The sequence below is a fragment of the Rhopalosiphum padi genome, chromosome 2, assembly GCF_020882245.1.
Source record: "Rhopalosiphum padi isolate XX-2018 chromosome 2, ASM2088224v1, whole genome shotgun sequence".
NCBI classification, from domain to species: Eukaryota; Metazoa; Arthropoda; class Insecta; order Hemiptera; family Aphididae; genus Rhopalosiphum; species Rhopalosiphum padi.
Window position 1 is genome coordinate 62,753,760 of NC_083598.1, and position 121,573 is coordinate 62,875,332.

General features: G+C 25.9%; 8 protein-coding genes and 1 non-coding gene across 28 annotated transcripts; 5 read left to right on the plus strand and 4 right to left on the minus strand.

Moving 5' to 3' along the window:
* Positions 1-802: 802 nt before the first annotated feature.
* On the plus strand, positions 803-10,199 carry LOC132921586 (putative leucine-rich repeat-containing protein DDB_G0290503). Of its 7 annotated transcripts, none has more exons than XM_060984686.1 (18): positions 807-1,623; positions 1,683-1,748; positions 1,823-2,092; positions 2,272-2,519; positions 3,102-3,304; positions 4,165-4,292; positions 4,506-4,582; positions 4,650-4,796; positions 4,868-5,126; positions 5,614-5,811; positions 5,890-6,045; positions 6,924-7,043; positions 7,106-7,135; positions 8,047-8,229; positions 8,613-8,741; positions 9,071-9,220; positions 9,290-9,404; positions 9,645-10,175. In XM_060984686.1, the coding sequence occupies exons 3-17, from the start codon at positions 1,994-1,996 to the stop codon at positions 9,395-9,397; spliced, it is 2,235 nt and encodes a 744-aa protein (XP_060840669.1). In that variant the 5' UTR covers positions 807-1,623; positions 1,683-1,748; positions 1,823-1,993; the 3' UTR covers positions 9,398-9,404; positions 9,645-10,175. The 7 variants fall into 7 exon arrangements, with proteins under 7 accessions (XP_060840672.1, XP_060840671.1, XP_060840670.1 ...); XM_060984685.1 differs by having other exon boundaries at positions 1,846-2,092; XM_060984687.1 differs by having other exon boundaries at positions 806-1,748; positions 1,846-2,092; positions 8,125-8,229; positions 9,645-10,176.
* A 7,128-nt stretch (positions 10,200-17,327) lies between these two features.
* LOC132920125 (glycerol-3-phosphate acyltransferase 3-like) lies at positions 17,328-32,925 on the plus strand. Its single transcript, XM_060982228.1, has 9 exons — positions 17,328-18,180; positions 22,350-22,676; positions 22,756-22,902; positions 24,466-24,600; positions 28,558-28,791; positions 29,601-29,716; positions 30,650-30,791; positions 30,869-31,077; positions 31,840-32,925. The coding sequence occupies exons 1-9, from the start codon at positions 18,019-18,021 to the stop codon at positions 31,925-31,927; spliced, it is 1,560 nt and encodes a 519-aa protein (XP_060838211.1). The 5' UTR covers positions 17,328-18,018; the 3' UTR covers positions 31,928-32,925.
* A 434-nt stretch (positions 32,926-33,359) lies between these two features.
* Positions 33,360-36,223, minus strand: LOC132920126 (uncharacterized). 2 transcript variants are annotated; one of them, XM_060982231.1, is made up of 5 exons: positions 35,883-36,223; positions 35,490-35,681; positions 34,005-34,143; positions 33,814-33,934; positions 33,360-33,741 (listed from the first exon to the last, which is right to left on the minus strand). In XM_060982231.1, the coding sequence occupies exons 1-5, from the start codon at positions 36,030-36,032 to the stop codon at positions 33,546-33,548; spliced, it is 798 nt and encodes a 265-aa protein (XP_060838214.1). In that variant the 5' UTR covers positions 36,033-36,223; the 3' UTR covers positions 33,360-33,545. The 2 variants fall into 2 exon arrangements, with proteins under 2 accessions (XP_060838214.1, XP_060838212.1); XM_060982229.1 differs by having other exon boundaries at positions 33,802-33,934; positions 35,883-36,218.
* Positions 36,224-48,671: 12,448 nt separating this feature from the next.
* Positions 48,672-49,660, plus strand: LOC132922801 (small nuclear ribonucleoprotein F). Its single transcript, XM_060986511.1, has 3 exons — positions 48,672-48,831; positions 49,043-49,266; positions 49,428-49,660. Exons 2-3 carry the CDS (start codon positions 49,070-49,072, stop codon positions 49,498-49,500), a joined length of 270 nt encoding a protein of 89 aa, XP_060842494.1. The 5' UTR covers positions 48,672-48,831; positions 49,043-49,069; the 3' UTR covers positions 49,501-49,660.
* A 1,757-nt stretch (positions 49,661-51,417) lies between these two features.
* LOC132919444 (NADH dehydrogenase [ubiquinone] 1 alpha subcomplex assembly factor 2) lies at positions 51,418-52,486 on the plus strand. Its single transcript, XM_060981069.1, has 4 exons — positions 51,418-51,442; positions 51,622-51,694; positions 51,805-51,829; positions 51,897-52,486. Exon 4 carries the CDS (start codon positions 51,921-51,923, stop codon positions 52,356-52,358), a length of 438 nt encoding a protein of 145 aa, XP_060837052.1. The 5' UTR covers positions 51,418-51,442; positions 51,622-51,694; positions 51,805-51,829; positions 51,897-51,920; the 3' UTR covers positions 52,359-52,486.
* A 477-nt stretch (positions 52,487-52,963) lies between these two features.
* Positions 52,964-63,264, minus strand: LOC132919443 (poly(U)-binding-splicing factor half pint). Of its 12 annotated transcripts, none has more exons than XM_060981064.1 (13): positions 61,240-61,369; positions 60,585-60,658; positions 59,906-59,964; positions 59,732-59,780; positions 59,152-59,217; positions 58,581-58,785; positions 58,134-58,350; positions 57,275-57,601; positions 56,943-57,216; positions 56,592-56,854; positions 53,730-53,815; positions 53,288-53,397; positions 52,964-53,218 (listed from the first exon to the last, which is right to left on the minus strand). In XM_060981064.1, the coding sequence occupies exons 6-13, from the start codon at positions 58,682-58,684 to the stop codon at positions 53,109-53,111; spliced, it is 1,491 nt and encodes a 496-aa protein (XP_060837047.1). In that variant the 5' UTR covers positions 58,685-58,785; positions 59,152-59,217; positions 59,732-59,780; positions 59,906-59,964; positions 60,585-60,658; positions 61,240-61,369; the 3' UTR covers positions 52,964-53,108. The 12 variants fall into 12 exon arrangements, with proteins under 12 accessions (XP_060837047.1, XP_060837046.1, XP_060837042.1 ...); XM_060981063.1 differs by having other exon boundaries at positions 60,552-60,658; XM_060981059.1 differs by having other exon boundaries at positions 60,585-60,667.
* Positions 63,265-68,187: 4,923 nt separating this feature from the next.
* Positions 68,188-83,095, minus strand: LOC132921367 (uncharacterized). Of its 2 annotated transcripts, none has more exons than XM_060984357.1 (8): positions 82,708-83,095; positions 77,098-77,373; positions 75,522-75,654; positions 74,359-74,498; positions 73,638-73,769; positions 72,812-72,994; positions 70,491-70,760; positions 68,188-68,484 (listed from the first exon to the last, which is right to left on the minus strand). In XM_060984357.1, exons 1-8 carry the CDS (start codon positions 82,841-82,843, stop codon positions 68,354-68,356), a joined length of 1,401 nt encoding a protein of 466 aa, XP_060840340.1. In that variant the 5' UTR covers positions 82,844-83,095; the 3' UTR covers positions 68,188-68,353. The 2 variants fall into 2 exon arrangements, with proteins under 2 accessions (XP_060840340.1, XP_060840339.1); XM_060984356.1 differs by having other exon boundaries at positions 77,098-77,403.
* A 152-nt stretch (positions 83,096-83,247) lies between these two features.
* LOC132921368 (MD-2-related lipid-recognition protein) lies at positions 83,248-92,134 on the minus strand. Its single transcript, XM_060984358.1, has 3 exons — positions 91,952-92,134; positions 91,733-91,849; positions 83,248-83,733 (listed from the first exon to the last, which is right to left on the minus strand). Exons 1-3 carry the CDS (start codon positions 92,040-92,042, stop codon positions 83,468-83,470), a joined length of 474 nt encoding a protein of 157 aa, XP_060840341.1. The 5' UTR covers positions 92,043-92,134; the 3' UTR covers positions 83,248-83,467.
* Positions 92,135-100,709: 8,575 nt separating this feature from the next.
* Trnas-cga (transfer RNA serine (anticodon CGA)) lies at positions 100,710-100,791 on the plus strand. The gene has a single exon. It is a non-coding gene; the product is annotated as a tRNA-Ser (tRNA).
* The last annotated feature ends 20,782 nt before the right edge of the window (positions 100,792-121,573 follow it).

Genomic DNA, 121,573 nt, shown 5'->3' on the forward strand with positions numbered 1-121,573 from the left:
ATTTATTTTCCAAACGACATCATGAACTCCGAGGAAGAAGATGCTGTTGCTCTTGTTTTAATAAAAAGAAAAAGAAAACATACGACGTTATATTGAATGTACTTTTGGGATACTTGCAAACAAATGGAGAATTTTTCATAGACCAATTAGTGTAAACACGGATTTTGCCGAAGATATAATAAAGGATTGTTATATATTACATAATTTTTTAAGAGAACGAGACGGCTACAACTTTGGACATACCTTAACTGACGAATTAAATACTTTACAACAGCAGGAAAATGTGCAAGATGGCGTAGTAGCAAACACTATTCGTGATCATTTTTCTACGTATTTCGAAAGTGATATCAGAGCTGTACCATGGCAAGATTCGAAAATTTAATGAACTATATTACATATTATTATAAATTTATATTTAGTAATTATTTTTATCATGTGTATTGTATATAGTAAATTTACCTATTTATCTATAATATATATTTTAGTTTATTATATTATACTTTTTTTGTGAGAGTGATTTCACTATTAACTTTCGATTAATTTAGTCTTATTTATTAATATAATATATAAAAAATACAAATTATAATTATAATCTTTTTACGATAGTGATTTACATAGGTTATTAAAACATTTGTTAGATAGGTATAATTTTAATTCATGAGACATACCTAACTGGTTATAATGGAAATTAAATTTGATTTTGAAATTATAAGCGTCAGTTTCAAAGTACATAGATAAAATTGTAAAAATGTTGGTATATATAAAAAAAATATGAGTAATCGGTATAGTTTATGTACAGTGTACTTACCAATGTTATTTTTTTCTGCTGTTGTCTGTTGGTTGGTTTATCGTCAAAATTATCGTAAAATATTTTACTTATATTTTCCCAGGCCTTTGATTTGGCATTTCTCAAGCTATATTCAACAGTTTGAGTGTTCCATATAGCATTTTCGTTTTCAATTGCACTTATAAATAGTTCAGTATCAATACATTCGTTTCTCGAATCCATAGTAAGTAAAAAATTAAAAAATTATAAAACGAAAAAAACGGTTTTCTATATACAGTTTTCGTGATAAAACAATTCGCATTAATGGAAAATTTGACAGTCATGATTTTCTCGATATTTTTCCAATTATACCAAACCCTGGACTTTTCACACTTTTCGCATAAATTATAGTATAATTAGTAAACTGAGACGCACGTTTTTCTTCCCGTGGAAACGTCCTAATCTACGCCCTAACGCTATCTAACGCGCGTTTAAAGAAGAACGCGTGTAGAGGCAAGACCTCGCGTTCACGGGCGTAAGACGCGCATTTAAAACTCACGCGCGTTTAAATGGGTACGCTTGTATTTCTTCTAATACATTCTATAAACGCGCGTCTAAACTCACGCGCTTTCGCGCGTTTAAAAACGCTCGTGGAAAAGGGCACTTACTGGTCTATTCCTGTCATGTTGCATTCCTGTATTTTTGCTTAACGCCATTTTGATATTTTTAACATTTTTTCTTTGTCTTAATTGTTAGTTGTAATTTTGTAAATTGTAATGTATGTTTTAAGTCTTAAAATAATTGTTATCGTCTTTCAAGAAATTACGTGCTACAACTTACTACTTAGTGCTTACAAAGTTAGTTACAACTCATCACTCGATAGTACTTTGGTGTTATTTTTTTGACTTATGCACAGGTACCTACTGAAAAAAAAAATTAGTCAATGAGCTATGATGGAATGAATGATGATGAAAGCCTTTAAGTAAGTAATATATAAATACCGAATACTTGATCATAACCACATGTCATTTTTAAACTTACGTGTATGTAATTTAGGTTTGTGTTGTTACTTTTTATAGTTAAAATATATTTTAGAAGAGATCAATTGGTCTTTGAATTAAAGTTTCTTGATAGTATATGCAATAGTATTGGTCTAGTGTTTCATTGAAAACCTTTTTTTGGATATTATTTGATTGGCCCCAACCATATAACTGAAATTATTTCAAAATGAATGAACAAGTGCAAAATGCTAATTTGATGAATATTTGTAAAGAATTTGATAAAACTAGTAGTTCGTCAAATAACACAACTTTCCATAGTTTTAATGTAAGTATACAATTATATTGAAATATTTATAATTTCATTCCTGAGGTACTTACTCAAATAGGTACCTATTTAGAATTATTATTTTAAAAAATCAGCTACCCTGTTACAATAAATTATACCTATTTATCATAAGTTAGTAAAAAAGAGGTTTTAATATTATTTATAATTTATTTCTATAGAACATGGACACTAGTCAATCAGTCTTAGAAAATGACTTTAATCAAAACCTCAGTGATCCTGTAAAATACTTTGATTTGCAACGCATGATCATGGATCAAAAAAATGTAACCATGTCTTTAAAAATGTCCGAATATGAAAAAGCGTTAAGTGAAAGGGATGACACCATTCAATCCTTACATACAAATATGATGAATTCTCAAAATAACAACTATGTTCTGAATAATCAGTGCAATAATATAATGGAAAAGTAATGACTTTTACAAAAAAAATTTCTTAGTTTTAGAGCCATTTCCATATTTTTTTCTTGTAGTAAATGTAAACCTCGCAACTCGATTTTATATTACACAGGTGGCCATAACGAGCCTCTTGATTTAGTCTCACGCGGCTCTTGACATCAAGCTTAGAATAAAACTATTAACTATTTTAATTATTTTATAAACATCTCTTAACAATCTGGCTCGCTTGGAATTAATTTTATAAATTTGCGGCTCCCAAAATTAATGTTAGCGGCCACCACTGTTTTATTAATATGCGTTTTTTAATAAATTATGATTTTTAATATTGAAACTTATAATGTTTACTACATTACAAGTTTAAATTTCATATATTCAATATTATGATATTTTATATTGCCTTAGAAAATATAAATATTATAATGTAATCTTTTTATAATAGTCTTTTATTTTTTAGTTTATCTACCTATACACTATAAATAATAATATTAATCTAAATTATTTATTGAATAGTTAGTAAAAATTTTTGTTATATTACAAATATTTATATGAAAAATTGTCAAATATCCATTTTCTATGTTAAATATTAATTTTAGGACAAAATCAGTGAATGATACATGTATCCGCCTTAATGCAAGTTTCACAAATATTTGTGAACGTTTAAACAGACTTGGCGACACAATAGATAATGCAAGATCCAGACAAAAAGATGTCATGATAATGGTAGATCAAACTACTAGTACATTTCAAGAAAAAATTTTGAGTATTTCAGATACTGTTGATGAGTCATTAAAGCAAGGTACTGTAGATATTATTTATAAATATAATTACAAGTTTCTTATTATTATGCATAAAAAATAGATCTAGTGCGCAAAAAAAATTTATAAATATAAGTATTTCAACTATATTTTGATAGAAAAATGCATCATTATTATACAATAGCAAACATAGAAAAAAAAGCTCTAAATGTTAAAATGTTAACTAACTTCATAAAAAAGATCAGTGTTCACCTTTCTCAGTCATTTTTCCTAATTTGCAAAAAAATGGTAAAATAGTAGATATTTGTTAACTTGAAACTGTCACAGATCAATTGATTAAGTGTTATAAATACATAAGATTTTTTTACTGGATTTTGAATATTAAATAAAATACTAATAAACAATATTTTTATTATGAACATTTCAAATCTGCCACATTTTTTTTTTTTTATAAATTAGCATAATTAATATTAAAACCCATATTTATTTAAAAATTAAAATTTTTCTATCTTATAAAATACAGTCGTCACAATAACTCAAAAAACTTGACAACTCAAATGTTTTTATTCCTCTGAAAATATTAATTAACATAAATTTGAGTTAGATATCTCAAGTAATACATATTTCGAAGCAAATTTTTATCTCCTTTTAACTTCGAGTTATCGCGACTCGACTGCATATACTTTTTTAGTTAGGTATAACTTGAAAAACAAAAAAAAACTTATATTAAATTATACCTATATCTGGATAGATATTACATTCAATTTACAATTGAAAATGGTAAAATACTATTTTAAATGAATAATTCCATTCTATATACTATTAAACAGTATAAATAAAAAAAGGATAACAGCGATAACCAAAAGATTACATTTTTTATTAGAATTGTTTTTCTTTATAGTGACAATAGAGAAAATAAGAACAAAACAAGATTTGGAAATGTTGGAAAATAAGTATTCTTTAGATATAGTTACTTTTAAAACAAATTTACAAGAATGTACTAATGAAATAGAATGCTTAAAAAAAGAAGTAAGTTTAATAAATTATTTATTATAACATTTATAACATATTTTAAGTAACAAATATCAATAATTTCTTCTGTAATCTCTAATTTTAATAGATCATGAAAAATAAAAGTATCAATTTACTGTATTATAGCTAAAAAGATAATTGACTTACACTTTTCAATAATATAAAATTTATATATATTAATATAAATAAAAAAATTTTAATTTTTTTTAGAATCATTTTTTGTCTGAAAAACTGAATGATGCAAACATAAAATTAAATGAAGAAAAAAAAACAGTATTTAATCTTAAGTAAATCATGATAATATAAATAGTAAATCAATGCATACTTGCTAAATAATAATTTTTTTTATTTTAGTCAAAATTTTGAAACCAAATTTGGAGAGATGAAAGATGAAAATCTACAGCTTATAAATCAAAATAAATCTATAGATGAAAAATTTAATGAAATAAGTAATAAAAATCAAACTTTGTTGGATGAACTTGATTTACTGAGAACTTCTCTGTAATTTTTACAAATTTAATATATATTCTAAAAAAATTGTATACCTATAATGTATCATTTATGTTTATTAGAAATGAAAACAGAAAACAGCTAGATATGCAATTAAATACAATTAAAGAGCAATCAGAATTGTGTGATAATCTAAAAATACTTGAAGAATTAAATGAAAAATTAAAAAAAGATAATTATACATTAAAAGAACAGAATGAATATCTTGAACAAATAAATACAAATTTGGTAGAGGATAATAGTAATATTAAATTGTCTCAACGTGGAATTCAAGAAGAAACTGAAAAGAAATTTAAAGATATGTGTGAAAATTATGACAATGTAAGTATTCTATAAACATATTTCAGTTATAATATTTGCTAATGACCAAGGTTTGACACTTGTTCTATTTAACACGTTCAACGCTGTCTATGATTTCGTAGGTCATACCTCGACGCTGCGTTCATACCGTGACGCGATGATTCGATAACACGAATCTAGAAATAACAAAATCTCAAACCAATTATAGATTTAAATTTAGAGTATATTGTCTACAGCCGATGTACATTTCAGAGCTTATTATAATAAAATTATGGCGGATACAAACGTACATGTTACAGACGCGTAAATTCATTACTGGCCCAATAGAATAAACTGTTGACACTTGTATGGCATCATCGGTGTTGAAAGTGTTAATAATAAAAATAAAATTATAAATTGATCAATACAATACAATTTATATTTTTATTAATATTTGTAGAAACTTTTTAGTGTTTAAATTATTTTGTATTTATGTATTTATTTTTATTTTTATAAATATATTTTCTAGTTACTGAAACTGCAAGAAGAAAGATTTATAGATATAACTGAAAAATTGGTATTACAAAAAGAAAAAGATAATAAAAATCAAATTGAAGTAATTGAATTAAAACAAGAAATTGAAATGTCTAATAAAACAATAACTGGCTTACAAGAAGAATTAAAAGCTAATTATGTGTTGATACCTGAATTACAAAATAAAATTGATGTGAGTACTTATTAAAATAAATTATTATTGTTTATTACTTTATAAAATAATATGAAAGAATTAATATTTTTATTTTAGGATTTAAACACAAATTTAGTTAATAGTTATCAAGCACTTAGAGACTCTACTAAAAACCTAATTACAGAAAAAAATGAACTGGAAAAAGAAAAAAATGAACTAGAAAATCAAAGCAAAGAACATTTTAGTCAAATTGAAAAACTAACTGCTAATTATGTGAATATATTAATTAATAATATAATCTACAGAATACAGAACAATTTTTTAACTCATTTCATGAAAGACATTTTTAAATTTTTATACATAATTTGACGTATAAGAAATCGTATTTTTACTATTTCTTATTTTAATATTTTTTAAGTTTTTATTTTCTGAATATTGAAATTTTAAATAATATTATTCCATACCAGAATATTTTAAGGAGTATTTAAATATATTAAAATTGAATACCTATTTAACAAGTAGTTAATTAGTCATAATCTCACAAGTATTTAGTGTTTAAGAAAGCAAAAGTAATAGGCCAACATTTTGCAGGACACACTAGTGCTATTCTACTCCACTTATCTAGGCTTATAAATTAATTAATTAGCTATTCATTAAAAATGTGATTTTTATACATAAAAATGTTTCTTTAAATATTCGGCTTTTGATTAAGAAAATAAAAATGTGTTTTGTTCACATTATTATTTGTACACAAATTGGAATTACGATAATATATAAATTTATATTAATAATTTTATTATATACAGTAAAATCCTATTACAACAAACTCCAGGGGACCAAATTTTTTTTTTTTTGTTTTAACAGAAATTTTGTTGTAATGAAAATTCAAATAAGCTCTTTATAAACCCTGATTTTTGTTAGGAGACTTCTATAACTTTTGTTATAACAGGAATTTACTGTAATAAGAAAATAATGAGTTCAATAGACTATAAATAGGTCTTAAATTTATATTTTGTTTATTTAATTTTTCTAAGTTTTTTTAAGCTTTTTTAACATATTATATAAATATTTATACATAAGCATTTAAAATAATAAATATAATCATTACATTTAATCTAATCTATAAAAAAATTTTATTTCATAAATCTTAGATGAAGTATAAATCAAAAGCCAAACAGTTATATGTAGAAGTTATGCGACTTAAATATCAATGTTCTAGATCAGAACAAAAAACAAAAATTCAACAACTTTCAGTATTAGATACCATTGAGGTATGTAATCTTAAACATTTTCTACAAAACTATTTTTGTTCATCTCTGACTAATTTTTTTAGATATTAAGTGATGAAGATAATAATAATGATGTAAGTACATTTTTTTACACCTTTCTATGCACTATTTTTAATTTTTATACTTTACTATTCGGTAAAATACTATTAAAAATGGGATTTTTGGTAGAAATACGATTGAGAACATATAATTTTTATTTTTTTATATCAAAGTTAATGATTGTTATAAGTTTACAACCATGGATAGTAATGTAAAATTTATGGCAAACTTATAATTAAAAACTCATTTTTTATTTATTAGGTAGCGGTGTTCAAACAGTGGTGGATTTACTACGAGACTCATGAGGCTCAAGCCTAGGGCAGCAACTTGTGGGGGGCGGAAAATGTATTATGTTGTTTTATTTTTATTCTCGAAAAAATGAACAAAAAAAAAAAATTGAACCATTACTATTTTTCACTCCCAGGGCTATACCCGATCACTCTTTGATGTTAGCCCATTTAAAGTATGATTCTTGGATAGTATTAAAAAAAGGGGGGCTGTAAACACTGAGCATGCCTCAGGGAGCTGTTAAGGTTAATCCGCCACTGTGTTTAAATATTTTTATAAAATTTTAATTAATGACTTTCAAGAATATTTTTATTGTATATTTTTTTTTATAAATATACATTAATTATTATAAGTAAATTATTTTAACAATTTATATTATCATTAGTACTTTTATATTTTCAGTTTAACAAAAATATTTTTCTTGAACTATAAGGATTAACTTTTGATTATGTCTAAGCTAAAAGTCAATTGTTTGACTAACAAAATACAACATGCTGAATTCTTCAATAATGTTTGTTCTCAAACATATTAGTATTTTGAGTTAGTAATAAGTTCTTTTTTAATTTTAAGTGCTCTTAACCGTTTGGGGAAAAAAGTATAAGTTTTCAATCATTTGTTAATCTAATTATTTAATTTATTATATTAAAAAAAATAATAGGACGTGAGTATAGTTGAATTCAATAACCAGGATGTATCAAACATGAATGTTAGTTCTACTTCAAGCAAACCTTTTCAGAAATCTAACTTGTCAAGTTTAAAAAGAAATTGTTCACCTGTAAATTATACTGGTAATTCTAAAGTGAAGAAATATACAACATCTATTGATGTAGCTGCCTCAAATGTAAGTTTGAAAAAGTTAACAAATGCTTTTCTTTATAAGAAATAAAAAGTATTAGTTATGATTGAATATTTTTTATACATTTTAACTGTAATTTATAATTATATTCTTAGTTTCCTTATGAATATATTACATTTTAATTTTTTTGAATGTCGATGACTTAAATACAATTTGAAATTAGTATTCAATATTAATATTCCTTTATATATTTTTTAATTTATTATTTTTATTAACAGTGTATTAAAATAAAATAGGTCACTATAAGAAAAAAAAAATAAATTTATGAATTAAAAAACAAAATTTTATAATAATGCTACAAACGGCAAAAACCTTAATTTTAAATTTTATCTAAATTACCATTATTGTAATAATTTTATATTTTGAAGATATCAACAAATATTTCATCAAATATCTTAAAAGAAATAAATAATGCAAGACAAATTGAAAATTCATTAAATTCATCATTCAAGAGTATTAGTTTGATACCCTTAGACAAAAACGCCAATAAAATAGAGGTAATACAATTTTTATTAAGACTTATTTATTATAGTGTGTGTAAAATTAAACACAATTAATAGTTGAAAAAATGTCTTGATGTTCAACTTTGAAGGTGGTTTCTGATAAGAAATTGGATTACTCATTTACATCACAGAGAATCACTTAATTATTTTGGGTTATAACTTATGACAATGATATCAAATTGTGTGATAGTTGTTGAAAAAAAAAGAAATTAATAATTAAACTTAAAATGATGTGTATTATAACTAGATTTTTGTACATTAAACTTACCTAAATCTTTAATATATTTAATATATAATTCAATATACTTTTTTCTATTAAATAGAATAAAATTGAGATCAACCAAGATATAAATTATGATATTGATCATAATTCAACTGTGAGTCCTCAACAAATAAAATCAACCTCAAATATAAATAAGTATCCTACCACCAAAAAGAAATTTAAAATACCCACTGATATTAAGTTATCTCAAGTAAAAACTAAATTGTTTGATTAATAAACAACTAATATTTATTTATTTATTTATTATGTGTATTTTCAGAAAAAAACTAAATCAACAAATATACAAAAGACTGCCTGGACTAAACCAAATTCACCTGTTATTATGACTGGTCCTTCTCCTAAACTTCAACCTAAATTTAATAAATAATTAAAAAGTAAGTAAGCAATTTGATTATTAAAAATAAATAATATACAAGCATTTTGTTGGCAATTTCTATTTGTTTTTATCTTCGCATGTTAATTTTATCATTTCTAATTAATTTTAATTTAATTCCTAAATTTTGTACAATTGTTTCAAGATAAGAAAGATTAGTTATAATTATTATAGTTTGTATTCAATTATTTGTTTTATTATTAAAATTAACTTACTGTTTTTTGTGTTTATAATTCCTTAGAATTTTGAAAATTGTCATATTAGAAAATTTCAAAAACAACCAGAAGATTGCATTTATTTTAGAATAAAATATTTACTTATAAGACTCAAGATATTGTTAAATTAGAATTTATTTTTTTTTTTTAATTAATTTTTTTATTCAAACAAAAATTATTTTTATTTTAAAACATTAAGAAATAACATAATCAAACATTGTAATAAATTTATTAAATTTTGTTAACTGTTAAAATATTATATTGTGAATAAATGTTAAATTAGTGTAACTAAACAAATAAGAGTAGAATAAGGTTCTTCAAGTATATTGATATTATATCTACTTACTGTGGAGAACACATGACTATGTAGGTATTGGATTACTAATAATAATTACATTAAAAGTGGAAATTTAACAAAACTTTCACGAGGTTAACTAATTGTATTATGTTTATTTAAAATAAAAAAAATAGTGTAGGTTATTGTGTGTGTGTGTGTGTGTGTATATATAGTATTATTATAAATTTTTTTACAGCATCCCTATAATTTTAATTTTTAATTATATAACATTTAAAATACTCTATGTAAACATTATAAACTAAAGGTACCTAAATAGACTTTTCATATTTTGGTTTTTTGTGTGAAAATAACTATATTTATAGTTTTTAAGTCCTATAATACTATACTAAAAAAATTAAAGTACAGAAGAAAATGTTTATAGTTATTGTATGGTTTAATACTTTAATGTTCAATGACCTAAAATTAAAGTTCCCATATAAACTGTTTTATATGTCTTCTGGTATCTGGTGATGGCATTATTATAATGATACTGATGTTTTCACAATTTTATTTAATGATTAATGATCTCACAGTATAAACTATATTGTAAATATGGATATCCATCAAATTTACCATTTAACTATTCCATTGCTTACAAATATGTACACCATACACAGTGAATCAGCCAACAACGACTCATAGTTTTATACCTCAGTTTCTTTAGCCAATTTCAACAAAATTATTTAAAGGATAACGAATTATTATATTCATGTTCTAAATGGAAAATTAAAATAAAGAACGTAAAGTGGTATATATCATCTTTACCATCTAAATAAAGTATAATATAGTTCTCCCAGATTTCTAAACAATACAATTGATGAATCAACTAATTGCGTTCTATACGTCTATAATCTGGTTGGACAAATTAAACAATAAAGGTCTCTATTAAACTCTAGATTTAGCTGAGTCTTTACTCATTTTTAGAATAGTATTCCAAACTTAATCTAGAAAAACTGATACTTAACAAAACCATGTTAAAGATAATTTGGTCTTTGAGCATCCAATAATTTTAGGATGCTGTAAGAAAACAAAATACAAACTTTCTAATCGATACATTTATTGAATTGCGTGATTACAAAAGCGTAATTTATATTACATTTTTAAAGATTTTGACAGCAAAATGTTTAAAATATAAATCATTATTTATTTAACCGATTTAGGGTTACATGCCATAGACCAATATTATAATATAATAGTACAGTAAATTGAGTTAGTGTAAAAAATAAAACAAACAAAACGAAATAGAATATTTTAGTAGTATCATTGATTATATAAACCATATTATCAATGGAAGTATGAATAATAGTGGGTAATATTAATAGGACAAAAAATCAATATGTTTGGTATTAGAGTTTAAATTTTAGTTTCTCCAGCCATTGAATAAAATATTTAGGAGGGGTTGTGAGACGGTCGATTCTGAGTCCTCGATGGTCGTGGATAGGGCATTCAAAAGCTATGTGGTATATATTCTGCTTCTCCGCTCCGCATTCACATTCAGGCGAGTTTCTCATACCGTATGAGAAAAGTCATACCCAATATATGCAAGGAACCTACACATTTGCCATGTGAAGTTCTTATTCTATTAATAAGTGTGCACCACAGATTGCGTTTTAGAGCACCTCAAAATGTACCGCAAAGCTTTTTTATTATGTAGTTTCTGTCGCTAAGTTTGGCGGTGGTATTTTCAAGGTGAGTTTTGAAAGAGAGTTTTGTGCGATCTAATGTTTTGCCAAGATATTTGGGATGGAAGTTATGGTTTAGAGCGTCAATATAGTCCATTGAAATTTTATCATACAAGTAAACCGAAAATTTATAAAACTTACATAATTAACAGAAAAAATCGAAATATTTTGAACCTTTTTTCTAATATCTAGTAAATGATAATAAGAATATTCAGTGAAAATTTCATATCCCTACAATTATTTATTTTTAAGTTAGGAATTACAAAAAATATAATCAATTTTATACAAAAATGGGAATTTTTTCTTAATTTTTAGTTTTCTCGGTTATTTTGAAATATTTGGAATTTTTGACTAGTTGTCCAAAAATATTAACTAGATCTAATTTCCAATCAGAAACCACTCAACTTCTAGGTCTAAGTTGCAAATTAAAGCGTTTTACTACCTCAAAACCCCAAAAGGTATAATAACAGAATACAGAAAGAAAAATAATTCACTCGTCTCTGTAAAATCAATATAATATACATTATTAATAGCTTAATTTAAAAACCAAAATAGTGAGAAAAAAAATGCTTTTTATAAAATGTTTTAATGTGATTAATTAAGTTTATCTTTAACATAAAATATTACTCTGTATATACACAATCAGAGTCATATTAATTCGTTATATATTATAATAAAAATTATAAAACATTAACTTTTTTTTTAAAGCGGAATAACTGAATAACATTAATATTTTACCTATCTAAGTTTTAATGATAACATTTTTAATTTTATTTTTTTATTTTATTCTTATATAATCGAATTAACCAATTCTTAAATATTTAACCCTATCAAATATATTTATCAAATGTCATAATATTTCCGCATGAACCTTTTTCTGTGACATTAATAATAATACAATATGGGAGGTGATGCAATTGTATAATATTTTTACTTTTTAGTACCTATTTAATGTGACAGTGTTATATTTGCTTTAACAGTGATGGGTGACGAGTGTATTTATAACTAATTATCATTAAGACATTAAATAATATTGTTCAATATTAACAGATGCCTACCTAGTACATATCAGCTACCATGATATAATAAACAGGTATATAGGTTTTAGGTATGTAGGTATATAAAACTTATTCATAAATAAATTATAAATAATATAAGTGTATATAATAGGTACCAATATAATAATTAAGAGCATTGAAGGTAACAATAATTTCTGTAGTCAATAATAAGGTAACTTATATAATATTATTTTATTATTTTATAGAACAAAGCGAAGGGGGTCGCTGGTTTTATGATGCATTATTTTTTATTTTATTGCTCTATGTGTTACTGTATAAGTGTTAAACACAAAAAAATAAAACATAAAAACTTAATTACTTAACCTTTATTATTCTAATTAACTTCTTTAAATCTTTGTCACATAATTTTTTAAAGTACATTTTTTTCATTGAAGAAACCATAATAGTCAAAATTATAAAATTATTTAGGTACCTATAAATGTTTTAATGATTATCTTTTATTTGTTTAATTTTTTTTTCGAATTTGGAATTTATTTTAAATCAGGCACAAATGATGCTTCAACTCTTAAAGGTTAATAAAATACGATAATATAAATTAAATAATGAATTAGTTACATTTTAGAGACTGAGAACTTTAGAAAAAAAATCATCCAGATTCCAGACATTAAGTGATGGAAAATCGTGATTTATTATTAATTTATTTTTATTATTTATATTTTATTTAGTATATGCATAATATACATTAATCATACCTACATGAGTACATAATATATATTTTAGTATTTTACTATATGTCTATAGTATTGTTATTATTAACTCAAAAGTTAATAATACCTTAATGTAAATACCATATAGCAGCGTGAAAAGGTACATAGTACATACTATTAATTGATAATATCTTAAAATTAATTTACATATTTTGAAAATATTATTGCAACATTGCGTTTATTTAAATTCATACGTAAAAGTTTTAAAACCCAAGAAATATGTTTTTGAATTTAGCAAATAATTATTATCGTTATTTATCATTAAAATATGTTCTCGCAATTTCGTCAACAATTTTAACTTCAGATATTTATAAAAAGTAAATAATATAATTGTATATTTGTTAGGTTTTATTTTATTACAATTTCAAAAATTAGCTATAAAAATTAAAGAATTCCTAAATATTACTACAAATTACTTATATCTAGTTTGTAAATTTTTATGATTTTAACGATTTTATAAAAATTTAAACTTAAAATGCCTTACCTATGTATTTTTGTAATATTTTTACAGAATAAACATATAAGAAAAACTTATGTGCCATCTTGAATTAAATTATTTTCAAGAATTTTGACTCAGTGATAAATTTTAATCGTTAAAAATATGTTAAAAACTGGTTTTTCGTAAAAATTTAATTTATTTAGATTATTAAAAATGCATTGATACAATTTTTTTTATAAGTATTTGATGTTTAAATTATAACAAACGTTTGCAAATAGGTAATATTTATAATATTTTGTAATTAACAATTTATAAAATGTTGAATTTCTATATCCAAGACTAGAAAATGTAGTTCAAGGTTACTCATAAGTAATTCAGACTGAAGCTAAAAGATCTTAAAAATATATAAGCATAATAATTTTGTTTTATATAGACATTTGAATTTTAAATTTTGACAAAATGACATATTTAAACGACGAATAATGATGTTAATTATTTTGTTTTAATACAAAAACATTCGCGAAGACTTAAAGCTTTGATGTATATTTGAATCTTTCTATACCTAACAACATTTTCAAAATATTTATTTATAAATCAATTTTAAGCAATTAAGCTACTATCTACCTACTTATTTTTACTATGAACTTATTCACACTGTTTTACTGTAAGACAGTGCTGTAATTAAAGTGTCAAAGACCCAGGTGCAAACAAATGTGTATGATGGGTTCCTTTTTCTTGAGATACATAAAAAAGTCGGACTGACTTCACACTATGGGAATTTTTTACTCCTTATAAATAGAATAGTATTTTTGGATGTAAGGTAATCGTTGCGATTACTTTTAATCCTTTACATATTTTTTTTATAATAATCAGCGAGTCTATTTATGTCACTCTAGACTTGGTATTTTTCACAATATTTGGATAAAAATTCCAAGTATAACGGACCAGACTTTTACATTTTGTTATATGAACTTAAATGTTAAATACAAGATGATAATTAAGGCTAGAGACTTCATGCCCTAAAAAACCTTAAAATATGCATGCATTTATGCCCTTAAGAATCTCTAAATATACTATTAAAAATCAAAATATGCATTTAAAAAAAGTATATTTGTAATAAATAATAATAATATTTGTAGACATAGTCCATAAATAGATAAATTTGATTAATTATCTGAGATAATTATTTTCATTTTTTCAAATTTGTTTTCATTTTACATCGAGTTTTAGTCTAAAATAAAAACTACTTAAATCGAATACATTTGTATATTTTTAATACAGGTAGTACTAATTAGGTACCTTAAAAATTGAGCTATTAGATATTTTCTTCAGTTGGGAATTAAAAACTTACTCATTCATATAAATAATTGTAAAGTGCATTATACAATGAAAAATGGTCAAACGTGCACTTATAACTGAAAAATGGTCGTATATGTAAAGTATGTAACTTAAATTTAAATATAAACTCGTATTGCTGTGAAAAAAATTTCTATATTACTTATAGTTGTTTTTAATGATTATTTAAGAAGTCCCGAGCCCTAATAATAATACGATAATTATGAATAAACTTAAATCAAATTAAAAAAAAAAAAAAAATGAGGACTATCTGCCCAGTGCTATGTAGTATGTAGTACCACCTGCACCTATGATTTTTACGGTACTGCTGTAAGATACTATAAGAAGATACCGACTTGAAAATGAATAACTAATAATATAAGATGGTTTAAATATGAATTATCATCATATTATCATAATAATTAATTATGAATAATATAAAAAAGAAACGTTTTTACAAAAATTAAATCAACCTTCCGTAATACTAGTAGTAAAATGAATTACTTTAATATACTATATACCTATACTCAATATTAAAAAACATATTATTACCATGAAATATATTTAGTGATATAGGGTGATTGATCGTTTTTACTCAGAATCGTTTTTTGTATGCATAATTATTAATGATAGGTATATCAAAATACTGAATATCATTGAATTCAAATTTAACACATAAATTTTATAACCTACTCGACACCTACTGTATAACAGAGTGGTATACCCACTTGCCAACCTTTTTTTGTATGTAATTTTTATTTCACATAATTATTGTATTGAATAAGATATTGATAGGTAGTCAATGTGATGAATCATTCAACGTATTATTATTATAAATCAAGTGTATAATATTACATATTGTGTATAACTGCAGGTATGGAAAATAATTTTAAGAAAAAAAATAATTGTATATATAGCCGTATATAAGTACATACAAATTAAAATTATTTTTTATGTTAATAAAATACTATAAGACAAGTGTAGGATCCAACCTATATTGTTAAAATAAAAATGTATTATAATCTTTTAATCTTTCATAAGTACCTATGTAATAATGTAAATTGTAATTGTAATACACTTTACACACTTAAAAAATTGTTTGAGATTTTATATGGTTGGAATATTGGACGTTGTGGCCCGTGCGGCTGTGATGATGAGCCCACTAGCCCAGAGCCCTAACTAGTTAATTGGTTAGTTTACATAATTTCAAGAAATGTTAACTTTTTCAAGTCTTGCAGGAGTTAATTTTGTTTTATTTTTCTTATTTCAATTTTGGTCTTGGTAAATACATTCAGGTTTTATCTATGCTTGACGGTTTTAACTTTTTTAATATTCATTTATTTATTTTTATTGAAATACCCGGCATCAAATGGCACCTATAAATGCTATTTATTTCGACAATATAAATTTTTTAAACTATGGTTTGACGATTATTATATTACATTTTAATATGTTATACTGTTGTACGCCGTAGAGACGACGGGCACTGCTTGACGATGACGTACACGGTGTATTAACGTGGATGACGCAAATATATAATATAATATATATATATATCTGCCTCCGTATAGACTTTTCTTTTTGTTTGTCTCCTACGTATATTATAGTAAATTTATCGTGTTGAACATTGGCTTTCGGTAAGAACACGAGTTCATATTCATAATATTAAATATTTCGTTGTTTGCATCATCTCACAAAAAGCGCCACGACTTGTAAATTGTAGGTATAGGTATATAGAAGAATATAAAAATTATATAGCAGCTGCGGTATACATTTTTATAATACAATATACCTAGTTAATGCACAGTATTAATTGTTACATAGGCTCTTACATACCGAATTACCGGGGGATGGGGATGGAAATATAATAATATGAATACGTTTTGTGTATATTGTGTGTATCGACATGCATTTTGTGAATACACCGTGTGCAAATAGCTTATCGCTTTTGCCGCGCATCTGACGAGGGACCGCGGAATTCAGAACGTGACGTCATCCCCGTGCACATTGGCGTATATACCGTTCGTCGTCGACATACCTACCTATATATACCGTAAATGTTTGGCCGTGCCCACCACCACTACTACCGCCACCACCACCTCCACCACCACCGCGGTAACCGACGAGGCGCTTATTATGGTTTCACCATGCTTGCACACCAGTAAAGCTTACTGCAGCAGCACACTTACCGGCTGACGACGTCTAATAAGTACACAATAATAATAATAATATCAGTGGTTTTAACTGTACGTATGTATTGTTGTTTCTTTTATCTATGGTCTCAACTACAGCTCTCAACGGTCTGTAGTGTTTGTGCTCTACGAGTCCCGCACGTCGCGTAGTGTAATTTGTTGCGTCTTCGTATTAGTCGTCAGTGATCGTCACTCGCCTATCACAGTATCACACATATTAGTTCATTATTGATAATAATAAGTCAACGTCTATTCCGCCTCGAACAACGATTTTTTTATTAATAAAATTCTCGATTCTTTCCACCTACGTTAATAAATCGTATAATTGACGTACGCCTATCTCCTCTCGGAACAGGTAAAGAGCTGTAGATACGACCCCACGATTAATTCTCTCCGACGTCGTGCGTTTAGGGCGTTATCGACGACGTGCCGTTTGGCTGTTTCCGGAAAATAATTTTATTCGTAACGGTTGAACATTTTAATAAACTAGTTCGATGTTGACTGTTTATACTCTGACGAGTCGTCACACGGCGTCTTAGCGTTTGGCCAACATTTTTGCACAAGTCGACGTCCAAAGGATCGATATGGAATCGTCGAGGTAACGATTTTCTTTTCGACAAATCATTGCTATGTCCTCAGTATCCGTCATGGACACGCTGTCCTTCACCGTTCTCTCGGTGATATTTATCCCGTTTCTCCTTTTCTTCCTCAGCATTGTTCTATTGGCTTATATCGGCAAGACGCTAGGAGTACAACAGATCTACGTGGACTTCTTACTTAAAGTATTTGAGGTGAGTACTATACATACATGATATATTAAAAGTATTGTTCACAGTTGATCTTTAATACACAAGTAAATTATTACTGTTGGTATTTTTATATATTTTTGATGAAATACCAACAAAAACAAATTAATTATTTTATTCTATCTATGTACCTGTATAATAATAATAATTAAAAATATATAATGATTAAAATTTAATATTATTATATACATTTCGAAAATTTTCAATTTTATTTGTAGATTAGTGTAAAATTGAAATATTATTTGTTAATTAAACAAATGATACATTTTTTTGGTGTTTAATATAAGGTTTATTACTATATAATAGTGATGCGACTAAAATGTTTTGGTTATAATTGTATATGATTGATTGCCTCTCTATAAATTACCAAATAATCATATTCTAATAGTAGGTCCCTTTTACAATTTAATTTTTAATAATAGGAATCCATATAGTATCACGAATCATTATATTTAAAAAAAAATTGAAATAATATTAACATTATATTGATACATTTGTAATTAAATTAATACAATTATTAAAAAATAAAAATGTAGTTATTATTTTTTTTACCCCAGTTGAAATTTCTAAAAATTAAGAATTGTAGTTTGAATACCCTGAGTCTGAGTTTATGTTTTTACAGTGAAGTTCTTTTTTACCATCTAAATAAATTATACAATAACTAAATTTGATCAAAAGAGAAAAATGACTTGTGGAAGACATGAATAGAAAAAATATCCATTAGATTAAATACATTTTTTTTAGTTTTTGAATATGAATAATAATTAAGTTAATAGGTCTCTGAACCATTTTCTTTTCAGTCAATGTGTTGTATCAAGTAGGTCTAGAGAGGATAAATTTGATATGAGAGGATTTGAATAATTATGTAGTTTATTATAGAATCATTTGTAGAATTTAAATACTTTATCAAGAATGGTCATTATAAAAGGTTTAATTACTAACATACCAGAGACATAATGTTTAATAACTATGCATCATAAAGGTAACGAATATTGTTTTTTAACCCTTAACTATACGCGCTGATATACTTTGTACACTAATATTTCTATTTATCTTGTTCTATTTTGGTTCATAATTGTTTTCAGTTATTTCCCTAATCTAACCTTTCATTATCATATATATAATAGTTATTAATCCATGTCGGTCATCATTCAATGTTTATAGTAGCACAAACAAGCTCCGTATCAAATTACAAATTACAATACGAAATTGATTTCTGTGTAAACCAAATACACCATACGTGTAATAATTGTAAAAAAAATTGCGCATGTAGTTAAGGGTTAAAATTTAAATTATTTGATAAAATCTTTAATATCAATATAAAATATAAAATAATTTTTTTTTCATTTGATATTAAAAATAAATACTGATTAAGTTTAAAAAATACATATTTTATTTCGGTAACAGCATTATAAAAGTTTAAAGTACATCATCTCATCATATATGTTAATATTTTACTTTGCTTAATATTAACTAACAAATGTTCAAAGGTTGTGAAAGGGTAATGTTCTTTAATGATTAATGATATGATATTCTGTTTTTGATAAACAAATATTTTTTTAACTTATCAGTTATAGGTATGTTATTTGTTGGTTCATCTCTATTCACTATATTACTTTTTGATCTTGCATAACTATAAAATAAGTTACACAATGTTATTTTAACTTTGATATTCATACATTATATTATGCAAAAACCAGAAATTAAAGACCTGTTTTTTTATATTACTTTTACATATTTATATCTTTATAAGTTCTCTATATGTAATATTATTTATAAATATTATATTTTGTAATAACTTATAAGTTAATTAAATAAAGTTGCTTATATGTTACTGGAAAATCAAATTAAACTTTTAAGATGTGTTCCATCTAATGGTTGATAAATTTGGTTTATATAGTCTTGTGTTTTGTAATTTTTGGTTTTAATGATTTGTAATAGTTGGTAACTAGGAGGTACCCATTAAATATTAATATAATAATAATATAGAAAATTATTTTGGTTTACTTTTATAAACAATATGTGGGTTCATATGTTTACTGTATATATAATGGAATAAAGTAATTAAATTTATATTGAAGAAAATTCAAGATAATTCTAATAAAAATAAAAAGTTTATCAAAATTACCACAATAACAATACAAAGTCAGTAAATCATATATAGCTATTGTACTAAACTAGTTAATTAAATCTCATTTAGGCAAACATTAGTTAAGATGATTCTGTTTTACAAAAAATAAATAATGTTTAAATAATCCATTTATTAGATTTTGCTATATTTTATTATTTTATCCCAAAAAAATATGTTACTTTGATACTTTTAAAGAAAAAATTTGCTTTTATAAAATTGAATTGAAATGCTCAGTAAAAAACTGTATTTTTCTATACATTTTTGATATATATATACATATGTTTTCAAAAATATTTGCTAAATGTATGATAAATAATCTATATTTTTTAAACCAGAAGAGTGTTTTGTAAATTATACTTTTATTATTTTTAATATAGTTTTTAATGACCTTGTCAGTTTGTCCTGATAACAAATAACCTTATAATAATATATTAAATTAAATATATAAATGTACCTATACATATTCATTTTTTAAATTATATTAATTGGACTAAAATAATTATACATTTTGTAAAAAAAATCTATATTTTATCATATTTAAGGTGATAGGTTAGTAATAATAACTAATAATAATATATAGTTTATAGGTAGGTAATATAATTTATGATATGTATTCACTTAGGCAATGCATGAAATTTCTTAATTTTAGTAATGCATTAATACCTATTAAAATTATCATTTTACACATTTTATACTATTTTAAAATACTATTCTATAGTATAGTGTTACATTAATCACAATTCTAGACCCCTCGCATTGATACATTTATAAGTAGAGTTTGGATTTTTAGGCAATATAAACAATAAAAAAAAACATTTATGAAAAAATATTGATTGACAAAAAAACTAAAATCTATCTATCAAGAAAACATTTTAATCTGTAGATAGTACAGGTACTTTGATAGACACCAAATTAACTTTATCGATTTTAACAGTAATTATATGACATATCCATTAAAAATAATTTTTAACTTAATATCGACAATGCGCCATTTTCACAAACTTTTATCAATTTGTACCATAAATATGTATATAATTATAATAATCAATCAATAATTAAAAATAAAAATAATAAAAATAGAAATAAAAGCAAATAGGCATTTAGGAAAAAAAAGAATAAATTATGTTTATTCATTATTTTAGAAATTTGGTGAAACACATTTTTGTGTGAGAATTATTTTGCTATCATTGATATAAAATAAGGCAGTTGCCTTAAAACCTTAACTCTATTTTTAAGTATACTTGAAATTGAAAGTTTTTCAAGTTATTTATGTTAAAATTAATTTAAATGCCATTTCAAATACCTTTTATATTAATATTTAGAAAAAATTATTTAAAATTATTAGGAAGATGCTAAATCTGCTTATGTTGTTTCCATCTTATAAATGTAAAACATAGTAATAACTGTTTTACATGGAAAAGAACCTAGAAGGCTACTGTCATAACAACTAAGAAACAAAATTTTCACCACATAAAAAAAAGAACTTTGGCTGTAAAATATTATTTTTATTTTTTCAATATAGAGTTACATAAAAAGTTATTCAAGTTCAAAAATAATGAATTTTGAAAGAATAAAAACTGTTTTTGTATAAGTGATACCAAAAAAATAAAAGCAATATTTCACAAAAACTGTTTTCAACTATATTATTTATTAATTTGAAGTTAACTCACTACAGCCTGAGTGATTCTATCCTGCACAAAAAATTTTTTTTATGTTTTAAACATTTAAGACAGAGACAACACATGTTGGTATAAGAGGACACTCTTAAATACATTTTACTAATTATTTTCACAGTTGGTTATTATTTATCAAGTCTGATAGTACTGACAGTGAGATAGTACTCTGAATTCTCAGTTCTGGGGGCCTATGTCAGCCTGAAGCTGTTTGTAGAAAAACAAAAGTCAGCTAACTTTTGTTGTAATGTTGTAATGTGTATAATATAGTAATGTTTAAGTATAAGCTAAAAGTAATTGGTTTAAAAAAAATCAACTTTAATGTAAATAATATTGTATATTTATTTTAGTATGGACGAGAAAATCTAGAAAAACAATCGAAAAAAAAAACGAAAAGAATTGAAGAAACTGATAGTGAAGAAAATGATGATGTTGATGAACTGGATTTGGTGACTGAACTTGACACAGATACATTAAATGAATCTACAACACATTCAGTGCCAATAAGTTCAAATGGATCTATCTCTCGGAGTAACTCCAATCATAGTCTATCTAATGGAAATGTTGACAAGAAAATACAAAACGGAGCTCCTCCTTTAATAAGCAGACAAGATTTAATACTAGTTCCAGATCCAGATCAAAATTATAATGGCAATAATAATGTTAAAACTGAAGGAGTAAGTTTAAAAATTAATAGTTAAATTGTCAATAACATTCATTTAGAATTAAAATTGAATTTATAAATTCCATTTTTAGGGTAAACAAATATTACAAAGAACTCGTTCATTTAATACATTAAAACGAGAATTTGAACTTGCTGATGTACTTGATTATGTGAAAACTGGTGTCGAAGCAATTATAGAAGATCAAGTTACTTCACGATTTGAAGCAGAAGAACTTAAGGTAAAAATTAGTTATAATGATAATATTTAATACAATAATTTAAATAATTAAACTATTGTAGCTTATAAAAATGGGATTGTAAATATTATATGTGTTTAAATAATGGTTTTTAAAACAAAATATTTACACCAGCGGTTCTCGAACTGTGGTACGCGAAAGACTTCATGGTGGTACGCGGAGGGCCGTTTTTGGATAATAAACCCATTCAATTATTTAATTCATATCTTATTTTAAAAAACTAATAAATAAAAAATAATTATACTGCTTATCTAAATCAATCCACTGTACTTTTACGCTCCGGCAAGGAGTATGCCAGACCCTCCTCCTTAACAACCAACCTCTCCCTACTGCCCAGTGTGTACGCTACCTTGGAGTCAACATTGACCGTCGACTTACCTGGTCAGCTCACATTAAAAATAAAACTCGAACACTTAATGATCGTTTTCGCCTTCTTCGGCCGTTCCTAACTTCCAAAAATATTAAGTTACCTACTAAATTACTGCTGTATAAACTACTACTCAGACCCATCTGGTCTTACGGTTTGCAGTTATGGGGCTCAGCCAAAGTATCAAATACAAACCGTATACAAAGGTTTCAATCCAAAGTCCTTCGCGTCATCTCTAAAGCTCCTTTCTATGTTTCAAATAATACCCTTCATTCTGACTTCAATTTACCCACCGTCACTGAACTAGCCAAGCTCCACTATAAACGATTCAATAAAAAGTTAACACATCATTCTAATCCCCTTATCGTCCAACTATCATCTGCAACTCTTCCAGGAAATCCACACAAAAGACTAAAAAGGCAATGGTGTCGTGACCTGCTTATATAATATTAAAAAAAAAAAAAAAAAAAAAAAAAAAATGTATATTTATATATGTATGATGTTTGCTACTTATAAGTTATAACTACTATGTACTCATTGTAATATCGTTACTTTTATTATTATTTTAGGATTAAAACTTTAAATTATATCATGCTGAAGTACCTCCGATGGGTGGTCTCTTCCCTCTGTCTTTCTCTGTCTACTGTTCTATTTTATCACTTAAGCTTATTGTTCATTAATTGTAACAGATTGCGTAATATAAAATTTTGTTAAAAAAAAAAAAAAAAATTATACTGCAGTTGTAGTATTTTACTGATTTATTATTTAAAATAAATGTATTTAACTATACAATTTGGAATTTGGATCGTTCTATTTTTAATCATTAGTGGTACGCGACTGATTGATAATATACTTAAGTGGTACGTAAAAAAAAAGTTTGAGAACCGCTGATTTACACTATTTTTATACCAATTTTAGTTAAATAAAAAGCAATTTTAAATTATTAATAATGTATTTATAAGATATACTCTATTATATTAAGTTAAGAGGACATCTTGGTGACTGACTTATATACAAAGGTGTGACTTACTAATGGTTTACTTAGTGTAGGTGGTAATTGAGTGTTGATTGACTTTCATCTGATGAAAATTGGTCGCCACCTGATGTTTTTCTTAACCTAAAGTATATACTATATAATATGTGTTTATTATTCCTGATATAAATGTTATTATTTTTAGTCTTGGAATTTGTTAACAAGGACAAATAGACATTATGAGTTCATCAATTGGAAAATAACTGTTATTTGGATTATTGGATTTATTGTAAGATATACATTTTTGTTGCCGTTGCGTGTGTTGATTTGTTTCTTTGGAGTAAGTTTTTATTTTTTATTTATTTAATTTTACTTATTTGTTAACTTATACTATATTTTTGATATAAAAGATTTGCTTAGTCTAAAATTATATTTATTCAAATATCTATTTATATCAAGGTTTAATTTTAAAATCAACTCTAATTATTGTATATTATTTTTATAATTATTAGGTTTATTTTTTAATATTTGATAAACTTATAAGTTAGAAATACGAGTATAAATAATAATAATTTATTAAAACTGATTGAGCTCAGCAGTTGATGACCTAAATAACATTAAATAGTGACCCTCAAAAAAAAAAGAAAAAATTGAAAATATGACCTATAAATATTAAATAATGTAAAAACCATTAAAATATTTGTATAAAATGATAACATATTCCATTTATATGAAAATGTTTGTTAATGATTATTTATTATGTTTAGAGAATAAAAATACATTATCAAATAAATACCGCTTTAAAATTATAAAAAAATAAATAAAATAAAAGGCGGAATTTTTTTTCTAAATTATTCAAAAATGACCTTCTAAAATCTTCCTGCCTTTTGGTCTATCTAATATTTCTAATTACTGACCAATTTAATTTCCATCCCTTATTTGTATTTGAATGAATAGTTACAAATAAAGGTAATGTAATTGTAGATAGATAATAAGATTTTGATAATATTATTTTTCAAAATTAAAAATTTTGTATCTGACACTCTTTCAACTGGATTTATTGTTGACTCTTATTTATACCGTTTTTGCAAAGGCATTTAATAAAGTCAAAACATCAAATTTAATTTTATAAATTAAATTAAATCAGAGTTGTGGGTTTTGTTGTAAGCTGCTTAATTTATTTTATTGAAGACCGTTTTCCAATCATCGTTCAAAAAGGATGTAGGTCCATTCAAATTTGTGTTATATCCTAAATTTGCAACAAAAATATTTTATTTATTTATTCATTTATTTATTTTTGAAGCAAACTACCATTTGACCACTCATACATCTGCAGCTTTTAAACCCATCCATCCATTTTGATGTTAAGGCAATTGCCTCAAAACAGCCTACTTCGGTATACTAATGGTAACATTTATTTTGTGTATACATTTTATAATACAGTAGATTCCTTATTATGTTATACTTCACTATCTCGAATTTTTCATTATCTCTAACTGCATTGAAATCTCTTTAAAACTACCATTACATTATTTTGCTTTCAATAATTTGAAATAAAATTAATCGTTTTTTACTATCTCGAATATACAAATAATATTTTTATTAAGGTAAGAACAAAAAATTAAGCAGTACATTCAGTACAGTAATTGTGATTTCACGCGTTGGTAGTCAATATTTATAGTCATTTGTATACAATATAGTGAAATAGAAAATAAGCATAAATTAAATGTCCTTACAATTAATTTTTACATTCTTACAAAAACAAAAGTAATATTAAACAAACTTTAATAATAGATCTAAAAAAAAAAAAAATGTATTCAATAATATTTATGTAATATTAATACTTTAAGTATTCATATTATATTAACCAATTTTTTCAATTTTTTTTAAGAAAAAATTTAATACAAAAGCTTGAACTTTTTTCTGTTCTCCTTGAGATTTGACATAACGAGAATCTATTTTATTATTATTTTATTGTATTCATTATTATGTATGCCATGAATAATTATTCTTAATATGTATCATATAACTGATTTGTTTAGAACTAAAATAAAGTTTAAAGTAATTAGGTTGTGTATTTTATTAAAAAATATTTTTAGGTTTGAATGCATCCCTTTTAATGAAAATTAAAATGAAAAATCATAAATGTTTGAGCTTTACTATTGAGTTATATTGCCATATTGGTAAATTTAATGCTGTTTATTATTATCAATTGAATATGCATTGTAATTATTATTTAATCTATGTATAATAAAAAATATTAAGGGTACTTAATAATAATTAATGTTTAGAAACCTATCAAATATTTTATTGTTAAAAAAATGCTATATATAATTTAATCTACAGGTTATGTTATTTAGTTTAACAATATGCATTATTTGGTTGACCATAAAGGATGAATTAATACAAAAGTCATTGATAAACCGTATTTCTCAATATATTTTTGTATTGTTTCAATATGCCATGACAATGGTCATTAATGTCCATAATCCACAATGGATTCCAAGACGTAATGGAATCTGTGTGGCCAACCATACATCGCCAATTGATATTCTTATTCTATTTGCTCACAATTATTATATTTTGGTAATTAGTCAAGTACATGCATGTTTGCATTATTTGATGAAGATATATATTTCATAAAATATAATTTTAACTTTAAAATTATGTTGCACAATTTACTTTACCTACAAAAGTAAGGAGTAAGCAATATATATATATATATATTTTTAATGATAAAAATTATGAACTTTATCAATTTAGCTAAATTATTTTTTATTATAAATGATAATTTATTTTACTTTAATTTTTACAAATATATAATATTTCTGAGAAAAATGTGAGTCAATTTGATTAATATTTAATTTAAATATTTCTTCGGCAACATTTTTAGTGTTGCTTATAAGATACAATCTTTTGAATTTTCAACATATTGCTTACGATATACTATACACTCTGGCAAATCTTTATGAACCTCATATGTATATTTTCTACTTTAACTTAAAAGGTAGTAGTTATTAATTTTTTAACTCAGCGCATGCATAATACATATTAATAAAAGAATATTATTAATTGTTCAATGTTCATACTCGTTAAAATATTTATACTTCTATAGTATCCCAGGATATAAAATCTAGTTGATTTAGATAAATTAGTCTATGCAAATATTAATTTTATATAATTTTTAGTATTTTTAGTACTTTTGGAATAATTTAAAACTTAAATCAAAATAAACAATTTTTAATAACTCTTATATTCATTATTCACGTTACAACTATCAAAATTCAAAAAAAAATTTAAAGTTTTATATTTTTTTTGAACCATGTACATTGTAGGTTTTTCCAAACTAAAATCATGATTTATTTCCTAAATTGATGAATGATATTTATATATTTTAGATATTTAGAAGTATTTAACTAAGATGTTCAAATATATGAACTTATATTTTCCTTTATAATTTGATTGAGAATATTACTATACAGTCTCATGTCAAATGTATATATGGATTATATTTATATATAAAGGATGTTCATAATTAACGCAGTTTTTAATTTTGCTATATAACAATTTAATTTTAAAAGAAATATTTTACATTGATATGTATGGTTTTTCTGCAAATTGAGGTTTTAATGTCACACTTCATCACTAGGGTGATGATTGCATTACTTCATGAAAATATCACGGCCAACTCCTTTCTCTCTTTGGCTATCAACAATGACCAAGGTCATGTGATTTTACTTCTACTGATTTTTTTTCTTTGAGGGTTTTATCAATTGCTCAAAATATCTTTGTAAAAAACTACAAACTTTATTTGATTTCAAGCAAGAAATTCAACAGTAAATAGTAAATTTGATGGCTAAGTCTTTTAAAACATGATTACAAATTTTATTGACAGAGTCACTGAGCGAGTAGAGGGGGTCATATGCGTGATATATTACACACTTAAGACATAAATTCGTAGTGAAACAATACAGTAAAATCCCGTTACAACAATCTCCAGGGGACAGAATTTTTTTTCGTTGTAATGAAAATTCGAATAAGCTCTTTATAAGCCCTGCTTTTCGGCAGGGGACTTCTATGACTTTTGTTATAACAGGATTTTTCGTTGTATTGGTATTCGTTGTAACAGGAATTTACTGTATATAATAAATATAAAATATTTCTCGTTAAAGTCAAATTGTTTTTTAGCAAGAAGAAGCATTCTTTTTTATATAAGTATATATTGTTTTTAAATAAATCATAATTTTTCTTGTCTTTTGTTCATTTTTATGATAATTTTAATATTTTATGTGAATAGGTTATGTGGCTGTGGATTTGTACATTAATTGTTGGTTTTGTGCCTGATAGTTTGGGTAAACGTTGGCTGAACCAAAATTTATCCATTATGTGTTTTCAAGTTTTAGCTGCTTCATTATCTTCAGTCATCACTTATCATAATCGCGAGAACTTACCAAAGCGAGGCATTTGTGTTGCCAACCATACATCTCCGGTTGACGTACTAGTGTTGGCATGCGATAACCCTTATGCTCTGGTGCGTCTCAATAAATGCACCATCATTATTATCATGATGCAAATATTTAAGAGTAGTTTATCCAAAAACAACATTATATTTTAAGAAGCACTCATAATTACACATTATAACACACCATAAATTCAATGAGATATAGTAATACACATTTAACATTTGCTTTGTTTAATATTCATTTTATTTATAATAGGGTTGCCATTTATTCAATATTTTAATCTGGAACACTGCTGTATTCCTTTGTTCATCCTGTAGAAAAATATCACAAGACTAACATTCTTTAGTCATTACTATTCTTTATCTAAGGTATAACAAATAAGAAAAAAAAAATGATATTTGCTCTAGTATCCTATAATAAGCCACTTATCAGCTGTATCTCGATGGTTGAATAAAAATAAATGTATTTTTACCAATAGGTATTAAATTCTATAATAACAATCAAACATTTTAATAGAAACGTAATATTTTATTTTATATGTTCTTGTAATTTTATTTTAGTTATACTCTGTATGAATATTATTACACACAATGCTTAATTTTAAAAACAAGTGCTCAAATGAAATTTAAAATATTTATGCACTGAAAATCAATAGTAGTGTCCAGGTAAAATTAGGATCAATGGCAATCCTAATTTACAAATATTAATTAATCTATTTACACAATGCTACATATTTCACATAACATTTCTATGAACAAAATTTTAAATTACATTTTTATTAGACATTTCATTTATTGGATAAACTATTATTTTTTTCATATAATAAAACTATATCTATAAAGTTAATCAAATAAATTTTACATTCTATTAATATCAGATTGGTCAGCGTCATGGTGGATTTTTAGGAATCCTTCAAAGAGCATTAGCCAGAGCTTCTCCTCATTTATGGTTTGAACGATCGGAAGCCAAAGACAGAGAAATTGTTGCAATGAGGTAAACATATTATATTATGAATCACTAATTTTGAATATTAATTATATTGCTGTAGCATAATAGCTTTATTATTTATAAATTATTGATTATCTTCAGTTATACCTTACCACATAAGACAACACATGTATAATTAATTTAAATATATTCACAGTACTAAACTTTCAATAATTAACTTTAAAATCTAATATATTATTAATGACAATTTAAAAAAAAATTGTAATTATTAACAATTTATAGAAATTGTTTACTTGTATAGTAAATTGGATATCAAAGACAGAGTATCTCATTCACTTGATCTGGAAATCGCATAATAAATGCAATATTTGGTTGGAATTTATGGGTTTAAATTATAAAAACAGTCCATTAACTATTTAATTTCAAATATCTAGTTAAATACATTATAGATATTAAAAACAGTTAAACAATTATCTATTTTAACGTTATTGGAGTTTCTATACAACATGAATTTATGTTAACATCTTTAAATTCACTTTTAAAATAAAAAAAAATAAATACCTCACTTTTATATACATAATAGATTTTAATTGAAATTTGTCATTGTAATGGATATTATGTTAAATTTGAATTCAAAGACAAATTAATGTTTACAAAAAATAATTTCGAAAGGAGACTGCATATCAGTGAATAGTCTTTTACTTATTCAATTTTAATGTTAATTTGGTTTTATAAATGTTTATATTTAAAAAAAGTATTTAAGTATATCTACTTTTTAATAACTGATTTTTAAAAACATCTCCCAAAACATTTTCCTGCATACGTCCCTGAATTTATTGTTAATAATTTAATAAGCCAATACCACCATGTATTAGATTATTGTGAATAATTTCATAGAAAAAAATAAAAATTGCTTAAATTTATTCTAAATATTTTGAAAACTAAATTGTTTCAAATGATTACTTATATAATTTTCAGACTTCGGGAACATGTTTCAAATCCAATTAATCCTCCAATACTAGTATTTCCTGAAGGAACGTGCATCAACAACACATCTGTTATGCAATTCAAAAAAGGAAGTTTTGAAGTTGGCAGTGTTATATACCCTGTAGCTATTAAGGTTGGTTATATTTATAATTGATTTATTATTTTATAAATGTAAACAATAATTTACAAAATGTACTTGTGTTGTAATAGTATGATCCAAGGTTTGGAGATGCATTTTGGAATAGTAGTAAATATTCAATGCTTCAACACCTTTATTTAATGATGACATCTTGGGCAATTGTTTGTGATGTATGGTACTTGCCTCCAATGTACCAAAATGAAAATGAATCTGGTGCTGATTTTGCAAATCGAGTAAAACGAGTAATTGCTGATCAAGGCGGTCTTGTTGACCTAGTATGGTAAGATAGTTGTACAGTATCCATCTTGATTTTAAATTAAAATCCATCAACTTTGGTAATATTCAGTTAAAATAAAAAAAAAATTGTTCCTTCTAACTTAATTTATATAATATGTAATAAATGTGTTAAATCAACATATATGGCCATGGGGAGGGGGAGGGATTCAGTTAATAAAAATCATGATTTTATTTTATTATAGTATATCTTTAATTGTGTCTAAAACATGCGAATATTAATATGGAATTTTTGTTAGTTGGTATAAATATTCAGGTTAATCTATAGTTTATTATTTTGTAAAAGTTTTATATTTAGTTGAAGTTGTTCTATATGAACATTTAAGTAAAATTTCATTGTTCTATAAAAAAATATTTCCCCGTTAACCTTACAATAGATTCTCGGTAATCTTGGCAGATATCATACCAGAAGACTGCCGAATTAATGTACGTTAACATATAAATAATACATACGAGTATTTACTAATTTATTATTACTGTTTAAATTCACCTTTTAATGGAGCATATCTATATTTATATATATATATTTAAATGATGCTTTTAAGACTTTCTGGTAGCCATTTAAACAAAAATAAAAATAAAATATAGTTAGATAATTGCACAGCCAAATTACTGAGAGTTTACTTACATTTAAAAATCAGGGCACTTTATAGTATATTGTGTTTAAGATATAAATTATAATATAGTGTTTTATAATTAATTATTGTAATGATGTCTGACATTAATTAACTAAATAAAATGTTCATAGGGATGGTCAACTTAAACGTTACAAACCGAAAAAAGAATGGAAAGAAAGACAACAAGAAGAATTCAGTAAACGATTAAAAGTTGAATAGCACAAGATGATACTATTTTTGTTTAATACATTGGTTTTATAACAACACAAAATGAGATTGCTTAAACACGTCATGACATAAATGAAATGACTCAATCCATAAGAACAAAAACTAGTCGTACATTAAATCACCATTTTATTTTTTTATTTAATATTTATTTTAGGGTTAAATTATAGAGTAGATATTAAATGAAAATTATAAATTTTTTAATTGTGTAAACATTTTGTGAATTGTAATATTGATTTTGGTGGCAGTCGATAAAATATGGATTTCTATCTGTGATTTAAGTAAGCCTTTGAATAAGATTTTTAATTATTAAAAATATCCAAAATTTGGATGTTTACTAACGTTGAGTTTACAAATAGGTTCCAATTTTATTTCTTATTGCTATATTTATAAAATGTTGCTTAAAATTATCCAACATACTTACTTAGATATTTATGTTAATCATATGATTAATTAAGTTAGTTCCTTATTGGTTCGTTTTTACGAATTATTAAATTATATATACCAAAACATACACCAATATATTTTTTATTTAAATTAATTTTGGTATATTGTTTTGTTTTAAATGTAATTGTTATATATTTTTTTGTAATTATGTATTGATTCATAAACTTGTAATTTACACAATATAATATTATGAGTAATTATAAAACAAAACTATTTGTTTATATATACAAATGTATATTATTTTTATTTAAGATATATTTTCAATAAAACGTGTAAAGTAAAATAATAACTCTAAAAACAAAATAGTAATGTAATACTTTTTAATTTTTAACATTGAATTTGGTTATTATTATTTTTTATTTTTTTTGAGCATATTTATCAATATAGTTTTTATTTTATTTTATTATTATTGTAGATACAATGAATGTGTGTATAAATATTTTATTTGGAAATTGGGTTGTTTAGGTTTTGCTATTTGAATAAAATGTAAATTCTGTTGGTGTCAAATGTAAATTTACTAACAATACAATATGTTATATATTTGATTTTGTTGTTGATTAACTGAGGTGTTTAATTATCTAACATTAAGTTCAGTACCAATGAATCAGTGATTATTTTTAAACTTTTCAATTTTGTTTTCAAAAATATCCCCTAGTCAGCTTTTACTATTTCTCTTGTATATACAATTATTATTTGTTTCTAATTAATAAAATATAATTATTGAGCGAAACCAAAAACTAGTTACCATTTTCTTATACTTAATATAATATTAAGACATTTTAGTCAACTATAAATAGTAATCTTAAAATTAAAATCTATACTTGACTTTATATTTTCAGAAATAATCAACGATTTATAAATGTTTTACCATTAATACAATATATTGGTATTAATCACAGTAAAAGTTTAAAAATAATATAAGTTAAATTGTAAATAAATTATTAATCATTTGATACTACAGAATATTAAGTACATTGAGACTGGTTCTTAAAAGAAATATATTTTTTAGATAATATGCATTTTGTACATGTAATAAAATTTATAAAATATGTAATAATGGTTGAACAAACCAATTATTAAATATTCTATTTTGTTGCCAATAAATGATTTAAATAAAAAAATATAATATTGTGTGTATTATTACTTAATAATAATAATAATAATTTCAAAGACTTTTTAACAATGAAGATTTTTTCCGCTTTTTAACATTAATTGATGTATGAGTAATTTCCATTGTAGTTGAACTTTTTGTAGCCTTATGGTCTATACTATTATTTGTTATAGTATTAGTATTTGTTTGAATTTCTTGATTTTCCTCCTTAGTTGGTATGATATTTGATTTTTCATATATGTCAGGATGTCTTTAAAATAATATGATGTTATTGGTCTTATTTATATAAAAAAAAAAAGTTTATTTTTACTTTATATCATACTGTTCAATTAGAGATGAATATATTTCATACAAATATGGATTGTCATTACATAAATCTTTATGATTCTGCAGTGAATTCATAAAAAAATTATCTTTCTCAAAAATATCTGTCTTAATATTTTCTATTCACAGACAAAAGAATAATATAAACAATTTAATACAATAACTTTTTCAATTATAAAATATACAGACCATGTGCTATATTGCCTCCTATTAATTTGTATTCTGAAATTTCCAAATCCTTTTTTTTTATGATATCAAATAAATCTTCTTGGTTTTGTTTTAATTGTTTTATTATTTTAATTAATGGGCAAGTCAATTTGGAATAAAACTATGTACAAAAAAATTACATTAGTACTCATAATGTATTTAATATTTTGTTTTTAATCTAAAAATACTAAAACATAAATTTTAAAATTAATAGTAAAATATGGACATCAGCAGTTTTCAGAAATTAATGATGAGTAATTTTTTTTTTCACAATATACCCATACACTAAACATAATGTAAATTTCTTTTATAAAATTAATATTGTGATGGAATGGAAAAAAAATAGAAATGGTTAAATTGAAAAAATATACTTTTCAATTTTTGTACTGGAACATATAATAGCGCGTTAGATATATATATATATATTGTGTGTCTCTGAAAATAAGGTATACTTTTTAGGGTATCACTCATTAGTCTTTAGTTCTTTACCCTATAAAAATTTATCAATTTTGTTTGCAGACATTAAACTAAACAATGGATCATCAATTCCTATGACTTACAATTTTTTTAACTCATGCATTTCGAGCATGCGCAACCCAATTTCATTTTTTTTACATTGCAACCCATATTTTGAATATCATTTTTTAATTAAGTAGAACATGCCTCAAATCTAAGTAATATTCATAAACATTTGAACATTTATTTTATTTACAATAGCGAGTATTTTTTGTTACATTAAAATTATTATTAAGAAAATTATAATGAACATTGGTTTATAATTTTTGTAATTTCATAATGTGTACACATTTTTTTTAGTTATACCTAGCTCTAATTTTACCAATTTTGGCTTTAGAATACATGCTGATAGATCAAAATTACTTGAAAAATATTAATTAATTCAAAAATAATATTCAAAATAGGGGTTGCTATTTAAAAAAAATTAATTGTGGCACATGCGCAAAATACATGAGTTAAAAAAATTGTAAGTCATAGGAATTGATGGTCCATTAGTTTAGTTTAATGTCCCGCAAACAGAATTGAGGGGTTGTGCGGGCACACGGTATATATTTTATGTTTTACATACTCAGATTTATATACAAAATTTAATAAAATACATGAGTAAAATAGTTCTTTAGACTTGGTAGAGATTAAATGAAGTGTGTAAAGTGAATAACCTGCTTGTTATATATTTTTCTGCTAAATACTTATAAGCATGGTATTTTAGTTTCATACTTTCAAAGTATATTACTGATAAAACTAGTAAACTACTCATACAACAGAATAACTAATATTTAAGAATAGAATTTATAAGTAGTACATATTATGATTTATAGGATTATATCATATCAATTATTCAGAATAGAAAAATAGTCCTAATCACGATTAAAGATATCTTAAATCGAGATCCTAACAATTAACATGAACTGAAATTATATAACCGATATAGGACGTACAATCGATACTTACAATATTTTCATCTTTTAACTCCAATTCCAATTCCAATTTAAATGGAGGATATCCTTCAGATAGAGTTATTATTAAATCTGCTTTAGTATTCAATTTGTCTTGATAAAAATTATAATTTATATTATTCATCTCTCTGATATTTTCCAAAAATTCAATAACGTTTTTAACATCAACTTCAATTTTATTGGTTGACTATGTAAATAAAACAAAAATAAATCACTATAAAACTTATTAAAATGGTTTTTATATAATATTTTAATTATTGGAAATAATTTAAAATACTCATTTTGAATGTTTAGTTAAGACTTAAGCTGTAGTTCTTTTTAATGATAAGTCAATGTAAGTATGATCAAAATATATGAAAATAATTATTTAATAATCATAGTTACTCACTGAATATATTGAAGCAAATAAAGATTCATGTATTTCTTTAGAGTATAATTGTTTCATGTTGGTAAAACTAAAAATACAAAAATCACTTTTTCGACAGAATTGAAATAGCATCAGAGTATTATTAAAAGTTTTTTTAGTAGACACCCACATATTAAATTTTAATTTGAACAATAATTTTTTTTATGAACGTATCTAAGTAATAAAGATTAGTTTGGAATAAAAAAGTTCCTATAAATTATAATTTACAAATCATTGAATTCTGTACTGTAAAAAAATATCGACTTCATAAGTTCATTATCACATAACGAAATTATTGCATGTTTATAAATATATAAAAAAAAAAAAACAATAATTAATATTATTATTTAAAAATATGTAAACAAATAATTTTATTACAACAAAATATAAAATATTTGGTGTTTAAATCTAATAGTCATTAAGTAGCTATATATGCCTACATAATGATTTTGGAGAAGTCATTCATTAAATTAATTGTGGAGAAAATAAGTATAATATATAATTGTAGTTTTACAAATCACGATTTTTATAATTACATTTGATAACTCATTTCATCTTAAAATGGTTAAAACTCTATAGCATATTAGTATGATTAGTATGGAATGACCTGATCACTGATCGGCGGAGTTTGATAGAGATATTCAGATATCAGATATTCTGATCCAAATATAGATTATAGTACATAAATATTAATTATTCTTTAACATAAATACTTTTAAGTTTTAATTACATTGAAGCGTGGACTAATATATATATATTTATCGCTGTGTCTAGAGCATCGGGTGGGTTACGTATCATCTAGATCCCACGACAAGTAGATCCACGTACGTCAACATTTAGAACCTCAATGACAATTTAGATTCCATATTTACTATAATCTCCCACGTCATTTAGGTACCCAGAAATCGGCGGTAATTTAAAAAACTTGTCTAAAAAAAATACTTAAATAACAATTTAAATTTTAAAAATATTATGAAATAGTATGAAATATAAGTAAGTTACATGGCGTTAGTAAAATCTCTAATTCCATTAATTATGATATTAGATTCGATGTTTTAAATAAGTAGTAACGTTTCATTATATTCTAATATACACGATATATGAATTATCGATTATGTTAATGTAGAACTTATATATAATTTTTAAAAGAACTTTCTCAAATACCTATTTATTATAATAGGTAAGTACATTAAAACCTAACCATTAACCTAATAATTACAATAATAAGTAAATAAAAATATGTGTAAATTCAATGTTTTAAGTAAAGTAATATATTACTATAAAATAGTAACACACAATATTTCTGGCAATATTAAACTTGACCCGCTTTTGTTAGTGTATTTGTAAAATAAGAACTAATATAATAACTATACTTGCCATCTGGCATCTTTTTATAACAAGTCAAAGAATATTTTTTAAATATTAAATATTATTTTATTCAAATACTTTATAAAACGTTAATATTTCTCGTTTCTTGATATAAATAATTATTTAATTGGTATTTAATAAAAAAAAAAATATATGCAAGGTAACTATAAGATAAGAATAACAGTGTTAGGTAATTTTCCACACCACCTTTATTATTAAACGTCGTACAATAACATTGTCCGTATTGTTTAATAACTTTATGAGGTATTACACGAGGCGCGTTTTTTTTATTGTGGTGTCCCCAGTAGGCCTAATCCACATCGTAAGCGAGAACGAATCATATGCAGGGGAGTATTTAGGTAGGGGCTTTGGGTCCAGTTGTACAGAATGGCAAATTTTTATTTCGTACTTTATGAGTACTGGCGCAGTGACGTCAATCATTAATATTTTTCACAACAAATGTGTGCCATAGAGGTATAAAATACTATAGTATTTATATAACATGGTATTCTATGGTATTAACAGTTTGACCATTGCGCGGCGTAAAAGTTTTTTAATTTTTTTTTAATGGTGGGGGAGGCGGCAAAATATGTGTTGCCCTTATCCTAAAATTCCTAAATACGCCACTGATCATATGAATGCATTCAAATAATAAAAAAAAAATATACAATAACTTAAATTATGTGGATATTAATAATACTATATAATATAAAACGGGTAATGTGTATAATATATGTGTTGCCGGCCGGCGATAGTGAATGTGTTGGATGAGTGGATGAGAGATGAGCGCTAATGCGTAAAGGGGGGACAACTAAATTAAGATGAGCTTCTTATTGATGCTGCCAATCTTCCTCCGGGTTGAAACGAAGCCGAGTGCCGACACATTTCCCATCAGCTTTGTGACAAATTCTTCTTCACTAATAAATATTAAATAATTATATATAGTATACTGTACCGTCTGTACCTACTACGATTCTAAAAGTTATAATATAATACAAACAAATACTTTGGACAGTTGATTATCAGTTGAATTTCTTTTTGCTGCTGCCAATCTTCCTCCAGGTTGAAACGAAGCCGAGTGCCGACACATTTCCCATCAGCTCAATGACAAATTCTCCGTCGGTGGGTAGTCCATGATCCAGCCAAATTTTCGGTTCCTATAAAACTTCAACAAAGTGCTAATTAAATGTAATTTAAATTTATAGTAAAATTTTAATGTTTAAGAAATCTATGTTGGTGTTCTTTTATTTTTGAATTTAAATTAATTTGAAATTTTATATTCATAATTTATTAGTTAAAAATGTAAACAAGAACTAAAAAGATTATAGTATATTGCAGTTTAACTTTCTGTTCGGTGGCCACCTTTTTAATTCCTCACTCTCTTTTATAAGAAAGTTAAACAGCACAATAACTATAAAAAATATAAATTTAAACATACACAAAGACAAACTAGCTTTGTGATAAGAAAAAAAATTGAAAAAATTGGTAATTCATCAACGTATTATTAAAATAAAAAGAACACCTAAAACCGTAGTACAGTATATTATCTGAAAATAAACCATAAAAATTAAATATAATTTAAGTAAATATTCATAATATACTGTACTACTGTTCAAAAAATTATAGTATTAAACAAACACAGCCTTGCGACATTTATTTTTGTTATTCAGATGAGCTTCTTAATGATATTGCCAATCGTCCTCTGGAGTGGTGCACCACCGCCGAAGAAACTCCAAATTTTCTTCATACGATCTTCATCATGATTCTAAATGGGAATATAAAGATATTTTATGAAAATAAACAGCACGAAATGAAAATGAGAGTACTTGTCATGTACTGAAGTACTGTTCATTAAGACTATTATAGAATTGTTAATCGTCTTCGACGAATGTTGTCGATTGTCGTATGCCACAGATGACGAATATTACAATATGATAAATCTATGGTTTTTTTTTATAGAACTCTTTGTGATATTATACGATCTATTTTTCTATTTTAGCTGTTTGACATAAGAACGTAAAATTGAAACATTTAAACTATAGACCAAATCTTTATAGATATTGCAAAGTATTAATATTTTATTCTAATGAAAATGATTACAAATTATTTAATTTAATCTATAAAAATAGTGAACTAAACAAAAATAATTATATTATTATACATATTTAAAAAATAAGAATTATGATTTATGATTAACATCGTTATGTTTCTGAGTTATTATTTCTGTATTCTTTTGGTTTTAGTCACGCAGTGCTTTAATTTAATCTTACATATTCTTACATGTAAACTTACATATATATACTGAAGACACCTATCATAATAGAAACAAATTCATACATTTCCTTTATTATGATTTCATGTAACAAATGTCAAATAGTACCTAGTCAATGCTTTGAGGAATTTAATTTTCAGTACCATTTTACAAAATAATCAAAAATTACATTAAATTAAAAATAAAGAAGTAATTATTACAGTGTTGCTTTATACATTAGTGATTAAGTTTATTACTGTAATTAGTGTGTGAAATTTGAATTTGAAAGAGACAGTCAGTCAACCTTCATTAATAAGTATAATTTTGATGTATTATGATTTATGACTTATAATATTATATGTTGATTGATATTGCTAAGTATTTTATTTTTTTTTTTGTGTAAAGTTTGACAAGCTACATTTTTTCCGAAAACATTGCATTTATCATAATTATTATTATAATATTGTATAAATAATAAATATAATTTATACCGTATTATATTCTTGTTATATACTTTTGAGTTAATAGGTACAACCCTTTCGTAAAATAATTTGAATAAATAATATCTTAAGATTAATCTACGTATGTCAAAAATGTCATTGGGTACGTATAGTATAAAATGTACAAAAAACTTTTATGTCCCTACAAATAATGTTTTAAATAATAACAAAATATCGTAAATATACATAATTTCAAAATATTTTGAAAAAATACTATTTGTAAGAAATACACTCTCATAAGAATTTAATTAAAGTTTTAAGTATCTAAGATTATTCATTTTTGAACTATAACAAAATATAAAAACTATTTGAGAAAAAATATTTATTTTTAGGGTGGGTGTATAATAAACATTTAATAAGTAATAGGTATAATACTGAACTTCAAATAGTCATAAAAAATAATGTGACTTTCCAGTAAACATATTATTTTTGTTTTAGGTTAAAAAAAAACTAATGAGAATTCCAATAGAATATTTTTAAATTGTAGATATAAAAAGAAAATATTTATATGAATATCTAACGAAAAAATTAATTTGAACATTTTATATAGATTTAGCCGAATACAATCAAAATTTTAATTTTAAACGTTTATAAAATATACCGTGACTATACATTTTTTATTACAGTAAATTAGTAAACGATTGATGAAGAAGCCTGTATTAAATTTTAAATCATAATTGCATATCTGTAATTTTTTTCGGCTTAATATTATATATAATTATTTTAAATAATGAAAATGCTTTTAAAATTATACAATTTACCTATAGAGAAATCATAATGTAGATAATTGGTAAATTTTTCAAAATTCTATAATTAGCATTTTTTAATAAAAATTAAATTAATAAATTAATTTTGTCGATATTTACAAGTATATAGCGTATAATAATACATTTGTTTTTTTGTGTTTTCGATATTATGACAAGATTCGAAATTTTTTATTTTATTTTACTATTAACCACCCAAAGTACTAAATAGATCATATCCAAGGTATACTTGACGATTTAATTTTATTCTTGGCTATTTTATACATTGGATCAGTGGTCAACCTTTTTGGACTCTCGGGCCACATTCACAAACTAAAAACTGTTTGTGGGCAAGAAAAGAATAAAAAATTAATATACTTAAATTATTTACTATGCAAAAAAATATTGTTTAGAACTTTAAATTAAAAAAAAAAAATTCCTCGTTTTAGAATTTAAAGCGGGCCGTAGACAATAGCTCACTGGTTTCCGGCCATTGCATTGGACGATTGGAAATAAAATATAAGTCTGTCATCCAAGTATAGCAGCTTGTACACGCCAATAAATATTTATTTTAAGTATAAAAGATAAATTTAATATTCCATAATTATGGGAAAATTAACTTACGTAAGTATTCTTCGACGCTGTTCGGCGAAATCGAGCTGTACCACATTTAAACGTGCACCATCACCGCCAAAGAAACAGCTAGCTCTTATTTCTTCATTCGTCTTCTTTGCGCTTCAGAATGAAATTATTAAAATACTCTATAAAAATGAGAGCACTTGTAATATACTAAAGGCTGTTGTTTAAAGACTGTTCAATAAAACTATTAGAATTATTAACAGTCTTCTACAAATGACGACGATTGTCGATTGCCACGGATGATAAATATTGTAAATTGTAATAATGTGATAGATCATAAGTTTTTTTTTTATAGAACTCTGTGATATTATAGGGTTTATTTTTATATCTCAGCTGTCTAGCGTACGAAACTTTTGGTATTTAATTAATTTCATACGTAAAACCATAATAATTGTATATCCTGAATTTTTTTTTTAATTATAATTTTATTATTTCAATAGTTTTTTGGTAAAATTTTTCACCAAAAAATAAAACCATATAAATATGGTAATATTTCCAGCTTTTTTGTTTTTCCGATATTATGGCGAGATCTGAATTTTTTTAATTTAATTTTACTATTTAGTATTTACCAACCAAAGTACCAAATAGATCATATTATTTGCTACAAGAATTCATGGCAGACAGAAAATAAACTACATAATTGTAAAATCATTATACACTTTTCGCTACATATCCAGGATCTAAATTCTAATAAGGTGTACTTATAACGACTTTATTTTATTCTTGGCAATTTCATCATAAATACATGATTGGTAACCTTTTTGAACTCTCAGGCCACATTCACAAATTAAAAACAGTTTGCAGACCAGATAAAAATTTAAAAATTATAAAAATTTTATATTCTTAAATTATTTACTACGGAAAAAAATATTGTCTAGAACTTTAAAATAATAAAATATAAATAAAAAAAAATTTTAATGTTTTAGAATTTAAAACGGGTCGTATATACAATAACCCGCCGGTTGCTGACCACTTCATTGGACTGGACGATCGAAAATAAAATATAGATTTGTCATCGGGGTAACAGCTTGTAGAAGTCAATAAACATTTATGTTATGTATAAATAGTAAATTTATTACTACCCCAAAATTATATCACAATTAACCTACGTAAGTATCCTTCGACGCTTTACGGCGAAATCAAGCTGTGCCATATCAAAGTTCAAACGTGCACCGTCACCGAAAAAACAGCTATAGTTTATTTCTTCATTCGTCTTCTTTACGCTTCGAAATGGAATTATTGAAATATTTCATGAAAATGAGAGTACTTGTCATGTACTGAAGGCTGTTGTTTGACGACTGTTCAATAAAATTATTAGAATTGTTAATCGTCTCCTACAAATGACAACGATTGTCGTTTGCCATGGATGTCGGATGATAAATATTATAATTTTTTTTTTTTTATAGAACTCTTTGTGATTTTATAGGATTATTTATTATTATATTTTAGCTCTTTGACTTTTGACATACGTAAAATTGAAACATATAAACTAGACCAAATCTTTATAGATAGTGCAAAGTATTAATATTTTATTCTAATGAAGATGATAACAAATTATTTAATTTAATCTATGAAAATAGTGAACTAAATAAAAATAATTATATTTTTAAGTATTTAAAAAAAAGAATTATGATCAATATCGTTATGTTTCTAAGCTATTATTTCTGCATTATTTTGATTTTAATCACGCGCAGTGTCTTAACTTAATCTTACATTATCTATTACATTAGATGCAATTACCTCTGTCTGTAGATATTGTGTCTGAAGACACCTATCATAATAGAAAAAATTCATACATTTCGTTTATTGTGGTTTCTTGTAACAAATAGTACCTAGTCACTAGTTAATGCTTTAGTTAATCAATTTACTTTTTAAACTTAAAATAAAATATATTCATTTTTATGAAAAATCCGCTACCCGGATGATGTAATCGATGTAGACGCATATTTTATTAATTTATATATAAATTATATAATATTGAACTTCAAACAGTCATAATATAAGTTTCCAGTGAGCATTTTATTTTTGTTTTTACATTAAAAAAACTAATGAGAATTCCTATAAAACATTTTAAAATTGTAGATATAAAAAGAAAATATTTATATGAATACTAATGAAAAAAATAATTTGTAATAATAAAAAAATAAAGAACATTGTTTATATATATATAGTTTGAAAATATTTTTAAAATAATAACATAAATAAGAAATACTCTCATAAAAAATTAGTTAAGACTTTAAGTTATCGGTGTATAAGATTATTTGTTTTTAAACTATGTATAGTATTATAGTCTATGACATAATATAAAAATGGTTTTACAAGAAATAGTTTTTATTGGGGATGAAAAATTAATACTCAATAAGTCATAAAATATTGAACGTCAGTCGTAAAAATAATGTGACTTTCCAGTAAACCTTTTATATTTGTTATATTTAAAAAAAACTAATGAGAATTACTATATTAAATTTGTATATAAAAAGACAATATTATATTTATAAATATCTGACGAAAAAATAATTTGAAAATTGTATAGATTTAGACAAAATTTGTCAAAATTCTGATTTTAAACGTTTATAAAAATATAATATCGTGACTATACATTTTTTATTGCAGTTATTTAGTGACTGATGAGGAACACTGTATTAAATTTTAAATCATATTTACTATCAATAATTTTTATCGGCTTGAAAAAAACAAAATTTAATTATTTAAAATTATTAAAATGTTTTTATAATTATACAATGTTTAGGAAATCATAATGTAGACAGTTGGTAAAATTTTCAACATTCTATGATTAGCATTTTTGAATTAAAACTTAGTAAATTAATTAACTTTGTCGAAATTTTACAAGTATATTATAGCGTAATGATTCCAGTTTTTCCGATATTATGACAAGATCTGAAATTTTTTATTTTATTTTACTATTAACCACCCAAAGCACTAAATATATCATATTTGCTACAAGAATTCATAACAGATAGAAAATTCTAAAATCAATATACATTCATTGCTACGTCCAGGATCCAAGGTATAATAATTGACGAATTTATTTTATTCTTGGCTAGTTTTTAACTTTAACCTTTTAAACTCTCATGCCATATTTACAAATTAAAAACAGTTTGCGGATCAGACAAAAATAAAAATTTTATATTCTTAAATTATTTACTATGAAAAAAAATATTACCTAGAACTTTAAAATAATAAAATATTAAAAAAAAGATTTCATCGTTTAAGAATTTAAAACGGGTCGTATACAATAAACCGCCGGTCGCCGGCTATTGGAAATAAAATATAGGTCTAAGTAATCGGGGTGGCAGCTTGTACAAGTCAATAAATATTTATTTAAAGTATAAAAACTAAATTTATTACTACCCTAAAATTAAAGGAATATTAACCTACGTAAGTATCCTTCGACGCTTTTCGGCGAAATCAAGTTGTGCCATATTAAAGTTCAAACGTGCACAGCCACCGAAGAAACAGCTATTATTTCTTTAGCTCTTATTTCTTCATTCGTCTTCTTTGCGCTTCAGAATGAAATTATTGAAATTTTTTATGAAAATGAGAGCACTTGTCATGTACTGAAGGCTGTTGTTTTACGACTGTTCAATAAAATATTAGAATGGTTAATCGTCTCCTACAAATGACGACGATTGATGTTTGCCATGGATGATAAATATTATAATAATATGATAGAACATATGTTTTTTTTTATAGAACTCTTTGTGATATTATAGGATTTATTTTTATACTTCAGCTGTCTTGCATACAAAACTTTTGGTATTTAATTAATTTCATACGTAAAACCATAATAATTATATATCCTGAATTTTTTTTTAAATTATAATTTTATTATTTCAATAGTTGTTTGGTAAAATTTCTCACCAACAAATAAGACCATCTTCAACCAGCATAATTTTACATTGTACACCAATGTATTAATGCATTATACATTGAAAATTGTACAAATTCGTTATAGTGACATACTTAACCTAGTCTACATGTAGTATTGTAGTCACCTACTATAGTAGCTATACAGCTGTTTACGGTTTGGCTGAACTAAATGATTAATAATTATAAAAATGTTTAAAAGTTTAATCATTCAATTAATATTACATACTAAATAGTTAATAGATTATAATCTACGTATAATAAAGAAGGACTTACAAAATCAACAAAATTCATTTCTAAATACAAGCAGTTATTCACATTCGACTCGTTATATACACAAGTGACTATATCATTCCCGTTTCGGTACCGTCCTATTTAGGAATAATACATACCTACTCATACTATTTATATAGGTTCTAATGTTAATATGTTCAGATAATTTGCGATATTAATATATATATATATATATATATAATAAATGCATCTATTTATGGTATTATGCTATTGCTATTTTATCCTATAAGTGTATAGTCAAAATATTTTGAAAATTATAATATGTATAAGAAATGCAAACATTAACATTTGTTGAAATTTTCAAATAACTACAGTTATTCGTTTTTAAATTACTACAAAAAAAAATAAAAATCGATTGAGCAGAAATAGTTTTCACAGAAATATGAAATGAATATCTAATAATGTTATAAAAATTCAAAATTCAGACAATTATAAAAAAATATTAATGCGTCTTTTCAGAAAACTTTTTATTTTTGTTAGGGATAAAAAAAACTCATATTAGTCAAGTACTCGGCCAGTTAAAAATGAAAAATGCTATTTATACAATTAATATAAATATAAATTATTATATAAAATGGGTCTGGTACTCTGGTAATATACTAATATGACGATTATGTATTTTTGGTTTCACATATTTTATGCATCGCGCGTTCGGGAATAAAATATGCATACGTATACGTCACCCGGCGTGTAGTAGATTGTCCAGTGCAATAAGTATTTTTTTTATGTCTAAAAAAGTAAATTAAAGCTCCAAAATTATAGAAAATCAAACTCACGTAAATATCGATTTTTTTTTTGAAACTTAGTTGTGTCATCTTTAATGTCCATACGTTCAGTAACCACATCGCCGACCCTGCAGGAACACCTTTCCTCGTCCGTCTTCACCACGTTTCGAATTGAAGGTATTGACATATTTCATTAAAATAAGCTGAACAGAACGGCATATGCGTGTAAAATATTATTTATATTAAAGTACGGTTTAACGATTTGTACGTCTACTTTTTTCTCCGTTAAAATTATTACAACCGTCAATCGTCTCCGACGAATAGCGAAGATTGATGATTACCATAGATGATAGATTAATATGATAGATCCATATCCATAGATTATATAAAGTATTATTATGTTGTAATATTATTATTAGCCAGACATTTAAATTTATTCGGGAGTCTGCCGTTCGAGAGACTCAATTGTGTACTTATACAAATTTTATATGCACGACAAGGCGGAGGGCGGGGTAGATTGTATAGATGTTGTTCAGGACATTGAGACTAGACTCATTCAAAGTTTCTGCCATTGGCATCGCATAAATTAGTAATTAGTTGTTGTTATCGATATTTTTCGCCCGTATTATTATTGAATGACACCCGTCTTCTCATTATTAATGTAAAAATATTATAATATTATCAATAATCAATATTAATATCGAAAACCATCATAATTATTTTCCAAATAGACAAAAATATTAAATTATAGGTACTACAATTTTCTTCAAACTTTTTTATTGCTTTACTACTTTTTTTATGGTGAGTCCGCCGTCTCAAAGACCCCTGACGAGCCGCCACTGCAGATGTTAATAAGTTTATGGTATAAACAGCTTATAACTAATCTACATAATATTTTGAATACTTCACTGTTAGTGTTAAATAATAATACACGAATTGGTGTCTTTAAATAATATTTTTGTAATAACTTAAAACAAAATAGATAATTATACCTATATAATCGTTATTTTTCGTTAAAATATACAGTTTTGTCAATATTCAAATTTGGTATATGTACTAAGAGTAGCGCCGAACACGGGTATGAACTGGGGAAAATTTCCCAGAAATATTTACGAGTGGTTGGGTGATAATCAAAAATAGTTTGTTATGCAGTATCTTGTATGTATATAGTTAGAAATAAATATAGTACCATTCGAACGTAACTAACTAAACATTTTTTTAGTAGGTGGGTCTAACACCAGCATTTTTTTCCCATAACATGAAATATAGATCGGCGCCACTGGACTTACGACTAACCTCTGAGACTGGGAGTGAGAATATGAATTAAGTTAAAACTTTTAAGCAATAATAATAATATAGGTTAGAGTAGCTATAGTTATATAGTTGTACTAAGTTATATAGGTATACTATTCTGATTAATATAAAAAAAACATAAGATGGTGACCAGACATGAGTTATGGCTATTTTAACTGAGAAGTGAAATGTTCAGTAACTTCAGTTACTACATTTTAATTTTTTATTAGATGTATAAACGAAACCTAACATTATGAAAGCTTTATTTATGAAATAATTTATGCGTGTATTATTAAAACATTAGGTTATAATAGAAAATATTTTTTAATTGTCTATTAAACAAAAATTATATGGATTATGCTATAGATAACAACTGTTATACTAGTGTTACTACGATATAATAACGTAAAAGCATTTAAATACATTGATAATTAAAAATTAATAATACTATTACAAAATTAATTAATTTGTAAAATCCTTATGATTATTTTAATCCCCCATCAATTAAAAATTAGATCCTCGTGCGTCATTTTAATCTCGCGTCAGTTAGTCACCAGGGATCTAGCTTTCGAGGGATCTATGTGACCGTTCACTCACCAGACGCCCGGATTGCACCTGGCCAAAGGTGATTCGAAAATGTTATTACACAATTAATATTAATCGATAAAATAAGAATTAACATTATTAATCTAACATTTATAAAATGTAGAAATGGTCCAACTACAATAAATGCTATAATATCTAATATTATGACTATTTTATATTTTTGAAAAATGACTCGTTTGAATTTTGAATTACGTTGATATATTAAAATGTTCAAAAAAATTATTGGTAAAATATTTTACAAAATGGTTCTCATTTGAAAAATAAATTTGTATCGCCACATGCCCACATGACATCATGACATGTTGTTATGTAGTAGAAAAAATCAAAATCTGAATAAATTCATTATTAAATAAAAAAATGGCGGTGAGCTGTGCGTGTTTAGTGATTCACTCTGTATTATACTATAACCATGGTTAAGGTTAGTCTTTAAAGAACTTGATATTTGATAGTGATATCAACTATTTAGCGGCTATTCAATTGGCTAATGCATGAATTTTGTTTACTTTTACGCTTATGGTTTTTCAATAAACTTACATCAAACATCCAGTATTTTACTATTTAGTATTTATTATTTGAAACAAGTACGAAAGTGCGAGACAAGAGCTGATTTTGTATTTTTTATAGGTATGTTGTAATTAATTATTCTAAATTGTAAAAAATAATAATTTTCTTAATAATAGTCATTGTCTTAGGTTCTTTGAAAACATAGACATAATATTTATTTATTAATATCTATATTATGTTAATGTTTGGAAACCACATACTTTTATGAGATTATTTATAATTTTTTACTGTATTATAATTTCAATAATTTAACCATACATCATTTTTACAGAACTATCATAAAATTACATACATCATCATGGCTACTATGCCAGTAAATCCAAAACCATACCTTAACGGTCTTATGGGTAAAACCATAATCGTTAAACTTAAATGGGGTCATGAATATAAAGGATTTTTGGTGTCCACTGATAATTATATGAACATACAATTAGCTAGTGCTACAGAATTTGTGGAAGGTAGTGAACCAGCCCTATTGGGAGAAATCATGATTAGGTAAGTCTACCTTAAAATATATTTTTCAACCCAATTACAATATTAATTGTTCTACCTTGCACTTATAATATAAATAATATAATATATTAAATGTATAAGTATTCATAATGTACTTCAGTATATTTTATGAGCTACAAATAAATAAATGGTTTTAATTCTAGGTGTAATAACGTTCTTTACATCAGATCAGTTGATGATGAAAATGAAGAACCGGATGCAGAGATGAAAGAATGAATTAATAAAAACACAACCAAATTAACAAAATAAATTTAATTTTACTTTACTTTACTTTACAGTTTATATATATTTTAAAATAAAAATATTTATTTTGTATAAACTGCCATTAGCATAGCATACATTATAAATAAAATTAAATACTTTTTGTTTAAATTAATTGTCTTCTATTGCTATTTGTTCAAAATAAAAAGTTTATAAGTATCTATAATACAGCTAAGATAAGATGATGGCCAGTTTGGTGTAATACACTAATTTTCAACTTAACTCAGTCGCATTATAATATATTCAAGTTAAGAAACATACTCATAAAATATAAACTCAGTTTGGTGGAAGGATTGTTGTTGCCAGAGTCAAACTATTGTCCACTGAGTATATTTCTTAGCTTCAATAGAGGGCATATCTAAATGTAATACTATTCATGTTCATATTGTTTTTTTTTCAAAATCTGTGTTATGTTAATGAATCATAAGAAATTTGTTAACAATTTTTTATTATCTTGAACAAATTTAGAAACTTCATTAATAGGATTTACTAAACTATGTCTGCTGATGCAATGGGGTAAATAAAATCAAAATCAATGCATTAAGGTATTATTTTAGTATCACTGTTTACAAAATTTGTTTTGATATTCATCATATTAAATAATATTGTTAGGTAAAATAATTAATCTAGCCTAGTGTAAGTATTAAGATTAATGTTTATTATCGATTTAAAGCATTTAAGCTCAACTTCTTTATAAATTTAATTATAACAATTTCTGATAAATCTTCAGTTAGATTTTTAAGTATCTATATACTATATAGTGTTATTTGTTTTGAATTTTACAACAAAAATTTATCAAACTGATTTTGCATAAAATTTCCTGTTTTTCCAAATTATCAGGAAAAGAAATTGGGTATTATTTACCTTTGACCCCTTAAATACAAACAAAATGTAATTCCAGAAAAAATATTGTAATTGTAAATCTTCAATCTACATATTATTTTTTTGCTCAACAAATTAAAAGAAAAGGTGGTGATAGTAACAGAAAAAATCACATCATCAAATTAGAATCTAAAATAAATATTCACAATTGTCAAAATTATTATATACATATTACATAATAAGTAAAATTAGTAATTTCAGCATGTGGATATTATCAGGTAATTTAATAATTAATTTTTTTGGTTTTTATTGATTTATTATAATTAAATATACTTCTATTTTAATATTACCTGAGTAAAGGTCAAGATAAAACTAGAGTTTTACTATAAGTACCTTGTCCTTTATGTATCTATAATACTTTTTATGATTCTAAACTTTTATTTTAAATAAGAGACATTATTCCCCCTCCCCCCATACCATATATTTAACTGTTTTTTACACTTTTTAATTTTCTATTATTACTCAATGAATACACACTTTAGTCATTGGACAATGGTGGTTTTTTAATTTGCACATTGAATTTGAATTTTTAAATTATTATTTAATGATATATATGAATATAAAGCATCATAATTTATAACTAATTAGTTTCTAAAGTTTACAGTTTACACAAACAAAAATGTATAGGTGGGGTGTGACGTAGATCAGTTTTCCATTACTGTACAAAAAACATATTTGGTCGTAGCTTAAAGTTTTTAAAAAGTTGATGATTGTCGTTCAGAATTGAAAATAAAATAATATATCCTCATTAGGTACCATATCTGTACTCTGTAGTACTTATGGGCTATGGATACTGGATACTGAATAGACGTCTATACTCTATACAGTTATAGGTACTATATACCTTTAGACGTTCAGAGGAATAAAAAAAATAAAATGTTAATTGTTATTTGTCATTTGATATTTTGATATCTGAAATCTGAATAAATTATTTAGTGATAAGTCCTTATCATGGTCAAATACACGGTCTTAGATTAAATATGAAATTATCACGAATTCACGATGTTGATCTCAGGTAGAGAAAATAAAATTATGATGTACAGTGTATTAAAATAAAAAGTTCGAGTTATAATAATTACTAAATAGCAATAGTATTGGTTTTAGTCTTATATTTCTGATCTTACGATCTGATGTGCATTGTTTATAGTATGTAAAATAGTAATTTTAAGATTTGAATTTTATATTTTTATGTAGTTTCACAAATAACCGAAAACAGTTGAAACTTAGAAAATGTCTTAATCTTAAGTTTAGAAAATACCTAATAAAAGTAAGTGTAAGTTATAGGTATAATAATATGGAAGTATAATTTCAAAAATTGTGATAAGAACATCGATAATAATAAATAATGATATTGAGATTTAATTTCTTGTTTTGCAGGTGAATCCTGTTTCTAGTCATTAAGGTATAACAATTGTTTTTATTAATAATGTTTATATTAACTATTAACCAATTTAATTTGAATTCAACAGATTCATATTGTTGACAAATTTAATATGCCTGCTGAACGCCGTTTGTGGAAAATAGTATTTGATAATTTTTTAAAATCTCTTCAACCTAGATTGAAAGAAAAACCAATAGGTTCTGATGCTCAAGGTAATAAATATTATGAGTTACAAGCCGATCCTCAAGGTGGCCGTCGATTGCCAAGAAGGTGGTTTGTTCCTGTTGATGAAGAAACGGGTGTTCCAACACCTGAATGGTCACAGTGGTTAAGAGGACGACGGGATGAACCACCAACTCCTGAGGAAATTGCTCATAATGAAGCTATTGCAAATATGAAAAAAGTTAATGCTGAAAATATTGCCCAAAAATTTAGACTTCCAGACTCAACAGATAATGAGACAAAATATCAACAAAATAGTAAAGGGTTTCCTGATATGTCTGAAAAATTTGAAAGACAACCTGGAAATTTAAAAAGTAAATTAAAATAAATTTTACTCTATCAATTAATAAAATATATATTTCAAAAATTACAATTTGTTGTGTATTGTTGTTTTTTAGTAGAATACAGTATTAATGTAATATTATAGAAAATATAATAGTTATTTTTGGGTATAAATATCTTATTTTTTTAATTTATGTAAACTGTATACTGTATTACTAATTGTATACATTTTACTAAATTTAGGATTTGTTCATAAATAATCTGATTTCAATGGACAAGTAACTAATGTTAATAACAATGTGAATTAGATCTTGGGAAATGCTCTCATTTGTTAAATTGTTGCTACTTATTAATTTTAAACAAACAAATAATTTTGTTAATTTATTTAACCAACTATCAACTTTCTTTGCCTTTCAGAGAATTCACTAATTTTCAATAACATTTGATATTAAAACAAATATCAAAGTGTAATACAATATAATAAGTATGTATTTATAATTTATATGTGATTAATAAAATCAACATGATTATATAGTAAATACATGGGTTTTATACCATTCTGTTAAGTAATTTTATAAAATTGATAATTTTACTGATGTTAGAATATCATCATTACCAATTGTATTTGTTTTTAAATTAAATTAATAAAAATGGCAAAAAAAAATTTTATTTACAAAATATAGATACATACAATAAAATAATTAGTTATATAATATATTTGCGTTAATATTAAAATAACTAAATAATGAAGTAAAATAATATACATATAATTATAATAATAGACATTTCAATTGATTCAACCAGAAAAGTCACTATGGTCAAATAAGGCCTGATCATAAAGTTCAGCTTTCACTAAACGGCCACCAAAGAATCTACCATTAAGGGAATCTCTAGCTTGTTCAGCCTCTGAAAAATTATAAACCATCAATTAATATAACTAATATTTATCAAACATAATTAATTCTTTTAAATTACCTGACATTTGTGTGAACTCTACAAATATTTTTACTATTGTATCTGAATCATCATCTACACTATCTGATTGTTTTTCTTTGTAAATAATAACACGCTCTACGACACCAAATCTAAAAAAACAATTTATTAATACACAATTTAAATTAAATTTATTATTAATAATAAGTGGGACTGAGTGGCCGAGCGGAATAAGACAGCAGTGTCAACGCGCATCGTCATTGGTTCAAACACTGGAGGCTTTTATCCCTAGATAGGCGAATATTCAGAGAAATAGATTGCTTTTCCTCAAACTTGGAAGGCAACTGGAAACAACTATACAATATAACTTCCCTAGCATATAACATTCTTAAGAGTTAAAACATCTTAATAACATATGTTATCAAATCAACCTGTCATTGACTAAGAAAAATAAAAAAAAATATTATAAATATAAGTTAATTACTTGCTACATTCATCTTGAATTTCTTCTTGTAAGCTGTCATCTACATCTTCAACGCCAACCATGTTTCTGAGTATAACAACTCTACTCTATATAACATATTAATAAATAAATAATAAAGTATTTTATATTTAGTTATACATTTCTATACGTAATACTATTTTTTATTACAATATATCAAGAGAAATAGAATTTGATTTTTATAAATAGTTTTAGTATTTTAAACTGAAATAGTATATAATATGTACAACTGTTCATGCTAGTATGCCACTGCCTTGAATTAATAAGTAGCATATTACAGAATTTGGAGAAATAAAATTTAATAGATATTTATGTATTAAGTAAGAAAAACATTTTTGATTTAGTAACTTGGGAAAGTTGCAGTGCCGCAACTACCGGGGGTGCTAGGGGTGCATAAAACCCCCGGGCCCTAAATTAATTCATAATAATAGGCCTATATTTTATAAAATTAATGTATGTCAAATAATTTATTGCACCGTGCCACCTGCCACAATACGTTTCATATAAGTATAATATATATTATAAGGTAATTTTTTAAGCATGCTCACCCCATTTTTATGCTTAAATTATGTATACATTCAAATTCTGAGTTTTGGAATTTTTAAATGTAATTAAAGACGATAGTTTTGAGTACTTAGATTTTTCACAACATTTTAGAAGTATTCTGTGGCGATAACCACATTGGTTTTTCAAATGAGAACATATATTATGTTTTAAAGTAAAATGTGAATCAAGTATTTTTCTGAAAATGTTGACGAATTATAATCAAAATTTGAATGAAAACTTCCGGAGTTATTCTACTTTAAATACTAAGAATTAAGGATAATAATCTATTACACAAAAATAATTTGTAAATGGATACGAGCTCGATAATTACAATTCGGTATGCAATATAAACTATTAGTTAATAATTACTACTTATTACTAAATGCTTATAGATTAATATTGCACCACTTAATAGTTTTCAAAACATGGAATATTATCCTCATTCCTTAGTATTTAAAGTATAATAAATAACTCGGAAAGTTTTTGTTCAAATTTCGATTACAATAAATCAACATTTTCAGAAAAATTACCTGATTCACATTTTGCTTTAAAACATGAAACATATATGTTCTCATTTAAAAAAATAAAGTTAATATCACCATAGGAATACAGGATACTCCTTAAATGTTGTGAAAAATATAAGTAATCGAAAATATCGTCTATAATTACATTTAAAATTTTTTAAAAAATATCAAAATTTGAATACATATATGCACAATTTAAGCATAAAAATGGAGTGAGCATATTTGAAAAATCACTTTGTGTAGTGACATTTATAACAATACAATAAGCACAAAACAATAATGGTACAAGAAACATATTTTCATATTAATAGTTTTATACAAAACATTATTGATATTTCCCAATTTCCCAATTTTATCCTAATGAAATTGTAAAACCAATAGACTGTTTTGGGAACTACTGGTCATTTTACTCCTCATCCATCCATGTACAATAATGTATATAGCTACAGACAGAAAGTTATATTTTTAAGGATCTATTAGGTATTTAGGTCCTTGTCTAAATGGGCCCTATAATATTTGCTTGCACACCCACCAATATACAAGTTGCGGCACTGGAAAGTTGGTATAAATAAGTTTGATACAACTACTTGATAAATTATTATTGCTTATTTCTAACATTTTGCAGATTCAATATCTAATGTATTTTCTGTTAATAATACGATAAAGTAATTGCCTAAAAGGCATAAATAAAGTTTAAATATCAGAAATTATACAACCACTAAAACAAAATCATTTCAGGTCATGAAATTCATCTCACAAATGATAATATTCTGTCTGGATTTTAAGTATTCGCATCAAAGTTGAAAAGTACATTCAATTAAAAAACGCTTGCCAAGTCAGAGATCAGCATGTAAAATTTCTTGATTTTTAATTTTTAGAAATGTATTAATTGTATGCAATATGTACGTGTAATGTATTTTATTTTCATTTTCATTTAGTGAGATAGATCTCTGAAACTAGAGAGCAGATTTTGTTGTTTGGGGTCTTGTTAGATTCACATTGGCTAGGAGAAGTACAGTGAAGATTTTCAGAACTTAATCTTTTATAGTTAATTCAATCTCTACAGAGCTTCAAAAATAAATTAAAACACATTTTAGTGGACGGTTTATATGCTTTTCGGCTTTATAGCTTTGTATCGAGTTCACAATTGAAGATAAAGTTCTTGTGAATCTAACAAGACCCCAAATAACAAATTCCGCTCTCCAGTTTCGGTAATCTAAAAAAATAACTATTTTGTTAACTGTGAATAATTAAATAATTTTTTTTTGAAATTTTTTAATCTCACATTTTGTATCTACTTGATAATCTTTTTTTAATGTGCTATCAACCAAATGTTTAGCTATAAAAGTTAAAAAATAGAAATTTTGGGACTGTTCACAACGACATTTTGTGGATTCAAATCGTTATACCGCTTGGATGTGATATAGGACCTCTCTCATTAATATTTTTGGTTAAATCTAGCTTAATTATCCACCTATTCATTACAACTGAGTTACATTTTTATCATCTTCCTATTTAACAAAAATTCTTGAAGTTTTAAAAATTCAGACTTTTTTCATTTTAATTACCATACTTGCTTGATTAAAAATCAAGAAAGTAAAATTAAAAAATACCCTTAAGTCTTAATGACGAATATTTATAGTTAATTGACAATCAATCATTTGTTCTTAATATTTTATTTAATACCATTAGACTTAAATTTAATTAATTTTTATTAACATAAATTTGATGTGAGGATAGGCTGTATATTTTATGGAAATGTTATGACATTTACCTCAGTCTTCCGCATTAATTTTTGCATTACAAGATGTCTAGCACTTTGACCTTTAATAGACATATTTTCTTGTTGCTGTAATGTTTGAGGTTCAGTTTCTTCCAATAATTTTTTTTGTAATTCTTCTTGTTTTTTTTGTTGATCAGCCCTTTTTTGTGCATCTGCCGTGACTGCTGGAATTACAGGGGCTGCTAATTGTGTAGGATTTATTAGTGTTGGTGGAGGTATAGCTTGTTGAATGACTGGACTCAATCCTGCAGTACCTAATAATAATATTAATATAAAATATATATTTTATCTTTTAATTTAATTGGGCACATTAATAAATAAATAAATAGAAAAAAAAATTACCTGCTATTATTGGTACTGTAGCTCTAATTTGTTGTGGGATAGCTATTCCTGGTGGCGGTATTGTAGCAGCTGGAACAGCAGGAGTTATACCTAATGTAGTAGGTAACTGTTGTAAACCAGGTAAAACAGCAGTTTGAGCACCTAATTGAGAACTTAATTTACTTAATCCTAAAACTGCATTTGTAGCAACTGCATCCATTGCTTGAATTTTTGCTGTAGCTGCTGCAGCTGCAACAGCAGCAGCTGTAGGCATATGACTCGAAGATGAAGGACCCTGGACAAAAATGTATATTAAAGTATATATCATTAATTTATAAATATTAGAAGCATACATGAAGAGCATTTGGAGGAGTAATGGCACGCCCAACTCGTAAATACTGGCCTCCGAGATCAAAGAGGTTCATTGAAGATATTGCTTCAATAGCAGCTTGACGACCTTCATACTCAATAAAACCATAGCCACGATGTCTATTTGGCGTACTACCTTGTGCAAGTTTACATGTCCTAATGGGACCAAATGCTTCAAATACACTTTTTATATCATCTTCAGTTAAATCAGGATGTATTGATGCTACATAAATACGGTTATATTGTTTAGCTTCTTCCTGAATTTCATCAATGACAGATTGTGCTTGTGGCATATTGCTGGGACGCCCAACCTAAATCAAAAGCAGAACTACACATATAATAGTGAATTTGTACAGCCAAATATCTAATAATTTGTAATTTTTTTTCTTAACTAAACCAAATAATTATTATTAGATGTATAAGATTATAAAAATATGGCTATCTTGTCATATGCACTCTGCCGTCAATATTACGGCTGCAGTATATGCTTTACTGTTTGATTACATTCTACTAAGTTATACCATAACCACTCAAAAACTATAATTCGATTTTAAACAATATATTCTCGTAATAATGGAAATGTAAAATAGTTTTAATGACAAAAAAAAATTCTTATAAATAAGTAATAATTTATTAAATATTATTTCATATTATTATTGTTTGTCATTGTTTTGTCATTAATAATCATAAATATAAAAATAATTTAATAAAATAAATATTAAAATACTTGTACCATGCAATGTTGTCTTTCAGAAATGCATTAAATTTGTCGATAATAAAGATATAAATTAGGTAGTAGAGTGCATATGACAAGATGGCTAAAAATATATACGTAATACTTACAACTTTAATATTTCGACCACCAAGCATTACTCCATTCATTTGTTCAAGTGCAAGCTGAGCAGCTTCTGGTATTTCATATTCCACGAATGCAAAACCTTTGTGCTTTTGAGTGATAGGATCCCAAGACATGTTAATTGATTTAATACAACCAAATGGTGAAAATGCTTGTTTAATTGAGTCTTCTTTAAGTTCAAAACTAATACTTCCAACATACACTCTAAACATAAGGAATATTTACATATTATATTGGTTTGAATATAATTTATAAGCATTTTAAAAATAAATTTCAAACAATCAGATCTTATCAGCAAATTGATCACTTAAAAGGGAAACACAATAAATGTTAACAGATATTAGTCTCAACCGCTCTCAATATTGTATATTATTTTCCATCATATCGTTTTATTGAATTGAAATTCTTTACAAAAATGTGTATATATAACTGACCTGCACATTAGTATTAAAGCTTGGTGACGATGGAATGACTTGGCTTGTTGTTGTTGGTGGGCTAATGTTTGTTTCATTAATACCATTTTAATACTTTGTTCCATAGCATATTTTTTAGCTTTAGCCACAGCTTCATTTTGTTCCGTACTTAATTTGATTAAAGGAGCAGCAAGAGCACCTAAAATTCCAAGTCTTGAACCAGGACCTATAAATAATTTATTAATTTAAGATTATATTACAGTCAATCAATATTACGTAATTTTTATAATTCAATAATCTATAGTATCCTAACTAAAATACACATATTTAGAGCAGTTTTTCTATAGTAGAATGAAAGAAAACAAGTGTTATACTGATATCTACTAAATGGAAATAAAATATTTTTCTGAGTATAAAATAACAACAAAAGTATTGAGCAATTAATATTAAAATAACCAGTTAATTACATACAATTTAAATAATTAAATATTTAACTTATTTTAATTTTTAAGGATACATAATATTTATTTATAATAAAATAATTAAGTTATTTATAATGACACATAACTTAATATATTAAATAATTAAGTACCTGAGATTAAAGTTCCAACTTGGTTGAAATCATACGGTGCTGTAGTGAATGATGCATTTCCATTCACTGAAAGGAAAAAGAAATATGTTAATAAAATAATTTAACATAAGAAGATAAAAACATTAAATGTCAAAATAATTTAGTTTATAATAATTAAGAAAGAATTAAATATTGCCTGTAAAAGAATATTATTTATTGTATAAATATCAAATAATTTATGCAACCAAGATATTTTAAGCTTTGACATAAATATAAATTATATTATTCCAAAATTAAATTTTATATCAAATACTATTCAATGAAAGAGTTAGTAAAAACAATTTTCTAAATATTTAAAAATGCCTTTCTTTTAAACTATCTATAAAAAGTTGCAAAAATTATAATTTTAATAAACAAACAGCAAAATTTTTTTAAAATAAACTTAATAAATAAGAAAATAAAATAAAAAATACAGGAGATTTCTTGATTTTTTAATGTAAACTTATTAAATTTAAATATTATGTTATTTGCTGAATGTTTAAATATGTATCAAATAACACCATTAAGGTATGAGCAAACATATTGTGTTTCCATTAGAGACCTTAACCGCAACGGGTAGTAGGCCTGACTTGCTCAGGTGGCTGCACTTGCTAGTAGAGGGATATTGGTCCGGAGACAACACAGAAGAGCATGACGAAAACAAAAACAAACCAAAATAAAATATAAAGTAGATAAATGTTTAAATTCTCCTAATTTAGTCGTCAATTATACTTACAACGTTTTTAAACAACCACAGGCCTACACAATGGACCAATTTGAAAGTTAACTCCAAAACTGAAATCAATTGATCCAAAACAAACACAACATTTTGGATGAATAATATGATTCTAGAAAAATTTACCTACTTCCATTAAATCATTAAAAAAAAAAAGAATTTAGCAACCATGATGTAACATTATTTGAAACCTACTAATTACTAACATACTATTTAAAATTGAAGTTGTCATTAAAAAAGAAAAAAGTTGCTAAATTTTTTGAAAATATTGATGAATTTTTCACTGCCAATTAATATTTTGTATGTATATTTAACGATGATTTTCTGATAAATAAATATAATAAATGTATAAACGAGTTTGACATATATATCATTATAAATACATAAATGTATAAATATTAAAGTATAATTGAATCATAACCTAATGAGAAAATATTTTAAATATTTATTTTTTTGACGAGGAAAATAATTTAAGCAGAACAATATTTAGAAACAAATACATCATAAAATAATGATTAATTCTGCAAACATTAACATACCAAACATAATTGAATCACAATTAACTCTCTATTTCTGTTTGTTAATAAAATGGAACATTTTGATGAATTAAGGTTAGTAAAATATAGATAAAAAAAAAAATAATTACATGAAAATAAATGTTTATAAGTATTGTACACACCCTTCCCTACAAACTAGGTAATTTAATCTTTTGATGTGTGAGAAGCGTATAGACTAGTGCTATCAGTAAACCGCCTGGAACATCTCAAAAAAAAAAAAGAATATTGATTAGTTTTAACTGGTAATGATTAATTAGTTGGAATATAATTTTTTTTATTTATTTTAAAACATGTGACATTTTATCTGTTTATTAAGATAATTTTATTTATTAAAAGAATGAACATTAACTAGACAATTGTCATCGGATATTTTAATTCATAATAGAAAGAAAAACATAGCAATTACTTGATAAAATTCTATATGCCAAGTTATTTCCTTAAGTTTGAGGATGTTAAATGTTTCTGAACTAAATTATATACAAATATAAATTATTACTTATTCTTTTATTTTAGCAACAACATGAAAGATTTAATTGTAAAGATTTATGAATTAATTTATAACAATTTTTAATATATAGATATGAAAAGTATAATTAAACCTAAAAAATTATTGAAATTATTAGTTATAAAATTATTAGATACACCTATGTCAATATTAACCCATAGTAAAATATACCAAAATATAAATATAAAGACATGAACATTAGTCTATAAAAAGGGATTTTAGTACCTTTAATTTAAAAAAAAATTGTTTGAAAATAACTAAAAATACCATACCTTCAAGTTTTGGTATTTTAGCTTCTGGTTCCTCTTCTATACCATTTGACATGACAGGTTCAGAGACGGATGCGGGTTGGTAGTTGTTGGAATTAGCTGTTGACAGTGTGCTAATAAAAGGTTGTTGTTGCTAAATAAGTAAATACATTTAATTAATATATATTTTTTATTATTTAAATAGTAAATAGTCATTAATTACATTATATTATTGTACTAGATTAATGATGAGTTGTATAAACTAAACATTTAATACATCAATAAAACCGTGATGGTACTTTATACATGATTTAGTTCATGATTGATTGAATTCATTAAATTTTTAAAAGATTAATAATTTTTTTTAAGCAATTATGAATAAGTATCATCAATAAAATTTTATAAGTAACACCTAATTAAAATATGTTTTTATTAAATAATTAATAATTTACAATTATAATTAAAACTATATTTAAAGATTATTACATTTTAAAAACTTAAAATAGCACTTTTCTACTTGATCTTCACAATAAAACATCTCATTTACTATAGGTACTTTATTTTTCGTGTTTGTAGCCATTTGAGTAAATATATCATAGTTTAAACACATCTACCTATAAACTGAATTAATTAAAATAAAAAAAAATTTCAAATTATAATGAATAGTTCATTTTTTTTAACATTAACTATGAATTTAATTACACGATTAATGTTATTATATAAACACATTTTTAAGTTAGATTATCAGATTATTGATGGTATACAAAGTCTAGAACTTGTAAATATAATTGTATTCAATAAATACAGTTTTACATAATTGCTGAGCTATATATTAACTTAAAGTTAATAATGGTTAATCTTATAATGTTAAAAACAGATTTATAAATCTATAGGTTAATAAAACTTTATTTTAAAATTATAATAATATTAAGGTTTGAATAATAACCAGTTCTCAAATCCTTGAATATGTAGATTTATTAGTAGTTATTTATTTGTCATATTAAATTATTAATAATATATAATTGATAATATATCAAACAGCAATTTTTATCACTTGGGTAAAAACATATTTTAATTACAGATGTCTTTAAATATATATATGGTACTATTGCTAATGCTAATAGTACATGGGATATTAAAAAAATTAGAAAATACATCAATAGATCACATACAAAATAATGCATCGTAAGAAGGTATTTCCAGATCATGCATTTACCTAAAAGAATAACTGAAGAAGTTACACTACCTGAGATTTGTGATTGGTAAATATAAAATATGTGTATTTACTTAAATGAAAAAAACTGATCTATGAGAGAAATACCAAATTTTGTTAAAATCTAATAGCAAATTTATATAAACTATTCTAACTAAGAATTTACAATAACTTGTCAACGTAACAAATATTTTCTTTTTCTTTTACATAATTACCTACATTTAATATTTCATAATAAAGTAGATGGTTGTAAATCATTAATTATATTCAAAACAAAAATATTTATTATATAATAATAATTAATAATATGACTAAACACCATTAATAGATTTAAAAAAATTGTACTTACCAAGCCAACACTTCCGTTCATCATGATTAGTTTGAATCTATTGACAAATAACGTAATAACTATTACCTACTACACAACTCAATTATTTAGCAATAATTGATCGAATTGAAATGCGCCTTTAAATTACAGTTAAAACAATACAAAAATTAGTATAAGGTTAGATACAAAACACTTAAATGGAAATTAAACTTAATTAATTTAAAAGAATATTTAAATAAGAATATAAAAACGGAGAACAGACGGACTAAGAATATTTTAGTGTGAATGAATGCGATCGAACACTGCAAATTTGATGCGATATGCTGAATGCAGATAATCCGGTATCTATAAAATGAGAAATGAAAACACTAAACCAGTGTTAAGTGAGAACATTAAAATATTGGACTATTCACTGTCTATTTAATATAGTATTTACAATTTAGCATATTCGAGATTAAAAAATCCTTAAGTTCTAGTTTCGACATTCGCTGACATGGGTCATGGAAAGAATACAAAAGAAAATGGTTGAATGTTGAACCCATAGAGTAACTATAGAACGACAAGCACGACCAATCACCAAAGAGTTAGTAATGTTTTCATCATGGAAGAATCATGTCCAATATTTTAGCGCTAAAATCGAAATTGTAATGAAATTAAAAATGTTTAGTTTTTAACTTCTTTGAAGGACAAAAGACAACAATATACATTTTTAATTTCATATTTTGAAACAGATTGTTTTTCGTAGTATTTTTGATTTTGATACATAAAATCAATATAAAGATACATATCAAGTTTGTGAGTTATGAGTAGGTATTTAAAGTTTTTGTGAGTGGAATGGAAAGGTTCTGGATACCCCACTAAATATTTGTCTACTACTCCGTTTACCTAAAATATGTCACAATACCTATTTTTTTTATGAATGTTCAAAGTTAGAATTTTGACTATTTTTAAGTTATTTATAAATATTTTAAATTAAAATTTTTTTTTCTATACATTTTGATAAAAATATTTTTCTTGGGTTAAAAAGCTTGAGAACTTTATACAAGACTCCTCATAGATTGTTTTAATAGCAGTTTAATAATATTAAAGATGCATTTTTTTTTAATATTAACGTTTAATTAAGTTTATATTTTGACAAAATTTGCAGGAATACTCCTCCCAAAATCAAAGATAACATTCCTAAATCCACTTTAAATTCCAATTTCGATTAACTATAATATACTCTAACTACTTTCTCTAATTAAAACCATCTCCATTTTTGTTCAAACATCAAAACATCATTTACTTCTTTTATTCCCAAGTTTACCGCTATTATAAAGCCTCTTCTGTTTTTCTAACAACTTTATTAAATATAGGTAAATTATGATTATCTATATATACCGACATACCATTGTACATTTTCCACATCATTATATATTCTGATTTTAATTATCTTTATTTTATATTTTAGTTAGATAATACGAACCTACACCATTTTATTAATATCTATACTGTGGTTATAGCCTATAGGTATATTTCAATAGTCACTAGCTGTACAATTTTTTTATATTATTTAATTGTTGAGCTATCATAGTCTATACTAGTACACTAGTAACTATTTAGCTAATAAGAAAAAAAAGTCATAAAAACATAGGTACCTACTACCTATAGTAATAAATATTTATAAATTTAACTAAATACGTTGACTGACCGTCTTCGCTTAGAATTATTTTTCATATCCAATGATATTGATTTTATACCATTAAATTCAAATTTGACACATCGATTACAAAGATCCCTGTAGACACCTACTTTACAGAGTATAGTAGAGCGGTACCTACTCGCCCACCTCTCTTTTTTATGAATTAATTTTCCAATACCTACTAATTTTTTCATAGTGTATAAAAGAGTTATTGAGTACATACATTATATATACATCAAATGCAGGTATGTAACAATGTATATTTTCTTATATTTTAGATCATAAGCACAATATTATGAAGCATTCCTAAGCAGGCTTATTTGTGTACATTTTATAATTTATTAAGAAATAATCTTGCTTATTTTACTATTATCCTGGTATAATTATTCATAAATCTGCAATTACTAAGTGTTTAAATAAACTAAGCAACATTTACCATATTTTTAATTTTAAAGTATGACATAAAAATTGTTTCTTACTTACATATTACTTATTACAATTTTTTAATGCAATATAAAAATGTATTAATTCAATGTTATAGGTGTAAAAAAATTATAATTCACTTTAGTTTTTCATCTTCTAATGGCATTTGATATTGCCTTCATTGATTCTTTTCTTCTTCTATTCTTTGTTTTTGAAGAAATAATAACACTTCATTAAATTCTTCATGTGATTTATTTTTTTTTCCAAAGTGATTTTTAAAAAAATTTTTAAGTGATTCCCAATTATTCCATATTCCAATACCTTTAAATAAAATACTTGATTAAAACAAAATGTTAGAAAACACTTTTAATTTATTGAATAAGTAGTATATTTACCAGTTCCTATTAAAATTGAAATCAAAGTAAGTATATTTCCACCATTTCTGATTGCTATTGTCTTGTCCATGTTTATACACAAAAATTAAAGTAATTTAATAAAACGCTAGACTACATAAAATTAATATAGTATAATAGCGAGAACGCGAATCATCCAAATCTGAAAAAGTTTATAATTTAATACAATAAATAATAATACATAGTGGTTATTCACAGAATTTAATTTACATTTTAGTAACAAAAGAAATAATCAAAATTATTGGCTTCTTTAGTTCTATAGAATCTGGAACTACTAGACCACAGTTTAAGACTTATACAATTATTAAAATATATTGTCAATGCTTTGGAGAGAGATCATTGAAATTACTAACAATGGTTTGAAATTTTAAATGTACATATAAATGTTAATATAATATATGAATGTTTAAATAAATTAAACATTCTAATCTTTAGATGTTTAGAAAAAAAATTAATTTCCCTGTTGAATCCATGTTCGTAAATAAAAGTTAAATTAATTTAATAAAATGTTGACATCAATAGCGAGTAAAAATAATAATTTTATATCACAACAATAAGAAATACAAATGCTATGTTAGTATCAACTAATCACTACAATATCAATATTCAACAATGAAAAATTGTAAAATTATATTCTTAGCAACTGATAAAGTTATCTTCATGATTTCATGAGTTAGTGGTCGCCGGGTGGTGGCATGATGTAAAATTTTTCTGTGGCTTGACGCCGTTATAACATATGGTAAAGTGCGGTTGTATTTGAGTATTTCTACAGGGGCTATGCGTATTAATAATTTATTGTCATAATAATTAATATATAATATTATATACCTATCATATTATTTTGAATTATTTTATAATTATAAAACTAATTTTACTAATATTCTAAAAATATAATCCTAAAACCGTGTTTTACTCATTACACTATAGTCTATACTCTATATTCTATAACATAATAATTAGAACGTTCACCACACATATCACACATATTATGATTAATGTAAATAAAACTGAAGGTACCCTACGGCCTACACATCATTGATTTTAGAATATTCTAAAATCAATGGCTACACTATAATAGTACAAAATATGGAATCCATTAAATTTTTAGTTATTTTTACGGCACATTTAAAACTGATACTATATAGTTGGCGGAATATTATAGTGTACTACTGATTAGAATTATAACTTATAACCACGATTTAAAATGTAAGCACAGAATATTCTGTGATGTAGGTATCTAAATCTAAAATGAAATATGTAATCTAATATGTTATATGTAAAATCTTAAATCGTGATTATAAACTTGTAACTTACTATATGAACAATTAACATAGAACATTAGATAGATGATTCCTCTATAGTCTATAGTATTTGTGGCAATAACATAATCAGTGGCGGTGCCAGATATTTTTTATTGAGGAGGGGGGCGATACCAGGCCAAATTTTAGTGAGGCATTTATGTATGGCTATCTCGATCATCCATTAATTTTTTAATACCATATTTCAGGAAATTATTGTTAAAAATGTCTTAGCTATAATATGTTATATATCTAAATAAATAATCAAAAACACAAACAATTAATTGTCAAGCAAAAAAAAATAACAGAATATCTGGAAAAAAATCTTGATTTGATTGTAAACAATGTAAACAATCACATCGATTATTTTAAATTATACATTACAGTGTTTCATAAAAAAATATGTACAGTGTACACAGTACACATGTAAGACAGTGTACGAAAATTAAAAATCATTTTTCTTCGTTTTATTTTCATAAAAAAAAAATGTACAAACTTTTTCTACACATACGATTAACCGTTTATTTGATTGATAATTCATCAGGATTCAGGACTTTATAGTCCGGTGTTTGGCGGATAATCGAAGTTCTACTGTAGTGTTATTAAATTTAAATTTATCAACATTTGATAGAATACATTTCCATCTTTAAAATTCAGCTAAGATATTAACATTAAATATACCTGCTAATTGCTATTCACATTCCTAGTGCATACTAAAATATTGCGTTCCTTTTTCAATAATTTTATGAATACATTTACATACATATTTCAATGTTTGTTTTAATATTTATGTGTTCTAAGTACATATTATCATGTTCTCAATGTTCTCATGTATAAGACATAAGTGGATAACAACGAAAATTTGGTAAGTACTAACAATAAAGAAAAATAATTATTTATATTTTGATATATTTTGTACAGTTAAAACTGTTTTGTACAAAAATACGAGTAGTAAAACCATATTCTTGTGACATAATATTGTATTCAAAATATAAACATTTTTTAAGATAATTTTTTACTATAGGCAATCTGTTATAATGATATGTTTGTAAAAAGAGGTTTTAGAATAAAGATACTATAATTATCAGTGACGGATTTTCAAAATTTTTCTGGGGAGGGGCCTAAAAAATAATATTTTTTACAAATGTACTATTTTTATTTTTATAAAAACATATGTTTTATATTATATTGTGTTTATGTATATACTATAATGTATGTGGACCTAAAATTAAAAATTTACAAAATAAAATCTAGCTAGTCTTCTTATATAATTATATATTATGTATATATCAGTATCTGTGGGGAGGGGGTCCAGACCCCCGGACAAATATAAATTGTTTTAAAACAAATAACTGAAATTAGTCAAGTTATGGATAAAAAAAAATATTTTTTAATTTTTGTTTAAAATGTTTATATATAAATCTTTTCTGAAGGAAAATGTCATTAAATGTTGGATCATAATATAAATTATTCATAGATATGTTTAGATATATAGTCTACGCACAATCATACTAAACACATGATAACTGATAAGGGTTATCTATTAATAAATTAATCAATGACAGCTAATAAAATTGTACTTTCAGTTATTATTTTCGAACAAGAAACAATAATAATGAAGGTAAAATCCATTTTTTCTTTAATCATAGTCCATAGATTTATACAAGGAAAAATTAACAAATAAATTATTATAATGTTTATATATACACGGATATTAGATTACGTCTGATCGTCAATAAATTATTATATTTTGAACACGCTATGAACAGAGGAACTCGGAAATCATCGTCTGATTTTGTTCTTATTACAACCGGTACCGAGTTGTTGATAGGCGATCGAAAATCCAATGTCTCTTTCTTTAACTGTTACACTGTCCGTATGGAATCTGACTATGATTGGTCCAGATGCATAAGCTGAAACATGAAAATTAATTATTTTATTTTTAATCATTATTTACCGAGTTCTCGTTGATTCTCAACTACGGATGAACCTACGTATAATGTTGTTTTGGCTAACTGTTTAGTCACTTTCGTTTTTGCAGTAATTATCTTTAAAAAAACTTCTATTCGCATAACTTTTTTTTACAATAGTTACTGTTTCTCAAAGTTTTACTCAGAGATCTAATTTAATATATATATATACGCACATATAAATATATACCTTTATATATGTATTATGTATTAATTATTAATAATATAAACTGTAGTATATTATGAATAGTACCTACAATAGTGGCATACTGGCATAGTGTTTATGACGTTTCGGATTTTATGTTTTGATTATTCAACAGTCGTTAGTTCATTACTTACTACGAATCACATCATTAAAAACAAAATACCTATATAATTTAACACTAAATTAATTTTTGATCATTATGCATTGCATTATGACGATTTGCTTTCCCCAGTTTTAATGAATTTACATGATGTTTTTTCTTTCTAAATTTACATTTTAACGATTATATTTTTCTAATCTTTCTAGTAAAAACAAATCACGTCCGTGGCTATTACAGCTGATCTTTATGGGTATAAATTTATAATGACTAATGAAAATACTTAGTGATTGTTGTAGGCTTACACCATATTTACCATACACTATATTTTATTTCATTTTTCTGCAGAAAAAAACATTGTAATAGTTATTTGTTATTTACAATTTCATAGTTTTAAGTTTTTAACTCAGCATATTAGTATTAATATTATAAATTTATGAAGCTGGAGAGTTTGAAAGTTTAAACGAGCTAATCTTAGAAACTAATAAACCCATTTCAATAAAAGTTTTATCAATAAATTTGTTTAAATGGTGTTTTAAACTTTTTCTTACAACCCCTGTAAGTTGGTTTAGAGATGTACACAGTCATACATGAATTTCGTTTTGGCTCACGAGAATTGTAATTTTTGTTTGTATACAAGGGTGCCATAAGTTATAAAAATAAAATTTAAAAAATTGGTACCTATAAAATATTCGACTATGAGATTATTTTTTAATTAAAAGAAAATATAAATTTAATGTACTATAAATTATACTAAATTAATTGTAATGTCTTTATGTTTGTACGCTATACCAATTTCGACAAAAGTTTCAGAGATTGTCTTTAGAGATATTAGAAAATTTTAGAGAGTTGTTTGAACCGCGTTTGCAAATATACATATTGGCATATTGCTATATTATCTAAATCTACCATAGGTAGATGGTCCATTTTGGTTGTATACTCGTATTAGTTCACAAACTGAGGTACCTACACTGATACCAACTTTCCGTGAATTGGATGATTGAAATACCGAGATCCACTGATATATTTGATTTGTATTAATTTTTTTCCTGGTCAAATCGGGATATACAGCTAGTAATATAAATATTTTTGAAAGTATCTAAATTAAAAAAAATATTAATTTCTATAATTTAATACTAATTAGTGCTTTAGAAAAAAATAAGAAGAAGTATAATTTAAAATTTTCCTTTCTAAAGTTTTATCCGACTAAATCATTCTTATAATTTATTGGAAATATAAACCATTTCTGAATAACCAGCTTGGCAGACAATTACATTTTACTTTTTATTGAAACTTGTGATACATAAAATAATACAATATTAATATCGTATTGATCAATTATTTATTAATATAAATGTATATAGTTATCTCCTATTAACTAGTAATCAGAATATTATGTTACACGTAAATATTGATTTTTAGTTATTTTGTTTTGTTCCGTATAATTGTAAGGTTAATTTAATTATTTTGATATTAACAGACATGTCCTCTGTAGGCACCAACCTCCCGGTTAATGAGTGGATATATAATAAAACCAAGTTTTATTTCACAAAATAGTTTAATAATATTGTATTAATCAATTATTAAATGTATTCCTCCCCCTAATATATGTACTGTACGCCTAAAAATAGTGGATTAAATACTTACACGTCACCGGTGTCGCGATCGTATTGTTATCCTGTGCGCCCAATGGGTCATTTACTTTAATTTTTTCCGCAAACTCCTGAATGGCGAGGCCGGACAAACTTCGGCCACAGAATTTTTCCGCTGTCGGCGTATATATCTCAACGTTTCCAGTAGCTGCTAATATCTCTTCACCTATGTCCAACATACCTCCGGGAATGTGCAAGTAGTCGTGTGTAACTAAATCGCAACTCACTTCACCCGCCCGCCCAATGCCTTCTTCGAGCGACGGACCTGTATTAATAGACGCACACATTAATATTATATTATAATATATATTCACGTGAACTAGTGTATATAAACTAACCTATATGCTTATAAATATGCTACATAAATAATAATTTTCAAGAGATTTAAATGATTTTGTAATGTGATATGCCGACATATATAACCTATATATGTTTGATATATAATTCAATAAAATGATATTTTTTTAAATTTTTGGTTTATATATATATAGGTTTTTTAGCTTAAAAACACAGAGGTTAAGCCAGGTAAACAATCATAGTTTATCGTTAGTCTCGTTTTTCTCACATGCCATCTAGGTACTGTGTCTATACTTTATGATATACCTATAATGATTAAGCCGGATTCCGGGCCTCGAAACTTAGTAATACACTATAAATGATTAATGATTATGCTTATACACATATAGCAATATAGCATAATATATTCATATGCAATACATACATATTTATAACTATCATATAAATTCATAATATGTATAGGCGCGTAGCTAATTTACTGTCTATAGTCTCTAATAATATGATTATAACAATATTCCTGGTGTATATCTAAATTATTTGTTTGAAGAGAATGCAAAAGTCAGATGTTTCAATTTTTGGTCACCGGCTCACCGCAAAGGAAAAATAAGACTTTATAGTTTTTTGAACGTAGTAAATACAGAGAGAATAATTTATTTGTTACTTAATGCCGTGAGAAGCATACAGTCTGGTTTCTCGAAAGTTGCGAGTTTTTCAAACCATATATACGTATAGGTACATGCGGTTGCACTATAGGCTTCAGTCAATCCATTATTATAGTTCAGATTTCATCAGATAGCGATACGTCGTTCCGCGTATAGTATTCATACTTCAGCATACAGAAAATTATATTATAATAATATAGTATGCGTTCTAAAGTACATACAACGAGAGAAATCGGAATGTGCGTGTGTGGGTGATTAGTATAGTGGTTACTGGTTTTAGGCCGCAAAAATAAAAATTTAATACAGATGTAGTCGAGCTAGTACTAAGAAAATCCTACCAGAAATAATATCTTAATTTTTTAAGATTTATTTTCTAAAAGTCTAAACGGACAATCTGTACTCGTAAATATTATTTATATTTTATAGGTATTCATATCGACGTACGCTTCATATTACTCGAGTAGGCCGTATATATATGAACTATGTGTAGTCTACGAATAATTTTGGGTTTTTATAACCAGAATAAATCTGCCTCTGAATAAAACTTGTTATTTATTACTTATACATATAATTTATAAGTTATAAGTTATAACATTATGTGTAGTATTGTATTAGTATTAGGTCACGAAGCATTAATTGTATGATAAACTTAATTGGATAGATTTCGATCAAAACCAGTCGGTATTGAAAGACAATTAGGTTATATTATAGGCAATATTAATTAACAGTTAAAAGATTATTAAAAATTTTATTTTTCCATATTGAAATACTATTTGTGAACTGTACACATTATGTAGAAAATAAATAGGCATTAGTTTAAAATTGTTTATACGTTATACCTTTTTTCCCAAGTTTTTATTATGGGAAAATTAAAATACTTATTATTATTAAGTTTAAGCTGAATAAATTAATAGTGAAAATATGTTACAACGGTCGAATTTTGAACGCAAAAATAATTTTTTGTTTAACATATAAGCCAGTTTTTAACAGTGAGAAGAACCATATACATTTTACATAATATCGAAATACGAATTATTACTAAAAAATACCACTAAATAGTAAATGCTGTTAATGTTGTTAAGATTTAAAAAAAATATTCAATATTGTTTATTTATTTGAATCAACTTTAGTTTTTTTCTCCTAGTTTCTAGCTATATACTCCTGTTTATACAAATACTAGTTATTGTTATACTGTTACGAAACAGCGAGAACAAACGATTCAACAACAGAATGTTATTATATTATTATTTATTAATATGTGTATCATTATACTGTGTATTGTTTGAATACGCAACGATTCCGGTTCACATTTATTACATTTAAATACGCATAATACTATATCATATTATTTACTGACCTTCCATAGAGTTAATACCGAACGTAGAGCCGGGCACCTGCTGGAATTCGACCCGACAAGTGTTCACCGACCGTTTGATGCACACCGCGTAGTCAAGTCCTGATTGGTACATACCGCCTGCGTAGTTGAAGCTCTGTATGGTGCCGCTGAGGCTGGTATGATATTGTAGACATCCGGTAGGCGCTACATTGCAAACGGGCACAAGTAGGTAAAGGAATTATATTTTAATTTGCGCTGGAGATCTCAGACACGATGTCATGTCTAGCATTGAATGTAGAGAGGTTATATTGCAGCAGGTTAATATTATAAAACGTGCACAATAATTTATAAGTAAAGTTTAATCATATTATATAATTTATATCGCACATGTATGGTATACCTACTGCCTAGTTACATACATAATATTTTATTATGCACATTTCATGGTAAAATCAGCATATCAAACTAATTTTAAACGAATAATAATTATTCGCGCTAATACCTACGGGCTACGATTTTGTCAATATTACATGGATTGTGTAAGTACATCTAATAAAATATAAAAATTAAAAATAATAAAATATTGGAATTTATATCACTAGTGTTATGGTATAATATTATATTTATTAAATAGGCCGATTTTATACATTATGTTCAATCATTTTCGTCGTCTTTGTAAATTTGATTGTATAATATAATATATTTATAGATTAGAATATGCTATGTATTGATTTTACTGTTACCGTCTGTTAGCATGTGAAAATGTATGCATAAACGTATTATCTTATACAAAAATTTAATATTATCTTACTTTTAAAAATTATCAATTAAATCAACATTAACTTACCGACGGACTGAGGATCGGCAATGCAGTCGATTTGGGTGATACGCACCTTCCACGAATATCTGGACGACTGTGATGTCATCATCATAAGTGCTACGGAAGAGCCACCAGCTTTAGGGTCTACCGGAAAATACACTGGTAACAAAAAATACGTGAAATAATATATTACCAAACAAAAATTGGAATCTTGTTGAGAGTATAATTCATTTGATTGGATGACCCAAAACACTTATATAAATTGAGTTCAAGAAACATATTAAACTATACCAGTTAAAATCAACTAAGAATTTTAAACCTTTAAAAATGAGAAATGTATTAGACAATATGTTAGGTTTCCATACAAATATCAGTCAAAGCCTCAAAGGACATGCATAAATTCACTTGAACAATATGGGATCTTAGGAATTTCGCCTAAATGAAAACTGAACATGTTTATGTAAAGTATTTTAAATTCAAAATTTGTTTATTATATAATTAAATCCCTACAATTATAATTGTTTAGAATTGCATACAATTATGGATAAGCAGTTAATTAAGATATGAAAACGCGAAATGGAAAATATTATTAATACGTTTTTCTCATGACGAATCACGTAGAACTCGTGGTTGCAGAATTTTAAGTGTAATTTTATTAAATTATACGTGAGTGGACTGATAATAGAGGAGCAAGGAGTAAGTTATTAAGGAAATGATAATTTAAAGTTATTAGAAATAAGTTGCATACAATGTTGACCGGTGTTATTTCCGCACAATTCGGTTATTCCAATGCCATTCGGCAACGTAGTAGATATGATTAATCGGTCTTGTCGACAACTGCCTAAGTACTTGTGTGGTCCCCTTAATGAAAACTCTTCCAAGTCCAATCTAGAATGATATAACAATAAATTACGTGTTGTTTATATTAACTAAATACATTTATACATATAATGATATTGCAGCAAGTAAAAATTAAAAATAAACAATTAATATCGTCGAACTGATTAATTTAATGCTTATAGGTATAACTTGGGGCCAAATCAAATTTATGAAAGCCTGAAAAAAAGTCTTGGTAAAAAAGACCCCTGAGAATTAGGTTTCAAATAAAATATCACTCGTAAAAAAAAAATACTAAAAAAATTACTGTTAGGATTGTGTGTATAATGTAATAACTTATATTAATAACTTAAAAATAAAACCAAAATAAAATAAATGTCTAATAGTAATAATTTCACAAATATTTAGTCTTGAACATAGTACATATATTTATGCATTAATAAACATAATAATATAAATATATGATGAACACATTTCAAAAGATTTCTTTATGTTTTGGGATATTTATAATGCTAAATAAGTAAAAAAAAATTATACAAATATAATACAAGCAGTAAATCAGAAATGATAATTAATAATATAAATAATTTGTATAGCAATATGCAATACATACAATTAATAATAATAGTAAATTCTTCAGTTACTTTTTTAGGGTTACCCCTTATTATACGCGTAATTATTATAATTTATAATTTTACATTAAAAATTAAATTTTTTGCTTTGTGATGATAGCTATTATACTAAAACATTGGATATTATAAAATAATTTCATGACTGCTTGAAGTTTGTCTCCATCTATGATGATTTAGATCACAATGATCACATCAAGATCAATCACAAAAATAAGCGTGAAGTCATAATATTCTTATAACTTTATAAGTATTACCTATAAGTAAATTTAATTAGGTCAGATTTTACATAGTTACTAATTAGATAGATAAAACATAATTTTTTTCACAATTCATAAATACATTTTTAAACTGTCCCAAGTATCTCGTTCCCCGTTTGACATATTTTAGTTAAAATAATGTAATGTTACACTCAAAACTCAAGATAATTGTTGGAATTTATTACCTCAATTGACACACATTTCTGTTCTTGATGTCCACACGGAAGTCACAAAAAGAGGAGTCCCAGTCTTCGTTAGGATAGCTAGGGTTGACAAAATATGATACAGGGTCATCAGTGGCATTGTGGCAACTTTTTTCTGGAACAAAAATTAAAGTTTATAATTTCCCGGTCGTTGAAAAATGTGGTTATAAAATAAATTATGTTGATAAGGAAAAATAACGAGTTATACATTTCAAAATAATTACTGGTGTGTAAATTATTTTTCATAATAAAGGCATTTATACAATATAGATACGTAATATGTCAAATTATGTACGTTTCCCGTGGACAACAATTTAAATAAATATTTATTTGATCTTTGCTTACCTATGATGTTGTACATTTAAATCAGTATCTATAATATTCTAACATTGTGTTTTAAATTCCTACGTTCAAACCAAAGTGAAATATCAAAATTATATATAATTATAGGTATTTTGATTGTAACCAAAGAAAAAATAATTACGTATTAGGTGTCCGACGTTCATAGAAATTTTCTTATGGTACAATAAATAAAATGTTTACATATTATTATTACTATATTATAAGTATACATTATATAACTAACATACATGACGTATCGCATATAAGATATAACGTATGTGGCATACATATTTGTATAAGTATTATTTAAATATATTATTATCGAAACCACAATATCGACGAATTATCAAACAATCGTGATGTTTACCGATTGAAAGGATTCATGTGAAAATCAAACACCTCTATTTCCCTAATTTTTATAAAAAATTAAAATAATTTTCAAAAGATATTATAGTTTTATTTTGAGTTTGGATAAATTAGAAAATACTTTTTTTAAATTGTAATATCGTACATAACTATCCCAATACGCTGTTAATAATTTCTCGATATCATGTTATGAAAATATAAATACATAACACGGCACTATATATTGTAGTGCCGTAAATCGTTTCGTCGTATGGTAAATCGATTTAGAAAACGTTGAAAAAAACGTTTGTGGTAAATGATCGCCAGACAGCAGATAGATACAGGTTTATCGCAGTTATCGTATCTATTGTGCAATTTACAAATTGTGCCTAGAATTACTTTTTTATATACCAATTATTACGCTTTAAACATTTTAGAATACCTAAGGCAAGTGTATTACTGTATTAGTTAGTTATAATTATTGAATGATAGATGAAAACACTAACCAATTTTTTTGTGAGTATTAATACATAATATAATATAAATAAGCAAATAATTTTTTTTCACATTTTCCAAGTTATTTGTTGATCGTAAATTATTCAAAATTAAATACCAGTTACATTATTTAATGATTTGTTACATACAATTCCCGAAAATATTATATTATATACCCAGTCACTTTAATCAGTAATCAATTGGTCAATAAATAAGTTTTAATTTTCAAACATTTTAGCATGTGTTATACAAGTGCAATTGGTACACTGACCTTAAAATATAAAGAGCGCAATTTGTTTATTGACCCGTCTGACCCTAAATCAAAATTTTGTTATAGGCGAAATTGGTCCATGCTCACCTATTGTTGAGCACTTACCTGCTATAGCGTTACGGCAACACTCTTTGATGTTTGCTGGACATTTCTCCTTGCACTTCTCCGCCCGTTTATCGCTCACCGTACTCTTGAGGGCACTCGGTTGTGCGTCCGCCTGCACAGCTCTCGTCTTTGTCGTCTCCTCTCCGTCCGCTGACGATTTGTTGACAGCGTGCTTGGCCATCGGTGCAGGAGCGCCATCGCGGTCTCCAGGCGCAGGTCTGGTTGCTGCCCTTGTGGACGCCACACCGCTGCCACCGCTGGACTTGCCCAGCTGATCTGGTTTAAATAGATTCTGATATAACAGGTCTGAAATTATAGTGTTTTATTCCTTTTTTTTTATTTATAGATTTTTAAAGAGATGCCGAAAGTTGATATGAGTGTCATGTATAGTATAATATTAGTAGCATTTTGTAATGTGTAGTTATAGCAATCTGACCAGTCTGTGGTTGGTTTATTATAGTAGTGTTTTAAAAACTGCAATAAAATAATAAACGCTGCTCAAAGTAAGGATTGAATTAAATACTGTTTATATTTAAAACAATTAATTATTCAAAAAGGGTTTGTCTTTATTTAATGTCCGTTTCCGTTGTCGATAGAATGTCTTGTCATTACTATTTAGGTACCGTGGGGCCCCGACGAATATATTCTCTAAAAAGTATCTGTTAGCGAATTTCTGATTGTCTAACGTCACGCAGAGCACAACTCTTAATACTGTTTTAATGTTTATATAATCATTAATCAGGGGTTTGTAACAATAAGTAAAGATGTTAAGTAAAGATACAGTAAAATATTATGATATGACGGCAAGTGCTAAATGGTTGGTAAACATTTTCGCTCAAAGTATTATTTTACGATGTTATATCTCTTATATCCGTAAGATGTGTACCATATACTTGTCAAATATATATAAATTATATTTTTATATTTAAAATGTTTAGAAAAATAAAGTATTTAAAATTATATATTTTGAAATAATAAATACCTACTTATTTTTGCAATTTTAGAACGAAACATGGAAAATATTTATAAAAAGACCATTTTTATCTGTATAAAATGTTATATTATAAGAACAATATAATACATTATATATATGGTATGCTGGCTTTGTATTCTATGTTCGATTAAAAAAAACAAAAGCAATTTAATCATGACATAAAAATATGTTTGTGTTTAGATACCATAAACAATTTCAGAAAAGTTTTCATAATAGATAAGTAAGAACTTAAAAGCATATTTGAAATATTTAAAAATGTATGTATATTAAAAAATGTATTTTACTTCTTATTTATTCAAAATATTTCAAATAGGTATTTGAAATACATTTCAAAAGTATATTAATAATTCTGATGATATGTGCTAAGACTATTGAGTACTAGTTGATGCATATTTATATTTTAATTATACTTTAGGTCTGAAAATTGGAAATAATTGATTTTGCAATAATCAAAACTGCTTAATTTTTTACTTTAAGAGGACGCATTTAGACGCAACACCCCCATGTGTTGTCTCTGCCTTACAAATTGTGCAACATAACAAATTTACGTTCAGCAGATCACGTTTAGCTCCGTTAGTTTAAAAATTAGAGCGAATTTTCCTATTATAGAATTTGATGGTAAGAACATTATCTATTTATTTGTTGGTTTTTACGATAATTTAGTTTTTAAGTGAGGTATGAGCATTTTTAATTTACGCTTTATTATATACGCATAACTTGCTAAAAAATTAAACTATCGTAAAAAACCAACATATAAACACAGATAATGTTCTTTTCTTATCATCAAGTTGCATAATAGGTTGATTCACTCTAATTTTTAAACTACCGGAGCTAAACGGAATCTGCTGAGCGTAAATTTGTTATGTTACGTCCTTGTAAGACGGAGACAACACATGCGGATGTGACACCATCTTAACGACTCAAAGATTATATATTTAAATTTAAAAGATTTAAAAAACAGTTGCAGTTGTATCATTACCGATTGAATGCAAAGGTAAAATAGTTGTAAAATGTATTCACTATTATATAATATATTAATTAATCAGTAAAAATAAAACTATTAATAAAGTATATTATATACAAGCACGGTAGATCCAATAAAATGAAAAATTCTCTAGCTACAACCCGATTATGTGAAAACCAAAATCAGTACCTAAGTATATGAAGCTTTACTATAATCATTATGACGCATAAACCAAAATGTAAGAAATAAATCACATACTTAAAAAAAATAATCAATAAAATCAAAATAATAACTAATCCTTAATGACATATTAGATATCGAATGTTCCACAATGACCTCAACATATAATGACTATTCCTAATCAAGCATCTAAATTCTATGAACGATTCCATAATAAGCTAGGTAGGTACATAATAATTCAAATCCTCTCATACTATACTAAATGTATCCTCTCTAGACCATCTACCCAACACAACCTGTTGACTGAAAATAAAATGGTCAGACCTTTTTACTTAATGATTATTGATATTCAAATTTATAAAAAAAATAATTCTTAAACTTATATTTTAGATAATTGATTATAATCTTATTATTATCTATGTCGGTATATTTGAATTGCGTCCATAAATGATATTTTTCTGAATTGTGACCGTGGTTTTCTCACATGTACGAGTTGTGCCCTGATTAATAATATTAATATATACATATTTTCCTTCCCACTTTAACAGAATGAAAACTGTCATTTACATAAATTGTATGGTTAAAAATATAATATAGGTATATTAAATATTATTAATTATTAATTATCCCAAAATGTATATGATTTTTTTTTAATTTTATAAAACGGGTAAATCTTTGTACGCCAATTTTTGAACAAACTCAAGACGTGATATATTTATGTTTTAGACTGAATCATAATATTTTTTATAAAATCTTCTGTTTTTACATCATTTTATTGTTAAAAATACCATTTAAAACATTTTGGAAAGCAAATTTGTATCCATTAATGATTAATTGAATACAATATAATTGTTTATTTTTTCCCTCTAAACATTTAAAATATTTTAAGATATTTCATTATTATATTATTAAGTGAATGTTGCAGTAAAACTGATGCTAATAACAATATGAACAAAATTAATCTCCAACAACAAATTTTAAGGTGGTATTTACAGATAAGCATAAGGTATCCATAATCGAAGTTATCTACGAGTTTCTCACCTGCAAACATATAGAAATAGAATAACAATTATTGTTGCGGACGCAACTATGAACAGTTGCTGAAAAACTGCGGCGCAACTCGGTTGTCACGACGTATATTTTCGTTTTTAGGGACACGATTATGCAGCCATCTATGAATGTATATTTATAGTGATGTTAATGGATATTTGTTTTCTACATATCGTGTATTTCTCTTTTGATCAAATTAATTTAATATTGCAATATTTACTATATATTCTAATTAAAAGAAAATTATTTTAATAAAAAAAAAAATTTTATTAGATTATCTTTCTATATGTATATTTATATAGTCCACTTAATATTGTACATATATTATTCTTTCTGTGTATAATGTATTATTTACAAAGTTTAAAATATTCATTTTTTTTCTTATTTAAACATCGATGAGTAATTTAAAAGTAGACGAAAAATACAGAAAAAATAACAAATAAACTATTAAATTATTTATTTTTCCTAATAGTTACTTAATAACTCAATGGGAAAAGTTATTATTGCTTATTAGTTATTATACAATCTTATTCGGGTAGTATCGACATTAAATGTAAATTATTATATTTATGTATACTGCGTAGGTACTACTTATAAATAGGTTACTATTATTAAGAGCAGCGTTTGTTAAATTAAATTAGATATACATTTAAAAATGTATTTTAACAGAACCTTTTGTTTCAATAATATATAACCTAACCTATATAGGTATACATTTTATCATAAGTATCTATTCGTATAAATGAGTATCATAATAAAATATACCATTTACAAGTTACAACTATGATGTTAGGTAATATAATACTACGATATTGTCATGTCTAAATAATTATAAAATACGACTCTAAATATATAGTTACTATCGAAGATTTTAATATTTGGAAGTAAAACAATATTATATATTATATAATATATATTTAAAACTATGTTAAGATTTAATCATTATTGTGAAGAGAATATAGCTGCTAACTAAATCAACTGTTGAACTTTTCGTATTTTATTTGTTTAATTATAGACAATAATTATATTTCAATACTTGTAACCAGGGCCGTCTTGAGTTTGTTACAGTCTTTAATATTTTTGAGGCCCTAGGTAGTGGTATAATTGGGCCTCCACAACTTGGGCAGAGTACTATTTTATTAAAACAGATAAATAGAGTGGTGATAGATAAAAAAGAGTTTGATTTTTCTCGAAATAAGTGTATTTATCGGTAATAAATATTGATTATCGGTTGGTGATCTGGCAGGAGCTCCGAGCTAGGGGGGAGGGGCCCATCGATCGCGGGGCCCTGAGTACATGCCCAGTGCCAATGGGGAAGAGGTGCCTACTTGTAACTTATTGAATTAGAGACCTCGCATGAGTTAAAAATATAACATTTTTAATTTATTTTAATTAAGTAAAACATATACATTTCCGATTAATTTCAAATCATAAAACTCTTAATGCATAATATTGTTCATCGAGGAACTTCAAGCTATTTAAAAAATACCTTTTGGATGATTGCTAAATTATAAACAATTTTTATTTCTTTTTTTCTATGAAATGCATTTTTGCGTGAATATATCTCTTTATTAAGGTCTAAGTGACTCAATATCTATATACTGATAATCTATTGTGAACAGCATGTGTTATAACTTTATAATTAATTAAATGCAATCATTTTATTTTACGTACCTTAGTTTAGATAAACACATAGGTATTTTAAAGATAAATAAAAAATCATTTTCTTAGAAATTATTGAAACATTTTTAAACAACTATAATTGAATTTTTTTTCTAATTTATTGTCTTGTTTATAAATTTTTTTATAAATAAACCAGCTGTTAAAATATCTTTAAAAAATTGCAAAGGGGTCGAAAATAACATTCTCTGATTGTATAAAAATCCGTTCCCTATAATTATACCTACTAATGATATAATATTATGTACCGTTTAAATCGGAGATTGTTAATTTTACATATTGGCAGTGTCAATATGTCATTTCACAGTTACTATAGTTTATGGGAGTATCTTGTTAGAAGTAATGTGATTGTAACATTTAAAACAGTTATTGTATAAAATTGCATATAAATACAGGCATTTATTTATCTATATATTTATTATTTATATTAAATAAAATTATTTAATTTAATTTAAAAAAAAAAAACGTTTTATGTAAAATTATTTTTAAAAAAATAAACGAAACTATAATTAATTTAGTTAGACAACTGTACAATGTCCTACTTAATAAAAACAATGTTATTAATTTTAATATTATCTTATTGATGATTAAAAGCAAAAAACGTTGAATATGTTATGGCATAATTATCTGTTATTATTCAAAACGACGCATTTAAGTTATAATTTATAGCATATAGTTTACAAAAATAATAATTACGAATTAAGATAAACGGTCTACTTCCGGGTTTTCATATTGTACTTACTTTTATCGTTCTTGAGCTCGTCCAGCTTGATACTGGTCACGTAACACGAACACACCATCGCCAATACCAGGGTAAATTTATTGATACGTATCATGTTTAGAGCTTCGGTGCTCAACCATCTACTGCGCGAAAACATGTGATCGTTTCCGTAAGATAACTTCACCTTATATACAACGACCCAAATGTGCGTACGGCATTCGTCAGCGTATTTTAATTAATCGTTGTTATTATTCGGCTTGGGACACCCAGTGCGTCTCTCAAAGGATCATTAAACTTTTCTCTTTCCGGACCGTTAAAAATCAATTGTTCAAAAGGTAATTATTATTAGTAGTAGTATTATTCTCAACCTAACAGTTTGTCGCCACTATGTCATATCGCAGACGCAATTCACCTTTATTTATGCGTATGTGTGTGCATGCGAGTGTTTGCGAGCGGAGAGATGTACTTCATGGTCCTCAAACAGACGGACGTTTCATTTTTGTTTTATAATTACTCACCAAAAAATAGTCTATTAAATATTAAATAAAAATTACAATGATATATAATGCATAATTTTTATTATTATTATATGGCGATTATGTATATTAAATTATATAGGTACATGTGTAGCCGTGTGGGCAGCACTGCATATACGCATATTTTTTAAAGTTATATATATTTATATATTATTAAATTGTATAATGAATAATTATAATAATAGTATTTATATTCTATTCTATTATAGGTGTCAGTATATAGTTGCAAGTATTTTCCATTTCCTTTAAACAATCTTCATATCAAATTTAAAGCAGCATTCGTCTTTTTTATCGGCTTTGCGTCCGTTGTCCCAGAACTTCAATTTTACTGTGTAACTATTCTTAGGATAGTCTGTGGATATGAATAAATTGTACAGCCAATTCTGTTCGACGTTCATCAAGATGGGACAATCTGTGTATAAGCATGCGTTAGGGTCCATGTCCATAAATGGCATGTCCAATAAAAGAGTTTCAGCGTATAGTCTTGTTTGTGGTGTGTCAGAACCGAATTCTGAAATTAATTTAAAAATATTTTAATAAAAAAAATGTCAAAAGTACTTGAGACTGTTCAAATTATAAAAACTTAAAATGTTTCAAACAGGTATTACATTGATAAATAATTAATTTTATCTTAAACAAAAACAAGCTAAAACAAATTTTAAGTTTATATTGCACCATTAGGTTTAATAAATTATATTAGGTTTACCGCAGAAGAAACGTGGGCGATATGTTTTTATTTAATTTACAGATTAATACTATACTTGTTACTTATTATTTAAAAAAGTTACATTTTTTATGGGTGTTCAAAAAATACATTATGAAAGTAAAACAAATAAAATATAGAAAATATTCAATTATATTAATCCAATCAATACCATTTTAAGTACTGTAAATGTGTAAATCTTGTTATTTTTTTTTTTAATGAAATAAAATTATAATTATTCTCATAATTTAAAATGTATTATTTTTTTTTTTGAAAATTTCATTTAATATTTAATTGCATTGGACTTAAATAAATAACTTTATGTTAGTCTAAACCAATCATTTTGCCACTTTAGTTAGTACTTAGTTAGTAATTAATAATTGATAATATTCCAAATAATAGTTTATTTATTATTATTTATTTTGTTTGAAACGCGAAAGAAATAATTACTTTGTATTTACTTATATTCACTTATACTCTAATAGATTATAAGCCTATAGAAGTAATACATTATAAATTTATGACGTGTGAAGTTCCAAAAATACCTGTCATTTTCAATACGTCTACGTTCATATTGAAATATTATTTCAACTATTAGTATAAAAAAAGTGAGCATGCTATATATATATCTCAGGTACTATTGATTTTATATTAGCGATTTCATTATGTTTTTACTTTAAGATTTTTATCAAACTATATTTTGATATATTCTTAACAATTGATAAATCACATTACAATTACCACAATATATTGTTATTATTTTACTTACAGAAGCTAAATGTAAATGTGAATTATAATATTATATATAGATAATATTTAACTATTTAAACTATTTAGAGTTTGGGTATAATATTTTCAAATTTTAAATTTTAATAATCTATTAAGTAATAATAATAGGTAATTATATATACCTAACAATTTTTGCATACATCAAGCAGACAACTAACTCGATTAGGTATCCGAATTCGTTGTAGTATTTGTATTTGCATCCGGGGATACATTGAAGACGAGGAATGTCGGCGGATGTACGTATCATTATACAACCGTGTTCTATTATAACTATAAGTATGTTTCCTATTCATATGACTATTCAATGAAAACTGTGTCAGTATATATTTTCAGCTTTTTTCTTCTTATGAACACTGTTTATTATACACGACAATAATAAGTCATATTATATTTTAATTATTGATATTATAATTTTTTTAAGAAACTTTTTCAAAATAATAGTTTTATAATTAGGTAAAACTATTTTCTATTGCAGCTTTGTGAATATTTTTTTATGATGCAAATCCTAATCAAAATGTATGTCGACAATTTTATTTAGTTGTTTGCATTGATGCTATTATATTGGTATCTAAGGTTTAGCCCATCTTCGAATTCTTGAATTTCATTTGTTAAATTCTATTAATGTAGTATGAGTTTATTGATTAGTGTTTAGTTTTTTATTGATTGTATTTTAATGTGTTTATTAGAATATATAATGTGAGAAAAAGTTCTATAGAAAACAAATTTACAAATAAAAGTAATTTTTCGGTTATTACTTTGTGTAATTTATGTTGTAGTATACCTATATGTTTCTATTTTATTGAAACATAAATATTATCAACTTCTATATTATTGACTATTGTTATAGAAATTATTGAGACTTTCTATAGCCTTGTTTTTCTAATCTGTTATCAATCTATGAACAACGTATTAATATAAAAAATATTGTTTATTTGCTTAAATTAAATTAAGTAAAATATAATTTATTCATTTTCAATTAATTCAATTAAATAGATAATAAGAATGATTTGTAATGTATAAATAATAAATTATTTAAAAAGGAAATAATATTATCACTGCATGTTGCTCTGGGATAAATAAAACCGAGATGGGCAATCTGGGGTTTGAAAAAAAAACAAGTAAAAAAGGCAACAGTAGAAAACGCTCAAGTTTTCTTCCTGCTAGATGCTGCATGAAATATGTACAAAACTAAAATTCAAAATTTAGAACGAACCAACAACCAAATGGAGGGATTTAACATTTTAACCATCGATTTTCCAAATTTGTGAGCTAAAAATGTATAATCACCCTAAAGGCCTAAAGTCAGGCAATTCACCTGCAACGGATATAGTAATCATAGTGATGTAGCTTTCTTTTTTTCTTACGTGTTATCAATTATTGTAAGCACATATAAATGAATATGTGGTTATGATTTTAATATTATTAATAATGGGTTAGCCATCCCCAAAATTTGGTTCAATCTTATATCTAATATCTAAACCTTCCTTGAATCGTCAAAATTGGCCGAGTATTTTTTGTTTCAATAATCTTCATTCATAAACGATACAGTTTTTCCGTTTATATATTATAATGTGGTTATTACCGTGTCATTCATATACTAATACTCATATAACCCGTCTGAAATCCCAAATAATATTTGTGCAAAATTTAATATATATTTAGTCTAAAACTCAGTATCTTCTTAAGTATTAATAAGGTAAAATATAACTCGACCAATAATATTTGTATTAGCCGACCATCTCAAATAATCTATATATGAATGGTATCCGTTTTGCTTCAGTTGAAATATTTTTAATAACTGTTTGTTTAAATCATCAAGGTTTTTTTTAGTACCTATATAAACCTCAATTACACATTTTACCTCATAATATAATATAGCTGTTGCCTGTTACTCGATTTTACATTTAAATGACATCTAAATAATAAAATAGGTTTATTATAATACAGAAAATTATATAATAATTTTTTTATTTGTAACCGATGGCAATCTTATATTATATATATAAGAAAAGTTCATACATGAGTGAACCACTCTATATAAGTCACAATAGGAATCTATTTATAACTTTAATTGAAAATTGTTCAGTATAGTTTTTAAGTCAATATGACAAAGAAAGAAATATATTATTTTTATTTATTAGTATATATTCGATAATAATAATAATAAGTAGGTATATAAACACTTATTTGACAATACTAGGTTTATATGAGCATACATTTATATATATACAGATGAAATATATTGAATAGACTCTAATAGTCTACATTTCTATAATGTATGCTGATGTAAAGGGTTTACTAAATACCAATTGATATTTTTCTACAGTACTGATGTCTAATATACGTTGTATACATGTACAATGTATTATGTATATATTGTTATATTGATCAATATAGTAGTGGGCCAGAAGTATAGTATTTTTATAGATATTTTAATAGGCTTGAAAATATGACAGAAAGTTGGTTCTTTATAAGTTATTTTTATGTTTTTTTAAATTTAAAATATCGAAATTTTATAAGTAGAATATTTTTTGATTTGCAGTAAATCAAAGAAATAACAATTTTTTTTAGAACTATTTTAATAATTATTTTGTTATTCAAAAACTATTAATCGTACAATCTTGACATTTTTACTATTATTTACATTATTATTTTCTATAAACAATGAAATTTAAAAAATATTTAGATTAATTTAAAACTACTTTATTACAAATACATTTACACTGCTCTACTTTACATTGGTTTTGACTATTGACATATAAGTTAATAAAAATAGTACACAAATTAATGATATAGATATAATATTATAGTAATAATTAATAATACGTAAAAATATGTAATATTTTAGACATAATTTAGTTCAATATACTATTGGTATTACACTTACTTACTCGTACTATAGAATTATAGAATGATAATTGACTCAAAATAGAGTTTGATACACTGTATCCAATCAGAAAATAATTTTTTCTATGTAAAGATTAAACATTGAAAACAAATTCAAGTTTTAAAATATGAATTATACAGTGCGATATACTAAATTCCGACTTACGAGGTACCTATGCTCGAAACCAACTTTACAACAGAGATGCAAAATGACTGTACACAACATAAGATTTTTTTATATAAGCAGTAACTTAAGATATTTTAGGATAAAATCGAATAAAATCAATACCTAAATCACTTTAGTTGTTTAATATTTGAGATATTATTTAATAAATTATATTTGTTTAAGTATATCAATTAAAATCCATTTATATTTATTTAATTTTCAATAACTATCTAATCTATGAGTATATGTTTAATAATTGATCAATTTATTTGTGATTTAGATATAAAATCATTCTAGATGATCGACTCATAAACTAATTAATGGGCTAATTGCTAATAAATTGAATTCAAGTAGGTACCTACCTATTTATTGTTAATTCTTAAAAAATATCGATATTTGATAATACTTCATTATCTAAAAAATTTCTGGGCTCTGAGTAAACAAAAAAATAATTTAGTGTTAATTTTTAGATATTTTAAGATATCGAATATCGAATCAATTTATTGAACTTTTTAACAAATAAGTATACACATTTTAACACAATAAATACATTTAATATAATGTGTTTTTTTTTTAAATAACGACACTTATAATAATATGGTAAAACTGAAAAGACTTAAGTTATTTGCTCTGTCTTTATTTATAATTAGCTTAACAATAGCTTAAACGCACTTATGTTTTTATAGTGCAATTTTTTATGTCTAAATATTAATGTTCAATGTTACAATAAACTCAACTCTTTATTTGTTCCATTAAATTTTCCATTAAAGTATTAAATTCTTTGCCTTATATCAACATGAGATATCAATAACTTTAATATAGTTAAGAGTTAAATATTTAAAAAAAAATGCGTATGTGGTAAATATACGTCAATATATAATAAATTTTAATTAACTAAATTTCTAACTTTACTACGTTTAATAACGTTTATTTACTTCAAACTTTATCATCACCGAAGCAGATTCACGACAAAGTGGACCTCGTCGTTAAATCGTGATGAGTTTATCTCTATCCATACAAGCTCAAAAGTCTAAGTACTTTTTAAATTAATTAAGAGAAATAAAAATAATAAAATGACGGGAAAACGGGAACTTCCTTACAAAACCTTGTTTTGTAAAATTAATTTGGTTTTTTTGTTGCTACTGAAAAATGAATAACTACAATTTGATAGAATATTAAAATAATATTAGAATTTACTAGACGTGAAATTATTTTAAGAATATATTGGATTTTTGTATGTTATTTAAAGGTTTTTTAAATTAAAATTATTGTTTTTGTTTTATTTCGATATTCGATTTATATATAATAGTTATTAGTTTTTATTTTTATGTTAGAAAAGTTTGACAATTTAATAGGTACAACATTTTTCATCAATAGTTATTATTGCCATTAAAAAATATGGAAAATATTTAACCGACATTTTGTATATTATGTACATTTAAATTTCAAATTTTGACGAAATTTAATAATTTAATTATTTTAGTTTTTATTTGTTGTAATAATTTAGTAACTATTAATCGTTGCAGGGACTTGAAACTTTTTGTCATTATACGCATATCGTTATTAGAAAGCACAATGCAGAGACATTTTCTTAAATATTTTAACAGATTTTAAACTTATTTTAATTGATATTTATGTCGCAAAATTATTCATGTTCGTAATTCTATTGGTTTATAAGTAAACATAATAAATAATAATAATATTAGGTATTTTATATGTACCTATATATGAAATAATTATAAAATAATATAACAGTTTTTTGAATAATTTTGAGTATTGTGTAAATTAATATAATCAATGAAATTAAGAAGATATACAATATCCATAGTTGATAGACTATCTCCACTCAGAATCATTTTTCGTATACATCTCTACAACCATACAAGTATATCATTTAATTCATATTGAACACTTTGAATCACAGTAATCTTCTCTACACTTTAAGTTTACCCACTAGTCCAATTTTTTATAATTATATTTTGTATTAAATCATAAAAATTATTACCTATGGATTTTACAGTTTTATAGGTACAAGTATACAATGAAAATAGGAATTATATCAACATATACAAATGACTAAAAGTAAACGATAAGAGAACAAGAATAATTTTTATCTAAAACATTAGTTATATACTTATATTTCATTCAAATGTATAAATATTTTATAAATTTTGTACTTAAAATAAAATATTTGATTAAACAATAATGTATTTATAACTTATGTAGTTACTAATACCTAGCTACATTTAGATTTTTGAGTCATTTCAAATTATTTGAATAAAAATATATAGAATACCTGAATACGGATAGTACGTGTATAGTCATAGACATATTTGAAAATGGAAGAATGCTTATAACAGTTATAACTTATTAAGAAACAAATTATAAATATTTGTAATTGAATTTGTAATATGCATGTAGTATTAAACTCATATTAATAGCAATAACTATCCATATTTACGGGTATAAAACCTATATTTATACCTATAGGTATAATGATTTGTATAAATATAACAATCATGTAAATAACTAAGAAAATTCTGTCTACTAGTTTCTTTTTTTTTTTTTAAATAAATATAATTTAAATTAATAGTTGTAAATGATAAATAATTGGAATCATAATTTTTTCGATAGTAGTCTAATAATTTTCTTCAAACAGTTTATTATATTATAAATGTACACAAAGAATGGTAGGGATGATAAACATCATATAGACTAGATGATACACTATGAAGAAAATTAAATAATTCAGACTGTGATGGTTATATTATTTTATTTCACTAAGTGTGTTCCTATATATATTAAATATATATAAAGCGTTAGATATTTTTCAATTCCAACGTTGTCGGATTTTAAAATGTCGAATAGAAGTATTTAAATGAAATTGGTATAAATGATTTGGAATCATAAAAAATAATTAGATTAAACTATTGACCAATGCAACAAAAATAATATTACATAAACATGTAATAAATTAATGGCTTTAAGAAACACTTAACAATTTATTGATTTTAATTAATCTTTTTTTTTTTTAGTTTTATTAATTGTAGAAATTACTTAAATTTGTTTTATTTATATTTACATACATAGGTATTAAGATTGTTACTATTATTAAATTATAGTACTTGTACCTATGCAATATTATATTAATTATTTTGGGGTAAATATTTTCATTGTATATTTGTATATTATATTGTAAATTGGAATTCATTTCTGTAAATAAATATTATTATTATTTTTATGGTAGGACACTGCAATTTATAAGGTAAGTACTATATTATATTTTAATATAGTTTATTATACTATGGTTGAATGTTATAGCCTATAGGTATTTACGATGATAAATAAAAATTAAGAATTCTTATGTATACGAGTTATATTATTGTAACTTATTATTCACCTTTTACAATATTTGTAAATTTACATTCAATTGATCAATCAGGTTATTAAAACAAGCTGAGAGGCAGCTATATTATAAAGATTTTTTTTAATAATACGTATGTGATAATTTAATATTCACTCTATATTAATTTTTGTTTTGATTTGAAATTCAACTTCAATTTATTTACGTTTATTTTGAAAATAAAACAATGAAGTTTTGAATATTTTGTATTTATTATTTATATTTTCTATGGATAATATTAAAAATATTTTGATAAAAATTGTATACTTGCCACTGCATTAGAAGACCTACGTTATTCTCTTAGAATAGGGTCATTTACTTTTGTTATAAATATGCGTTCAATGTATTATTTGCATTGTGCACGGTGCATGGTGAATGCACCGTTGATTTCGGCGATCAACCATATACGTAAGTGTTTCCTGCCTTCCTGGTGTTTTATATACATATTATTATGTATACTAATCTAAGTACCTCCTACGTACCTACCTACATAATATTATGTCAATTTTTTGCTGTTTCTTATTATTGTGTTGTAGGGTTCTTTAAAGAATATTTATACATACTAGGTTTATATTTAAATACGATAGATGCGTTAATGCCTTGTGGTAATTCACATGGTTGGTTGTCTAAAGCTTCGGGACATGGATCAATAAACACATCATATACTTCACATCTAGTATCTAAAATGAAGAAAAAAACAGTAATTTATCAAAAATAAAATAAGATTTAGTCGGCATAATTGTATAATTTATAACTAATGCAAGTATCAATGCAATACTCACTCCGACACATGCGAAAGTTGTGGATTTCTTCGGCATTCGCTGCACTTGCAGCAAGAATTAATCCTACTACAGTTAACACAAAAATCACCATTGTGTTTCGGAATTAGTAACGTACACTAATGACTAGCACGAAAAAACTTTGAATTTAGTGCAAGTGGTTTGGTACTATTTATCATACTGTGATAACCCATGGTGAGGTTATCGTTTATAAATTATAGAGCACAATTTTTTGTATTAAAAAAGTGGGGGGATATCCAATGTATATATATAAATATATAGTTATACACACTATGAAGTATGTATAAATAGTGTATACATGTTAATACTGGTTAAATGTATCAAATTAAACGGTGCATACTGCATAAATATTTAAAGACACTATAATAATATATGGCAGCGATTGTCACTATAGGATTTTAGAAATGGCCAAATAATAATTTTGAAAATTACTTGCAGAACACATATATTTTTAATGGTAATGATTAAAAATATTAAATTTTATGAATTTATAATTATTATGTCGCAAAAAATTCATAGTTCATAAAAATTATTAAATTTATTAGAATGATATTAGTATGTATTTATAACAGCATTAAATTGATATTGATTTTTTATTTAAAGTTTTTTTGATGTTGATAGACGTTATTTTCTGTTTCTTTAGTCATTTTATTTATTTCCTCGGTTGATTTTGATGTTGACAACTGCAGTAAATCATACAAATGTACATCATCCCTCAAACGATTTCTATATCGTTTTTGATAAATATTAATTTGCTAAAAGTGGCTTTGCACAAGTATGTTGAATGTTAAAATTGCTAAAAAATTAAAATTCCAAAAATTTGTCTATTAGGTACGTTATTTATTTCATTAAAAATATCTATTAATGTTATCTTCTGTTGTAAGTCTATTAATTCGCTTTTCAGCATTGCAATTAAAAATATTAATTTTAAAACCACAGATTTTCAAGACAACGAAATGTACTACGAAAGTGTTTTATATCATTGAAACGACTGTTAATTTCTTTTTTTATAGTGTCCAGTAGATCAAGAAATTGAAGATTAAGAGTTTAATTGTCAGTTTTGTTAGAAAATACGTTATTTTGTAGTTAAATCGAATTTGAGAAAACTTGAAAAATCATTATCTGATACTTCTTCATTATTTTGAGTTTTACTTTAAATGCAAAAACCTTATTGATCATGTGCGTGATAAGTTTATTTTCTCCTTACAAATTAGTTTGAAGTATATTTAAACTTTGAGTTACATTTGCAAGAAATGCAAGTTTGTACTAGAATTTTAAAGTTTTAATTTCTGGAAATTCAGTTTTTTGTTCGTGAATAAATAAATACATATTTTCACAAAAAAACAAAATTCGTTCCTAGACTTAACATTTGCTTAGCCATTACACTTCAGTATATATCATAATATACCACTATATTGAGAATTTAGCTACGAAAGAATTTCTTTAAATTTTCGGTGGTTTAAATCTTTGGCATTGTTCAAAGCAACAATTTGAATTATATTTTCTATGACAATGCTAAAATCATTTGGAAACTTTACATCGAAATTTATTAATTTTATTTTTTATAAGAGAAATAAAACCAGAATTATTTCCAATTTTTGAAAGACACCAGAGAAATTAAAATTTGTCAATTTATTCTATATATTTTTCAAAAAATGTAGATATTGTTTTAAAATAATCCATGCCACGAGTTTAATATTATTATATTTTAAACAAAATCTAATGACAAATTTAATTGAGAAGTAGAGCTAATGTTTACGAACCAATCTAATTCTAAAGAAAAAAATTGACAGTCTACTAATTCGATTTATTGAATTGAATACTTGATTTCAAAGATGTTCAATCATACGAATATATGTAGTTATGTATAGTGTCAGATAACTACAGATTTGAAATTTAGTCATGTATTTCTTTAAAATTAGAAAATATATTTTAGTATTTACAACATTTTCAATACAATCTTTTAAAAGCTCAGCATCCGAAAATGGTTTCATATGTTTGGCTATCAAATGTGTTACTTCGTAAGATACTTTGTTGCAAGTTCATTTTTATTAGAAAACCGTAACATGAATTGTTTTTCAGAAAAACTTCCTTTTTTTCATTCCATTATTTTTCTTTCTTTAGATGGGAGAGGGTAAGTTTTAGAAAATTCAGTGTGTTGAGACGTTGAGTTATATAGTGATGATTACTATTAATGATATGGATTAAATAATAATCTTTAAATTCATTATCGTACCTACACATATAGGTAACCAATGATTCAATAACAATAAAAACGATAAAATAAGCAAAAATAATTATAGATAAGATAAATATAAGTTATTGCATATAACATTACACTGAAACCAAAAAAATACGTATTTTATTTTATTTACTCTATTTAGGGGTGTTGACCAGTTGCCTTCAACGGCTGTTTTTGGCATTTTAATAATTAACCAGTTGCCCTCAAACTAATGTACCAGTTGCCCTCATATATTATTATATACTGTAAAATAGAGGAGGTAAATATCTAAATAATAATCATAGTATATAAAAATGGTAGTAATTGTATTAATAATAATAGCTCACCTGGTACAAAGAAAGTATTTTACCAGAGTGTGTAATTTTAGACGCGTTTAAGTATATTTATTATTCTATTGTACCTATTCATATTATTTTTATAAATTTTACCTATCATTTTATACTATTTTTTTATGTTATAATTTACATTACCTACTTATCTTTATAATATATATATAATTGTAAATATTTATGTTTTTTTATCATTTTATACTATTTTACCTATTCTGACAAATTACATTATTCCACTTATAATTATTGTATTTATCCTTTAATTACCTATAAGTATTATTATTACTTACATATTTACCTCTTCTATTTTATGGATTGGTATTATAATCATCTATACTTACCTATAACAATATGTGAGGACAACTAGTACATTTTATTTTAGGTAGTTTGGGGGGGGGGGCATTGGTATAAAAAAAGGTACTTTTGAAGGCAACTGGTACCCGCCCTTATTCAGTTTTGAATTTTAGAATTTACAACAATTTAGTTTTATTGCGGGCTGCACAAAATTTGTTCAAACGCCACATGTGGCCCGCAGGCCACATAAAGTAGGTACCTAACGTTTTAACCTATATCCTATACCAGGGGTGGTCAACTTTAATAGACTTGTGATCGACCTCCGAGATTTTCTAGGTTGTCGCGATCGACCAAAAAAAAAAAAAGGTTTTCAATAAACAAAAAATATATTATATGTTCATTGTTCACGCGTGTTACACTTCTTTTAATCGATAGTTGTGTATAATCCCGTTTTTAATAGTTATTTATTGTTTTTTTCTAAATATAATTTTTATATTCGTAGGATATACAAAGATATAGGTATAATTTGACTAATAAAAAATATTTTAATTGTTTACTGAAAAAAATTCAAAAATTTAAGAAAATGCGAAAGCGAAAGGGTGTCGCGATCGTCTGGTTGGCCACCCCTGTTCTATATTATAGGTAGTAGATACCAACGTATCGTACACTAATTTGGATATAAATACGTAAGTACGTTAGTAAATAAATATATTATGCCCACCTGTTTAGGATTTAGAATTTATTTAGAAGGCATATCCAGTAATATATAATATATGGTATATACATATAATATATAGTGTACAAATTATATTATATATTTATTATAAATAAGTCGTATATTATCTTGCAGAATACTTATTTTAGAAAACACATAAGTTTGTCAATTTAATCAAAATATTAAAACACGAATATCTAGTCAATAGTAATTTAATAGCTATTGTCGATATGGAAAAATAAAATACTACATTTTATCGGTTTGAATCATTTTTTTCATTATTAATTGTAGTGATTTTGACACAGGTTCGATTGTTTTTAATCAATAGACAATAACAAAATTGTCAAAATTGTATCAACCTGTTATGCATTATTTAAAAAAAATCAAGCTTATTCATCTTCACCTAGTAAAATCACTTAGTAATAGTTACATTTTATTGAATAGATTTTTAAATTCGTTCTCCGATTACCAAGAAATTCTCTTATACATACGAAAGATTCACAATCACAACCATTTAAAATTAAAAAAAATAATTTTATTAATTTTATGATTTCTTACATACTAGAAATATAGGTACTTATAACATCTTTTTAATATGGTCTTGAAAAGTATAACTTTTCATTTTATCTATAAAGATAAATATTTTAAATGTTGAAATAGTAATTAGTAATTACTTACAACATATACAATTATATTTATTTAAGCATAATGTTTTTTTCTGAAATCGTTTTATTTACGAATTGCATAATAAAAATAATATATAGAACTTTATTATGAGTCATTTATAACAACTAAAAATTGTTATTAAATTATAAGAGGGTATCCTTATCTATTTATAATTTTATCCACTGCACATGCACTCATCTAAAAATGTTTTAATCTTTTCCTAATAGGTTGTCAAAAGTTTAAAATATATGTTTTATCTTGGCGTTTACCACTCAATCACTGTATATAAGAACACTTTCAGGTCATAGTTTTTACTATATTTAATGATTCCGTTTAGTTATGACTTATTATGACTTATGAGTTAGGTATAACTTATGCTCATTAAAAATGAATATTATATAGTACCTAGATACTTCGCATGACGTTTAATTTACTCTATATGTTCGATATATAAGGAAAATTTTTAAATAGACTTATGCATTAAAAAGAATTTATTATTTTTATTTTTAGGTAATTAATATAACCATTTGTTATAGTTATTATTTAGATGTGTATCGACGTATCGTAACGATATATTTGCGTTGTATAGGTAAGTAAATTTATAATAATTGCTTTTCAATAAGTTTTTTTTATAGTTATATTCATATCTGTACCTATACGGAAATATATAATAAAAAAATGTATCAACATTTGTTTTTATTCATTTAAAAGATATTGCGTCACAATTTACTCTTATAGCGTCTTGAAGGAATACCCTACATGGAAATGCAGTTTTTGATTTAGTGAATTGGTATGAATAATAGTCTAATATGGAATTTCTTTCTTTCAAGAAAAAAAAATGAATAGCTTCTTTGTGTATGTACTGTCATTATTTTAAGATCTTTACGGAGTGTATATTTGAAATAAAGGGAAGTGTATTGGTTAATTTTCTAAAAATCAATACTTTGAAAAGTCTGAATTTTATTTTATTGAGCTTTCCTAATACTTCTCCTTATTTCCATAAATTAATTCCAAATTCGGATATTAAAAAAATTTTGACTTAGTGGCGTAGCCAGGGGAGAGCTGGGGGGGGGGCTGCAGCCCTCCCTATAAAATATTAAGAAAATTTAAAAATTATTTCAATTTTGAATGGTCTATAAAAATCGCAACAAAAATCTTAAATTGTGTTTATATACTAGAGATGTTCCAGGTAGATAATTTGTTATAAACCTACTGTACTGAGTACTGGCCGAGTAAAATTTTTAATACTAACCGAGTACCGAATACTGACCGAGTAAAATTTTTTTTTTTAAACACTTGGTATTGACTATTGGGTATTTAATAAATAATAGTTAATAATTATTAGTTAAGCAATTATAATATACTACTTAGCCAACCATAGAAAGAAACACTATTGAGTATTAATAGTATTAACATAAAATATAAAAAATAAAACAAATAAAATTATAATAGGTATTATTAGGTACCCCGTCAGTAATTAATAATATTATTATAATACAATAAAAAATATATTTTAAAATTTATTTATATTATGGTGAACAAATAAAAGTTGTTCAGCATTCTGAGGCTAGATTATTACCTAATAATTTATTAACCTGTCATTTCTGACATGTACATAGGTAGCTTGCTCGCAGTTGTATTTTCCCCAAATTCATAGTGCCTCATAATAGGAAATAATTAAAAATAGATTTATCGATAAACAGCCACTTTGCTACTATTCCAATAAGGAAAAATATTGCATTGCGAAAATTAGTTGTGTCGTACTGTCGTGTGAGCGAATCTTTTTACGGAGTCTACCGAGTAAGAGCCGGGTAAAAATGTAGGTATTACGCCGGTACCGAGCAAGGACCGGGTAAAAATGAAGGTATTACGCCGGGTACCGAGTAAATGCCGGGTAAAAATTTAGCATTACGACGGGTACTGGGTAAGAACCGAGTCTTAAATATGATATCGAGTACCTACTCGGCCATCGAGTAATTGCCGGGTACTCGGAACATCTCTAGTTTATACCATATTTTCAGGAAAGTATTGCTAAAAATATTTTGGGCAAAATATGTAATATCTCTAGGTAAATAATCAAAAAAAGGTGGGCAAGTGGATATCGCTCTGCTGTATAGTAGACACGGAAATCCGATGAGTAGGTCACTATAAAGAATGTGTGAAATTTGAATGCAATGACAGGTATCATTGTATACCTACGAAAACGGTTATGAAAGGAGATGATTTGTAAGTCTAGGATAATATTAGTAGGATATATTATATTATTACCTATATATTTAAATATATGTAATATGTATATCGTTATTTTATTCGATTTCGTACGCTCATAAATTTTTTTTTATATTGACGCTGGAGTTTTTTTTTACTGTTATTTGAAGAAAAAATTATGGAGAACTTTGCATTGAGTTTTTTAACCTTAGATATAAATCACAAAAATTGTATGAATTTCAAACTTCAAAATTCCTTGCAAATTTTCGCGATTTTGACATATTTTGTAAACATTTGAACTTTTAATGCTTATAAACAAGAATTGTGACTAACGATTTTTGATTTTTTTTTTACTACATTAAGAACAACTTATAAATTATAATAAACCTTGTATTAAATTTTAAAGATTTTTTGGAAAGCCAAATTTTTATTAAAATTTTACTATCACAAATGTACATGTACTACAGTAAAACTTCAAGTTTCTTCTGTTATCTTTTATTAGTATATAGTATATAAGTACTATAGTTTATAAGTATATTTGTTTCTAAATGTGCAAAAAAAGCATATTTAATTTGAATATAATAGTCAAACTTAAAATAATATAACTTAAGTTTAAAAACTCTTTAAAGTAATTAATACTATTTTATATATTAATAATGATACACAATTTCTTTATTTACTTACATATTTTTAACATTATTGTATGGCCCCCGAGTAGCACCCCCCCCTTGTAAATGACTAATAACGCTAAAGGTGGGCATAATATACTTATTGTGTATTATTTATCATATCTAAATTTCGTATACAATACGTCGGTACAGTTTAAACGTAATTAATTAATATCAGAGCCGTGTCATCATAATTTGGCGCCCGGGGTAAAATTGAAAATATTCGCTCCCCTTCATTAACTAACCTAACTTTTTGGCGCCTCCTTAAAACTTGTATAAGGGGGGCCCCCATGACCCTCCTACAACACAGGTTTGATTAATAAAAACTACGATGATTTATAATAGTTCCTTTATGGAGAGGGGTTTAATTAAATATATGCTTGTAGCCTTGTAGGTAGGGTTTTAAAATTTCATGAAATATTTAATTTCAATTAAAATAAAATATAAATTATTATATCTTTAAGTTTATAATCACGTCAACTTGCAAGTGAAATATTTCAAATTTAAAACCTTACTTGTAGGTATGTAATATTATATATTATATTTCGCACTACGCCACTATTCATAATAAAATATAATTTTATAAAATAAATTCCAGTCGTCTCGATTTTTTCATCTATTACTTAATCAACAGTAATTTCAACTTCCCTATGAATGTTTAACCTGGCCAATCCCTTTAATCTTTTCTAAAACAAAAAATTATTACGATTTAAATCTTCTTCGTAAAATTCAGTTAATTTTTTTAATTCTTCTTTTGTAGAATTTTTGTCATTAATTTTTATACTTATTATAGTAATAAGTTATTAGGTATTTAACTATACTGTAGGAACATGTATCTGTTTTTTTTTGCTTTAGGAGAGGGTACAGTACCTACTCCTGAGCCCCCTGTGAATATGCTACTACTATAGTCTATAAGTGTTAAAGCGGTCCCACTATATGGTTCACAGGCCGCATGTTGCCTTTTAACAAATTTTGTGCGGCTCACATTAAAACTGAATTTTATATTCTAAAATTCGACTTTCTACACTTTAAGAATAAATAAAATAAAATATTTATTTTTCGTCTTATTATAGGTACCTAAGCAAAAGTGACGTGCTCAGCTGTTTTGAAAGTGGGAGGAGGGATATGCATTTTTGACTTGTCATAGACCCTTAATTTTTTTTATGTAGATAATATATTATTACAAACAAATCCAAAGGCGGGATATGACACTCTGTCACCCTGATCCCCCCCTCGTGAGCACGCCACTGGTAAGCAATATCTTTAATTTATTTTATCTTATTATTCGTATATCTTAAACATGAGCAAGGAACTTGTAGATTAAATTGTTTCACTGTATGGTGACCCACAAGTAATTTTCAAAATTTATAATTGCCTCTTTCCTAAATCCTAGCGGGGATTGTTGGGTTAATGGAACACACATTTTTTTCGAAGCGTTGTGATGTTACATTTTAATCCCGATTAAATTATGTTTTTTTTAATATCATGCATAAATCATTTATTGTAGTTAATTCATAATTGTAAATTTGTCATATTATTTGTATTATAATATTAGCATCGGTATTGTATAATCGCTCCCGCGCTTAAATAACGACGATTATCGACCTTGCCAACACGAGCTGCGGTGTCCGAGTGGTTAAGGAGTTGGACTCGAAATCCAATGGGCTCTGCCCGCACAGGTTCGAATCCTGTCCGCAGCGATACGAAACTTTTTGTCGGTTTTCTCGAACTTTCTTCTCGTTAACCGATACACAGCGATCTGTTTGTGTCACACGATTACCTAAGAAACGTCTCGTCAGCTTTACGGTGGATCTTTGTACTCATATGAGGGAAATTGTGTACCGATTTTGTTGATTTTTTTTGTGACGCGTCACTCCTACAACAAAAACTATACCACAGGCATCGTACAATAATTTCTCAATTAGTTTTGCATTGGGACAATGGCCACACTGTAAATTTTGCTGCCGCCGGTTGCCATGAGTTACACCTATAGGCAACTCCGCTCTACTACGACAGCCGCGGTCTGCCGCCCCACACACTCGTCTACAGTCGGTGCGTCGCTGTGTTTGTTGACGTTAAGTTTTGTTTTCCGTCGCTGTCGTCGCTGCCGTCGTCGTCGTTTTTCGTTTTCGTTTTTAGTATTTTTTTTTTTTTTTGTAGGCTTTTCTTTTTCTCTGTTTTTAAATTGTTTTTTCATTCGCAAATACACGAATCTCGGGATCTAGAATACATCTTGTTCGGACGTATTCCTGCAGCAGTAATGATATGACATCTCGCGAAAGAAACAAACGTGAGTAGTATACATGAATCAATCATAAAATTATCATTGCCATTAGATTTTATCGTCGTGTCGTCTACCTTTATCGCCTGTAGGAAGAACACTTGTTGCATAGAATTAGTTTACACAGGATTATGTTGTAGAATTGATTTTGGGCGAGTATCTAATTACTATTATATTCCTTTCCGCGAGTTCTCCTCTCGGTTATATTAAATTCACCTTACTGTACCTGACTGGACCATCAATGTAGATTACCTATCTATAGTTTAATTTTGTTTCTGGTGAGCAATGTCTGTAGACTGTGACGCCTGGTTGAATTCACACGGTGCGGCCGAAGAGAATCGTAGTTCGATTGCATCACCATCGGTTAAACGATCCAGACCGAAAAAAAATCGACATCTGTTTCGTTTCCAGGTACTATATACCTGGAAACAAGTAAATGACAACAAAAACAACTACAACTATAACAACAATAACAATGAAGACAAAAATATTATTATGGTTAGTGCCCACTCGACATGCGTGTCTGGTGCTTCACAATATCGTTTATTATCATCACGCGATAAGAAGACTATTTAAAATATAATGTATGGACACCTGTAGTGATGGTGTAGTGGGTCGCGCATGTGTGCGATTATTCCGACTAGGTCGTGTACTCGTGTCGCTAAATCTTCGATAATTGTACATTAATTATATTGTTCGTGTCCATCATCATTCATCATATTTCAATGTTTTTATATAAACTGTTGGGTAGTCGACGAAATGCGCACTTACGTGATAATATAGGCAGTAGGTAAGTATTATAGTTTGTCGAGATTTCGTCGAAAATTTTCTTTTGGGTGTTGGGGCGCAATGCTGTTCGATTGAAAAACTGCGTTATTTGGTATACGTATAACACCGATTTGTGCTCGGAACGGTTTACGTTACCTAGAAAATATTGTTATCATGCAACGATTGCATTAGTTAATAATATTGTTACGAGTGAAGTACAAAATATGCGAGTGAATCTCGAAACTGGTATAGCCGATATTATACATTATTTTTTGACATACGATGACAGACTTGAGTGTTAAAAGATTAACATAAAATACAACGACTTTAATACAATCGTAATAACAGTTCAAGTTGTATTGTATAATAATTTTGTGTAGACAACCCATACACACACACACACACATATATATATATATATACACATTTATATTGTGATTTGTGTTACATTCTACATGCCTAGTTAACATTTATCAGTGATAAATTATCATATATAAGTCACCTGCGCTTAGACAGTGTGTTAGTAACTGTAGTATGTAACAGGTGTTTATGTATGTTTTTAGTTTGTTTACTTTTTAGGGTTGTTAAAAATATCTCCTTTTTTGTAGAAACTACATTATTATTTTTGTTTCTATTATATATTATATTTTATATAACGTAAGCGAATTTTGTAAATTATTGTTATTATTATTGTTGGAAGACTATAATGGCAGTGTAATTTTTGCTGGCTAATCGGTTCTTATAATTCTTTAAATCACGTGTGATCGAATATCTGTCGTTGAAAACTACGTTAAAATATTACTATAATATAGAAGTTACCCGCGTGATCTTTCATCATAATTATGTTTCATCACCGACTAATGCGGAGAAAACCATTGTGTTTCTTGTTATTCAACCCGTAGTTAAACAAAATATGAACAGGCAATGGATCTTAATTGAAATTGTTGGCAGGTATACCTTAACTATACAATTCATCGAACGAACGTGCTATAGTCCAAATAATTACGACCGACAATCTTGTTCAGCTGAAATTTCCATAATGCGTTTTTTTACTTAACATTTTAATACGGTGACATCCTTGACGGTAGTTTATATTTATTGTAAAAAGTTATGAAAAATCGGTTAGAATTTCATCAACACGGTCGTTCGCGTATTGTGTCGATGCACTATGTATTTATATAATACGAGGACTACTGGTTTTCAAAAGAACCGTATAAAATGATTGGCGTCCTTCGATTACCGTCTAATAATGTAGTGCGTATTATCATACATGTACTTTTTTCGATCGCGTAGAGTGAGAGTCGCATGAAATAAACCTGATAGATATAATATTATTATTTATTACAGATACTATGAGCATCCCATCATTGTTGTTGGCGTCTGTCGTCTGGTGGTTGGTGGGTTTATCAGGTGTGTCCCAAAAACTACCTTTACATTTTATAATGCAGTTGTAAAATACACCGGACGCACCTGTTGGGAGTCTCGAATTCAAAGAAAAATGTATAGAATAAGATTAAGGTTTTTTCGATACTCTTTTATAACCAGATAACATTACAAAAATTGTTTTTCTTATGTTGCTTTGTGAGTGATATAGTTTTAGGCTTTATAATAAGCAGAGTTGTAGGTAATTTTGACAGTCATTATTCGATTTTTTGTTTGTTTATTTTTACAAAATATTGTCATAGGTAGGTACTTATAAAGTTATAAATTAACCTTACAGCAAGGGCGTCGTTTTTTTTTCGGGTATGCTAAGTATTAAGCGGGCCATTTTAAAATATTTCCAGGCCATATAAAAATAGATGTATTACGTATATGTACATTATTCTGCTTCCAATTATTTCTATACATCATGGACCAAATCAATGCAGCATTAATATAAAATATATTAAAAATCAATTTAAAAACTAAAATACAATAAAAATAAAAATTGATAGCAAAATATTTGTTTATAACAAATATAATTTTAAGTTGTAATCAAAATATTTAAAATGCAATTTAATTTAAATCATATTAATAATCGTGCATTATTTCATCAGGTGCAGGCCAATTGGAACTATTTTAAGAGTAAGGGGTGCAACCGCACACCCTGATCCCCCAAAATGACGCCCCTGTTAAAGGCTTACAGTTTCAAGTATAATGAACTTAAAATAAATATAAATTTATAACGTTACTATGCTGCGATAAGAAATTCGAACTTTTTTACTATATAATAATTTTCTCTAAAGATAATTCATCATAAAAAGGGAAGGTTAGATATCTTAGGTAGGTATATATAATATATTAATATGTTATGGATAGCCGGTAATACTGACGCATCACTATCGAGTTGTACCATGCCCGTCTATTGATTACTGGTGACGATGTCAATAACTACGCGCGAAGGGGGAATGTTTACGTAAACATGATGAATATATAATATATAGTACAACGACGATGACGATTATATCATCCGTAAATATGATTGAACTCTTGTGGTTTGAAATGGAAAGAAGAAGAAAAAAATAAAACAAAATCAAACGCTACAATGATTAACTGACTGCGGCGACGACGGCAGTAGCCATGACCCGTTTTACCCTATCGGACCGACCGAGAGACAATATTATATTATTATATACGCACGACGAGAAATTAGTTTAAGGCGTAGGTATACACCTCCACCCCCGCCGCCACCGTCACCGTACGTAAGTTACAGCTGCGGCTGCAGTTACCGGCAGCCAGTCAGATTCCTTTTTATCTATTATATACAAATATGGTGCCGATATTCCACCTTCACCGTGCACTACTATACCACTGTATATATATATAAATAATATAATAACGTACGTGGCCTGTTTCTCAACGCGCGCGATCATGCACGCAGCGCGCACCTTATATTATACATCGTCGTAAACTCGGTAAGGTCTGCATACTTGGCGACAAAATCTTCACGTATCCTCGAACCGCCTCCACTCACTATCACTGTGTATATATTCTGAACGAGCTGTGGTGAATCTAACATAACCTCGGTTTCGAAGTTGTGTCATATATCTAACGCTTTCCTGAGCGTTCGCGCATTTAAGCATATTATATGAATTTACAATATGTTACACTTACACATATATATATATAAATATTATTATTCAAACTTTTTGGTTTTATTTATTAAAATTCATTGGCCGTCAACGGAGTGACGCGCGAGGTATGACTCCTATTTTTATGTTTATTAATTTTCTACTATTAGGTATAATGTATAACTGTTAAGTTTCTGCACGTGGCAAAAAACCAGTCGGCACCGTTTATATATTTTCTGTTCTTTCGTCCGCCACCGCGCAATGTATATGTATATAGGTATATAGTATATTACCTACAGTACATCTCACCTCCATCATTTACGCGTTCTCTATATAAATATAAATGATGACGAGACTTGAGATTATATACCTATGTGTGCGTGTGTGTATATACCTGCATTATACGTCATGTTCACGATAATAATAATATCTGTAAGATATTTCCATCACGTAGGAACGAAAGTGTGCTGCGTCGCGACCGGAATGATATGAGATCCTCTGCCGCGCGTCATATTACGCGTACACGATTCCGGGGAACCTGTTTTCCTCGTCGGACGGATGGACGACGCCATTGTAAACAATTTTTTTCCCACTGGCCGTCGGCGGGGACGACGACGACAACGACGGACGGACGAGAATTTATGCCGCTCACCACCGGGGCACACCTTACGCCGCCGCCGTGAGTCGTGTTCATTAACCTAACCCCACTCCCACTTACTCATTACTCACTATATAATCTATTAGTATGCGCGGGGGCCATTGTCTTTTTTCGGTTTCGCACGTTTATAATATATAAGTATATAAAACGAGGAATAATGAGAAACGTCCAACGCGGGCCTCATCATCGTGATAATTATTATATGATATATCAGATACACTATAGTATAGCCAGTATAGGTATTATGTAGATACTGAGGATAAAAACAAAACAATTGACGCGGTCGAAAAAGCGAAACGCATAAGAAACGTTCTCCTGTAACTAGAGGAAGTGATGCATCTTGTAGCACGGCAGAGAAATTGATGGCGGTGGCGTTATGGTGGTAATAATCTTACTATAATATTTGGATTTCGGACGATGCTACTAGAAATATAATGTAATGTACAATACGTCTAGTCTATGTATAAAGCGGGAGTATTGTGCACTGTGCATAATTTAAATATAAAGCTATATAGGTAGTGATAAAAAGAAAATGTTTCAAAAGTGAAAATCCTACATTATAATTACTGCAGTCGATTAAAAAAAACGAGTATGCTGTAATCGTATTGCGGCAGAAGTAGGTATACATTATATAGGTTTATGCGATTACGACGTACAGTTGTTCACGTTTCCGTGTCGCGATCGCGCCGTATAAACCGCGACGATAAATTGATATTATCATCGTTTTTTTTTTTTTAATGTTATATACGTAAATACAATAAAGTGTTTGCTCGCGGAAAAAGAAAAACCATTACTAAGATTGAAAAACTGCATTTCGATTCATTGTTCATCGTCGTCCTCATCCGGTTAGGTAGATGTATATAATGTGTTTATTAGGAGTATTGCAATATAGTAGTGGAAGTAGTAGTTTTGTCGTGATTGAATAGAACGACGAGTGAATGGAATGATCATTTTATAAACCGGGAGGCCCATGACCGCTGGAGACATCACGTACATTGTCCAATATTATTTTACTGAACATAATCATTATTAAATATTTTTATTATTATTGTATATCTATTAACTAGCAATTTTCTATTTTATAAAACGCACGTGTTTCTGTACCTATGAACTTGGTTCGCGTGTCTAAACATGTTTACATATAGCATATGAAATTATATGTAGTCATGTAGGTATCTAGGTATAGTGACAAAAATTTTACTTGACAGTCGATGATGCATTTTGCCGTGTTTAGACTATCAATGGTTTAATATTATAACGTACTGCAAGTGGTTTTGAAACCGGACAAACTGAAATTATTGCAGCGTGGACAATCTCTTTCATTTGCCAGTGGTGGTGATTAGGGGGCATACCTCTGCACTCGGTAGGAACGGGTCACGAATCTATGTGCGTTTCATCATTCCTAAAGTCATTACTATCCATTACGGTCTAAATAATATGACAGAAGTAATAATGATTGTCTTATTGGCCAAATATTATTCATAGACATTTATATACTATATATAGTATACCTATAGATAGTAATGTTTTCGTTCTTTTTACATAAAAAAAAATATATATATATTAGTGCACAATCCCACTTTAATATAGAAACCTTAAAAATTGAAAATGATAGTTATTAAACTCTATTTGGAAACTATTTCCATTGATATATTTTATATTTTAAATTTTATTTTTTTCTTTGAAATGCTTATAAAATTAGACATTATAATTAATAGTATAGGTATAGACTATAGACAAATGTATAGGTATTACTATTATTATATTATATATTATATTATATTACACATTAATTCTTAACGGGTAGCCCTACATTTATTATTGTATCACCATTTGAAAGGGACTACGATAATTCCTATAACTACCTACGATGCATAAAATAAGATGTTAAATGTTAGTAAAAGTTAAAGGCTAAAGCCTAAAGTTATAACATTTTAGAATCGGTTGGAACTTAGAATTAATCATACTTATTATACATCAATATGTTAAGGTCTTTACGGTATTATGGTATTTTATAGTTTTATTAATTTATTGAGTTTGCATGACTGATTATAATGGTCATATGGGTTCTTAAATAATTTTATTTAGAAGAGGATCGATGCACATACTCGTATATATAGGTACAAATTATTTGTTATTTTTGTGATATGTAATTGTGTGCAATGGCGGTGCAAATAAAACATTTACGCACGTTCGTATAAATTGAATACGCTTTGAACATTTATTGTGGTCATCCATGCCTGTTACCTATTTGTGTTTAAAAACTATTTATGATGTCTTTCCTGGGCTGGCAGTTAATAGAAACAATATGCATCACTTATATGCAAAAAAGTTCGTGTCACCACTGGATTTATGACTAGTGTGATATATTATTATATACCTATAGGTGCCGTTAATCTTCAAATGAAATTATTTTACGACTGAAAACTCAAGAGCCAATCATTACTATTTGTATGTATTTTAAAATTCCCTAGAAATTTGTACAGGTATTAGATATTATGTATGTTTCTGTTGATATTTAATGGTTATATTTTATATGTCTTCTAAGGTATAAAATAATAATATGCCGGATATTATTTAGTTGATGTAATTGTCTAGAACAAATTTATAATTTCAGGTTATCTATTTTATGTTATTTTATTAAACAATAAGATACATGTTTACAGTTCAAGTTCGTGTACTTTATTATATATAAACTGCATTTGAAATAATTTACTAAAATACACTAAAAAATAGTTCCTGATCAAATTTAATAAGAAAATTTAAAAAAAATATGATTTTTTGTTATATTGTCTGGGAGGTTTGATTATACAATATGAATAATTGTATAAGTATTATTATAATTGATAAAATACATAAGTTTTTAAATATTCTTTTATATTAATGCATTTTATTATACATTTTAATTTATATAAGTATTATATCTTCAGTAATTAAAATAATACTATATTATAGGTACCTATGTGTTTACAATTGTATTAATATTTGTTAAGATTTGATGTTTTTGTTTATCGCCTATTGATTTTCTGTTTTTGATGACATATTCAAATCTGTTTTCAGAATTCTTATTGCTTTATCATATCAATCGGTACGTTGGAAATAGAACACGTCTATAATTGTATAATATTGCGCGTGTAGGTATTAAACAAAAACAGTAAATCACCGCTTCCAATCCCCTTTATCGGTTTAATCAAAAGCTCGATATCGTGTTCTTTGTTATAATTCGTCGACTTTACTTAAAGAGAAGTCATGGATTTTATATTTTTATTAGACCTGTTATAACATATTTGTAATAAAGCCGGCAAGACTTGTGAGAAAGAATTTTTTATTAAACAGGAATCATGTGAACTTGAACAATCAAGTTAGAATTTGATTGTTTCAAAATGTATTGCATAACATGTTTTCAACAATTAACATTTAACTCAGTAATTTTTTTGTTGTGCCAAATAAATTAAAAGTTTTAAGTAAAACAATTTTATTTTAATTGATAACAAACCATAATGGAAAAAAAATATCATATAATTGTTACAGACTACTGATTTTTGCGTGTGAATGTTGTATAAAGATGTAAAATTAATTATAGTTCACATCATATTCTGTATTAATGTAATAATTATGAATGAACATTGAATTAACCGACTTACTACTCAAAAAACAATATGTGTAAGACGAAAAACAGTTGTTATCGTGCACACGTTTATTTTTATTATTTATGAATTATTATGATATATAAAAAATTATATTGGAAATGAGACCCGAGTATAGTACAGAATTATGCATGTTTGCTAGTGACATTGTTTATATTATATTACATAACAATATAGATCTCACAGTGTTTAATGCGGGATTGATTTAGGTCACATACCAGTGTTTGTACAACGACAGCAATGATGCATATAGTGTTGTTATGGATTGGCTTTTAACCCGGACCAGCTGTATATTGTGTTGGGGTTGGCTAGTTTAAGCGTTAGCCATTTTGATTTAATACAAACACACAATATAATGATGCCTTCTGTGAACCGGTAAAATCATCTCTCGGCCCACTTTCCAACAACGGATATCCGTTCGTTATTCTAATACATAGATCTATCTATTTATACATATATATATACACACACAATATAAGTATATGAATATAGTCTGCACAAAAGACACTGATGGTAATTGTCGAATCGTTTTACTCTTGTCCGTCGGCCGTATGACCCACAGTCTATGTGACTATGTGTAACCTAAGCCGAAACACAAAACAAAACTGCGTACGCTTGCCGTATGTTGTATTACCTAGGAAGATTAAGTCATGCGCATACGCAAATACATCTAACTGGAGAGTTTGAATTGTCGTATAGAAGTCGACCAAAATCATAATCTGCAGTTGCCTATTTAACATAGGTATATGAATGTATATTTATTAGAAATCTATTTATTATTATTTTTGTGTGTGTGTATTTGTGTGTACCTACTTTGTATGTAAAGTAAATACCTAAATATTCAACTCATTATTTTTAGGTTGTCCAGATGTAATTTATTCATAATTCTGTTTTGAATAATTGAAAAGTATTTTTATGTTAAATAGGGAGGGTGTATATATTTTTTGAATTTTATCACAATATACATGAATAATTAACTAATGAAGTATGTAACATGTAAGTAACTAATAAGTAATAATATATTATGTGCCTATATGTATCGTATGATGGTTTTATACTTTTTTTTTACTTTTAGACGTATGAGTAATGAATTGATACATAATAATAATATGCTTATTTTATTCAAAAGAAAAATGTATTTCCATGACATGATTATGAAAATCTGCAGTTTTGGTAGTATATTGTGTAGGTATATCATAAATCATGTATCTATCAATGACTGATGAGTCGAGTTTAGTATGTCATTTTTGATATAAAATAAACTTATAACAGGTTATTATTAAATTTTATATTATGAATTATTTCATAATTTTTAGCTATAATTAGATTTAATTTAATTTAGATTTTAGATATTTAGAAATGGATGTTTATAATTTATTCTTTAGATGTCATGTCATGTTGATGGTATTGAAACCTACCTTATAGACTATTGGGATTCCGCTGTGATTCATTAATATCTTCTTCTGATCATTTCGTACGATTGCTTTGTTACCGTTTTCAACAACCAAATTGTTCTTGGCTGTATAATATTCAAATGACATTATTGTGCGAAGTTCAGTGTAAAAATTGTATCCCCTCTTGAAGGTTAGTGTAACGGGTTAAATCGTTAAACAACTGTTGATGGACTAAATGAAAAATTGAGGCACAGTAGTTTTTTTGCTAAGAGATTTTATTGATATATCTAGCTATAAAATTACTAGGTGTATTGAAATCATTTTTCTTGCAAGTTACACAGCTGAAAATCTGTCAGCATATTTTTTGTTATCTATATAGTCGAGTGTTTATAGTATTTCTGGTTAGTAGAACATTCTTTCTATACCTACTCCAGTTATATGTCAATATTAAAGGTATAGGTACCTATATATAATATTTTTACGAATGATATTGTTTACATAATATGTATTATATACTTTATTATTTTGATTTAGTTAAAGTAGGAGAGTAAAAAAATATTTTTTTAAATGATTTGATATAATTCCATTTTACTTTATGTAAAAAAAAAAATAAATATTTTTCGATTTATTATGGTAAAGTTAGTTATTTAAATGTGTTTTAGTATAGCAATGTTTAAAAATTCTTACCGTGATAAATTATGTCTTCAGATTTTCAATGTCACACAATCATACAATGATATATAATAAATTTTGAAGTAAAAAATATAATTGACCTATTAACAAGTTTTCCAAAAGATTATATATGTAAGAGAAAATTGTTAATTTTTATCAATAATTTATTTTATATTTAAAAATTACATTAAATATGTTATGATTAAAGGATCATATTATGGAAGCAGTAGTTCATATAATCACAAGTACAATATCGACATTTTGTCAAAAATTATTAATAATACACAAGCAGTTTTAATCCAATTAATCATGTAAAATATAAAATTAAAAATTATATATCTGTATTTTAAGTTTTAACCCTTCTAATATGATCATGACAATTTTCACTCTATATACTTATTAAAATACTTGTATGTCAGTAGATACAATAACACGGGTATTATATTCAGTAAATAATCGAGTGGATAATGTTTACTATATGTTTAAATATCTTATTTATATAATAAAAGATAATTATTAATTCAATTTCATTTTTGATTACAAAGTATTTTAATATTATTCATAATTCCCAATCAATGCATACAATTTTCAGTGTATAAAATATTTAAATTTATATAAAAAAAAATTGTGTGGAATAATTATAATAAAAGCGTTTGAGCATTCATCGTAGATTTATATCTATGCATGAATTGTTTTTTATTATTATGTATAATAATAGCCAGAACTATAGTATATTACCTATATTAGCATAACAAATCAATTTCAATTTTAATTCATAATTACTTTTACTTTTTTATTTTATCGAGTAATTAAATTTATTTCTGTATAATATATGATGTATACAATGATACCATTTCATTTATAATTTTTATTACTTTAAAGATTTCACACATAAACTTCTTATAAAACTGTAGATAACATTTTTATTTAAGTGTTGTGTTTTTATTTTTTTTTTTTTTGACAAGCTTCACCAGGCATGAAATCACTTTTCATTATTTTTGACATACATTCTGAATGTTGCGTAAATTGCTATTTTATTGGTATTAAAAAAAATAAACAAATAAAACAATGCGGTGTTATTGAATAATTATTGAAATATAGCCGACTACGTTCAAATCGCTAAACGATTACAATAATAATTCAGTAGGTACTCAGTGGTGAATTTTTTCAATTACAGTTATATTGTAATAAATTGTAGACTGTTCGATCACTTTTTGTTTTAATTCCTGTACCTACCTTTTTTTAATTATCTGTTGAGGCTTCAATAACTGCAGGTTATTAACCTATTTTAAAATTAAATTAAGTACGAATTATAACTAATACATTATTTAATAATAAGGATTATTACGTCGTTATAACAAATTCGTAGTACCTTTTTATAATTTTTTAGTTTACGCTTATTATATTAAGAGCATGTATATTTATTATACTATATGTCTATATCAAGTGTAAAGATGATAGTTTCGATGTTTTCTTCGTTGATATGTAAGTGAATAACAGTGCTCATATTTAAGATGATGAAATGTGGGGTTTATTAATTATTTTATTGATGGTTATTCTTCTGTGGGGATCATAACTTATTATTTGAAATAAGAAGTTAAATAGCTTAGCCATTTTGGTTTTAATACCATTTTGGTCAATACAAATATTAACTTTTCGACTATATTTTTTTTTTTTTTAATAAACCATGCGAACTAGTTTTTTTCTACGTGAAATCATTTATATTTATATTTGAGAAATATTTTTTAATGTATCCATTCGTAAATGTGATAAAATTGTTAGATAAAAAGTTGATACTGTTTATAGTTATTATATTAAACAAAAATACCCTTATTGGTTTGAGTTCTTCATCTAATTTATAAATGATTTATGTAGAGAGATTAGGTTTTGATCGAAATTTAGGTTTTTTGATTAGACTATTATTTTATGTACCTTTCTTTTTCTTTTTATTATATAAATAAACGAACCATATTTTACATTTACATAATAACCTTGAATGAATTAAAATAATAAACTTCTTCCTATATGAAGACAGACATTAATACACTTATAAACAGAATAAACACACACACACACACACACACACACACACACACACACACACACACACACACACACACACACAGAGTTTAATAAAAGTAACACTGGATCTATAGTGAAAGTAAAAAAATGCATTTATATGGAGTGTTATTTTTTTGTTTATTTGCACAAACCGCGTTGGTTCATGTTTATTCAGCTTTTGTTTTCCTTTCATTCGGCTTAATAATTTCGATTCTATGTTTAATGGCTTAAGTTAGTTTATGTATCTAAGTATCTTATGTAATTACTTTCAATTACCGAAAAATGTTTGCTGCTATCACATTAACGTAGTAAATTGATACTAATGATTTTTGAAGATAGTTTAAAATTTTAAATCAAGGTTTAAATGCAATAGGATATAGGTAATAGAACTAATAAAAGTATTGCTTACAAATTAAAAAAATATATTAATTAACATTTGACTACGAAGAAATTTTTATTTAAACATACTACGCACACCTTTTTGCATTCTCTATAACTTTTATTCATTATGTGGGTCGCTCCACATGCATATACATAATAAGTCATTCTGTATCGAGCTGATTGGAATATTGATCACGCAAGAATGTCCCGACTTAATTTACTTCCGGGAGCGTATAAATACAATAGATTTGTTTTAGCATACCAATTATAGTTATGATCTATTATGTAATATTTGATTTTGTATTTTTTTTTTGAAAATTATTTGAACTCTTGACTAATATTAAAAATGCACGTATTTACTTACATTAACTATATTATCCTATGACATCTTAATATGTATATTGTATATGTGTATCATCGAGAATAGTTATTCTGATTAATTGATAAATGTTGTAGAGATAGCTCTAATCATAGATATTGAACATACGTTTTGTTTAGATAAAGTTTATATTGTTAATTTTATAAGTTAATCTTGCTTTAAAATTATTTCTATTGCCATTATCATGATTTCTTTATTTAGATGGACGAGTATAATCCATAACGAGAAAAACCTGTATGTTATTTTTGGTCGACATAATTTCAATAGATGTCTTGTAACTTATAATAATGGTTGTATTTTGTAAAAATGAGAGTTATGACGTCTTGTTATGGATTGAGCAATGACTAGTTGAAAATATATAAACTAAGTAGCTTTAAGCATATATTATTTGAATTTTATGAGGGTATACAGTAGAAATATTATATTTATAGTGTAATGTACTAATGTGTAACGTGTTATGAATCATTAATATATAGCAGCTTCTGTTGAAAATTTCAAATACTACAAAAAAAGTAATTTACCATTTGCATATTTTATTTGTACGAAATCAAGCAACTAATTAGATTCAAGTCTATATGTTTTAGAAAGTTATTCCTAATATATAGGTATTTGATTTTAATATTTTTATTTTAGGAGTAACCTATACATTAAACCACTTTCGGCTACTTGGAAATTGAACAATTGTTAATTGATAAAATATAAATTTGATATATTTACTCAAGGTGTAGGTATTTAGTCATTTAGACTATAACATTTAAAATCATTTTATACTGAATATTTTTTTTGTCGCGAGAATGAATATTAGTTTGTGTCCCTAGTTTATTTTGTTTATGATACATTATTTTATTTATTTATTTAAAAAAATTTGTTTTGTTAATTTAAGTAAATATTTATTTTTTCAGATTAACAGAATGAAGTAATTGAATCAGATAAAATATTAATTTCAAACAAGTCACTAATATGCGAATCAATGGCGCTGAATCACTGTCATCGTCTTCAAAATCTGAAGCCGGTAAGTTTAAAAAAAATAAACTAAGCAGTTAATCAATTTTAATTAGAACCACTAAATTAATTAGATCGATAACTTAAATTAGTTAAGCATAAATGTCTGTTTATTTTTACCAAACTTAAAGTATTATTAATAGGGTTTTAACATGAAAATTAATAATTATTAGGCACACAATCAGGTTAAAGTGAATAACGGAATAACAAGTTAATTCAATTTCACAGACAAAAAAAAGGCTTGAACGGTTGAAGTAATCTTATAGTTTATTAAAAAATACATTTTTTAAAACATCCAATATTATATTATTTTATTATCATAATAATTGTGAAATAAAATTTAATCTACCTAATATTATGTTATAACTATTTTAAGGCAATATTTCTGTCCGTAATATTTTTCCCATTAGGGCAGGCTTAAATATTGTATTTCATACCATAATTAAGTAATTAAAGAAATCTAAGGTAGTATATAGATAAGATAAGATAAGATTAATACAACTTTCAGTCTTGATTTTAATTGCTATAGCTCATCTCCTCCATTCCAACTAATGTGTATACGTTGTTCAAATGGTAGTACATAATGTTTAGACCTTCACGACTTGCTGAGAATGTATTCTGCTAGTTAATTTGAAAATTTCAATAATAATAATAACTTCATAGGCCTTTTGATCGAAATAATTTATCAACGACGAACTACGTGTTAGTGTTCCAGTGTGTATCACTGCGAATACTATATAGGTATTAGGTACATAATATATAAAGGACGGTCACCTACCTTATAATATAAAAACAACGATCGACGCGAAACGATCAAACGGTAACAATAAAAATAGTTGAATTCCGTTTTGAAAACCAATTTTTGTCGTCATCGTTGTGGTCATTGTTATTGCCGAGCGTATATTATGTTATACCTCTATGCATTTCGGGCGTCGTTCCCGCCGGCGCGGCGGTTCAGGGCATATAATATAGTTTTTATTTATTATAATGTTTGACTGAAACCGTCGTCAAACTTACATCATTTAGATAGATCGTATATTATGTACGCGATAACAATATAATACTGTGTATACGGTATATACAATATACGTATGTAATATATCCACCAAAGAAGTGTTAACGACACTATACATATATATCGTTTGCAGTGCTTACTGTATATATACGCCGCTAGATTTCTTCGAAGGCCGTGGGAAATCCGAAAAACCTGTGCTCGGTCGTCGTCGTCGTGTGTCGGTTCTCTTTACAATCGTTATACGTACGTAATATAAACTTCCCGAGGTATAGTAGAGTTCTTCATATGTTTTGTGTTATCGTATAATATAATAATACCTTTTTAGGTACTCATCATCAGTCATCATATTCTATTCTTATAGGATTATATAGCATAAGCCTATTAAAATGTGGTTCAAGTATAAAATAGAAAAAATAAAATTTTTTTTTGTTTTAAATAACAATAATCCATAATTATTAATTTTATTTTATATCCATTCACAAAAAAATTGACTTAAAACTTCGATATTGTTTATTATAAATTTATGCAACTATGTATCCCGTACCTATAGGTATTATACACAGTATATTCGTATAATGCATGTATCCACTTCCTATTTATGTGTTATGTCCAATGTCCATCACCTCTCTCTATGTGTGCTGAGTGGATCGGTGAACCACAACAAGTCTGACGTTCGACTACTTTTATAATATATTATTATTATTATATAGTATATGTATGTACACAGTGTACTATACACCACACCAGTACACGGTGAACGGGTCGGGTGCTACTCTATTCGATCACCAAAAAACCATACGGGCGAAAGCGAATATCGTGCGATGACGTTGATGGGCGAGGTGGGGCGGGTAGAGTAAAATAAACACAAAAAAAAAAAATACCGAACGTTTTCACTGTGATTGTCACATAGTGGTCGATGATCATTATATCTGCGGTGGCGGTCTTCCATCCACCGGAGTGTACATCCGATCATCCGTCGAGATAATAATATAATATTATCGTATATATATATTATACAGGATGTGCACCGGCCTTGACACTCCTGTGTCGTCGCGTTCCGGACAACGTCATACCAATGGCCAGTCGACGATGATATTTTTTGTATACGTTATTATGGGAAATAGTACATTTTTACCATCATTATTTTTATTTAAAACCATTCAAAAAAATATTACGCGTTGTCGTTTCCGCGTTTGTGACGCGACGCGTCTGCAGTTCGCAACCGGTTCGATTATATGTGTGCTATAGTAGTATAACTGATAGAGCCGCGGGTCTATCGTGAACTGTGATTTTTTTATTCTGACGCGCAAATAATTTTATTTTTACCGTAATAATGTTATATACTTTTATAGTGTTCCGATCTGCGATTTTTAAATTCTTTTAATCGTCCGATACAACCAGTTTGAGCAAATCAACCTATGGTGTATTTTATATTTATTATATATAAGTTATTATAGAAGGTATCTATGGAATAGTCTACCTCTGATTGGCGAGTTTCAGACGTTATATGTCTGTATAATATGTCTAATATAATTTGATACATCTTCTATTTAATAATATATTCGTTGTTTTGCATATTATACTGTACCTATCATATATTATGCAATTATTAGTTAGTTTTTATCAAAATTATCATTGTTTTTCCTTTGCTACGCCCGTAAGAAGTTGTGAGACTCAGATAGTGTGTCTTTGAAATCGAATAGCCAAGAGTGAATAAATAAATGGTATCCGCGTGTTCAAATTTCATGGTAACGAGTGTTTGTGTTTGAGTATGATGATCATTTAAACATCTGAACTATACACGTACCTATTATATTATTTTAATATAGACTCATGTGTTTTGTTGCCAGCTATTAAGCTGATTAATCGCATAGGTAATAACTTATTGTTTACCAATTATTATTGCCACAGTGACTAAGCAAATTGCTTTATATTCAAATGGGTGTACATTTCTAATATGTGTGATTCTTAACTAACTTTCTTTCCCAGGTGACGATTTATTAATTTGCGATCGATATTATTATTAAAATATTTTAAATCAGACATCACATTTATTTTACAAGAAAGATACCTTCAGAGACATACGTATAATAAAACATAATTTTCATCATATATTTAAATATTAAAAATTAAATTGCATATTGTATAGTAGTTATATTATAATTTTACATTTACGTTATTTTGATATCTATTGATATCCATACGATATTATTGTTTATCAGAAATAAGTAAGCTATATTATTTTTATTTTTTACTTTTAAATTATCATTGTATGGTAAATAAATCTTGTATAACTTGTCGTTTCGGTCCCGTGAATTTCGTGCGAGAATAAAGATTTTTAACCTTGGAAATTGAAACTATAAGTCATTGAGACAATGTCATAAAAGTTAAGTGTGGAATTATGAAAGGTTGTAAAAATTAGTAACATTTTTCCATTAGGTATTACGTAGGTAGTTACAAACCATTTATTAAAAGTCGTTTTGTTGTAATATTTTATAATAACCCATTAAAATGTACATATTATGTAGATACTATAAGTATAGTATACCTATAGTTGGTTCATAATCTTTTAATATGTTGTGACTGTTGTGAGATAGGAATTTTTATCTTATAAAGTTACAAATATTTATCAGGTTCATAAATAGTTTTTAAATAATAATAATAAATTAATAATCGCTAGGTAGGCAATTTATTTTATTATGAAAATAATTTTTACTATTTAAATAAGTATTTCAAAAATATATATAATCTTTATTTGAAGTAAAAAAAATGTTTTTTGTAATTAAAAAAACACAAATAATCACAGCACTATATACTACTTGTTATTATAACAGTACTGTGTCGTGTAGAATTAAACATTTTCAATAATTTCTTACAAAAATGTATAGGTACATTTATAAAGGTAATGCCATTTTTAAACCACAAAAATCTTAATTATTTAATTAATTGGACAGGCAATTCAGACTTGTGTGTACCCGATTTCGAATAGGGACCCCCGGTATGTGGTAACACTGCCCGTAAACATATATCGATTGACCCTCGTGGTCACCCTTCGAGAGCTGCGTTCCGAGAGGAGTGTGTTCATACAGCTGCAACGACTGCAACGACGCGGTGGCCGTTGTGTTTGAAATCAAACGTCGGCCAAGTATGACGTGTGTAGTCGTTGTGGTGTAGTTAAAAGTACATTTTAATTTTTCCATTCTCGTTAACATGTACAATCCGTATTTTACAAAAATTATCGTTTCATTACATATCCTAGATTTATATTAATAGTATAGGCAAATCGAGCGTGTAGTTATTATCGGAAAGATAATTTTTTGATACGGTTTTACGTGCAACAGATTTATCTTCATAAGTAAGTCCGTTCTGAAGATTTCTTTTGGCGGTGTATACTATCGAGATAAGTTTTGAATTTTTAGAACATTCTTTACATGTTAGAAATTGATTTTTACATTTTTAGTGGAATATTTCCTACTTGTAGTCATTCATTTCAGTATTACAGGATTACATTTTTCCGTTCGAGTTGAACACCTGCAATAGTCCGTGTATAGGCTTTAACGTTCGGCTTCCAAACGACACAAATCCTGGAGATCCTATTTTTATGTACTACCTTCGGTCGTCAACCTCGCTGGATGTGATTTCCAAATTTAGCATTTACTACTGCGTACTTGGTAGCTATCTGTGTTACACATTCGTTTACCTGTTCTAGCCGGTGTTACGTCGGTTCGAAAAAATACTCTCCTTTATGCATTTCACATACCACTCTGTCTATAGTTATTTATTGATACAATGATAACATTTCAACTTTTTATTGTTCAACTCTTGTTCGTTATGGTATTTAGCTTTCCTTTACATGAATGTATTGGGTTTTAATATTCCAAAATTTAAAAATATCAAGTATTTTCTGTTAGTTAGTATATTTATCAACTAGAAATTAAATATGTATGTAATTGAGATCAAATGTTTTAGGTATCTGAAATATTAACTATAATAAAAATGATAATGTTTTTTATATTTATATTTAGTTAAATTAGTTAAAAAGTAATAAGATATTTATTATTATGCTTAGAAAAAATAAAAGTGAACCATAAATAAATATATAGTTCATTAATAAAATGTTGAATTGCAAAATTTGCATTAAATATTTATCAACAAATTACAAAAAATATATTACTTATTAATAATTTTGTCTTACATACTATGTATATTATGTAAAACATTTTAAAATTTATAATGCATTAATATAATTTTCTATTGAGTACAATTAAATTATAATATTCGTAGTGGAAATAAAAATCTAATGATAATCAATAGTTAATTATTTTTTAAATATATTAATTTTTTAATAATTAATTATAAGTTTTCACCGAGTAACTTAAAATTTAAATATATTAAAACCAATTCATTCTTTTGTTAAATTATTAATTAGGATTGCAGTTATACGTATTTATTAATCAATAACGTACAAAATACAAATTATGATAATTTCCGAAGAAAATGTTTACTTGGATAAAGTTATATTATATATAAGGACATGTACCTATATTATGTATGTGTATGTAGTATGTTATAGATAAATATAATATTATACATAATGTCTATTGAACTTATTATATTTTTAAAATTTAGAAGCTTTTTAATATATACATTTTGAATAGGTATAGTGTTCTGTGTATTATCTGCCTGTAATTATTTCCAGTTTAACTAAAAAAATAAGAACATAATTTTAATTAGTTTACATATTATATGCTATACTTACTATTATAGCAATAATCATAATTTTTCTATCGCATGCAAACTTTGAGTTTAATATTTTAAATATATAATTAATATTATTATGTATATTAATATATTAGTATATATGTGTAATATTAATTTCTAATTTTTCTCTACATTTTTTTCAATTGGTTGATCTTTAGTTTATTCTGAAAATATTATCATGATTTTTGTTTATGAACGTTTAGAATTGTATTTATTTAATATGTATATAGGCATAGCCGATAGGATATTGCGAATTTAGATTGAAAGAAAATTAATTAATTTATTGATGTTGTGTTATTGATTTTTTTTTTTTTAATTGAATTGACATACATAAAATTAAGTTGAGGTGCACCACAATTCAAGTGGTTTCCGTGAATTCATACACTATTATAGTTCGAAGTTAATCCAAGTTT

Coding starts and splice junctions, on each gene's coding strand:
- LOC132921586 (XM_060984684.1), top strand. CDS start 1,994: ATGAATGAACAAGTGCAAAATGCTAATTTGATGAATATTTGTAAAGAA. Junction 4,797..4,867: donor GATTTACTGAGAACTTCTCT/GTAATTTTTACA, acceptor TATGTTTATTAG/AAATGAAAACAGAAAACAGC. Junction 8,742..9,070: donor AAAACGCCAATAAAATAGAG/GTAATACAATTT, acceptor TCTATTAAATAG/AATAAAATTGAGATCAACCA.
- LOC132920125 (XM_060982228.1), top strand. CDS start 18,019: ATGTCCTCAGTATCCGTCATGGACACGCTGTCCTTCACCGTTCTCTCG. Junction 24,601..28,557: donor TGTTGATTTGTTTCTTTGGA/GTAAGTTTTTAT, acceptor TTATGTGAATAG/GTTATGTGGCTGTGGATTTG. Junction 30,792..30,868: donor TATACCCTGTAGCTATTAAG/GTTGGTTATATT, acceptor GTGTTGTAATAG/TATGATCCAAGGTTTGGAGA.
- LOC132920126 (XM_060982229.1), bottom strand. CDS start 36,032: ATGTGGGTGTCTACTAAAAAAACTTTTAATAATACTCTGATGCTATTT. Junction 35,682..35,882: donor TATTTGCTTCAATATATTCA/GTGAGTAACTAT, acceptor TTATTTACATAG/TCAACCAATAAAATTGAAGT. Junction 33,742..33,801: donor ATTGAACAGTATGATATAAA/GTAAAAATAAAC, acceptor ATTATTTTAAAG/ACATCCTGACATATATGAAA.
- LOC132922801 (XM_060986511.1), top strand. CDS start 49,070: ATGGCTACTATGCCAGTAAATCCAAAACCATACCTTAACGGTCTTATG. Junction 49,267..49,427: donor TTGGGAGAAATCATGATTAG/GTAAGTCTACCT, acceptor TTTTAATTCTAG/GTGTAATAACGTTCTTTACA.
- LOC132919444 (XM_060981069.1), top strand. CDS start 51,921: ATGCCTGCTGAACGCCGTTTGTGGAAAATAGTATTTGATAATTTTTTA.
- LOC132919443 (XM_060981056.1), bottom strand. CDS start 62,801: ATGATGAACGGAAGTGTTGGCTTG. Junction 57,602..58,133: donor GTGGTCGAAATATTAAAGTT/GTAAGTATTACG, acceptor CTTTTGATTTAG/GTTGGGCGTCCCAGCAATAT. Junction 56,855..56,942: donor TACAGTACCAATAATAGCAG/GTAATTTTTTTT, acceptor TATTATTATTAG/GTACTGCAGGATTGAGTCCA.
- LOC132921367 (XM_060984356.1), bottom strand. CDS start 82,843: ATGTTTTCGCGCAGTAGATGGTTGAGCACCGAAGCTCTAAACATGATA. Junction 77,404..82,707: donor CGAGCTCAAGAACGATAAAA/GTAAGTACAATA, acceptor CTATAATTTCAG/ACCTGTTATATCAGAATCTA. Junction 70,761..72,811: donor CGGTATTAACTCTATGGAAG/GTCAGTAAATAA, acceptor CTATTAATACAG/GTCCGTCGCTCGAAGAAGGC.
- LOC132921368 (XM_060984358.1), bottom strand. CDS start 92,042: ATGGTGATTTTTGTGTTAACTGTAGTAGGATTAATTCTTGCTGCAAGT. Junction 91,850..91,951: donor CAACTTTCGCATGTGTCGGA/GTGAGTATTGCA, acceptor TCTTCATTTTAG/ATACTAGATGTGAAGTATAT. Junction 83,734..91,732: donor CGTATTTAAATATAAACCTA/GTATGTATAAAT, acceptor AATTAATTTCAG/AATTCGGTTCTGACACACCA.